The sequence below is a fragment of the Telopea speciosissima genome, chromosome 1 (genome assembly GCF_018873765.1).
Source record: "Telopea speciosissima isolate NSW1024214 ecotype Mountain lineage chromosome 1, Tspe_v1, whole genome shotgun sequence".
Taxonomy (NCBI): Eukaryota; Viridiplantae; Streptophyta; class Magnoliopsida; order Proteales; family Proteaceae; genus Telopea; species Telopea speciosissima.
In genome coordinates, this window is record NC_057916.1 from 31163533 (window position 1) to 31307711 (window position 144179).

At 38.2% G+C, this 144179-nt stretch overlaps 7 protein-coding genes across 10 annotated transcripts; 1 reads left to right on the forward strand and 6 right to left on the reverse strand.

Annotated features, from left to right (window-relative positions):
• Window positions 1-5164: 5164 nt before the first annotated feature.
• LOC122669076 (myosin-11-like) lies at window positions 5165-41405 on the reverse strand. Of its 2 annotated transcripts, none has more exons than XM_043865735.1 (38): window positions 41346-41405; window positions 39942-40070; window positions 39439-39582; window positions 39174-39319; window positions 38938-39094; window positions 38777-38835; window positions 37870-38029; window positions 37599-37748; window positions 37357-37493; window positions 37123-37269; window positions 36906-37007; window positions 36739-36796; window positions 36553-36654; window positions 30747-30784; window positions 30427-30553; window positions 30169-30339; window positions 29870-30001; window positions 29626-29735; window positions 29403-29463; window positions 28945-29122; window positions 28507-28712; window positions 28299-28418; window positions 27000-27098; window positions 26538-26759; window positions 25699-25838; window positions 19193-19307; window positions 19050-19100; window positions 18698-18949; window positions 18447-18602; window positions 18144-18350; window positions 17856-17999; window positions 17510-17580; window positions 17198-17297; window positions 17062-17118; window positions 6138-6194; window positions 5963-6043; window positions 5736-5818; window positions 5165-5620 (listed from the first exon to the last, which is right to left on the reverse strand). In XM_043865735.1, the coding sequence occupies exons 1-38, from the start codon at window positions 41346-41348 to the stop codon at window positions 5497-5499; spliced, it is 4596 nt and encodes a 1531-aa protein (XP_043721670.1). In that variant the 5' UTR covers window positions 41349-41405; the 3' UTR covers window positions 5165-5496. The 2 variants fall into 2 exon arrangements, with proteins under 2 accessions (XP_043721670.1, XP_043721661.1); XM_043865726.1 differs by having other exon boundaries at window positions 19044-19100.
• A 13343-nt stretch (window positions 41406-54748) lies between these two features.
• LOC122648977 (GRF1-interacting factor 1) lies at window positions 54749-67970 on the reverse strand. The gene is made up of 4 exons (XM_043842309.1): window positions 67661-67970; window positions 56441-56517; window positions 55531-55615; window positions 54749-55416 (listed from the first exon to the last, which is right to left on the reverse strand). Exons 1-4 carry the CDS (start codon window positions 67739-67741, stop codon window positions 54979-54981), a joined length of 681 nt encoding a protein of 226 aa, XP_043698244.1. The 5' UTR covers window positions 67742-67970; the 3' UTR covers window positions 54749-54978.
• A 27060-nt stretch (window positions 67971-95030) lies between these two features.
• On the forward strand, window positions 95031-100864 carry LOC122648979 (trafficking protein particle complex subunit 2-like protein). Its single transcript, XM_043842310.1, has 5 exons — window positions 95031-95131; window positions 95242-95338; window positions 96741-96819; window positions 96972-97053; window positions 100462-100864. The coding sequence occupies exons 1-5, from the start codon at window positions 95099-95101 to the stop codon at window positions 100600-100602; spliced, it is 432 nt and encodes a 143-aa protein (XP_043698245.1). The 5' UTR covers window positions 95031-95098; the 3' UTR covers window positions 100603-100864.
• Window positions 100865-104671: 3807 nt separating this feature from the next.
• On the reverse strand, window positions 104672-105771 carry LOC122648976 (expansin-A11-like). Its single transcript, XM_043842308.1, has 4 exons — window positions 105630-105771; window positions 105230-105551; window positions 104837-105150; window positions 104672-104711 (listed from the first exon to the last, which is right to left on the reverse strand). The coding sequence occupies exons 1-3, from the start codon at window positions 105769-105771 to the stop codon at window positions 104844-104846; spliced, it is 771 nt and encodes a 256-aa protein (XP_043698243.1). The 3' UTR covers window positions 104672-104711; window positions 104837-104843.
• Window positions 105772-110204: 4433 nt separating this feature from the next.
• On the reverse strand, window positions 110205-112894 carry LOC122645430 (inhibitor of trypsin and hageman factor-like). Its single transcript, XM_043838764.1, has 3 exons — window positions 112876-112894; window positions 112602-112744; window positions 110205-110285 (listed from the first exon to the last, which is right to left on the reverse strand). Exons 1-3 carry the CDS (start codon window positions 112892-112894, stop codon window positions 110205-110207), a joined length of 243 nt encoding a protein of 80 aa, XP_043694699.1.
• Window positions 112895-119004: 6110 nt separating this feature from the next.
• Window positions 119005-125253, reverse strand: LOC122648980 (ubiquitin-like protein 5). 3 transcript variants are annotated; one of them, XM_043842312.1, is made up of 2 exons: window positions 124981-125253; window positions 119005-119047 (listed from the first exon to the last, which is right to left on the reverse strand). In XM_043842312.1, the coding sequence occupies exon 1, from the start codon at window positions 125204-125206 to the stop codon at window positions 124985-124987; it is 222 nt and encodes a 73-aa protein (XP_043698247.1). In that variant the 5' UTR covers window positions 125207-125253; the 3' UTR covers window positions 119005-119047; window positions 124981-124984. The 3 variants fall into 3 exon arrangements, with proteins under 3 accessions (XP_043698247.1, XP_043698246.1, XP_043698248.1); XM_043842311.1 differs by having other exon boundaries at window positions 124966-125253; XM_043842313.1 differs by lacking the exon at window positions 119005-119047 and adding an exon at window positions 119280-119301.
• Window positions 125254-139389: 14136 nt separating this feature from the next.
• Window positions 139390-140938, reverse strand: LOC122651464 (cytochrome P450 94A2-like). Its single transcript, XM_043844861.1, has one exon. It carries the CDS (start codon window positions 140925-140927, stop codon window positions 139401-139403), a length of 1527 nt encoding a protein of 508 aa, XP_043700796.1. The 5' UTR covers window positions 140928-140938; the 3' UTR covers window positions 139390-139400.
• Window positions 140939-144179: the final 3241 nt, after the last annotated feature.

Genomic DNA, 144179 nt, shown 5'->3' on the forward strand with positions numbered 1-144179 from the left:
AGACCTTATCTCCAATGATTTGGAGGTCCTCCTCCTCTATGAACGAAGCAAGAGAATCTAAAGAAAACTCCACTGCAACCAACAAAGAAAAAATGTCAAACACCAAAAAATTATAACACAACCAGAAACACCCAGGAAAGGGGAAAGGGAAGAATTCTCGAGATGCTCACCCTGCTCTAGCTCGCCCATATCCTGAACATCGATAACCTCTGCCTTGATGCGGCTCTTATTGGCTATCATCTTCTCCAAAGTCGTCTGATCCTCGGAGTCTAAGAGAGGGATTTTGTTCCTAGCTGTGGTATCAGGGTAACCCCACACAGTGGGGCATCTAAGCTTCTCACAGGTTGCCCAGAAAAACCTCTGTTTCCAACAATGATTGGATGATGGTAGGGAATCCACTATAGAGACCCCACGTTGGCAAAAATAATACCATCCGGGGTGACCACTATTCTGGTTTAAGGTAAAACACCTGATGAACAGAGCAGGAGAAGGGTGTCTCCCCAACCGAAAACACTTGATTAAAAAGGCTCCTACACACCTCCAGCCATTGGGAACCAGTTGACTTGGGCCAATCTTATAATGCCTGAGGAGGCGCTCCACAAAAGGAGAAAAGGGGTATTGAAGGCCACCCTCCAAGGCATCAAGGATAAGACCCACCTCCTGAGGTCATGGCTGATTCAATCTCTCTTTGGGAGAGGGAACTCTAAGAACAGTCCCCTTTGGAATCGCATAAACATTTTGGATTTCCAAAAGGTTATACTCAGTTAGAATCGAAGAAATCTCGTCAACCCCTTTTCCAATGGTGGGATCCTATTGCGGTTATCAGACTCGATAACCCTTCCTCCCCAGCCGTTTCATGGAATCAAGGTTGGAGGTGCTAGCAAATACACCAGAGAAGCTCCGAAGAACAAATGCTAAAATCCTAGAACTTGTGCCTCCAACTAGGGGCGATTGAGGGGAAGTTCCCTGGTTTCCCTCTTGGGTGACCCCATGGAATAATAATCTCTCACCTTCGTCAAACATGGATTCTATTTCTGAGTTCTCTCTGGAAGAAAGGTTTCTCTTGGATTTCTCCATTTCCTCGAAACGGATACAAAAAGGAAAAGAAAGGAAACGTAGATAAAAAGAAAGAGGGAAAAGCACTTACTTGGGACGAAGAAGATTACGACTGAAGAAGATAGAAAGGCACAGAACGATGCTAGAGCAACACTCGAAAAAATATCTTTAACACCAGAGCTTGAAGATGATGAAATGAAAAAACTAAGAAGGGCTGAAACATTTTATACCCTTGGGACACCATCGCAACTCCCGTCAGATCCAAATGCACAATTTCTTCAATGAACCAGATGATAGGGAGAAGAAGAGGCCTGGACCTCGAAGAGAGGGCATCATCATCAAAGAACATCGGGAAGACAAAGAAGTTCAAAAATTAAACTTTATGACGTCCCATCAATCTCCCCTCCAAAAAGCGCGAAAAGCAACAGATATTTCACTCCCACGCGCTAACAGCGGCTAGTGGCGGCACATGAATATATGACCCATGAAGGGTAAAGATGTCCAACAGAGAAAGATTCATCTCCAACTAGACCTGGCCCCGTGTTAGCTAGACCCAGACCAGCCATCCGAGCTCCTAACAGTTTGTCAAGGCCCACCGACGATACATATCAAGTTACTCCCTACACCTCAACCGAGGTAGAGGGAGTAGGGGGCAAATGATACACCATAATTTATACTTCAAATCTTGACTGTACACGTGGACTCCCCACAATTCACAAAGGAAGGCAAGTTACAAGCGTGCTTGAAGATTCCCACACGCCTGGCAGTTATGAAGTTAGGCCCCACTACGGCAGTTACGTAACCACTAAGAGAAGGTCCCACTTGCGACATGAATTGGGATGATCCTGAGATTCGCGGAGGAATCCCAACCGGAGTGGGAGTTTCCTAAAAACCGTACACCTAGTAAAGGCAACTATTGAAATAGTAAGGATCGCCCGAGATCTCCTCCATCACTATAAATTAAGGGCTAGACCCTCATGTAAAAGGGGAATTCAATGGGCAATATTCAGTGTTCAATAAAGAGAGTAATTTCGCAGTCTCGTCTCGGTTATTCCCAATTCCATTGAGTTATTAGTATATCATTTGTGCCGATCAGTAGATTCCTCTCCGACAGAAATCTTTGCACAACAGGCTGAAACTTTACTAGTGAGATGTGTTGATGATTCTCTAGAACATGGACCCAAATAATTTTCATTATTTCTTGCCACATGGCAATTAGTGAATTTACTAAGTTCACCAATGGTTCGTGAATATTAATAGTTTAATAAATTATCTCATTTGTTTTAAATCCAAAAATAGTTAATTAATGAAAAATGATTTATCCTTTTTGTAAATTGGGAAAAAACAATTTTTTTCATGGGTTATGTCATGCTTGAGCATTGTATATTTATACTGCCCTCCTATTTAATATGAGAACATTGCATACAAAAGTTAGTGCATATTTTACTACAAATTTATTATATGTACTAGAAATTTACTACAAATGATTGGAGGCTGGGACACATAGGTAAATTTACTTGTAGTTTTCTCTCAATTTTTGGCTTTCTTTGTCAATTCATCATAATCTATTATGGACAAAAGTTTGCTGGTCAATCGACAAAAGGAGTTCGTGATCTATATTATGTAAATGGAATAAGGGCAAGAGAACGCTAATCAGTCATGTGGCCCCTGCACTAGTGCAGTAGTCAATGAAAGTGCACATAGAGGCATTGGTTTGGATGAGATTTTCGGTTTTATTGGGGGGTTGAACAATCTTTTCGCACACAAAAAGCATTGGTTTGTGTCTAGGCGCAAAAACCACGCTTACCACATGACTGGTTAGAGTTCTTTTTCCCATGGAATACTTACTCCTCCCTTGTATATGAAGTGTTTGACAAGTCTTCAGACTCATGATCGTGTCTCATCCAACTCGCCAAGTTGTTCTGCCAAACAACGATCTTTCGTTAATTTATTTTTTAGGGTGCATCTTATTATTATCAAAGTGGAGAATTGAGAAGTTGTAAGCATCTTTTGATTGCCCCTTGTCTGATTCTCAAAAGTTTCTCTAAGTCATGGGTAAAACCAAAATAATTTGATAGTGAATTACCATTATATCATTTTAACTGGTGTCATTGTTGTGCTTTTTGTTTATTTCCTAGTACACATGAAATAATATAATTTTGACTTTGTTGAGAGAAAATAGTGTGTTATACTAAAAAGGTTAAATGTAGATCGGGACTACGATGCTTTGGTTATAATAAGATTTTTTCTTATTTTTATATTGAATGTGATTAGGCAACGAGAAAGTACTTTTGAATGGCAAATATTGTGATTTTTTTAATGTTTTCCTCAGTTGAAGGGATATCTCTACCTTGGACACATTTTACATCACCCCATATATTTGAAGGGTTCTTTTTTATTATATTTATTTTTCTTATACATCCATGCTCATATATGTTTTATAATTATAATTGACCATACTTTTTGGGAGAGGGTTGTTGCCTGGCCACGTGGTTCCTGCTTCAGCACACACACGAGCATCGACCACGGGGGCGGGGTGGTATTTTGCCACCCGCTGTGTCTGGGTGTAGACTGTAGGGGCACATGACCGGGCAGCACCCTTTTCTCCTTATTCTAAACTGTATATGATTTTTAATAACTTTAGACCAATTAATAGGGTGGATTGATTGGGAGACTGGTCGATTCCAATTCGATTCGAATTGGAATCAACTGCAGCCAAATCCAAATGGACCAGATTCTTGGTTAACATTTTGCAATTCGAAGGTTACTAGAACCCATCGGTCAAACACAAATCAGTCACCAAACAAGGCTTATCCGGCTGCCTTGTTTTCTTTGGGTACACTAAACAGTTGCATATTTCTGTTCAACCTCAAGCCAGGTTATCTTTTTTCGGCCTATGAATATAGTGGAATACAAAAATGGCATCAGGGTTCATGTAGCAACCCCTCGTGGGGATAAAGCTTGTGAAATTCTCACACAATTAATCCAAGGCAAACATTTCTAAACGGAAAAAAACAATACATGCGACGCAGCATAAATTATGATTATTAGATGACCCTGAAACTATTAATAAGCCAACAATAGAAAATAGTAGCCAAATTAAGGGAAAATTTTATTGGCTCCATCATTGTTGTTGTTTAGGTTGGCACCATAACACAGTTTCTCACTAAGCGGCATACATGAGTGGATTCATATGATAAAGGACCTCATAACCATCTCCTTGGTCAAAATCCAGCTCAAAATAGTAAAAAAGAGTGATTGAAAAGCCAATGTAAAGTTTTATAAAATTCAACCATAAGAATGCTATTTCATGTTGTGGCATGTTTGTGATTCAATTTTAAACTCATTCTAAGGCACATCTTTGCTTGTTTAGTGCTGAAATTTGAGGAGTGAGATGATATAGTGTGCTGTACTATATCACGTGGACCACCTATGTTTTCCATTTGACAATTTGGTGCCAATCCAAACGACACCATCCATGGTGTCATCAAGACAAGCCTAGCTATAAATGGTAAAAGGGTAAATTATAGGTCACCCCCTGGTTTTCAAACGAAACTCAGATCATTCCCTGGTTTTTGAAAAAACTCAAATTACCCCCTCTACAATAACGGTGTTAGTCTACTGTTAGTTATTGGTGTGAAAGGATTATTCTACCCTTGTACTAAAGCATTAGAATTAAATTTATAATACTACCCTTCCTTCATCTTCAACATTGGTCAAGGATAGTTTAAGGATTTAAATTTATTTAACTGGCTGACATCACCACTTAACAACATAAAACTAATGATAAGGACTAATTTGTCATATTGGGGTCTAAACTAGGGGGTGATTTGAGTTTTTAAAAAAACCAGGGGGTGACTGAATTTTGTTTGAAAACCAAGGGGTGACGTGTAATTTACCCAAGATAATAACATTATTGCAATAACTATGCAGCGGTTTATCAGAACTAGTTACATAATTCAAGTTCAAGTGAAATGGAAGCAACTGAAATTACACATCTTATAAACCTGGCTAAACTTGGCGCTTTAAGGAATGGAATCAATGAATAACAGATTGAACTTAAATATTACATCAAGAAGACAAATATGGAACTTGGGGGAAGAAAGCATTCACATAAAAAATGTTCAAATATAATTGACTCACCAAAGATATGGCAAATTTACAAAAGATGGGGGAGGTAGCCACTATCTCATTGAGTAGAGACAGCAGAGTGTTCCCCGTTATAAGCATTGAATTATACATGGTTAGGGGAAATCAATGAAACCACCTTAATCCAACGAAGAAGCAACATCAAACCACCCAATGGGAGTCATCCAACAAACTGAAGGGGCTCTGACGTGAATATACAAAATCTGAAGTAACTACAATGAGTGAGGTGATGTTGAAAGGAGATAGACAGGAAGAGAAACCATCCAGATGAGTGCTACATTGATAAAGAGATTACTCAGAACGTGGCAAGAGAAATACGAAGCCTGAATTCTCACGAATGAGAGGTGGTGGTTCAACGTCAGAGATGTCAATCTGTTCCATGGACTTAGATATGTCATCGACTGAAAATGGTATGCTGCACCATAAATGAGAGTGTTAGTTACCACAGACCACCACTGCACCAACATCCAGGAAACAAACAAAGGGAAGAGATACAGTTGGATGATTGATCATTTGATCACATTTCTAACCTTGAATCATCATCCAGCAGGAATGAATTGCTGACGGCATTGTTTGAATCTTCAGTCATCAGCACCCTCATGTTGGATATAACCTAGTCGGAGGCATCAAATAAGACAACTAAAGGTAGTAGGGCATTATACTAAATCTTGTTACCGACTCGAAAGATTATCATATCTATTATGATGAAGACGATGATCCAAACCTAGTTTAAGTAATTGTATCCATAATAACTTACATCTGAAGACACACTGTGTGTCCCATATTTGTCATCCCAGTACATTGTACTAATCCGATAAAGCTGCTGTATGCTGAGCACCTGTGAATGGGACACAATAACTGGTTGAGATCCAAGGAAGATGTGCAGATAGGGACAGAATGCTCTCTTAAAGTTTTTAAGAAAATTAACTCACTGGGCAAAGGTCATGGCTTATTTCATCGAGCGTCTTCTTTGGCTTCTGATGTATGACCTGAGAAAGCAAAGGCATATTTAGGACATCATCTGTGTTGAAATTATGAGGATGTTTAGTGGTTGTGGTGATATTTAAGTACTCATGGTGATGTTTATAATTTGTGGTAGAGTATAAAATATATATTTACAAGTCAAGGTGTTGTTAAGTATACATGGCGTTGTGTTTAAGTTGTTTGAGTAGTGTTGTTACCGTACAGGTCTTTAGAGTCCATAATTGTAATTGCGTTGTGTTTAAGCTGTTTAAGTAGTGTTGTTACTGTACAGATCTTTAGAGTCCATAATTGTGATTTTTTCTTATTGGTTAACTATATATACATGACTAGCCCAGCCAAACCGTAATCCTCTTCTTCTAATCTATCCTGATTATTCAAGGTTGATTTTGTCGCATGGTATCAGACTATGGAGAAGAAGAAGAAGAAGAGAATATACATTACATTATATATATATATATATATATAATGGGTGAGTCTTGGCGCAATGGTTAAGTTGAGATATTGCAACCATCAGGTTGCGGGTTCGAAACATGGAAACAGCCTCTCTGCGAAGCAGAGGTAAGGCTGCGTACATTTACCCCTCCCAGACCCTGCAGTAGCGGGAACCTAGTGCACTGGGTAAGCAAGGCATAAGGCCTAGATGAGATCCTAATATAAGTGTGGAAGAGCTTAGGAATCTATGATTTATCTTGGCTAACCAAGCTGTTTAATAAGATTATGAGCACAAGGAAAATGTCAGATGAATGGAGGAGATGCATCGTTGTTCCAATTTACAAAAATAAAGGTGATATTCAGAGCTGTAATAACTATAGAGGCATAAAACTAATGAGTCATACTATGAGATTATGGGAGAGGGTTATCGAAACCCACTTGAGACAAGAAACCACTATTATGGAGAACCCATTTAGTTTTATGCCAGGAAGATCCACGAAGGAAGCAATTTACCTAATTAGGAGACTTATAGAAAGATTTAGAGATTGGAAGAAGAATCACCATATGATCTTTATTGACCTAGAAAAAGCTTATGACAGAGTCCCTAGAGAGTTACTCTGGTAAGTACTAGAGAAGAGAAGCATTTCTAGTAAATATGTGGACATAATTAAAGATATGTATGATGGTGTGGTGAAAAGTGTATGAACTGTGGGGGCCAAGGTAGTGAATCTCAATTACAATTGGGTTACATCAAGGATCAGCTTTAAGCCCTTATTTGTTTGCTCTTATTATGGATGATTTAATTAGAGACATTCAACATGAGGTTCCTTGGTGTATGTTTTTTGCTGATGATATTATTTTGGTGGATGAGACAAAAGTAGAGATTAACACCAAGTTAGAGTTATGGAGATCAACCTTGGAATTAAAAGGTTTTAAGATAAGTGGAACGAAGACGGAGTATATGGCGTGTAACTTTGGTTACATTAGGGCGGATACTGAGGTGGTGAAAATTGATGAGAGGGAGATTTTGAAAATGATTATTTTAGGTATCTTGGCTCAATCATAAATAAGGAAGGTGATATAGAGGATGATGTTTCACAGAGAATTAAGTAGGATGGATGAAATGGAGAGGTGCATCTGGAGTGTTGTGTGACCAACGTAATCCTCTAAAATTTAAAGGAAAATTTTATAGGGTAGTCATACAAATGTTAGGCAGTTGAGAAGCATCATATAGATAAAATTAGTGTAGCGGAGATGAGGATGTTGAGATGGATAAGTGACAAATTAGGAAGGATAAAGTAAGGAATGATCGTATTAGATCTGGTATGGGAGTAGCTCTGATATATGATAAGCTACAAGAAAGTCGTTTGAGGTGGCATGGCCATGTTCAATGGAGGCCTTTGGATGCTCCAGTACGAAGGAGTGATTTAATTCAGATTGAAGGAACTAAAAGAGCCAGGGGCAGATCTAAAATGACCTTAGGAGAAGTGGCGAAGAAAGACACGCATAGCTTAGGCCTTGTATCAAGTATGACCTTGAACAGACCTAATCGGAGAGAAAGGATCTATGTAGCCGACCCCATTTAGTTGTTGGGATAAGGCTGACTTCTTGTTGCATATATATATGAAACCCTAGTTTATAGAACACGAAGAACTAGGATTTCTTATCATTTATTGCTGGTGTGAAATTCAGTTGAATACAATACTCAGTTTCTACTATACAATTATGCTTTGCTCTCTGCTGGTGCTGCCCTACATAATGATGCTTTGCTCTTTCTTGCTGCCGATTCTATCTGATTGTGTGCTGCTGTTGCTGCTATGAAGAGCTTACCCCTGCAGCTACTGATTATTGATGTTCTGCTGTTGCTGCTATGGTTATACTCCCTGCTGGTACTATCTGATTTTGTTCTGCTGTTGCTGCTATAAAGATTTTCCCTGTGGCAACTAGTTATTGATGATCTGCTGTTGCTGCTATGGTTATATCACACTGTGGCTGCTGTTTCTTGATGTTCTGCTGTGATTAATGTGTGCTGCACTGTGAAATCTGATCTGCTGATTGGTTGCTTCTTCCATCATCTATAAGAGTTACTGTGATCTTATCGAGTGGTTTGATTTTCCTTTCTTCATCAAACCTGTTTTTCAGTTGTTCTTGAAGAGTCCTTAACAAAGAAGGACCCCCTCCCCCAAGAAACCAACTCCCACTCGTCATATCATTGTGAAAATATACAGTGATATAATATACTTAAGTTGTTGGCTATCACTTGAGCATGGAGTTGTGATCTGTTTTTCAACCTGTGAGTATGTTACTACTATTCTCCGTGCTCTACAAATTAGGGAATCATGTATATCTCTAAATTCAAGATCTTTTGATGTATTTTATACACATCAGATATAGCATTTGACTAGAATTTGATCTGGTTCTGCTCTGTGGATTTTGAGTTCTTGAAGTTCCTAGTTTGTAGGACCTCAAGTTTCTATTTTTGATATATTTACTGCTGTGTACTATCCAGCCGTCGGATTTACTTCATATTTTGGACATCTATTCTATTCATTGGAAAGTATATTCGACCAAAGTTTGATTTCCATCTAAGGTGTTGACTTTGAATTTCTGGTTGGCTTTTATTCTTCCATCTCTTTATGTCCTGCAGCTGGAGTTATTAGTTGCTCTTGATTTTGTGCTCTTGGCTGTTGCTGTTTTCTGATCAGGTTCTCATTGTTATACTCCCCTGGGTTCTTTGTCCATGTATACTGTTACACATGAAGGGGAAATTGGAGATATTGAAGATTATTCTTCAGCAGATAGAATAGATCTTCCATATTACATTCAAGAAGAGCTTCAATTAGATGCTTCTAATAGGCTTAGATTTTGTTTTATCTAGGTAGTGGGTTTTGGGTTTCCCTGCTGATGGCATTGCCGAAGCTGGGGTCCCTTTTCCTGCTATTTGTTTTTTGTATCCGTCTGGGTGGTATGCCTAGACGTTAATCCTGTAATTTTCTTACTCACATTAATTTATTCATGGATCTTTAGCCAAAAAATAAAAAAGAAGCTCATTTGTCGAGTCTCCTTATTTGAAGCTCATTTGTTAAGTCTCCTTATTTGAAGATTATCTGCCAAGACTCCTTATTTGAAGATTACCTACTTGTGAATCTGCCTGTCTTCTTATTTGAAGATTTTCCCACCTCTTTATTGGATATTATTGTGTCTCCTTCGTGGAGATTATTACCTGTAGAGATTATTGTGTCTTCCTTGACAAGATTATTTGTTTGCCTTCTTTGTGAAGGTTATTGCCAGTGTCTCCTTGTTGGAGATTATTTGCCTCGTCTTCTTATTGAAGATTTTTAGCCCGCAACGATGATTTATTCATCTTCTCCTGCTGCTATCTTGTGGGCTTTTGTTACTGTTGTTGCTATTGCTATTGAAGTGTTTTAGCCCACAACGATGATTAATTCATTTTCTCTTGTTGCTATTTTCTGGGCTTGTACTGTTGCTGTTGCCATTGCCTGGCCTGCGAATGGTGTTTCCTGCCGCTCATATTGATATCTGGATTTCTTCTTCACAAAGTATTTCCTCTATTTCTGTGATGGTGGATGCTATGTTTTGTTGATGTTGCGACTGGAAGGAAGTTCTTTTTGTGGCTACTGGATTCTACAACTATTATATATGTTTGTCTACATCTGTTGGTTTGTGTCTGTTCTTGTTGTTCCAAGCTGGAGCCTAATATATATATATATACATATATATATAATCACAATGCGTTGGATCAATTTCTCTCTAGCCGATCATTGTTGCTGGAGATCCATTTGCTTTTGTTTAATAGCTGGCTGCTGCATAGGGACGTTGAGGAGCTTCTTGCCCTAAATTTCTCCCGTTCCCGCTCTAGGCACTTTGTGTGTTGGTGCTGCTTCCTCCCCCGTGAAACATCAATTGGATTGCTTGATCTGGAACCGGAGAATCTGAAATGGGCTCTCGACCCAGCCCAGAACTACTTTTGTTTGCTTTGTTTACCTGTCGTGCCCAATTATATCTTCTACATTGTCCACACTAACAACCCATCCTTCTTCCCCAAAGGGAGATTTTAGTAAATAACCAAATATAACACTGGGGCTAAAGGTCAAATTGGTAATTTTTCTTACATCTCCCCCTCCCCTCCCCCCCAGAGCACAAGTATCATATAAGGCCGTTGATCGATGAATTGAGAAAGATAGGACCCGGGATTCCATTTCTGATGCAGATTCATCACCAAATAGGGCTTGTTTCATTAGATATAAGTCTAGGGTTGGGTTACATACATGTTGGGCCTTTGATCCCATGGGTTTCTAATGTAATAGGCCACTTTTCTGGGCCTAAAATAGGGGTACATAAGTTGCATACGGGATTAGCCCAATACTTAGTTTTTATTGCGTGTTTTTAATTGAACCGGTTTAAATTGGTTGCATCCAATTGGTTCAATTGGTCTAATTTAAGTGAAGTGATCCTATTGGCTAAGAGGTTCTTATATCCTATTGGCAACTAGGGAATCTTCTTTATTTTAAGTAGTTTAAGTTGTTTTTAACTCATTAGGACTCTATTTTGAGCCTATTTCAGTTTCCTAGTCAGTTTAAGTTAGCTAATAGGTTAAGGATTAGGTTAGGCCATTCCTTTTTAGTGTCTAAGTCTAATTTTGAGTCTTTTATATAAGGTTCTAAGGGGGCCATATATTGAATACGAATTTGATTAATAAAAATTAACTTTATGCTTGCTGCCATTGCTGCTGCTCTTTGTGAGTGTATATCCTTGTGGATCTCAAGGTGGATAGGGTGGGTGGACTCCTGTGATTCCTTGCATTGTGAAGATCGGGAGGTTCTCTCAAGTCATCAAGCTGCTGCCATTGTTCCGGCAATATAGTGAGTTTGAATCTGTTTTTATTTTAAACCTTCTTCTACTTAGACCTAATCTACAATCCCCTCCATCCATCAAACCTTAATCTCCATTAAACCTGCAACTCCTACTTCAACTAGGACTCCCTTATAACTACAGATCTGACCATCAATTTCGAACCCTACTTCCAGCCTATATCCCCCACACCTCTCCCTACACTCGACCTTAACCCTAGCCCTTAGTCTCCACTTTATCCCCTCCATTCCTTCACTCCATTAAAACCCAAAAACTGCAACACAATTCTGTCCAGAACTGCAGAATTTTAAAACCTTCCCAAATCCTATTATTTTTATACCATATTGACCCCCTAGACCTGCCCATTAATACCCTATAAACCCCTTTCCCAATATCCAACCCTAACCCTAGGAATTGACCTAAATCCTAGTGCTATCCATTCGAACAAGCAACCCCTTTTGTTATTTGATCCTGTTGTTTGGCTCCTAGTAGGCCTCCTACCTATCTAGGACTACATTAAGTGGTATCAAAGCCATGGATGAGCATGGTCAGCCCATTACATCTGTCTCCATCGACTCTTTGAACAAAATTCTGGAGAAGCTTCAGCAGTTTCATGCTGGTCAAAGGGCTATAAGTGAAACATTGCAGCGAATTGAGCAACACCAAACTACTCCAGTAAGGAGCAACAACATTTCCCTAGAAAAGGACAAATATCAAGTCAATTCGGTAGCACAAAGAGCCCCAAGGACAGATCAATACAGAGAAGACAGAGATTACAGGGATCGACGTAGGCATGACAGAGATCATAGTGAAGATAGGAACAGAGGATACAGAGATTACAGGAGACGCCATAGACTCCGAGGCGTATGAGTTGAGAGACTATGATGGCGAGACCAGATCCACAGGTATTTTGTGACTGGTTAGCTGCTTTAGATGATTATTTTAATTAGTATGATTTGCTTGAGCATTGGAAAATGAGACTAGCACATACCAAGCTAGTGGGACCAGCACATAATTGGTGGAGAACCCAGATGGATTATCCTGACTACCGTGGTAGAGAACCTGTTACATGGGCAGAGATGAAAGAAGATCCGAGTAAGAAATATTTCCCACGGACGTTCAGAGCTCTACAACAAGGTAACTTAAATTCCCATCGACAACATCACCACCAAAAAGCCTTCAAATCTGAAGACAACTTGAAGCCTCCCCTCCATCAATGAGATTCCGTTTGCAAGTTGAAGAGTGTTGGAAATCTGACATCACCAGTGTTAAATCAACGACTGAATACAAATGTACATTGCCAACGGAAATTGAGAGAGCACAAGTTGAAGACAAAGCTGAAGTGATCACGTGAATTGTGATGAAAAGAAAGAGACAATGCCTGGAGCTTCAAAGATGGAAAGTCAACATGCGGAAGATTCTACTGAAGAGGTCTACCTTGAAGAAGTCAAAGTAGACAAAGCTGAAACAGCAGAAGATGAAGAGGTGGTTGAGAATATTCCACAGGAGATCAATGATATTCAAGATGTTGTTCTTGAAGAGGTGGAGCTTGTATCTCAAGTATTAGATGAGAAGGTTGCTAACACTAAAGACTCTATGGATAGGGCATTCACAGTTGGTGCTGATTCAGAGGTAGAGCACATAGAGTTTGTTATGCCACCATGGTTCTTCGAAGAGAAAGCTCCACGCCTTGAAAACTATATTCCTAATGTTTTTGCTTCACCGGAATTCTGTTTGGGGATGGTCAAAGCTGCTGATCACATGTTGATTCCCTCTCATCACTACAAAATTCAAGGACGAATTTTTTCAAGTTGGGGAGAGTTGATGCAGATTCATCACCAAATAGGGCTTGTTTCATTAGAAATAAATCTAAGGTTGGGTTACATACATGTTGGGCCTTTGATCCCATGAGTTTCTAATGTAATAGGCCACTTTTCTGGGCTTAAAATAGGGGTACATAGGTTGCATACGGGATTAGCCCAATACTTAGTTTTTATTGTGTGTTTTTAATTGAACCGGTTTAAATTGGTTGCATCCAATTGGTTCAATTGGTCTAATTTAAGTGAAGTGATCCTATTGGCTAAGAGGTTCTTATATCCTACTGGCTATTAGGGAATCTTCTTTATTTTAAGTTGTTTTTAAGTCATTAGGACTCTATTTTGAGTCTATTTCAGTTTCCTAGTCAGTTTAAGTTAGCTAATAGGTTAAGGATTGGGTTAGGCCATTCCTTTTTAGTGTCTAAGTCTAATTTTGAGTTTTTTATATAAGGTTCTAAGGGGGCCATATACTGAATACGAATTTGATTAATAAAAATTAGCTTTATGCTTGCTGCCATTGCTGCTGCTCTTTGTGAGTGTATATCCTTGTGGATCTCAAGGTGGATAGGGTGGGTGGACTCCTGCGACTCCTTGCATTGTGAAGATCGGGAGGTTCTCTCAAGTCATCAAGCTGCTGCCATTGTTCCGACAATACAATGAGTTTGAATCTGTTTTTATTTTAAACCTTCTTCTACTTAGACCTAATCTACAATCCCCTCCATCCATCAAACCTTAATCTCCATTAAACCTGCAACTCCTACTTCAACTAGGACTCCCTTATAACAACAGATCTGGCCATCAATTTCGAACCCTACTTCCAGCCTATATCCCCCACACCTTTCCCTACACTCGACCTTAACCCTAGCCCTTAGTCTCCACTTTATCCCCTCCATTCCTTCACTCCATTAAAACCCAAAACCTGCAACACAATTCTGTTCAGAACTGCAGAATTTTAAAACCTTCCCAAATCCTATTATTTTTATACCATATTAACCCCCTAGACCTGCCCATTAATACCCTATAAACCCCTTTCCCAATATCCAACCCTAACCCTAGGAATTGACCTAAATCCTAGTGTTGTCCATTCGAACCAGCAACCCCTTTTGTTATTTGATCCTGTTGTTTGGCTCCTAGTAGGCCTCCTACCTATCTAGGACTACATTAATTTCATTTTTTGGTGACGAAGGGAACTAGTGCCTCTAAAACGGGACAACACAACAGAGTAAGAAAACCAAAAGGAGCATAATATATATATATATATATGTATATACAGAGCGAGAAAACCAAAAGGAGCAGATATATATATATATATATATATATATTAAGGGATTCCATTTCCTTTTTTTGATCATGTGAGGTGTATCAAGGGCGATGATGGAAGAGTATTGGTAAGAGATGAGGACATTGTAAAGAGATGGGATGAATATATTTGTGACCTATTACATGGAGATAGGTCGAGGAGAAATGATCCGGACGAATACATTATTCAACAAGTCACCACACATCATAGATATGTGCAAAGGTTAGTGTGGCGGAAGTTAAAGAAGCCCTAAGAAAGATGAAAGCAGGCAAGACACTAGGCCTGGATGAGATTCCAATATAAGTGTGGAAAACCATAAGAGGTTGGGTAAATTGGTTAACTAAACTGTTTAACAGAATTATGAACACAAGAAAGATGCCTGATGGGTGGAGGAGAAGCATCGTAGTCCCGATCTATAAAAATAAAGGTGATATCCAAAGCTGCAATAACTATAGAAGCATAAAGCTAATGAGTCACACTATGAAACTTTGGGAGAAGGTTATTGAAGCCCGTTTGAGAACAGAAACTAATATCTCGGTGAACCAATTTGGTTTCATGCCAGGTAGGTCCACGATTGAAGCTATCTACTTATTGAGGAGGCTCATGGAAAGATATAGAGATAACAAGAAGGACCTACATATGGTCTTTTATTGACCTGGAAAAAGCCTATGATCGAGTTCCGAGAGACTTAATCTGGCATGTTCCAGCGAAGAGAGGAGTGTCAAGTAAATACGTGTATGTAATTAAAGATATGTATGAGGGCGTGGTGACTAGTGTGAGATCTGTAGGAGGTCAGGACAAAGAATTCCCAATTACGATTGGGTTACATCAAAGATCAGCCTTAAGCCCTTATCTTTTTGCGCTTATCATGGACTATCTAACCAAGAGCATTCAAGATGAGGTCCCATGGTGTATGCTCTTCGCCGATGATATCATTTTGGTGGATGAGACAAAAACATGGATTAACGCTAAGTTAGAGCTATGGAGATCAACCTTGGAAACAAGAGGCTTGAAGATTAGTAGAATGAAGCCAGAGTATTTGATGTGTGACTTTAGTCATACTATGATGGATTCCAACAGGGTGTGAATTGAGGAAAGACAGAGACCACAAAGTGATTATTTTAGATATTTGGGGTCAATCATAAATAAAGAAGGTGGCATAGAGGATGATGTGTCATAGAGAATTAAAGTGAGATGGATAAAATGGAGAGGAGAGTCTGGAGTACTGTGTGGCCGACGAATTCCTTCAAAGCTTAAAGGAAAGTTCTATAGGACTGTTATACGACCGGCCATAGTAATCAAGGCGTGCGCCTTGGACGTCTAGTTGGTTTCGTCTTGATTTTGGACCCTCTCCAATGCCTTGGCTCGCCTAGACGCCGTGACAACCATACGACCAGCTATGATGTATGGGGCAGAATGTTGGGCAGCTAAGAAGTATCATATTGAGAAGCTTTGTGTAGCAGAGATGAGGATGTTAAGATGGATGTGCGGAAAAACTGGAAGGATAAAATAAGGAATGGACGTATTAGAGCTGACTTGGGAGTTGCCCCGATCAATGACAAGCTTCGAGAGGGTTGTTTAAGGTGGTATGGTCATGTTCAACGGAGGCCTAAGGATGCCCCAGTAAGGAGGAGTGATATGATCCCGATTGAAGGAACCAAAAGAGCTAGGGGCAAGCCTAAAATGACCATAGGAGAAGTTGTGAGGAGGGACATGCATAGTCTAAGTCTTATATCAAGTATGACCTCGGATAGAGCGTATTGGAGGGTAAGGATCCATGTACCAGAGCCCATTTAGCTGAGATTCTCCTGACTTGCCGGGCTGTGCCTCTTTCCTTGTACTTTCATCTTTCATTTTCCTTTTATTTTCCAACTTTCATATGTCATTTTCCATTCCATTTCTCTTTCCATCTCTTCATTCCCCTTTTTTTTGTTTAGACCTCAGTTTTTCCTACCTTGTTTTGTTTGGATCCATGTAGCCGACCCCATTAAGTTGGGATAAGGCTGAGTTTGTTGTTGTTGTTGTATATATATATATATATATATATATATGTTCTTGCTTGAGAGGGAGTGTTGAAATTATGGTGATGTTTAGTGGTTGTGGTGACGTTTATAATTTGTGGTAGAGTTTGGTTATGTGTTCGCAAGTCATAGAGCTGTTTAGTATGTATGGTGTTGTTTAAGCTGTTAAGTAGTGTTACTACCGTAGGGGTCTTTAGAGTCCTTACTTGTAATGTTATCTTATTGGTTTATTATATATACATGACTAGCCCACGGTTGGGACATCCAGCCAAACCGTGAACCTTCTCTTCAAGGTTGATTTTGTCACAATCTTCACCAATGGTAGCATTTTATGTTTTGAAATCTTCCCACAATAATGAGATGTATCTTTCTATGTTGGTAGTAAACTGAGTACCAGCTACAAAGTATTACAAGAAGGAAAAAGAAATACCAGGAACCCAATAGCCTGTCTGATATGCTTGAGCTCATCCCAAGCTGAACCTGCATACTGCAAATTCTTCTTTTTAAATACAGGAAAACAGAAAAAATAATGGCAGGTAAGTCAGAGAACATCAAAATAAATGTACCTCATCTGTTGCTTTATAGCACCAATGTTCCAATTCAGCCAAACCAGCCTTGACATATTCACCATTACTAAACGAGCAGCACTCTCGCCTCAACAGGAGACTGCAACCAAAAGAGGGCATGATGGTAAGCTCTTTCTTGCATTCATTTATTTCTTTTGGGGGGTGGGGTAATACTGTAGAATGGTAAAAGAGGATTCTTCTAGACGACCCATTTACTTGGGATAAGGCTTAACTGAGTTGAGTTTTTTGGGGTGTACAATAAGAAAGTTCTCCAGACCATCCACACAGGAGCAGACGACTGTAGTCACATACCTGTTGAAGAGTTGCACGTTGATGAAGGAAAATATTTGTGTGAACACCTTACGCACTAAAAATGGGGGCACCTAAAAGGAAGTGATGAAAAATATAAATGAGCAAATTAAATTTAAAAAAAATAAGATAAAATGATAACAATCCTCCAATTAGCATTCAATTGATCAAGGGTTCAAGGCACAATAATTTTCTGACTCAGAAAGCAGACTCTGCTCGATCCATTCGAGAGACTCATAGACCATGGCACAAGTAAACAAGGCTATCGTTCAAGTCCATGCTATGGCTTCCAAGAAAAGGAAAAGATGAAATTAAAGAGAACAAGAAGGAACCGACAAAGCCCACTAACATGATTGGTTTTCAATGTGCTCAAGAAATTTCCAAGGCTTTTCACAATCCCCTGCCAGTGAGCAATCAAAGCCTGCTGGGCTGCAGAATTTGCGAGTGAACGGGATGATCCCTTGACTAAGCTTGCTCTGGATGTTCTTGGTGCCTAACCATCCAATTCATACGTACAAAACTACATCAGAAATGGTATAAAAATGGGAAGAAATAAATTTTCAACAACTAAGATAGCACAAAACCATTAATTGGCAATGAAATATCACTCAAGCATGAAAGTCAACAGAAGGAAAACCTGGATGCATAACCCAAGCAATGGAGAGATCTCTTTCTTTAAATTATCTCGGATCATCCCATATATCTTTTCTACATATGCTGTAAGTTGCTGTTTGAAAAGTAAAGCAGGGTATTTTGCTTCGACCTGGCGCAATGTATCTACTCCACCAACCGTCCCGCCATTGGCAAAAGATAGATTAACACCTTGTGGCGCTCCCCGGAAACTCTGAGGACAGAATTGCAGAACAAAATTAAATCCAACAAGTGAGAGGTTTACTCATAGCGATAAAAATTATAGATACATAATGCAACCGTTTCATACCTGAGTCATCCTCCCAAAGAGGGTAGCTGATGATGATCTACGGCGTTGTGGAGCCATGCCAGCTGCACCACTTGCTTTTAATGTACGCTGGAGTAGCAACAACAATGTCGATGCATTGGACAGCCAATAAGCTAATATATCATTGTTCTCCTGAGTCTTTAATCCACAGATAGTTTAGGGTTAAAACAGACCTTTGTTAGAAACAGAAACTGGGAAAATCATGGCCAGTTAAAATCACAGACAGTTCAAACCTCAATAGCCTGTCCAATTGTCTGGATAATGCGGTCAAAGACACTGGTCCGCTCAACTTCAAATGATCTCCAGTGAAGAAGACATTTGTATATGATACAGGCAGCAATTGGTCTGCTCCCAGAGAAGCCCAGGTGTTGTGCGATACACCTAATGAGCAAGTCCTGATTCTCCTGCTGTTTCTCATTTAAAGATTTCTGTGGTTTCTCTTCTACTTCAGAAAGTTCCCTTGGGGTTGAAGCACTCTGCATATCCTACCATATTTTCATGAAGATCACCATAAGGCAAAGTTAAAATCACAATTTGGTAAAACAAAAAAGAACATTCTACAGTCAAAAGAGAGTTTCCACGTACAACAGTTGTCTTGGTATCAGTGTTAATAGAACGACCACTCTCGGAATGCCTCTGACAGTTTTCAAGCAACAGGAATGTCAGCTAAACATCTGTGAACTGATAGATTTTAATTCATAATAACAGAAAAAGACTTGCATGAGTACCAGACTAATTGATTTAGAGCGTCCTGAGAGGAACTTGTTATTGGATGCCATGGTCAATGCTTGCTGACGAAGAACTTGATTCTCTGACTCTAGATTGGTAAGCTTCTCTTCAAGCCTAATTGCAAAATCACAAGTCCAACATTAAAAGCACAAGGTAAACGTGAAGAGTTATACTGGCTGTTCCAAATAAGACAAAATGATGGCCAGACACAGATGCCCCTTTTGATGGTGTTTATTTAAGGAATACATATATAGGTAACCCTAAAGTGAACCATCAAACATCATGTGTGGAAAAAGTCAGAAAAGGGAAGACATTGGGAAATTAAATAGATGCACTTCAATGTGCTGTGGCATTATAAAATCATCTATTATATGTAACAACGTAACAATACTTATATGTGTATAGACAGCTTATCCAGAATCTGAATACATTACTAGACACAATAAAGATACAAAAAATGGTACCAAGAAGGGAAAGAGGGTAAATCTTAGTTCTGTTCACTCATCAAGGGAAAACGAAAACAGGTTAGGTGCAAAATCTTCTCTTTTTGAGTGTCTCTCTTCCTTTATCTTAAGATGTCAGAAACAATTTTTTGGTTGTTCTAGTAGTAGCAGTTACAAATAATAAGTTAATCATTCTCTTGCGTCTTTGTCTCTCTATCATACATACAACTTTGTGGATGAATCCATTTAGTTTCAATTCTCTTAGTGGCACAGGAGATCTCATGAAAGTTGTTGCTAAATTTGGCAAGATGCAATTATTAACGGAGTCCTTTAAAACGCAGTAGGAGAATTTCGAGAAAGATGTAATCATGTAAACCACATGATATGTCGTTGTATTAAATGAATTTTCTGCAAAGATGTTTGCTCCAAGATGTGAACAGAAGTCAACCTTAATAGATGTTTTCTTTCCTCTTTTTTTTTTGTGGGGGGGGGGGGGGGAGGGGAAGGGAATGTAAACCACTTCGAACTAAGGATATAAAGATCAGCATTGAAATGAGAATCATTCCTGCCAGGCACCAATCCAGATGTACAATTGGCCAAAACATGGAGAAAAAATCCCAACACTGACAGATATGGAACCAGATCAGCTGATCCACAATACATGATAGATTGGCTGAGTTCCATCTGCTATGTCTATGGGTAGGATGACCCAGTGAATTCATTACAATCATCAAAACCATGATTCAAACAGAGGTGCAAAGAAGCTCCATACCACCCAAACTGAAGCTACTACTTAATGTCATGAATACTCTCTACCTATATCTTGAACATATTTCTTCTAAATTAAATTTATGTTGCCATATGAATCTTGCTCCATACTACAGCTGAACAGGTTGTGGTCACTTGGGACCTAAACCCAAGCTAACTCATGCATCGACCTCGCAATGGCTACTCAAAATTCTTTTCAACCAATGAGGTTTTCTATTTCCTCAATGAAAATAAATGTTCTGATTAGATCTGGATGGATTTTATTAAAGTCATAAATAGCATTTTTTTATTTAAAAACTGTGTCTAAATCTTTCTATGGTTTCTCTTATATTAGATTTCAAGACTTGATTCCTCTCTTTGTTTAGGGGGGGGGGGAGAATTGGATGAAAACTACGCAAGTAAGTTGAAAATATTTAAAATTATTCTTTGAGAGAGAGAGAGTTGTCTGTTTTCTGAACACTGTTAGCTTGTTTAGATGAGGAAGACAGCTGAGAATGGAATGAGTAGAGAGGAAGATACTAATCAGTCTCGTTTAGGTTCTGGTAAGGTATGCTGAACTAGGAAATGATTCTTATTTAAGACAATCATAAGGATATGTTATATTATATACGTATAAAATATGGGATAAGTTTTCAATGTTCAGATGCAGTGGAGGCAAATTCTGCAAGACCTACTGGTTCTGGGCACCTGGGAACCTAACACAATTCCGGGTCACTACCCAACAAAGATCTAGAAATGTGTTCCTTCCTATAAAGGATTCAAGGTAATAACTGCTTATTTATTTCCCAATCTCTCAATTCTCCCCAACCATCACCTTAATACGTCATTGAGAACATGGGAAAATCATCCTAAGTTTTCGCTTCTAACTTTTTTTCAGTTTCTGGATTAGAAGACAAAATCCCCTCTTAACCTCCTCTTTCGCTCACTCTATATAAAAAAAATTGGATAAATGACATTTGGAGTTAATATTCTCACTCTCCATAAAAAAGAATTAATAACTCCCAGAACCAAGAGCTTGTTTGATACTTTGCAGATCTTCCACTATTTTGACTGACACCATCCTCACCCATTCCCTATAAGTAACAGTTAATCTACACACAAATATCGAATAATTAGATCTTCAAACAGTCATGGAAGAAAAAGGAGTTTTCGGATGAACTTTATGATCAAATTAATGATAGGTTGCCTGCAAAGGACGCTTCTGCCAAAGATTCCAGATTGGGATCTTTAGTGAAATAACTAGGAGAAGATTCCTTAAATTATCTCCAGAAAACCACAATGCATGCGAGGATTTTTGAACATCTCTCCGATTATATCACATAGCCTGTAAAGCAATGGAATTGTATATGGTAGTAAATTCTCATCATTGTCAATTCCCTGACATTTAGTTGAGTTGAGTGGAGTCAATTCTACAGCATTTTTGTCCCTAGGACATTAGGCCCATAGTTATTGACCTTGCTCAATAATTGCCTGAAAATAGTCATTCCATGATACCTTATATCTGTAGACCTCTATTGCTGGCACATAGTTATTGGACCAGAGAGCAACAAAAGACGGGGATAAACTGGATTAATCTTGTGAGATCAATAGGATAAATCACCCTCTCCTCCACTCCCCTGAGCCCTCAAGGTAAAATGAAAGAAACTCACAAAAGTATTTCCCTAACTGTGCAACTCTCTTTGATGGTGATTCCAGCATCTCTTTCCATCTCCATCGCATCTGGGTTAATCCACTCAGAAAAGTATGTTGGACCTGGATGACCTAACGACGATGAATATATGTGGTATATCATCCTTCCCCTTCCTCCCTTCCTCCCAATGGAAAAAAAGGACTGTATTTCTCTTTAATGCAGGTCCTTTCTATATCTCTCTCCCCTATCCATTCTCTATAGTGGAGAACACAATGGCAAATGTAGATTGAGACTTTTTCCCTGCATATTTGTCTTACACCAAATCCTCCCTCTCACCCCTCTTCTTTTTCTGCCCCTTGTCTGTGTCCTGTGCATAAATCCACCACAACTGTCACCTTTTCTCTTTCTATTTTGTTTCTGCACATGAGTAGAAGATCCAGAAAATTCTGCTGGGTCAATCAAATGAACATGTAAACTAAATTTCAGGTCGATAAGTGAACAGAACTACTTTAGGAGTGGTTCCTGATTTTGTCGTTTCGACCTATTGGTTCAGACAAGTATAACAACTGAGGCATGACCTCAAACTGAATAAAAACATCTGATTAGAGTTTTACTTCTTCTGATTACAACTAGTTTGATTCCTATGATGTTTGAGAACAAGTTCGCAGTTATGTTTTCTTTCGAACACAACCTTCCAGCATGGCTTCCTACAGATTCACCTGCTTGACAGAATGTGTAAATGATGAAGGAATAGACAATAGAATCTAAAGGAGAGAACAAGAGTGAGTATTAGCAATGAGATTAAATCAGACAGGTAGGTGATTAATGCAAAAGGACTTACCAAAGGCAGAATGGAGGTGGAAAGGATACAAATCCGATGAAGGGGGAATCAAATGGCGCTGCTTTATGCGGACCTTCCACTGGTACTTGTGTAGGAGGGGGGGAGAGCATCTTTTCTGCAGTGAAGACTTGTAAAGGCTGCATAGTATTACATGGAGAATTCCAGAACACAGGAAGAATATAATAGCTAGAACACATGAAACGATTGACCTATTAAAGATCTATCTATTAGTTCTCTAGAAAAATAAAAGGTCTAGGAACTCTCTAACATGCTAAAAGAAGGATCAAAGAATCGAAAACCTTCCTCTGCCACCCCATGTCCTAGAAAAACAGAGGTAGTAGACTGCAAAATACTATGTTTTGATTGTCGATAGTGAATACAGAAAACACGGGAAAACGGACAAAAAAATTTTAAACTATTACGAATATGTGAAGGAATTTGAGTAAGTAGTAAAATTTCCCAAAAGAGAGCTATGTCAGGTTCAACTAGAAATTTTAATAATTGCGACATATGGTGATATTTCCTCTTGGTCCTCTGCATTTTGGGATTTATAGGAAATTGATATTGAGGAAGAATTCCTTTGTCAAAAAAAAAAGAATTGTTTGATCTTATGGGATTAGAATGGAGCGTTGCCAAATTCAGGTCTAGAAATATTTTGGACAACTTGAGATTTTGATTTCACACAATACAACCTACCAATTAAAAAAGGGGAAAGTTTTCCTTCACTCACGAAACTAAGGTCATCATTATTCTCCCCCTTCCCAATGTTAGAGGTCCAAAATACCCTTCACTATTCCCAGGTACCCATCCAAGTGCAATGATGGCCATCAGTGGAGGATTTCCTTCACCGTGGCTTAAGGAAAACTCGGTCCTAAAAACATAAAATAGATAAATCTTCTTTGAAATCAATGGAGCATGATGATGACCCCAGCTTCTCTTAATCAAGTCAAAAGGTAGTACTAGTTTTAGATGAACTCAAAAGGATATGGCAAATGAGAACTCTCACAAAACAAGAAGGTTCTACACAAAACGCAATGAATAATTTTACTATTATCAAATTTGTCAACAATAATCAGAAAAGGAGGCATAGAAAATATTCTACATGAATGCGGGTAGCATAACCTACACTGTCAAAGATCTCATATTTTATTAGGCTAATATCTAGGCTAGAAGGAAAAAACAAAACAAGTACTACAACAAATTGGAGGAGCAAAATCCATCAGAAAAAGTCGTCGAACGCCCCCTCCCGATCACTTTCCCAGTTATCAGGTCCTGCACAATGCAACCATCACGAGAAAAGAGTATAATATAGTTACTGTCAACTAGTTGTCTTACAGAAATAAGACTGAGACAACTTAGGATCATATATAAGATCACCTATTGTAGTGGAATGACGTGGACAAGTTAGAAATTGAACTAAGAACTGAACAAAGAAGTTCTCACCACTTTTGGCAAGAATCTTCCTAAGACCTAGACAATCCCAGTTGAGTTAAGACTCTGATGCTAATTGGACATAGAATAGATGCACCAGAATCCAAGTATCGAGTAAGAGTGACACCATGGAACTAGACTAACCTGAAGTCTCGGCGGCCGAGATATCCTGAACTATCTGGTGGAGAGCATCAGAAGTGAAGGAAGAGGTGGTTGCAGGAGTTGGAGCCAAAGCTGGAGGAATAAAATCAAAGACAGTGGAAGTAGCATCAACTCGATCTTCTCTACCAATGGATCCTGAAGTTGAACTGGAATTTGATGAGGAACACAAGATCATTTTCAGCTCTGAAACTTGGTCTGAGAAGCACTGAATCATCCTGATATACACTAGATCATAGCTCTTATTAGTTGCAAGACATGTAGTTTTGTTCTTGTAACTAAAATTTATTCAGCCAATGGTAGTTACTTGCAAAAATTTAATATATAAAAGGAGAGAGGTTTATTAATGAGGTGCAGTTAGTTCCTTTTGTTAGTTTCTTCCTATCTTCCTCTTTTGTGTTTTTTATTTTCACTAGCCCCTTTTAGGTTGCTATTAAAGCAGGTGTTGGAGATCCTAATTTGAATTCCTTATTCTGTTTAAGATTACTATTTATTTATTTATCAATACTGCTAAAATTTATCACAATTGAATGAGAATACATAACACCATCATCTCCACAGTACTATGCAAAACAGCCTTATAACGCCTTCAATGCTCATAGATGATCCTGCCATGAATGATTCACGTAGTTATTTACTAAAAAATCATTTGGTATTTTTAATTGTCTAAACATATATACACGCATGCATGCGTGCGTGCGAACGCGTCGTCACACAAACACACATATGTAATATTAGCTTTCTGTACACATAATCACAAGATGCTAAGTAGTCTGCCCTACATTCCAATAAAAATAAGTGTCTTTACTCGAGAGAAAAATGTAGACTGCCTTGCATTTCAAGGACTCTACGCTCCTATTTAGAAACATAAGACTAAACTCAGTCATAGGGCTTCTCCTACAGCACATGGTGTTTTGTTTGATGGTTAGCTAGCCAACTCTTTTGTTCAAATTATATGATAGAAAAGTACATATTTTACTAATAAGGATAGGTCATGGATGTCAAAATCATGCACCAACTTGCCTGCCATTTTGGGAACAGGTGTATAATATGTTGGTAAAAGCCTGTGGATACTACACATTTAATTCCAAGCCTAGCATTTAAAAATAAACTATATTAGCTGAAAATCAATAATAGGAGATTATATCATTCTGTAAGGCTTATTCTACATATGCCAAATGCGGAAAAAAGGTTTTAGATGATTATGATGATGACCCAAAAAGGTAATACTACCTGCTCAATGATTCCTGAAGTTGAACAACCTTTTTTTCTGTTTCTTCTAACTTCTTACGTCTTTCTTCACTTGATTCTTGGATTTCAGCATATTTCCTTTCGTAATCATCAGATTTTTGTTTTTCTGACTCCAACAATGTCTGCATGGCATAAACCAGGATCAGTTTCAACCAAAATAACATGACAGGAATTAAATGTTGACAAGACAAATCTTTGGCAAAGATAATGAAATCATATAATCCCCCCTCCCCAAAAGAAAAAGAAAAAGAAATTGAATAAAATTCAGTCATTCTGCAAGGTAGCACAAGGAATATGAAACTGATTTATGCCACTCCCACTTTGCCTAAAGCCTACAAACCAATACACAAAAAACATGAGTGGCAATTAACGGACAACACACTTCAAAAATAGTATATCGGGATATTGGGTGGAGAGGGATACTCTGTGCATTGTATCATCTATAAAAAATTGAGTAGATGCAAGAATGCAACTGAGATTTGGATAATGGTGAAGTCTTTTTAATGAGATGAAAGTGTGAAAGGGTATAAGGAAAAGCAAAATTCTAAAACCAAGAGAACACTGGATAGACAAACCAGTTGACCCAGGACTACCTCTCTAAAGGGTGGTTTGGAGACTAACTCTTTATAGAACCACTTGACCATCTTTATCATCAGTCTGCTAGTTAGACAAATTATCAATAATGGTTATTGCTCTTGATCTTTAAAATGAAATATGTTAAGGAGATATTGGACATAAGAATCATTGTCTGTAATAACTAACAAAATGCTTGTCTTGATGATGAAAGAGAAGGTATCTTTACTATGACTAAATGGAACTACCTTCAAGTTCTCCACTGCTGCTGTTAAAGTATCAATTTTTTCAGTATCTTGGACAATAACCGGAGTCTCTTTGATAACAGGGGGTGCTTCTTCAACTGCCTTTCGTGCATTCTCTCGTTCCTCTACAAGCAAAGCATTTGTTTCATCAACTTTGATCTGCATATCTTGCAATGAATTTTGCAATTTGGCTATCTCCTGTGTTTTTGCTTCCTCCAAGTCAGTCTGCATACATTATATAAGCTCTTGGTAAAAGGTAATATATATCAAGTATCATATAATTTGAATTTAAGTTTTCCAAACTCTACGAGGATAAAACAGAACAGTCGATGGATGCAAGAATCCGAATGCTACAAATCATAATTTGTGAAATATTGGGGCTGAAGTATACACAAAAGGCACATTACATTGTGGCAATCTCTTATGCATAAAATACAAAGCCTGTATGCACAAAATTAATATTACCCTTAGGCGTTTCTCCAACTGCAAACGCCATGTGAGTTCCTCCACTCGTTTTTCTAGCTTATCCTTCGCTTCTTTAAGTGCGCCTGTTTCTCTTGCAGCCTTCACAAAAATTGTAAATGCAAATCAGTAATTGAAATTGGCTACTGGAGGTGAGGATATGAAATGAGTTCCAAAGATTCAATTCAAATATGTCATATCCATGAAGCAAGTTTTGCACTGAATATTTCATGAATTATGTGTGTATGTTGAAAAATGTGAAATTCAATGCAGTTCCTGTTTTTTAAATCTCCATATGTTTAAGTTATTTATTGAAACTTAGGACTTAGGAGAAGCTTTTGGTTTCACATTGTTTAATGAAAAACAAAGACATCTTCTCTGTTAGATAAAAATGAATGGAAGCAGATATGATATCACCACATCTTTCATCTTGTCACAAAGCATATATCATACCACCATTTTTTTTTTTACCTTGAGCAAGAGGGAAGTTGATCATAACGTAGATCTTCATGTTGGGAATGCCCATAGAGTGCAAGTGATTAACATATGACATTCATAGGACATGCAAAAATTTTACATGCGTATTAATGCACCCAGAAGCTCAATATACTTTTCTTTATTTTTTGGAAGTTAAAAATTCTAAGCGTAAAAAGTGAATTATTTTATATTCTGTTTGCTATGTGTAGTGTGGAAAATATACAGGTTTTCGTATACATGCTCTAAAGAAATTATTCACACAAGTTTGAGCACGTAGATGTGTTGCACAGCAATTACAAAGTCAGAAGCTCATAACTCACGAAGGAAAATTATTGTATTTACATTGGAATTTTAATGTATTACGACTGCATGGCTTAAGATGTTTCTATATTTTCTCAGTTCCAATATGGTTTTATCAATTAATAAACAAACATCTTCACAAAGCAATTTCTCAGAGTATATGCTTGACATTTTTTCTTTGCCTTATTCAACATGCTTAATGAAAGAGGTAGCAAGAAAAAAATAAAAATATTTACATCTTAGACCAGACACGTCAACAAGCTTAGTTCATAAATAAATGAGTGTTCATCACTTTCAGTCAAATTAATAGCCATAAATGAATCAGTCAAATGTGTCATATATGCATCACAGGATATGCCCTCAACTAGAGCCAGCATCTGATCCCTAACTGTTCACCAATCTCATCTGTCCAGTTTTATGTATTTATTTGAACCAAACAATAAATATGTTGAAATTTTCCAGCACAGAATATTCAAAAAACAAAATAAGTATTACAACTTTGCCTCGAGAATCACCCGTACTAACCATTTTGAGCTTCCTCAGCTCTCTCCTGCCAATTCTTCCCCTCCATCTGCATTGAGTCACAATTGCTGCCCTCTTAAGCTTCTTATGGTAGGACGATGCTCTATGACAACGCCACCGGGTCTGCACATTTTTTTATTAGTTTTCCTGAGAGAGAGCAGTGCAAACAACAAAATGGGTCTTCCAAGTTCTATAGTGTTAAGTAAATAACCTGAATGACAATTGCTGCTTTAGTTTGTTTCCTAAATCTAAATTTATCACGAGCAGACATTGCCCTTAAACCTGTCTGCAATACAAGCACTGATAACCAGAGACGACTGTAAACCTTTCTGGCCTGATATTTGCGAATGTTTTTCTGAATTTTCAAAGCACCTGCCTCCTTTCTCATGAGCTCATACATTTTGCAAGCCATTCTTCCTACAAGTCATATTGCAAGCATGTAACTTTTCCCCTTTCCTTTTCAAGGTAAAAAAGAAAAAATAATGTACATTTTCATGCTACAAATTAGCATGACTTGACTAAGCTGCTAAAACCATAACCATATGCTTCTGATTACCTTATCAAGCAACAAAACCAATGAAAATGAGTGGCAGTGAATCTCTCTATGAACCTAATTTCATGTTTTGTAAACATTTTCAGATGGACCCACCTCTACACCAAGACTGAATACAAATAGAAGCCTTCCGCAATGCAACAAACTGTTTCTGAGCAATATGAGTACGTATTTTCCGCTGAATAGTTTTGGCTGCACCACTAAGTACCTCAGCTCTCCTTGCATCTAACTCGGCCATCTGACCAGCTCTTAGAAAAACCTTACTTTTCCCTATCTGCAACATATGGTAGTTTCTTAAATAAGCAAACCCACTAACAAGCACAAACTATCATTGAATTGGAAAGTAAGAAGAGAAAAGGAACAGAATGGTCTGAGTTTGTACTGATTGCATGGACAAGAAGTAGGTCCTTGGTAATCCTATAGAGCTGAATGCCACATGAACGAGTGCTACTTTGCTAGAATATCTAGTTCAAGTGTACTAAGCAGACATGGAAGGGAATTCAACTTCTAGAGAAATTGCCTTCATATACCAAGTGTAAAGACAGTCACAGTACCTGAAAACCAACAAGGCCCTTCTTTTCCAAAATCTTCTTACATGCAACCTTTTCATCGTAGCTGTACAAGAACAAAAGATACTCAGACAAGAGAAATCCTCCATGACCAAGAAAAATCAGCAGATTTGACCAGGAACTTCAAGGTGACCAACTACGAACATCCCACAAAGTATGAGAAACCTCTTACATAGTTAACAATTGAAACTATATAGAAGGTACTTACTTCCCTTCCAAGACCTCCGGTGCTAGAATACCAAACCGGACGAGAAACTCAAAATATGTACGGCGAGTAGGGTATCCTGCACAACTAATTCTGATAGCTTCTAAAACACCCTACACAACAATGAAATAAGTATTGAAGGGGCAGAAACTAATGAAAATGTTCTTAAAGGGACAGAAACTAACGAAAAAAGGATAGTTGCTTGTATAAAGCAGCTAAAGAACGCTTGATTTCATATTATACTCACACCACATCGCAGTTGCTGCATGATGTTGGCATTCTCAAATATAGCAGGTTTGAGAAGATTATTTGGCTTCACGCATCTAATGTAGTGAGGTTCTGTTGAATTTAGTGTCTCCATCAATTGCTGTAGTTGCAGCTGCATCATTCAGATTCTATCATGATCAGATTAACTTGTCTCGCAGTAAAAAAGGGAGTTAAGAGTATTGCTGGGACCTGATGTGAAAGATGAGTGCTTTGATACCTTTTACGAGACATAAATAGGTAAAATCTATCTTGTCAACAAGATCAAAGAAGAAGAAATACCTTAAAGCGTGAACCAATGGAAGAGAACTTAGAAGATTTGGTCGTCTCCTCTGGGATTGAAGGGAATAAACCTGCTACAAAAGGACATTTGGAAGCACTCAACAAGTCCTGATGTTCTGGGACAACATAGTCTTTATTTTTGTCTAGAAATTGATCAGACTGATATAACACCTGAAAAGAAATATGCAGCATGAAGATATTTAAATGCAACAGAAACTGATCTTACAAAGAATTTAATGTTGCATCACTCAAACTCACCTCTCCTGCATAGTGAGCAATGGAAAAATCGGTACGGGAAAGTTTTGGCTTGATGAAGCGTTTGTGTTTGTTGAAAGTCTGATATAGCTTCTGAGAAAATGTTTCATGTGTAGACTTGGGAAACATACTGGAAATAGAACAAGTGAAACAAATAAAAGTAAAAGCCAGTTAGGTTATTGCTTTGAAATAGAAGCTTAAATAAATCTATTCCTTGAACAGATTTTTAAGACCTAATCTTTCTATGATAACATAGATGATGAATAAGGCCCAATTCCCTCAAGAATTCTTGAGAAAGAAAATCAGAAGAAACATTGACATACCAAGCCTCATCCAGGAGAGCAATAATTCCTCCAGGTTTCTGCAAAGAAATGACACGGTAAAGATCCATACAGGCTACAGTATGCAAATGAATGAAATCAATGTGAATAAGTTCATCCAGAGTTATTCACCCAAAAAAAAAAAAGTTCATCCAGAGTTCATATCTGAATTGAAAGCACTGCAGATGAATTAAAAATGAGGAAATCAGCATGAGTTAAAATAGAACCAGAACTAAAGGTTATAATGTGCCTCCTAAAGGTGGTATCTAGCTAGAACCAACCATATTTAGGACCATGGGTCGAAACTGAGCTAAATCAGAACTCCACTTTTCCCCCTTTTTTTCCGGGTTTATTTTTTGTTGGCAACAGCTAGAAAGGTCTCATTAGGAACAAAAGATACATAGAAAGTTGTTGTTCCTTCAGAACATAAGAAAGTGTAAAAGGCAATTAATCTAGAACTTCCAAAATAAGTAATCAAAATTCTTTTTTCAGTCAAAGCCCCCATGAATGAAGAAGGGAAACTCAACAAATTTGGAAACATTCGTTGCTCTGTCTTCAAACAATCTTCTACTTCTTTCCTTCCATAATGCCAAAGTAATTGAAAAAGGAAAATTTTCTCCCTAACAAAGAACTTACTGTGATGATGCTCAACTAGTAAAAATCATCTTCATCTCCGATGTTTTCATTCATATTCCACCAAATGTAACTCCACTATGCTACATAGAAACAGAAAATCACATGATGCAAGAAGATGCATATCAGTCTCCCCTCCTATAAGCAATGAATGCACCTACTAGCTAGCTTGAAGCCTTTTCTCTTGAATGGATCACTGGTGAGTAATCTGTCAAGAGACACTATCCAACCGAAAACCTCTACTTTAATAGCTACCGATCCCCAGAGCTTAACTAACTCCATAGCGTTAAGCCAAATATATAAAAGAACATAACAATATTTGACAGAAAATTCCACTCTGATCCGTCTCTCAACCTCCTACCTGGTGATAAAGATCAAACCTGTGTTGATATAACAATCTCAACAATTCAGCAGAATCTTCAAACTCCCTATTGAACTCTGTTCTAAAAATCAGAAACCAAATAACTGAATCATTAGTGATATCAAATTACATATCAACTATGATTTCCTTTTTTACAGCCAACCTGAACAGCCTAGGATCCTCTCAGCCAATTTCACTCCCTAGTCCAAACCAAAAATCTTCCCAAAATCTGATTCACGGCCCACATCTAATACCCGACTCATTAAGTCATCAAAACCTTCTTAAATGTTCTTCCAAACATCCACCCCCTGAACCTCAAGTCCTAAACCCTATTTGGAAATAAGGCTTTACCTTCTTCAATGGGGCTGATTGCTCAACTGCATAGGGCAGGTGTTGGGGGCTGGGATTCTAGAGAAGTGCATAGGTTTCAAGGCACACAGACTTTGTACCATTTTTTACATTAAATTTATGCTCACAGCTTAACTCATGAGTTTTTGTTTTCATGGAGAAGAAACATTAGTCGTTTCCTTCTGCCAGATTGTTGGGATAAGCCTTTCAAGATAATGATGATACACAAAAGCAGTTAGGATAAACATCACAAGGTATTAAAGTAAATTGTACTTTTGAGATAAGAATTAAAAAATAAGCATACAAATATATGCACATACTGATGCAGATCGAACCAGCCCAAGTATTGAGCCAGTTTTAGACCAGGAAACACTGTTCACGTGAACAGTGTCACAGCCCTTAGAGGAGCCAGCTGGCCTTTGACCAGTCAAGCTGCCTTTTATATTTTAGAAACTTAGTTGTTTTAGTTAGTTTCTATTTTCAGTCTTTTATATTTTAGAAACTTAGTTGCTTTAGTTAGTTTCTATTTTCAGTTTAGTTTCTATTTTCATAATTAGAAGTTAGTACTTTCTATTTTGTAATTGGTAGTTAGTTTCTATTTTTGAAATTAGAAAGTCTTCACATCAACCTAGTTGTTGATAGTCCTCCGTAACCTCATTCAAAGATTATAAATCAAAGCCAAGGGGGGCCTAAGAGCTACACAGTTTGATTTTGAAAAAAATATTTGTTTGGCTGCTGCTTCTGAGCTCTACATGAGTTTGCCTTGTGAGTAACATCAAGGTTGCCTTGTGAGTAACATCAAGGTGCAGGGCTGGTGGATCTCCAGTGACTCCTTGCATTTGTTAAGATCGGGAGGTTCTTCTTCTTCACTCCTTGCATCTGTTCAGATCGGGAGATACATTCTTCAATCAATCTTCAAGTTGCTACTGTTTTGAAGATCAGTTTTTTTTCAAGTAAGTAATTTACAGATTTCCGTAATTACGTTATTCTTCTCATCCTTCAACCAAGCTCCATTGCTGCTGCCCAGACCTTCATTCCCAGGTTACCTTCTATCTTTAACTAACCTTCTAATTCCATTCCCTCTCTTTCCTGCCCTATCCAGCCATTACTTTTCTTCAAGCTTTTCAGCAAACCCTCCCCCCTCTAAGACCTCCACTCAATCCCCTTGGTAGCCCCATCTGACCTGCAGATCACCTTCCACAAGAAACCTCCCTAAACCCATCAAACCCCACTTTCCCAGCCTGTAGACCAAATCAGCAGAGACAAGTGCCCTGCTACAGATCTGTTTGCCTAATCTCTTGACATCCCTATCATTCCAGACCTATTCCCTCACCGTACCTTTACCTTAAGCCTATCCATTAATCCACTAGTCCAACCCAACCTTAACCCTATCGAACTGAGCCTTTTTTCCTGATTTCAAATCCTGTTTTGGGACTGGTTGAACCTTCATTCCTGTCCTACATTAAGTGGTATCAGAGCCATGGATCACCATGGCAATCCAGTGCTGAATCCAGATCTGCCACCCCAACCTGATCCCCTTGCTGCCATCATGGAAATGCTCCAGAAGCTTTCGGCAGATCAGAAATCTATCAATGATAGATTACAAGTTACGGAACAAAGGCAGACTACACCTCTTAGGGACAGCAACATTCCCCTAGAAGAGGACAGATTCCAAGTCAATTCTGAAATACATGGAACACTGGGAAGGACTAGAAATCACAGGAATAGATCCAGGGATTACAAAGATCACTCCAGGAATCACAGAGAATATAGAGATCATAGAGATAGGCGCAGACATGACAGAGATGGATATAGAGAAGACAAGGACAGAATTAGAGAAGACCCTCAAAGGCCTAATTTTGAGGAGTACTTGAGATCCTACTTCACTACAGATGAAGCTACCAACCGAAGATATGACACCCAGAAGGTAAAACTTGAGCTGAAGGAGTTCGATGGAAACCATGATCCTCAGGTATTCTATGACTAGCTTGCTGCCCTTAATGATTATTTTGATTGGTATGACTTGCCTGAAGACAGGAAGATGAGATTGGCACGTACCAAGCTGGTTGGCCCTGCCCGAGAATGGTGGAGAAATGCAGAGAGAGACATGGAACTTGATGGCCATGCACCTACTACATGGGAAGATATGAGATACGATTTGAAGGAGAAATATCTGCCCAGACACTACAGAGCTCAATTGCAGGATCAATTCAACTCCCTGCACTAAGGGACTATGGTTGTATCTGAGTACATGCAGAAGTTTGATGGTCTTTCTTCTCGTACTGGCACTAGAGAGAGTCCACTCAGATACTATCTCGGTTTCGACTGGGATTGAGGGTTGATATTACCAGGGCCATTGGAGTAGTTGATGTTAGAGATGTCTGGGACTGTTTTGAGAAGGCATTGAAGGCTGAAGAATTATTGGCTGCCAATAGAAAGTTAGACTCCTCTACTGTCGACACCAATAAAGTTTTTCCAGCATCCAAGTCTACTTCTAATGGTTATACTCGAGTTGGACATTCTGCTGCTAGTTCTACTAGAATAGGCTATTTTGTCGGTAGTTTTTCCTGCCCTACAGCTCCTCCACGTGCTGATCATAAGGGTAAAGCCCCCATGGACAATAGTGATCCTCACAAGTGTTTCCACTGCAATGAGATTGGACACTATGCCAGGGAATGCCCACAAAAGCATAAGCCTGTTACTGTGACGGAAAAAGAAGAGAAAATCTTTGATGATGAACAGGGTTTGCATGTGTATCCCCCATCCGATGATGAAGTGGCTGGTTACTATGAATATTTGGGTGATTATATTCGAGGTGTTCATGTTCTTACTCAAGTATGGATGGCTGAAACAGTAGAAGATGAAAAGCTGATTGAGAGCATTACAAAGGAAAACAATGACCTTCAAGATGTTGTTCTTGAAAAGGTGGAACTTGTGTCTCAAGTGTTCGATGAGAAGGTTGCTAACACTGAAGACTCTATGGACAGGACATTCACAGTTGTGCTGATTGAGAAAATGAACACATAGAGTTTGTTATGCCACCATGGTTCTTCGAAGAGAAAGCTCCACGCCTTGAGGATTTTATCCCCAATGTTCCTGCCTCACCGGAATTCTGTTTGGGGATGGTCAAAGCTGCTGATCACATGTTGATTCTCCCTCATCACTGCAAAATTCGAGGATGAATTTTTTCAAGCTGGGGAGAGCTGATGCAGATTGAAACAGCCCAAGTATTGGGCCAGTTTTGGACCAGGAAACACTGTTCACGTGAACAGTGTCACAGCCCTTAGAGGAGCCAGCTGGCCTTTGACCAGTCAAGCTACCTTTTATATTTTAGAAACTTAGTTGCTTTAGTTAGTTTCTATTTTCATAATTAGAAGTTTTTTTTTTTTGGGTGAATACATAATTAGAAGTTAGTACTATCTATTTTGTAATTGGTTGTTAGTTTCTATTTTTGAAATTAGAAAGTCTTCACATCAACCTAGTTGGTGATAGTGCTATGTAACCTCATTCAAAGATTATAAATCAAAGCCAAGGGGGGGTCTAAGAGCTACATAGTTTAGTTTTGAAAAAAAATATTTGTTTTGCTGCTGCCATTGCTGCTGCTTCTGAGCTCTACATGAGTTTGCCTTGTGAGTAACATCAAGGTGCAGCGCTGGTGGATCTCCAGTGACTCCTTGCATCTGTTAAGATCGGGAGGTTCTTCTTCTTCACTCCTTGCATCTGTTCAGATCAAGGGATACATTCTTCAATCAATCTTCAAGCTGCTACTGTTTTGAAGATCAGTTTTTTTCCAAGTAAGTAATTTACAGATTTCCGTAATTACCTTCTTCTTTTCATCCTTCAACCAAGCTCCTTTGCTGCTGCCCAGACCTTCATTCCCAGGTTACCTTCTATTTTTGACTAACCTTCTAATTCCATTCCCTCTCTCTCCTGCCCTATCCAGCCATTAGTTTTCTTCAAGCTTTTCAGCAAACCTCCCCCCCCCCCTCTAAGACCTCCACTCAATCCCCTTGGTAGCGCCATTTGACCTGCAGATCACCTTCCACAAGAAATCTCCCTAAACCCAAAACCCCACTTTCCCAGCCTGCAGACCAAATCGGCAGAGACAGTGCCCTGCTGCAGATCTGTTTGCCTAATCCCTTGGCCTCCCTATCATTCCAGACCTATTTCCTCACCGTACCTTTACCTTAAGCCTATCCATTAATTCACCAGTCCAACCCAACCTTAACCCTATCGAACTGAGCCTTTTTTTCCCGATTTCAGATCCTGTTTCGGGACTGGTTGAATCTTCATTCCTGTCCTACATTACATACAGAGTACAGATATACATAGATATCAAGTATGAAGAATTCTCTCAACGTAGAATCGTTTTTTTTGACATGTAACCATATAACTAAGACTTAGGAGCAGACCTCCTAATGAGAGTAATAAAGGAACAAAAAGACAACAAGAGGGGATGGAGAAAACCTTTTCAATAAGGTCCAAGACATCTTGGTTATCAACAAATTCTATGTAGCTCCAATCAATTTCCTCTTTTGTGTACTCTTCCTGCTCCATCTTGAATACGTGCTGAAAGACACATCATGAACACTATTAGATTAGTGGAAATATTAAACCAAGGATGAATTTACATAATATGGTCCAATGATTAACCTGGTTAAAATGTTGTTGCAGTTTCTCATTTGTGAAATTAATACAAAACTGCTCAAAACTGCAAAATATGAGTATTGGAAGTCAAGCACAGAAGTTGTAAGAGCCAATAAAACAAAGAAACCTGCAATATCAATAACATTCTATACTTCCTTGATATCAGAAGTTACCTGTTAGTCTTGAAGCTTTCAAAACCATAGATGTCAAGTACACCAATGAGAGATTTTGAGTTAGGATCTTGTCCAATTGAGACATTAATTTTATCAACCAACCTGTATATAATTAGACAACCCTTAGCATCCTGTCTGCAGCTTTCTACTTTGAATTAACTCATGAGCTTTAGAGACCAGAGGAGTACAAATACAGGGATGTGCATCAGGGAGTTACCAATCAAACAAGCGAGAATATAATGTCTTTGCAAAACCATCCCTGCTAACTGTTGCAGCAAGAGGATCAAGACTTCTCTTAATGACTTCCTCTGGGGTGATCATAACACGTTTACAGAGTGCATCTTCAAGGGCCTCAGCATCACACCTGAAATAATGATAAAATGAAAAATCAGTAACCAGCAGATCTAAAGGTTCTAATAAAACAATGGAGGTTATAGAACACCAGCCATACATGAGAAGTTCAGCTGCCATGTTAAGATGGAATATGGCCTTTTCATCTTTCAAACCAGATGAATCAATCTCCTTGCCCTTTGCAAACTCAATATTACCCACATGAAGAATTGCCGCAACAACTTTGAAAATTGCATCCTGAGAGTAAGAACTAAAGTGAGGAAAAATTCTTTTACCAGTTTTAAGCTATAAAGCAATTGAAATATGCAGTCTTTACAAACTTTTCATAATAAAAGGCAATACCTGTTCTCTCTCACTTATTCCGACAACATCCATAGCTCTCCTAGTGGCAAGATAGTCGTGTGCATCACTTATACCAACAAGTTCATAGCAATTTGATTGATTGAGATAGTGAAATGATTTAGGGTTTCCCAATTTATATTTCTCAACGATCTGCAAATTAAAATTTTTTTATCATGCTCCACTGAAATTTGTATATTATAAAGTGACAGAGATGCACCAATGAAATAGAAAATCAAGCCAACAGCTACCACTCCAAGAGGATGACCTTTACCTCAGATGGCGCTGCACAAAGAAGGTAGAAACAGTGGTAGTTGCGTTCAGGATCAGAAACTTGGCAAACACGAGATCTTTCAAGAAGGTAGGTTCTTATGGCTGCCCCTGATATCCTTCCATGCTTATCAAATTGGATCTCAACAAATTTACCAAACCGGCTGCACCATTTCATTTAAGGGAACATCAATAAGGATTAAGGGATATTGTAAACAAATTTTGAGCAATTGTACCAATCTAATGATTCTAAATGAACCATACGTAGTTTATGTTATTAAAACTATTTCCTTTTTACTAGTAAACCAGTGTATCAGTAGTTGAAAAGGTAAGAGGAGTTTGGGGAAGCGATTCCCAATCCAAAAGCTTCCCTCTTTGAAGAATTGGCAAGCACTTACCAACAGCAGAACTTACAACTTCAAGAAAAATACAAATCACAAGATACAGGAGCCAGTTCTTTAAAGTGTTAATAGACCCTTCAAACAAGTACAAAAGATGTAATGGAAGAATCCCTGATTATTGGCTGTGTTACATAGATACATATTACTGAATCACTATCTGATACAAGTTATTCTAACTTGATTCAGATCCCAATGATACAAGGTGTGTGAAAACAGAAACAAACATAACGCATTGGCAAGCACTTACCAACAGCAGAACTTTCAACTTCAAGAAAACTACAAATCACAAGACACAGGAGCCAGTTTCTTTAAAGTGTTACTAGACCCTCTGAACAAGTACAAAAAATGAAATGGAAAATCCCTGATTATGTGTTACATAGATACATATGATTGAATCACTATCTGATACATGTTAGTCTAACTTGATTCAGATCCCAAGGATACAAGGTGTGTGAAAACAGAAACAAACATAACACATTATCTCATAGCATGACTAAAATGGCATCCCACCTGGAATTGTTATTTCTGACAGTCTTTGCGTTGCCAAAAGCTTCAAGAACTGGATTTGACTGCAATTGTATCAGTTGGCACAAACATCTGAGCTTGATGTATGTATGTAACTTTATCAAATAAGGAACTGATCATTATATTGAGCTAATGAAACATCTTACTTCTAGAACTTGTTGTTCAACGGTCCTTCCTTCGGTGGCTACACGGCCACCCAAATATGCAAGATAACGCATGAGCATTTTTGTTGTCTCAGTCTTACCTGCTCCACTTTCACCGCTTACCAGAATGGAGTTGCTTTTCCCCTCATTAACCATAGCCCTGTTTGCAATTAATCCAGTTTAGAAATTGTGAGCATCATTTTCTAAGACAACTCTTTTAACCACAACTGTAAAATCACCTGTATGCAACGTCTGCAACCGCAAAAACATGAGGGCTTAGTTCTCCAAATGGTGCACCTTTGTATTGCTCCATCATGTGAGCATCATAGAGATGAGGCAATCGTTGGAAAGGATTAATTGCAATAAGAATGTTTCCAGTATAAGTCTGCCATGAAATCCAATATTAGGACATCTATGTTGGTGTACAACCAATTGTTGCAATATCTAAGAAGGCAACAATGAAGAACAAACAATAGCTAAAGATGAACATGGTAGAGAGTATACATAGATTTCATTAAGTTCATATCTAGTTGCCAGGTTCTGCAGTACTCCAGGCTCGTGCAAATAAGAGAGTTTTGTCATGTCGTCAACTCCACCAGCAGGAGCTTCCATATCTTTCGGATATAGTTTTGACAAGTTTGCAACAACCTGAATAATAATAAAGTGAAAATTTCATGATGCCAAGTGAAAATAACATGTATCACAAAAAACAACCATGATATTAATTTTAGGCTTGTAAATTTCAATAGAGAGAGAGAGAGAGAACAAATTAAGCAACTTAGAAACAAATCAATGGAGGTATTTAACATGGAAAATAGTCATTCGCTTGTTCATCGTAACTTAGCATGTAGAACCTATCAAGACAACCTTTGACTTTCACTGGGTGGTCCAACCAAATAGAAGCTAAGTGCATGCATAAATTTTCATTTGCACAACCATTGCAATCTTTATTTTTTAGCTTAAGCAATGTAGAATTAATAAGTTGAAAGCATAAGAATTCTACATACCGTCTTTCCATTACTGGTCTGGATCTCAGCATCCTGACCATTGATCTTTGATACTTGTCCATCAACCCAAGATAATGCTGGGTCTTCAACCCATACATGAGAACCTACAATAATGTTCACTGGAGTACTCTGCAGCAATTAAGATTTTATGCAGATAAGTACAGGGAACTATTAAATGGGCATCAATTTCAATAAGCTGACCAGATAGAAAAATTAATATGCATCTAAAACTACTTCTGTCACACATATTACATATACACCAACATAAAGGTATGTGGCTGCAATTGGACAATAAGTTCAGAGAATTCACAATTTCAGTCAAAGAATTAGTACAAGCCACCAAAGATATTCCAACTCATCAAACTCTAATTTTACCAGCACATGGCTTATGATCTTGTGTGAATATTTGATCCACATCCTCCAGTTTATTCATCCACCAATTCCCTAAGAATCTTCAGGCAGCTCACCAATTTAAGGTTATATTTTTATATCTAACGACCTAACAACTTTTTATTTTTGCAGTTCTGCTTTCTTCGATGACTTGCCGCTGTTTGAAGTTCTAGTTGAGGTCTTCTTGTGCTCCAGTCTAGGTCCTAGAGAATCTACTTGGTGTCCTCTAACCAGGTAAGGCATTCTCCTTACAAATGAAAATTTTGACAATCAGAAGAAAAGGAAAATAGAATAGTTTGTCATTCATTTTCATCTAAAAATTTTGTTTGAAGTGATGCAAGAAGAATTAGGTGGTATAATTTATTTGTCAGTAAGTGGGTGAGCCTTGGTGCAATGGTTAAGTTGCGCTATTGCAACCATCAGGTTTGCGGGTTCGAAACAGGGAAACAGCCTCTCCGCGAAGCGGGTGTAAAAGGCTGCGTACATTTGCCCCTCCCAGTCCCTGCAGTAGCGGGAGCCTCGTTCACTAATATTCATTCGTTAAAGTTGAAGGAGTCCTCAACCTTTGTACTAGTGACTAAACTTTGATCCATCATATGACTGTTTAAGTTCATGACATTTGCTCAAGCCCCAATATACCGTCCAAAATTGTGCACGGAATGTAACATTTTCATTCTTTTAAAATGTTTATAATCCCAAAACAAAGCACGCAAGACAAATCTGTCTGGATTATTTCATGTCAATGATTGCTAGGTAACCCTGTATCTTCAACTTTAGAAGACGATTATATTTTGTTTAAACGATTATAAAGCGATTGTATGGTACTTAAGGTGTGCTTTGTACAGCCAAAATGCATTTGAAACTGAACTACTGCAACCAACGAAGGAAGTAAGCGAGTGAAAATAACCAGAACAAGACTTTCTAGAAAAAAAATGAAAAAGCAGAAAAAGAAAATCTCGAAACAGTTACATTACATTGAGGAACATTTTGATCACAATTCAAAGATCAACATACCATTATGTACTTCAATAAAATGCAAAGCTACGTATAATTTCCCTGTTCCAGACCGATCGGGTGAAGCTAGATCTCGCACATTCAGCTCCTCGGAGCCATTTCTCCATCAGAAGGTAAAAACCTTCGTCCATAGATCGTCCCAGACTCTACTAGTCCACACCTGGTAAGAAGCCATTTCCGATCAACATCTACAAGCATTTCCATAAAAAGCAGCAGTAAACCAAGTCCATTTTGAATCAAATTCCGTCTGGTAAGACCATTTAGGTCTAGATTTCGAAAGCCTGAATAAGAAACGAAGCGAAACGAGTAGTATCGGACGGGAAAAAAGTCCGTCGAGGCACCAAAATTTTCTGTTCAATCGATTCAGGATCGTTTTTCTTCCATTGTCTCCCCTGTGTTCGTGTCGTTCGGTTTGTGGAGATGACATTCTTCAAAAGACCTTGAAATTCGGATCCTTCGATTTCGCTCTCTCAAGTGTTCCGTCTCTTCCAATACCCTCAGCCAATTTGTCGGAGATTCGTGGCTGCTAATTCAGCCTTCGACGTTCTACCTCTCCCTATCCAGTCTATCTGTCTATGCCACGTAACTCTCTGCTAACTTTGGCACAAGTTTTGGAGGGAAGAAATTTTCTGAACCGAAATCGAACGCATAAAAGCTTAAGTTATGGCTAAACTAATAACAAAGGCTTCTTCTTCTTATATCAGAACTCCATCCATCCATCGTAGGAGTACACACATATTGCGTATTGGCCGTTGGTGTGTTACGTCGGTGTTCGCCGTGTAAATAATTTAAAAAGATATATTTTACTGAATGATGTTTTCTGTCCACGAGCGTGCATGGTTTTAATGCACGGTATCAGATCGGGTATCGATCATCTTCAAAATCAATAAGATATTGATACAGTATTGGCATGGATCAGCCGTATCAGATAAGTTTACCCTTGAGTTTTCTTAAAAATGGATTTTCTTGATTATTTTATCCCTTATTTGTACCGGTTTCCCACCGATACGGTATCAGCCACCTTCAAAACTGTGCAATATCGGCCATATCAGGTAATCCGATAACCTCAAACCATGGGAGCATGGCCTATGTCAGTATCCTTAGGTCTTTCTCCTCTCCCAATAGGGGCAGAAATTTCATTTAATAGGAAAGAGAGAGTTAGACACTTGGGGGAATGGATTGAGGAATCGATATGGGATTGGTCAGATCGGTCGTTGACCGATATGATAATAATCCAGGTACTCATCAAGGGTAAAAATCACTCTATTCCTTGGCGCATTACTCATATCATTGATGATTGTCAATTTGTCACAGATTCGTTGCATCTCTTTAACATGTCTTGTTCTCCCACACATGCTGTTTTTTCTTCTGGTGGATTTTTTTTGGAACTGTCCTCCAGCCTTTTTGTTACGTTTTCTTTTTTTCTGATGTCTGTTGTTCTCTCCTCTCTAGAGATTTTATTCAATAAATTTGCTTTTAACCCAAAAACAAAAACAAAAAAAGAGAGAAAGAGAGAGAGAGAGAGAGAGAGAGAGAGAGAGCGAGAGATAGACACTTGGGATTGCTGGCATAAGCCATTTTCCCAGATAAAACATTTTTTTTTTAATTACAGTTATCTGGCCTTTGGCCGACTAATTCCCTCAAAGCTCGTGCATGACTCTGCAACACACAAGAATCGGAAGATACTGGGACCCTCATGTTCACCAGGGAGTTCTAGAGATTTTATTCAATAAATTTGCTTTTAACCCAAAAACAAAAACAAAAAAAGAGAGAAAGAGAGAGAGACAGAGCGAGAGATAGACACTTGGGGTTGCTGGAATAAGCCATTTTCCCAGATAAAACATTTTTTTTTTTAACTACAGTTATCTGGCCTTTGGCCGACTAATTCCCTCAAAGCTCGTGCATGACTCTGCAACACACACGAATCGGAAGATACTGGGACCCTCATGTTCACCAGGGAGTTGCCTCCCAAGCGAGTGGCCCCAAGGGAGGATAGACAAAACATTTTCCCTTATTTTATCTTCAAATCATATTTTGTTATGCTACCACCATGAGGCCATCCCTTGTGGATCACAAGGATTGGTCCATCAACGCATTCCCTGGAACTCATCAATGTACTCTCTAGTCTACAAGTTTTGCATATTTCTAAATCAAGTTGGATTGTTATACCCGCACCTCGGATCATAATTAATTATTATTTTTTTCCTGTGACGTGTAGTTATCACTGCCACGTATGCTGGTGAACTGTTCTCACTGGTGATCAAACCTAGTTACAAAATTATTGACCACAGTACGGATTTATCTGTGAGTAAACTATTCAAGGTCATGGGGGACAAACCATGACAAGGAAAAAATAAGTTCTAACCCTTAATTTTATTTATTTATCCTTTCCCTCGAAGTGCAAGTCAATGTTTCGACCGTCCGAGCTATTTTAATTGAGTTGGAAACATTTTATTTGTGGATCCCATTTACTTTGGGAAACGTGTGAGGGACTTGTGTTCCATTATTACGTGGACCCCACCTTTTAATAGACCCCCTTTGATAGACTTCTTTCCTATTTAGAACTAATGGGTTGACCCATTTAACTTAAGATACCCATTTAACTTGGGTGACCCATTTAACTTAGAGTACCCATTTAATTTGGGTGACCCATTTAACTTAAAGTACCCATTTGGCTTAATGACCCATTTAACTTGGATCGACCCATTTAACTCATGACCCATTTAACTTAAAGGACCCAAGGCCCATTTTCTATAAATAAGACTAAAGGGGGAGAAACATTCATTTCTCTTTACTTCTCCCATCTTACCTAAATCGTGGAAGAGAAAAAGGTGGAAGAAGAAAGAAGGAAAGAATAAAGAAGGAAGGAGAAAAGGAGGAAGAAGGTTGGAGAATCTTGGTTGGAGGCTTGAAGATCACTTCTTGGAGCCCTCAACGTGGAGCACCACTTCTTTGGGGTAGATAAGCCACTAAAACCCACCTCTCTTCTTCTATTTTGGGTTTTGGGGTTTGAAAAATGGAAAAGACTTGACCTAGGGTTCTCTTGGAACCCAAGAAATCGATGGAACCTCTAAGCCTTGGTTATTGTGGAGTTATTTTACTCCATGGCTTGCTCTAAAGCTCTCAATCTCATTTCAATTGAAAGACTTAGGGTTTCTACCCTATTATGCCCTAGATTAGGTTCTCTTTGCTTTCCCTCTTGAATCTTTGGGATACATGGACCTAATGAGGTCTTAGGACCCTACTGGACTTAGGAGGAAGCATTCTTGAAGCCTCCTTACCTTTAAACCCCTTGGAAAAGGAACCCCTTGTGAGAAATCTTTCAATTTTCGATTCTGCAAGTATGTAGTTTTACATGCGATTTTAAGACCTACGAGAAACCACCCTTGCAACCACCCCCTGAATAAGTCCCTGTTAAAGTTGGTTTTAGGTGCGATTTCATGTTCTGAGACAAACTACCCTTAAAACCACCCTTGGTAGAGACCTTCTTAAGCCCCTGGTTAGCTAGGATTTACATGTGGTTGCAGGAATTGGGCATGAGACCACCCATAAAACCACCCTGTCTCTGAAACCTTATACTTAAATGATTTATAGGATACCTTTTGGGAATCCTTCCCTTTACTTATTTAACCTTATTCTCACTCTTTCTTTAGGTTTAAATTTCCATCTTGTGACGTATTACTTAATCGCGGTGACAACTTGTAACATCGGGGCATAACATATACTGTGAGTGGGTTTGGTTGTTTGGGCTTGTTACTAATATTTGCATTATGTATCATGCTATTAATATAATTTATTAAGCATGTTTGTGTATTTGCATACTTTATTAAATGATTGATATGATGATGTTGTGGATGCTTTCCATTTTTTTTTCGAGTTACGGTGTCGGTGAACGCCGGTGCCGGAGCCCCGGATTATATATATAATATCTTTGATTAAATGTCATATTGAACTATATGCGCCGTGCCGTGCTGGTAACCGGGCACTAAACCAGATGAAAAGTTGATGCACCTGGATTACCTCTTGGGACGATAGGACTTGCATGTAGTATATCTGCGGCTAGGATTTTTGCACCCTTATGCTACGACCCTTACCAACAGGGGTTTAGGTGTTGGGTAATCAGTACACCGGATTCTATGGAGGGGAGAGAGGCTAGTCATGGTAGTATTGGTTATCGGGGTCTGTCCCTGGGTGGTTTTGGTGGCTTCGATCGGCGTAGGCCTCCTGGTGACAATTGAGGTTCATTGTGGCGATAAGTTAAGTGACCCACAGTGTTTCCTGAGTTGTCACAGTAGCATATACCTCTGACTTAGTTGTAATGTTAGGTGGAAAATTTATTTAACATATACAGGCATCATTGGACTATGTCAATTGTCTGTTTGTGCATCCCCATCCCCTCACTGGCTCAGTGGAGCTAACCCCCTCGTATACACACTTTTTATATTATGGTGCAGGTACGGAGGAGCCGGAAGCTGCGTTTGAGGAACATGGCGATGGGTGTCCTTGTGACGATTGCGCCTACGGTGTGAGGATACTTGGGACTTGTTCCCCTTTTGTTATTTTAGGGCTTAAAGCTCATGTATAAACATTTACTGTTATACCCTTGTTGATAGTTATTAGATGGTCTTGGGAAATGTATTAATTACAGTATTTATCATTTAGTCTTTGAACATCTTGTAACTATTTGATTTTATACGCTTCCGCAAAACTATTGATCTTTTGGAATGTAATATTCTCTTTCCGCACTCTGATATTATATGGCTTTAATATTGATTATGACTGTGCGTTGGGACACTGTGTCAGTGATCCTGGTAGCTTAATAGGATGACACGCGTCGTCCTAGTCACCCCTTATATTATATTATAGCCCTTGTCTGAAATGGGGGCGTGACATGGATAGTGTTTCATTCTTCACCACCAATGGTGAAGAAGGAATCCCCTCAAGCAACATGACCATTTGGTTTGTCGGATTGGCATGTGGAAAGTTAATTTTGACTTCGTCAATAGAAGTTGAAAGTCTAGTGATGGTTCAAGAATCCAATTACATGATCACATCACAATAGAGAAGGGGTGAAGGAAAATTTAATCCAAATTGAGTTTTAACAAAAGGGTGAAAGAAGGTTGCTACATCGGGTGGCCCCTGCATTGGTGCGGGGGCCAATGAGAACAGAGGTGGGCTCACGAAAGCTAGTGATCATATCATTTCACCCTTCCTGTGTTTAGGCGCAAGGGCCACGTGACTTGGGTTCAATCTCCCACCCTTAACAAAATCATGAATTCTCAAATGGTTAGTATAGATCGAAGAAAAGGTTTTGGGTTTGGATTTTCATCCATTTTTTTTTATGTTTCCAAATTTGCCTTTTAAATTATGGTATCTCCCTTATTTGCGGTGTTCCTATCAAATAGTTCATCTTCGCCTACATTGTAGACTAAAAGGAGTCTGGTGAATATTCACATAGAACAGTTCATTTACACATACATCTTAAGCCGACACGTGGATTCCATTTATTCTCTCTCCTATAACTTTAACTGTCTACCTCTTCCGCCCCTCTTTTCCCCCTTCTCTCTTTCGGTTTATCAATTACGTTTCTTTACAAAAAAATTATTTAATATTCATTTTTATTTTAATTTGAAAATAAGAAAATTAATTTTTAAATGAGTAATTGAATATTAAAAAAAATAGAAAGGGTACCAACATTTTGAAAGAAAAAAAAAGATGGAAAAAATATATAATAGAAAAGATAAAGTAAAAGAATGATAGAAAAGTAAAGTGAAAAAATAACCACGAAACATGAGTTCATACACTTATATAATAGTACGATATGATATGATATGATATATATATATATATACATTATTTTAAGGGGAATAATGAAATAAAAAGACTGAAAAAATCTACTTTTTTTTTTTTTAAGCCACCAGTAGTCTATACATTATTTTAAGGGGGAAAATGAAATAAAAAGACTGAAAAAATCTACTATTTTTTTTTTTAAACCACCAGTAGTCTAGTAGAAGAATTTGAAATCATGGATAAAATCTAGATAATTCTAAACTTAGGAGAAAGTTTTCCATGATGGTACAGTCAAGGAGATCTGTAGCCATCAATGGCCCTAAATATTTATCTTTATTTACAAATGGTCTAAAATGTCACAATTGGTGCGATACCTTATAGACACCATTTAAATTGTTCTTAAACATATATTCTTTTATTTGAGGTTTCTTTTAAGAGACTAGAAATTTTTGAGAAAACGTGCTAATGTGAAAGACTTGTTGCATACAAAAACTAATTGGAATCCATTTAAATTACATTTGGTTGTTATTCAACAATAGCACTACGATATGTCTTTATTAACAATTTAATACCATTATGGGGAAAGAATCTCCCACGCTACACCAATAGAATACTAAAAATGGTATTATCAATGAAGGACCACATAGTCTGGAAAGGAAAGAGAGAGAGAGAGTGTGTGTGTGTGTGTTAGACATGTGAAAGGGTGTGGGATGGATCCCCACATTGGCGGCGTGAGGATCTTTTTTCCATATACCCCAAAAGTAACTAGTATGAACTACGGATGGGCTGAAATGGCCAACTAACTGCTTGTTGGATCCGAACCTTAAATTAGTAGGGTCCAAATTGTAATATTAGTAGAAGACAACACGTGACTATAGACTACAATAGAATGAAACCCATAAAATGGAATATAAATCGCAAAAGAGGATTTCCCACACTGCCAATGTGGGAGAATCTCCCACGCCATATCAATAGGATGTGAGAAATGGTTTTCAAATAGAGAACCTATATAGACATGCTCAAGGAGGAGAGAGAATATAGAGATGTAAGAAGTTGTGAGATACCGGTCTATATTAATAGGGTTAGGAGGAGAGAGAATATAGAGATGTAAGAAGTTGTGAGATACCGGTCTATATTAATAGGGTTGGATCCTTCTACTGCTGAGCTGCCCGTACTATGGCTTATTCCCCAGACAGATGACGGTGGCAAAAAGACCGCTTTACCCTTACCCGAGCGGGGTAAGGCGGTCTTCTATGCCTTGCTGGGTGTGAGGCGCACCGAAGTAAGGGCAGCTTGGAAGTATTAGTATCGATATCAGTATTGATAAATCCCTGAGCTGATCTGTTTCAATTATTATATATTAGGCAGACAATCTTGAAAATTTCTCCCCACCGATTTCGTATGCCTTCTGCAACAATTTCTACACCTAATCTTCTCGTTTCACCATCTTCTTATTTGCTTCAGTTTCCTGGAACTTACCTCTTATCAAATCATATACCCTTTAAAATGACCCATTAATATCATCTGTACAGGAAGAGAAAAATAGGGAAATGAAGAACAGTCCGATCAAAGGTCATCCTCACCATGATCAACACCCTAAATATCAAACCACACGCCAAAGTTATGAAGAAACCCACCAAGATTGTTTATATTTCCAACCCAATGATGATTATAGCTCATAGTGCCACTGAGTTTAAAGTGATCGTTCAAGAATTAACAGGCCAAAATTCTGATCATGATAAGAGTACTGATACATCGGCGGCAATCACCGGAGTCATGAATGTATTCCCTGTTGTTCAATCTCCAAAGATGTCACCGACGACAACTATGATTGATGATGAGTATCTCCTAAGTGGAATTTTAGATAGCTTAGTTGAATATAATTCTCCTTCATGATCGATCTCATAGATTTTTCGTCAGCTAAATCATGTTTTTGGGCTTCCTTAATTCTTCTGCATGTTTTCTTTCCATGTCTCTTGTTATATTGAAAATTTTGACCTTTTATTTTATTGGATTAAGCTTTTCTTCACATGGTAATGTGACACTTTGGTGCCATCGTTAACAAAAGATCATGGTCCAATGATTCTCTCTACACCATGAGTGGAGAGGTGCAGAAAAATTGGGTCCTCTTTTTTGGTAAATGATTTTCATTGTTGAAAGTTTTCCTTCACCAGCTAGAAGAAGAATCCCCACATCACTTGTGATGGGACTTTTGTCTCATCAACAGACTCAAACCTATATGGTGAATTACAAAATACCCTCCTCCTTGATCATTTGATCACCCATGAATATGATGAAGTAAAACTCGATCCATTTTGCAAATTAGGGGAAAAGTATGCTGCAAAGCTGCGTAGCTTTTGCTAGTGCCTCCTTGTGAAATGATATATCTACTTCCTATTGTGGATGGAGAGATAGACACCGGAAGGCGTTAGTGTACGCTATGCAGCCTGATAAGAAACTCAATCTCTTATATTAATTTTGGATAAGATATCTCGTTGCCTGGTCATGTAGCCCCTAGCCCTCTATACCAATGAGGGGCCAATGAGAGTGTGCATAAAGGCATCAAAATAGATGAGATTTTTTATTTCACTGAGTGCGATGGTAATTTTGCGCACCCTGTGATCCACGTGACTAGACATCGTTCTTTTCCCATTAATTATGGTTAAGTTTTGGATGGTAGATGATACGAAAGGGAATATGTTCAAGCTACTCCTCCTCTTTGTGAGGTATGTGATTGTTTTGAGTTTGGATCCTCTGCACATACGTTCAGGTAGGAGTGCAAGTTTGGTCCTGACTGCCCGAGCCCGCCATGGCCCGCCCTGAGTCCGAACAGGGCTTGGGGTTGAGATGCCCTGAACCTGAGGGCGGGTCTGAGTTGAGAATTTCTGGCCCTGAGTCAAGGCCGGGCCGGATCGACCAGGGTTGAAGCCTTAGCCTGAGCCCGATCCGGCCCAGCCCGACCCTATCTTCTTCTTCCTGTTTTTTCTTCTTATTCTTATTCTTCTTTTTTTTTTTTCTTCTTCTTGCTCTACCTCTTCTTTCTTTCTTTCTTCTTCTTCTCCTTCCTCTAGAGCCACGCACCCCAATTCGGGATGTTAGAACACCAATCGGATTAGAATTTTCTTCTTCTTCTTCTTTCCAACCTAGCCTGCCCATGCATCTCCCTTCCCCTTATGTTCAAGATCCAATCAGGGTCAGCCCGGCCCGACCCTGACGACAGGTCAGGCAGGGCTGGACTTTGGCCCAGCTAAGGAAACTCAGGGTTGGGTTGGCGTTTTAAAAGGCCCGGCCCAACCCAACCCAATTGCAGCCCAATGTGCAGGTGCACACATACATGTGAGAGGCCACCACCTGTCCTGTTATTGCCATTTACAAGATGGGGAGAGAGGTATTTATGGAAACAAAAGGGACAGGTGGTTGCCTTTGACATGTATGTGCACCTGCGCACGTACTTGCAGATCATCCAATTGGCTTCCAATATATAGGTTACTAATTACCAATAATTTTAGAAAAGAAAAAAATTCCTTGTTCTATCGTTTGTCCAATTGTTATAATCCACACCACTACCCCACTTAATCCATGGATAAAATATAAAGGGTGGAAAAATTCAACGACGAAAGTGGGCTAAATGATTTGAGAATGAGCGAAGTAATTGACATATAAATAATCCAAGGTTTATTTCTATTCATCCTATCCAATGACAATGTTGCCCTCCGCATGACTGAAATAAACCAATCATGAAGTGACACCTCCCTAATAAAAAACAGTTTTCTGTCCAGGAGTGCGGCCTACGCCAGCACTCCCATTTGTCTATCTCTCTCCTCCTTAAAATAAAGGGACATAAATGTCTTTTCAAATGGGGAGGAGAGAGATAGACTCATGAGAGTGTTGGCATAGGCCACACTCCTGGACAGAAAACTTTCTCCCTAAAAAACCTCTAAGAATGTGATAAGTATAAGACACAAGCTATGATCAATTGGATCAGAGTGACCTGATTTCAATGATGACTCTCCTCTTAGAATTTTCGTAAAATAGCACGTGATAAAAAAAGGCAAGACAATAGGGAAAATTTCTCCTATGCTTTGAGTTGGCCTACTCGTAACCCATCCTCGGTAATCATGGTTTTAGTGCACGATATCAGAATGGGTTGGTCAACCCGGAAACAGATACAGTATCGGATTGGGATCGACTATATTGAATAAATTTGTCTCTAGTTTTCCTTTTAAAATGGGTTTTTTGGCCATTTTATTTCTTGTTCGTATCGTGTCACCGATACGATATCCACATTGTATCAGGATGGATCACTTGCAAAACCAATACGTATCACCCGATACATGCAATACAAAATGATACCTCAAACCATGTCGATAATGCATTTGCGTGACAAATGCACCTCTTACATAGATCCTAGGAGCCACCATCTCCTTGTGGAACTTTGTTGTTCCAAAATTTAGGCTATGTTTGGTTGACAAGAAATGGATAGAAAAGAAAAAAAATATTCAATTTTTTTTTTTTTTGAATTTGAGGAGAGAGATAGACACATAAATTGAATATTTTCTTTTCATTTTTATCCATTTCTTGTCAACCAAACATAGTCTAAAACCCCCCTTGTTTTTGCTGGGCTGGATCCTCTAGCTCCCGCCATGGCTGGAGGAGAGCCAGGTCCTATGAATCGTACATCCCCTTTTCAAATAATGGTTCAGTGTTGTTTTAGTCAAATGATCACTCTAGGCCCTTTAACTTGAAGTGTTATAGGTAATAATTGAAATTTTACAATGGATCCCTTAATTGTCATCTATTAAACGTGACATTTGACATGGTGGGATTAAACGATAGTGTACCGAGAACTAATTTTTATCCTCTCAAGTATGGTACATTGCCCAGTGCATCTGACGGTGGCCAAGAACATGTTCTTAGATTTATCCTCTCAAGTGCAGTGGTCACCATCTGATGCAAGTTAAATGTACACTAGGCAGTGTACCACACTTGAGAGGATGAAAATCCATTGAGAACAGCAGCAAAAATAGGCAAGGGAATTTCTGGGTAAGAGTGGCATAAGGCTCTGAAAATATTTTCTGGTTTTATTGTTGTGGACTATTTTTTTATAAGGAAAAGGTTGGGCACACTACGGGTGTACCATAAGCTAGCACCCATTGTGTCTTATGTCTCTTTTACCCTTTTGAAATGATTTTCCTGCCCCTCTTGTATAATGCCCCGTCTCACGCTTTCATTGGTGCCGCCTGCTAGCTTACTGCACATGGGCATTGTGGCTATCCCTCTCCCTTTATTTTATTAAAAAAAAAATCTGGGTGTTTAATCCAGTCTGAAAGAATTTTTATAAAGGCCGGGATTTAGTACAAGTACTTGAAACAATGGGGCAGTGCTCGGAAGAAAAAGAGGAAAGAGAAACAAGGGAAATTGTAGGCCACGTGGAGACCCATTTAGGGCATGCCATATATCTATCTAAACCCTTCTCAATTAAATTTGGGAATTACTGCTTGTTAGACCAAGTAAATGAGGTGTTGTAGATTGTTGTGATTTTGATGCATCAGTGAATGGTAATATGGTTTATTTTGTCTTCCCAAAAAAAAATGTGGTTTATTTTGAAGCTACATCGGTATGGAAGAAGAGAAGGCGGCCTTTACACTTTTTTTGTTATGGGCAGATGTTTCCTAGGATGCCAGAGTGGGAAACCATTCCAAAGAGAGGACCGAAGACAAATTGTTTAGTAGGACCTATATTTTGTCCTAAGGATAGAAAGTGTCAGTGTGAGCCCGACTCATTATGTGTAGGTGTGATAAAGAATCCACACTCCCACTCTGGCATCCAGCATGGATTGAGCTCCTCTTCAGGGAGCCTAGCGCCTAGGGAGTGCCTAGGGGGCCATCCAGCCATTGGGTTGTGTCGCACACATCTTAACGGCTGACTGGACGTGTACTCCGTTGGATCACCCCCTAGGCACTCCTTGGGTGCTGGGCTCCTTGGAGAGGAGCCGCATCCTCTTTTTTTTGGTGAAAAGATAATTTATTGATGAAAGGAACATGAGCCACCTGGCGCTTCTCCTTCACATAGGAGAAGGAGCCAGGGAGTGGAGATAGGCCAAACAATCAGACATGCATGCAACTGACAGAGCCTTCCTGGCCAACGTATCAGCCATGGAGTTGATATGCCTTGATATACATAAAAAAGAGCATTCATCAAAAAAGAGGCATAGAGTCTTAATAACTTCAATGATTGGCATCGCAAGCAAAGGAGGCAAACGAAGGTAGTTTCCTGTAGGCACTTGATTAACTCTGCACAATCCAATTTGACCAGAATCCTTCTGTAGCCCGCAAAAAGTGCATGAGTTAACCCTGTACGGATGCCGATAACTTCTCCATAAAAAAGAGATCCAAAGGAAACACTATTGGACGCAGCCAACAATAGAATACCACGCTCATCTCTTGGTAAAAAACCAATCCCACCCCTCATCGCGTCTTTCAGAAGAGAGGCATCCTCCTTTTATACACGAATTCAACAATTCTCCTCTGCTTAAAATCCTGAGAAAATGTAACAACTTGGTCCTGCATCTCACCTTCAGTCGGCCGCTGGCAGTCCACCAAGGTTAAATTCAAGTCGAATAGGTCAACACCATCGATGTCAATCCACGTTTTAAAACCATACCCCTTTACACCCCAGGATTTAAAACCGTTTATACAGCTGAGGTTTCTGTTTTCCCTGCCCTTTTTATCTTCTTCCTTTTAGTTCATCCCAAGGGTGAATTCTGATATACATGGTGGTCTGTCAGAAATTTCTTTCAAGTACCAAAACCACATCTCCTAAGTGCATACCAAAATGGCCACCCAGAGTCCCATATATCTTTCTGCAAGACTAGAATTTAGATCCACTAGCTATTCCATGAAAAGAAAGATTTATGCTTTATTGGATGAGTGGCTTTCTAGGATAGTAGCCTAAACATGGAATCCTTGGAGGGGCATCTACTTGATGGGCCTGAAAACCTATACCAAGGTTACCTGATACACATATTAAGTTTCAACCTAATCAGAGATAAACAAAGCAAACAGAGCATAGAAAACTCAAAGAATAACCAAGAAGGTGCATGATGTATCAAAAGTGCTGGACATAAATGGAGGGTATACTTCTGTATGGAAGGGCATAATACCACTCCTTAGATATCCAATAATTGAAAAAGTCATATCACTCTTCCATGTGGCAGAACAAGGTACACCCATCCAAAGGTTCCACATTTAGATTGGCCTCCACAAAAGCCTGATCTTACTGGATAAAACCCAGAATGAGTTCAAGTTTTTCACAGCTTTGGAATAATTGCTGGTCTAGTCGTTTGTAAAATGAAGGTCAAATAACAAAGCCTACCATAGACATAAATGATATTCACAAAATTTTGAGCAACAACTAAGCCTAGCTAAGAAGTAGGCCATGTAGGTAACAGTTGCCCCTGCTAACAGTGCCCTTGTAACCACAAGAACCAAGTACACAGCAAATTTTGGTTTCTACACCACGGCTACTTAAGGTGTAGCATAATTAGTCTATTTTGAGGGGTCATTAACTGACATCAGGGATCACACACAGACACACCAGTAGCAGTAAATTAATTGAGCATAATCAAAAGGAAATGGCAATACCTTCCACAACCTACAAATTTACAGGAAATGTCAATGCATGATGCATGTTTCACACTTAAAAACAGAGTAATAAAAACCATATTAACTATCATCTTTGTTGTTGTCATCATTATCAAATCAGAAGTCCAATAGCCAATTTGTTTTTTCTCCAGCTTTAATCTCCTATTTAGAAGTAAACCATAAGGCACCATACCGACCTCTCAGTTCCCCTCTTCTTCAGCACCTTTCATATACAGAGACTCACCTCCATCCCCACCTTGGCTTCCTGAGTTGCCACCTCGACCATCAGCAGAACCACCACTTCCTACGTCTGGTTTGCTTGCAATTGTCACTCCCCTGCTTGCAGCCTGCAAGCCCTCCCCAGAAGCACCACGACTAAAATCAGGAAATCCTCCATGCCCAAGTGCTCCATTGCCTCCCACACTGGCATCACCATGCAGCATGTGAAGTCCAGTATTCCCACTTGAGCTCATGCCCAGCTGGCTATGCATTGCTTGCTGTTGCTGCAATGCTGAGAGAGGCTGCTGAGCATACAACATGGAGGATCGAGCAGCCATGAGTGACTGTGGTGTCATCTGCTGGGCTTGTTGGTGTTGTATGTAGTGGGCACCAGGCTGCATGACCGCATTGGGAGGAAACTGCAGAACAAATATTGATCCAAAGTGAAATAGCCCCCAAGAGGAAAATTACCAATACTACAATTACAAAGAGGAGAAAAAGATGGAGGGGGCTGTGTTGGGGGAATGGACTACCTGAGCATGCATGGTAGGTGGTTGTGGTTGGGAATCAGCAATGGCAGCCAGATACATAAGGTTTCTTTGAAGTCTTGCTTGATTCCTGCAGTATTGGAAAAAGTGTAACGACCTTCTCAGCATTCTCAATTATAACAACTCTCATCAGTTACAGGTAAAAAGAAATATTTGATGCCATTTCTTAGAAGGATGTCTCTGTATTCTATAAAAGAATTTTGTTTTTATTCCCTTGTCATTATCCCTCTTATTCCTTCCTTTCCGACAAAAATTAACCCCTCAAGACAATCAATGGTTCACAAAGAGACGTGCACCATAAAATATGATCATTAAAGGATTTGGACTGGAAAATGCAGCACCAAGCACATTGAAAAATCTCTACTACAACATGCTAGCATGGTCAGAAAAGCATGGTAATACACATCACATAGTTATTGGATATAACTAATGAGATCACCGATGTCTTGGTGCCTTATCAGCAAGTGATTGCTATTCTGAGTACGGTGAGCTTGAACATATGCAAAACACATTCACCCAGGGATTGCTGGTACTATGATCATAACAACACACTAAGGCCCACTAAACATGGTAGTGTTCACTGCTCCCTGGTACCAAATGGCTTACGTTTACATAGAGCTAGCATCTTAACTTCCACTTTTTAAGTGGAAGTGGCTGTCAACAAATATGTACGACATTTAAGCAATTCTACATTTTTTATGGATAATTTTACAAGTATTATTTATGAACAACTAAATCAAATTTCCTTAGATAAACCATAAGACTCATTTACGCAAGTTATCAAGGAACAACTATGATCTCATAAAATGAAACCATAATACTTGACGGGAAATTGATTCTGCTGAACCCAATATCAGGAATGTCAGTCTGATCTAATAATGGAAGGTGAGCTTACTCTGCACATTCGCTGAGTTTTCCTGAGTTTTGGTTCTCAAGAATCTTCAAAATCAATGATTTATTCTCATCCAGATACTGCACATGTAAATCCCAACATTGGGGGGGGGGGGGGGGGGGGGGGGGGGGAAGAAGCTAGTTAATTCATATAGGAAGGAAGGTACGATTCAGAAAGAAAACGCAAAGCAGAAAATCTTGCATAGACACAACAAGAATGAAGCAATTTAACTGTTTATTGAAATAGTCTGCATTCTGTCATGACAGCATAGCTTTGAAAGATGTATAGAAGAAAATCCCCCCACACTCACCCACGCGAGGAGGGGTGTGGATTCCAGTCACATGTAAATCCAACAATTTTGTAAAAGAACAAAAAATGGAGCTAGTGACATGAAAAGTGTAGGTAAGATTCAGAGTGAAAACACTAAGCAGATCCATCTCCTTTGGCCATAACAAGAAAGAAGCAATAATTAATTATTGAAATAATCTGGCATTCAATCTTGACATTAGCTTTGAAAGAGGTGTAGAAAGTGAAGCCCCACCCTCACATGAAAAGAGGAAGAAAAAAAATATATTAAGCAACTAAAACAGGTTGCAGCTGAAAAAAAAATCTCAAGCTAGGTTTTCAAATGGATAAAACCAATTGCAGACACCCCATTTTGTCACCTTGGGGGATGCACGGAACGATGATGATATTTTGTCTTGGAATGGTGTGTGGGGTTTAATTTTAAGTGCAAACACACCTGATCTTAAGCCTAACAAATGGTACCCCTCCCTCAAAGAGATTCGGACAATTACCCTGGAAGAGTTTGACCATCTAAACTACCTTGAAATTAGCCTAGACTCGACAATTCTGTGTTTTTTAACCATTAGAAACACAGTATTAAAAGACGGGGCAAGAACAACGCATTTTCCTCATTATTTTATGCAAATTACTTTCAGGTGGGCCCAACACCTGAAGGCGTGTTTTGAAACTATCTTTAGGCAAGGCGCCTGATTGTTGTTCCATCGGATAGTACTCGGAAATATCTTTCCAATGACACTGAATTCGTAAAATTTCGACCTCTGGATCAAAAAGTGTGACATTTTGAAGTTTCTAGGTTTTTTTTAACAAATTTGACAAACCGGTCAAACCCCGGCCCAGCACCTAGGACATCCTTGGGAAGCCTAGGGAGGCTTGGGGAGCTGCCTAGGTGGCTCCAGCAGGAGCCGCCTAGGGCAGCCTCCTTGTGTGTACGTGATCCTGTTAGATCATGTGAATCTCCTGGCTTCCTAAAGTATTTTTTCCTAGAACAAAATGGCCATTTTGTACCCTTAGATCCCCGCCTAACTCATCTTAGGGTTAAGGTTGTTCACTACCAAACTCTTCACCTTCCTTGGGGGGGGGGGGGTGGTTGCCATCCTTGGTTGCTTATATCACAACTGTTTAAGAGTAACACCCTAAATCTAAGGGCTAGGAGTGGTTACTACCATTAACCTACTTCCCCCTTTGTGGCCACCAAATATTGCCTTCTCCCCTTGATTTGGTGTATATTCACCTTCCAAAGGGGAAATTGCCATCCTTAGGTGGGTAGATTTAAGCCATTGAATCTAAAACTAAGAACCCTAAATCCAATGGTTGAGGACTTGAGGTGGGTTAGTACCAACCTTCCCCCACTGTTGCTTATGAATCTTACCTTTCGTCCCCTTGATTTGGTGTTTATTCACCTTCCCAAAGGGGGAGTTGGTTTAGTCCTGGCCCTCCAAACCAAAAAAAGCATAATTCCAGTGGTGGTAATGGGTTACTACCATTTTTCACTTTTATTTTGTGGCAAACAAATCTTACCTCTTTGGTGTACCCGCCCCTTCCAAAGGAGTTGCCTTCCTTGGGTAGGCTAATTTTAACCCTTGGATATAAGTTTGGTGCAATCCGGATCAGAATAACCATTATTGGATTGCTTGTGGGCCCACCCAAATGAGGAACACTCAAGTCCAAAGTTATGTGCAAAACAGTAAATAAATCAATGTTTACAAAGAGGGTGGCAATTCTGTAAATAGGTTGAAGTTCATAAGAGAGTGGCAGTTGTAATTTATTAGAACTTCAAAACACAAGCAAGGGATTATAACATGCTAGTAGAAGGGGTAAACTAAGAACTAAAAGCAAAGTAAGGATATATGAGGTTTGTTAAGGAATTACTCATGGTTTTGGTGTAGTGTTGGTGTGGTATTGGGTTACATGTGTTGAGAGTTAGCATTACTTTATATGTCAAGTGTTTTAGGTGTTAGAGGAGTTGTTATCTTAAGTCAGTGGACTAAGTTGTATTATGTTGGACATAAATATAATCCTCTCCCCACGGTTTGAGTAAGCTGTTCACAATTCAAACCATGGGCAGTATTCTTGCCTTCTCTCCTCTTTGATCTCTCATCATTCTCTCTCTCTCTCTCCTTCTCTTCCTCTTCTACTGCTGCTGGTTATTAATGCCTTGATATTGTCATAAGGTTAAAGAGTAAAGCTGAGGGCAAAACAGGGACTGCATTAAAAAAGCTAATGTCCAAAAAAGGAGAAGGGAAGAAGACGAGGTTGTCTTCAACCTCTGGGTAGCAAACAGTAGCTGGGATCACGATACCTACAAAGAGACCTCCAGCACATGTGATTCAGCAGCAGACAATGGAGAACTTTGATTCCGCAACTATAGAGCCTAAACTCAGGTAATAGTAAGCCCTCCCGCAATCCTGCTTCTGTGTCAACTCTGAAACTTCTGCAGGCGAGATAACTGAAAAGATGGTTGCAGGATTTGACCTCACAGGTTTTTGAGTCTCGGTTTTGAATCGCAACTGAAATCTTTGAATCTCAGGCAATAACCAACTTGTTCTCATTTTTAATCAATAAAATCAAGGTCAGGAAAATGGTAGCTGGCAGTAGAACAAAGGTGAGTGTGATGGCAGCAGTTGACTCGCTACAGGGAAGTTCTTACGGTTTGGAAACCCAACCGACTTAATCAAGTTCAAATTTCCGACAATGCAAGGGTCGACAGTAGGTACTGGTGCTTAATAGATGAGGTAAAGAAGAGGGTTAAGGAAAAGGAACCAGGTAAGAAAGAAAGATATAGAGTGAGAATGGATGTTGTACCTTAGAGAGAGAGAGAGAGAGAGAGCATACAGCCAGCCAACATGCCACACAACATTCCACTGCAAACTCAATATTTCAATTCATTTTAATCTGATTCTTCCATCGTTTTACATGCCAATATAAAGAAAAACTCTCTAACATGGTAATAGAAACCCAAACTAAATAATTCCTACTTGATTTACGTATCCATATCAAATTAAAATAAACTAAAGATTGCATCCTATGTAGTCTACCAGCCCTTGCCAGACCAAAAAAACTGGTTTAGGACCGATTCTTGGTTTAGGCCTCCAAAGTGGGTCATGTCTGTCCAGCCAGACTAGAGCAACTGCATCCAAGACCCTACATCTAAAGGGGTAGTTGATTACTAGCAATAAGTTACCATACATAGAGAAAGAAGGCCTCAACACTATAAGTAGAGGCCCTAACCCACCCTTCCTCCCCCCCTCCCCCCCCCCCCCCAACACACACAATTCTAAAGACAAAAGACTCCAGAAGACACCAATTGGTCTCCAAGAGAAGCTAAGAAGAGTTGCACAACATTTGAAGAGAAAATCAAGCAGGAAGATGGGTGAAGACCCTATACACTTGACTACTTACATTATCCTGGTTTTAGTTTGAGTGCATGCCGTCTGAGTTCCGGGCATTCCCCAAACCCCTGGAAGTTTGCCATATCAAAGATATCGACCTCCTACTCATGACTCATCCCCTTATACTTCAGTAACTTTACATGTCTTTAGTTAGCCGTGACAATATGATCATGCAAGGGTGAGGCTGCTGTCCATAGTGGGACTGCAGAATCAACCGTATCTTACTTTTAATTCATGCACATATGTAGTTTAGGTCTATTTTTGGAGGGTTACTCTTACATTAATTTAGAAATTTTATGTACTTTTTCGTAATTTTAGCCACTGTTCGCTTAGGTCTCCGTGCACCTCACGTTAGTAGTTTTATGCACTCCAGACTTAGGGATTTATGTTTTCATGCATCCACCTACGTGGATTTTGTGGTTTCTGTTTTCCAATGGTTTTTCTAGGGTTTGTCGCATCTTTCAAGCAATTTTGGTATTTTTTATTACTATTATCTATTTTTCTTCGTATTTTTATGTTCACTAACTGTTTTTATGCATATAGGAGTATTCTGGTCATTTGACCATTCTACCACTAATTTTGTTTTCTAAAAATTCCAAGAACTTGTTTTTATGCATGTAGGGGTATTCTGGTCATTTGTTCCTTCTACCTCTAATTTTGTTTTCTACAATTTCAAAAACTTGTTTTATGGTATCTTCTGATAGAATAGTATTTTATATAATTTCCCTTTTTCTGCATCCATACCATATTATTCATTGCATTTTGCATCTCGTAACATAAAAAAAAAGTATTTTGGTCGTTTGACCATTTTACCCCGATTTTGAGATTTATAAAATCCCCAAAAATACCCTTCTGTCATTCTGACAATAAAACAAATTTAGACTTAATTTCCTACCATTTTAGTATTTTTCCTTAACCACATCCATATATTTTTTGCATTGCATGTAAGAGCTTTTCTTGGTCATTTGACAATCTTTGCTCTAATTTAATTTCACTAAGTTTCCAAAAATTACTATTCTGTTATGATACAATTGGCGCAAATAAAATAGTTATTTTCATGCATTACCATAATTGTTCCTTGCATTTTAGGTCTTATTTCCATATTAGGTTTGATTGCATTTCATAAATAACCTAATTATGGTTTCTTGCTTTAATTAACTTTCTTGTATTCTTGGTATATATATTGCTGTCCACAAACTTTCCATATGTAGCACAGCTTGATTAGGGTAAGTTTCTGAACTTCCCTTATATATTGTTAGATTTTCTTTCCTAATTTAAATTAGATTCACTTTCCTTATTTGGATTTTATTTTCCTTCCTTACGTACACTAGATTTTATTTCCAAATTTGTATACTAACCTTGTGTAGCATGGTGGAGATATGTGAGTGTCTCTAACTTTCCTTTTTGGCAGTTAGATTTACTTTCCTATTGATGTCTTACCATCCAAATGTCTAGGCTTAGAAAATTTTAATTCCTAATTAGAATGCTAAGTATGGAAGACCATTTTTAAACTGGACGGACCGGGTGCCTAACACCTTCCCCAAACCGTAACCTGACCCCTACCCGATCTCACAGTTGGTCCCGGTGCCAACTGGAGTCAACTAGAAACAAAGACCATTAAGTTAAATTAATGAACATATCATGTGGAGCCCTACATCGCCTACATCTAGGTGGTGCCTCCTTCCTTGCACACAAGTAGTGGGACCCGTCCCTCCCTGGACGTGTCGTGTATCCACACCAACAAATTGGCTAGGAGACGTACCTATTCAACTTGCATAATAATTTGTAAGTCTACTAATAAGTTGACTTCATATATGTTATAAAGTCCAGACTGACATAAGAATAGCACCCCAACCCCGCCAAAAAAGAAAAAATAACACTTTGGAAAAGTGATATTTAAGAAAATGCCAAAAATTTGAAGCTGCCAAACAAGTTTATATATGGGAAAATGTTTCCCGCCCCCCCCCCCCCCCATTTTAAAACGGTTCCTGTTGAGTTCATGTTTTCACTATCTCGACTTTTCAAACTAGTTTTCAACCTCTGGAAAAGTCCAAAGGGTTTGGAGAAACTTAAATTTTGAAATAAAAATGTTAATCCAGATAACACTCAGCTGTAGCACAAAACTGCTTACAGATTAAAGATTGTTTCTATTGTGCAAGTAAGATGAATACATCCAACCAATTCTAGTTTCCATGACAACGAAAACAGGTGTCAAATCAGGGAAAATATTTAGACAAGCTCATAGCCCTCAGTTACCCGATCAAGATTCTAATCAAGTATGTAATAACTACCATCTTTAGCCAGAAAGATCATCACAACAACAACACTCATTTATTGGGGCAATAATTTTTAGAACAATAAATCTCCAGTCTTCGAATTAATACCTGAAAGATCTTTATTTTTTTATTTGGGGGGGGAAGGTAAAGTATTATGTAGGAGTTGTGAGCCTGTTTTCTAGATTTCAGTACTCCAAGATTTGTAGTTAAAACCAACCTGATACTGGATTAGATCAGTCCACCTCATTGAAACGATAATGAGAAAGAATTGAAAAGAATGGAATCAGTCTCTGAATTGTAACCAATAATGATGAAAACAAGATGACTTTGGTTATCTTCAATTCATAGGGGAAGTTAGTGTCAACTAGGGCTGGTGCAATCTGGCACTAACTTAAAATTGTTTCTTTTAATATATATTTTTATTTAAAACTCCAAGAAGCCCTAAGCTCATCCCACAAGTAAGATGGATCATCAAACGAAATCCGACAAGTGTCAAACGAGATAACCATGGATCAGTAGATCTTCATTTACATTGATAATCCAGACCTTCATTTACATTGATAATCCAGACCTCAAATTGTCATTCCCGAAAATGTCATTGGAATCTCAACCGACTTCACCACCGAATTACTGAGATCGGTGATGTGCTTCTTAATCTACTACTTTCCCTCATACTTGTGGAATTGCTTTCTAAAATGCATGATGCTACACCAATTATAAACTTAGGCAATCTCCTCTGATACCCTCCTAAAAGGCTTATTGCTAGAAGGATTGAAATTGATACAGTACACCATCATCTTCACTTCTTCTAAGACTATTAGGCCCTATCTTCATTAACCAGCTCACATTAGGAACCATTACATTCTCCTCTTCCCCAAACTTAAAAAATTGCCCACTCAACACTCAGTCCCTTGTTTCAATCAGTAGCTGTTCACCACTTTTTGGCCATCAAGGTTAAGCAAAGAGCAGATAGTGTTCTGAACCTGAATGCCGAAAGTCTTGCTCTACAGGGCAAACATGCTGGGAAGATACTCTCCTTTCATTGTGGGCATTTATTCAGGATTGAGAGGTGATGCTCAGTGAGAAGATATCTAGGATTTAAAAAGGATATCAGAGACCAGATATGTGGCGACTGATCCTGATATAAATTGGCTGATCTGGCCTCATATTAACCGATGTTTGGGGAAGATCAGTGGTAATCAGCTGGAATTGGCTGGATTGGTGACCATTGATCCCAACAAAAAGTGGGCGAACCGGACGATCTGATTACGATTTTTGAAACCTCAACAACCCCCCCCCCCAAAAAAAAAAAAAAACCATTACATTTTTAAGATCTAATGACCCAATTAACATTTTTCTGTTTTCTCTGTTAATGCATCTAACTGTTGGATCCTTGTAACAGCTACATAGAAGACGCAAGAAATGAAACTATGGAGTACAGAGGAATGGAGTCTGACATTGGGATTATTTACATTGCATTGTTTTGGGCATTTTTATGGGGAATGAGTCCTAAAATGCTGCTTCTAATATCTCACTTCTGAAAACAACAGAATCAAAAAAAGAATCAAGTGAAACATCATGGAGTAATTAACCCTCGTATTGTAATTCTAGCAAGATTTCACATGAGATAATGTCATAAAGTAGCTTGTGCACAAAAAAGGCATGAAACTCCTGAAGCATACAAGCACCATCAAGAACTTGAGGTGATCAAATGAATCCAGCAAAAATGAATTGAAATTTCTGAACTTAGGGGATATTTTTCACCAGAATTAGGGCAAACCATTTATTAAATGTGAATTAAAGAACTTAATGCATATTGAAAGTGCAGGATATGGAGAGATTTTGAAAATTATTCCACGAGTACAACACATAATAGCTAAGACATCAAAGAAAATTTGAGAATGTCATCATTATAGAAAGAAAACTGAAGATTATTAACATAAATCATCACATATCACAAGACTTGTGATAAGAGAGAAACCCTGGCACGCTTGTCAGTAATAGCTCTAGCATCTACGAGGGAGCGCTTGAAGGAGTACAGCCTGGTGACCCTCACAAAGGATTAGTGTCATAGAAGTATCAAACCCTGACCATAGATACCCATAATAGCATCTACTTGGGTGTGCAAAAGGTAACTAAAATCTGAAGTAGTGCATGATTAATACTATTGGCTATAAGAGCACTAGAACTTTGTGTCCACCTGTGATACTCTCTCTCGCTTGCACACTTTATGTCGCTAACCTGTGATGGACAGATTATCACAAAGAATACAGATTTGAAGATTCCTTACCCCCCCGTACAAAGCACATAACACGTGCTCTTCAACCAATTAAACAATCAATTGTTATATATTGACTTTGATACTTACCCATGCCTTATCCATGCAATATGTCCTCTAACAGCAGAATTCACAAAAGGGAAATTCTGTTGCTTTCCAATTTCACAGGCCGAGAAAGAGAAAGCACATAACACGTGCTCTCCAACTAATTAATATATTGACTTTGATACTTACCCATGCCTTATCCATGCAATATGTCCTCTAACAGCAGAATTCGCAAAAGGGAACTTTCTGTTGCTTTCCAATTTCACTGGCCGAGAAAGAGAAATAGAAGAGAAGAAAACGAAGAATACGAGGATAGCCGAAAGACCCAACAAGAGCAAACTCCACCCCATAATGCTACTTCATACAATAGGATAAACCCCAATGAGTAGGGCCTTGATACTTTCCCATACTGTGTCCAAACTTTAAACCCATTCAATATTTTTGGCATTATATTTAATAAAAAAAAATAGAATGTGACACTTCTGACTAGGAAATAAACTAAAAGTTACAGTTTGAAAGAATCTACTGAAATGCCTATAAGGAAAGGCAACGAAAACCAACATCCAAGCAGTGTCAAGATTATTCATATCAAACGAGTGCTTTTTTTTGGGGAGGGGGTAAAATATCAAAAAAGAGTTACATAGTAAGAAAAGATAGAATCCGATAACGAAGGAGCCTCCTTTTCTTTGTTTATTTGACTTCCCAAGTTGCTGATTTGTTTTCTTTTTATTTCTTCTCTCTTTTGTATTTTGGACAGGGGAAGGGAAGCTACAATATGTGCAGAATTTGTTGAAACAGGTAAATTTAATCAATACAGAGCAACCCCACCCTGGGAGAGGTGTTCAGTAAAAGCCCATATAAGGCTCATCTAAAAGGGTGGAAGGACTACTCATAGAGAGAAATTCAGAAGAAATAATTTCAGAACGTCGAAAGAAGGAAGAATTCGTAGAGAGTCGGTGCTTGAACTTCTGAAAAGTAGGTGATGTTTTCTCTTTTTTCCTTTTTCAAGCATTCTTCTTTCTGTTTTTAAAGGGGCTTATGCACAACCTTTAAGAATCTAGAGGGAGGCATGACAGTTCCTGGAATATGAAATAAGTAACAGCTGGGTTAAATATAGAGAGGTCTAGTTATTAGTAACAGATAATGTTCAAGGATGAATTAGTCACTTGACTCTATTCATATGAACATTTGAAATCACAGAAAAAAAAAAGGCAGCAGTTGAGAGAATTAATAGTAGCTGGAAGTCTCGTTTACGATCTGCACTTCACAATCTGTCTTGCCAACCAGAAATTTTAGGACAGAATATTGGCAATTCAGAAAATCCGGTTCTCCTACTTCAGAAGTCAATTTCCTTTAATATTAGGATAAAAGGGGAATTACATCAAGCAATGATAGAAAAAGTTTCGCATCTGCGACCTGACTGCAGGTATTTCTTGGAGCAACTAGAGTGAGTTCATTTATCAACCCCCCCTCCCCCAATAGAAAAAGAAAAAGTTCGATTGTATCTGCATGTCTCCCATACTTAATGAGATTTAAATGAACATCAAGTTGAACTACTGTGGGCAGAGGGGGTGGCTATTGATTAAAACATGAAGTGTAGCCAATAAATCATGAAAATGAACTACATATGTGGTTGTTCCTGAAGATGAAATTTTGCAGCAGCGAAATGAGTTTTCTGTTATACTAAAAGTCAACCTTTAACTTTCTTCAGGCAAGTAAGCAGAAAACAAGGATAGCCAGATCACTTCTAGCACAAATAAAATCACGCCAGGTTGAACCCTCAAGCAATAAGAGCTATCATTCTGTCATCAAGATTAAAACCTCAGAGACAGCAAGGTAGAGTGGCAGACCTGAACTGAGGGAACTGGTTTCCCAAAAATAATTAGAATATGTCAAATGTCCTTGGAGGAGAGGAAACGGCTTTCTTTGTGGAACACACTTTTCCACATCATTTTGTCCCTTGGTCACCTTACAAGGCGAGCAGTTGGAATAACAGTAATCCTGGACCATGGGTCCATAGCCGATTAACACAACAGCTGAAATGACCTCAACTTACAGTAACCAGGTGGGGAGACTGCTCTTCCCGGTAGGGTCTTTTAGCTCCAAATGGAAAATAAACCACTGTGCAAAAGCTGACAAGCAACCTCAATTCTTCTATGTAGAAGAAGAAGAAGAATGGAAGCTCATCAAATCCTAGTTGAATTTAACCCTCCCCCCCCCCCCTCCCACATCAACAGCACTGATGTGGAATTGCACAAGAATCAAAATTATCGGGTAGAGGAGGCATTAAAGGCACAGCTCCTACAGGATCCATAAAGATCCAATCTGCATTTGATATCTATAATTAAACATAAAATAAAATAAAAAAGGAGAAAAGATAACCTACAACGCCAATTTTCACCTGTCCTCCATTATTCTATTAAGTATTCTGTAAACATAAAAAAGCAGAATACCGTCTCTGTAAAGAGGTGAGCAAGAAAAATAAAAACAAATAAAGAAAGAAAGATCAAAAAGAGAAAGAACTACAAGAGACAAAGCAATAGAGAGAAGAGTTTCAACATCCATCAATATCATATCCGAAGCCCTAAATAATAAAAATAAACAAGTAACTAATCACATATAAGAACCAATGGAAAGAGCTCCAGAACCTCAAAACACATCAATATTTCTATATACGAAAACAGAAGCTCCAACCCAGTTCAGAAAAAGGAAAAACGGAAGCATGGGACAACCAAAAACGCAAACGAAGAATAACCCATTTGAGTACAAGCTAAGTACATCAGATACCTAAGAAACAAAGCTTATGAACACATGTTAAGAGGTAACCGGGGGGTTTGAGAGAAAAACAAAATACAAACTTCGACGAACAAGCTACAGCAATATGGGAGAAAAAAAAAAGAAAAAGCAGAGACAGGAAGAGTTGAGAGACCTGTTGAATGTGATCAGTGGTGACGTTGTTGGGGTTATAGGCTGCCATCATGGGTTGCATCTGCATGAGGTGCTGCTGCATTCTTTATGTATCTGTCTGAGCTAACCTAAAGCACTGCACCGCTAGAGATGATGTGCTACTCTCCTTTTCTCACTCTGTTTCCTTTTTCTTCTTTCTGGCTTCCAGACAATATAGACCAGAGAGGGAGCAGAGAGAGAGAGAGAGAGAGAGAGTATATGAGAAAATCACTATTCACTAACAATAGTAAAAGGGGGAGGGTTTTGCCATTTGGGTTTTGGATTTTGGATTTTGGACTTTGGGTTTTCCGGAGGGTTTTTCTCAGTTTCAAGCTTTTTCACGTTAATAACAGGGTTGCATCAGCTATCACATGTTTAATGAAGTGATGAAACCGAACATTATTATGAGTTTCTAACCAAAAAAAAACTGAAACATTATGAGTTGGAATCTTCCTACGAGGCAAGCAACAGCAAGCCCGACCAAAGTCCTAATGACATTAGTAGTCTCTTTCGGACCTGTTGGGACCAAGGTTTTCAAAATGGAATCTGGAATTGAATTGCTATGGATTTTGATCGGACGGTCAGCATCAAAACGCTGTGGATTTCGATCTAACGGTTGGAATTGATTAGAAATGAAAGTTTTCGAATTACTGGGAATCATTGGCTGGAACGGTCACGGTCAAGGCTGAATCAATTCATCGATCCAGTTCCCAATTTTTAAAATCTTGATTGTACAGAATCAATCTTCGTCAACTTGTTTTGGGTGATTTGGAATTGGTAACAATGGACGGATTAGGATTTAGGAATCAATCGAATTGGGTAAACTTTAGCCAAACTTGGTTATACTTGATCAGACTCAATACGTGTAGAATCCATTTCTATCGGAATCATGCTTTCAAATTGGTCGATTTCCTGATCTGAGTTCTAAAATTGTATGTTACTAGAATTTTTCATATTTAATTTAGGATAAGAAAGAAAAATATGAAATATGAGAAGATATAAATGTGGGAACAATTTATTGTCACCAAAGTGATGAACTAAGAAATTGTAAGGTTCTTTTTAATTTTCCGTTGTCTTATTCTCAATAGTTAGTTAATGTGAAGTAAAATAAAAATAAAAATAAAAAAGATTTTCAAAAAATATTGAATATTTTATATATTATTTAATTCATTTTTTATGTGAAATGATATGATTATGCTAGTTGAAAATAATTATTATGCTGGAAGGGTAAAAAGGTAAAATTATGATATTGTTTGTAATCACGTTGGTTATAACAAGATTTTCTATATAAATAATAAGGCTACAGGTTTGTGCCTAGACACAAGAAAGGTGAGATGACGACCACGTTTCATGAAATAAAAAAATCTTACCGTTGTTGAATACCGCCTTGTGTATCTTCATTGGCCTGTACTAGGCCTCCAAACTAGTGCAGGGCCACACAATCTGACAGTGATTCTTTTTCCAAACAAAAGGGGAAAAAGATTCCCCTTCAATAATATGGAGATGCTTTCCCACACCCTTTCATATGTTTATATATGCCCCACATTCTCTGTCTCACTCTTTTTCTCTTGTCTTCCTTGACCATGTGGACCCTCTGTTTGACAACATCATTTTCCATGCCCACTAGGAAATCCTCTTCATAAGAAATTAAAAAAAAAAAAAAATTATCGTAGTGGTAGATTGACTTAGATTTTCTAACTATTGAACTATTATTAACTCTTCCACCAAAAAAAATATATATCTATCAACTCTCAGCCTGGATAACAAAATTAACAGAAAATCCGGACAACAAAAAGAGAAGATGGAGGTGTTAGAATGTTAGATCTTGACTTAGAGGGTGTCTGACCTTTAGGGTTTTTGCCTTTTTCCTTTTTATTTTTATGTTTTTGTTTTTGTTTTTGTTGAGTTTCCTCACTTTATCTAGCATGATTGGTTGTTGGGGAGCCTGTTGTTGTTGTTGATTGCAATGTACCATGCTCTGTTCTGTGGTCCATTCTCCCTCTGTCTCCCTCTCCCACACCACCACCACCCACCCACCCTTTTTCCAACCTCTCTCTTTCTCCGGTGGACAAAGATTTAAGAGCAGTCATGCACCACCAGAGAGGCAGGCAGAGACCCTGGTACGGAGAAGTATGTGTAGCATCTCTTTCATTGTTTTAGACCTCTGTTAGGTTTACTCTCTTTTAATAATCTGATAGACTCTTTCAGAGTTCGGTATACGTTATGAATTATGAGCTCTTAGATAGGGCACCAAGGCTCATATGGACCCACATTACACTCTTTTCATCATATATACTGTTTTACGTCCCTCCTCTAGCGGGCAGCATGGAAGGGGAATATGAAATGTTAGAGTAAGAAGGGCCACTTTTTTTTTTTTTTTTTTTTTTGGGGGGGGTGGGGTGGGTGTTGTTCTCTGCTGGTCTGCGTGGAAATGCACGTGGTCGCAGGCTGCGTGTAGACACATTGGTGAGACGGAACAGCTATTTCGGTCATTCAAGGGATGGGCCGGTCATTTTTCCCACCCATGTGTCCGGACACATCCTGTGTCTCCAGTGCAAAGAACAGTCTCCTTTTGTTTTTTTATATTATTGGAGTCTCGTAAAATTTTACTTGATATAGTCGTTAGGAAGAGGGTTCTCTTGGCAAGCTGTATAGAAGAGTGCACAAATGAGAGGCAACAAAGTGATTTCGTACATAGAAAAGGAGCGAGGTCATTTCATGTAAAGAGGAGAGAGAGAGAGAGAGTTAGCTACCATTGCCTCCACTGACGGCCAGTATGTCTTTCCTAATCATTATAAATATTTTAGACTAGTCACGTGTCAAATTTAGTGATTTTCATCTTATTCATATGATTCATGTTAGATGGGAGCTCTTCTCTTCTTTTTCTATTTTTTTTTTCCCCCAACAATCTTAATCTTAATATTTAAAAGAGTTGATTTCTTCAAATAATTCTAAAAACATTTTTTTTTCTAAATATGCCGATGTGGATTAAAAATCAACACATAACTAAACAATGATGTGAACCTTCTTTTAGTAATTTAGACTTTCATAGTCCTTCAAGTAATTTGGATTTTTTGCTTAAAAAAATTATCAATAACTCTCATGATTAAAATAGCAAGCGATATTGGGTAATACCGTAATAGGCCTTTTAACGCAGTTGATGTAGTGAGTTCTTAAAAGCTCCCTCCAACAAAAGAAATAAGGTTCGATCATCTCTTTGCCACCATTGACATTTTATTTTCATACCATGTATCATTTTTATCACATGACAATTCAAATGGAACTGAAATTTTGTGGACATGAAGATCGTATAGTCCCTTCTTCACAAATCTCAACCTAATTAGAGTTAGTAACACGACAAAACAAATCGTTAAAAATTTCAAGACTACAAAGAGTATGCAAAAATGCACGTATTGGCATATTGGATTTTACCCAATTCTCCATATTGTGTAATTGTATTTTGTTGATGATAAAACATGAACATCTAGGTGGCAATCTGACAACTGGACACTTTAGTGATAACCTTATGATCATGATGATTTTGAGAATACCAATATATTTATTGAATGCGAAAGACAAATATAATCCCACAAGGTATAGAAGAATAATAATTGAAGTATCAAACATTTAAGTTGGGAGTTGAATTAGAAGTACCAAGCAAGTATCATACAAATAGAAATTTTGAAATTGAGATCACATCATATAAGCTTATCAAACAAAAATTATTCAAGAATTGACAGATGCCAATGACTTGAAAGGAAGCATGTGCATCAAAGGAGTGGAATGATCAAGATCAACCTTCAAGAGTTCATATGATTAGGACTTTTAAATTTGTATGTAATCCTATGTAAATCGTCCAGTAGACTGGAAGCCCTCAGAATTGCAAAATAAATCATCTAACATGATAAGATAGTCAACAAATCTCTTTGAGATAAGTGTTTTTTTGTTATTTTTTATGAAAGTGTAATCACACAAACCACACACCAATCCCAAAAGATTAACTAACTTTTCGGGCCGTTGATAGACAACTAACGATTTTTTAGGGAGGGTGGTCGATAAGCAATGCATGGCCATAGCCTAAACAGTTAATTCAGAAGGACGAATAGGTGGATGTCCTATGGACTAGAATCCAATCGAGTTAAGATGAGTCTGGCTGATTTCGACTCGATTTTCATGAAATTTTAGGACGTTTCGAATAAACAATGATGAATATTATTATTTGTGATGACAACTTTGATCCTTTGACTGGTGAGGAAAATTCAGGGTTTGCAAGGAGAGGAGGAGCAGGGATGGGCATGCCTAGAAATTTAGAGTTTGGAAAGATTACCAAGACATGATGATATGGCAAACTCAAGAATCTTGTGCAGACGGCCTTGGGAGCTATTTTATTTACTCCATGATGATTTTGTTTCAATAAAAGAAGTTGATAATAAGGGGACAAGACTCGTACATGGTAGATTCCTCCCATCAAGCATTCGAGCCTATCCCATAGGAGGCTGGGGTGTTTTTGGTTATTTCAAATAGATATTTATGCCCATTCAGTTGGCCTCCATGCAGGCTATGCACATGCATGGCCGTGCATGAAAACTTCTGCCATATTTGTATTTTGAAAAAGGACAGGGGAACTATTTGTGTTTAATTAATATATTTCTTTTGCTTTGCCATAAAAAAAAAAAGGATGAATATCCACACGAGACTATTTGAGTTTTAAAACCTTGACACATGGGTCGCCAACTATAAATGGGACAATGAAGTCAACATTTTTAAATTGAAACCACCTCACAATCAAATTATGGGGTCGGTTTAACTCACTTCATTTGGTTTCATGGGCTCTTAATAGTTGAGAAAAGTCCTATTTGTGGTCCCCAATCAAGACAAATTATTCTGGTGTGGTGGCCCATCTATTTATAGTTTATACCACTTTTCCTATGATAAAAGGAAAAATAAAATTAAAGAAAGAGATTTTTTTTTGGTAAAAAGGAATTTTATTGCAAAGAGGGGGAAGAGGAGCACAAGGCATCCTGATTACACAGATCAAGAAACTAAGGAGTGGAAATAGGCCAAACTATCGGACTTGTCTCCGATAGCGCCCTCCAGGCTAGAGAGTTAGCAACAATATGTCAGTTTACAGAATCGGAAGTAGAAATCCCACCCTGCAGATTACTTGCTTTAATAGTTAACCTATCAAAAAAAGATGTTCTCCCAATATCTTCAATATTACAAAACATAATTGTTTTAGAGAAGAATTGTAATTGTTCCAAAATATGAGAAGTGTTCCAGAAATTGTGAGAAGGAAAAGATTCTTTGAGCAAATATTACAGCTCCTAAGATGCGCTACACATCTGTATGTTGGTCCATCCCTGGGAGAACATAAATGTTAATCCTTCAAAGAGTCCTCTCTCTCTCTCTCTCTCTCTCTCTCTCTCTCTCTGTGAGTTATGTTTTTCACTAGTTGCCCAAAAAAAAGCTGGAGGGGATTGCTTTAGCGGTAGACCATCTTATTGACTGTATCAACGACCCTTTCCTTTCCCCCCACTGGATGTACACCCTCTTATCATGGATATCAGGCATCTGGCCTCTTATCCTATCTCCTGTAAGTTTGAGTTTATACCTAAAGAGTCTAATGTTGCTGTAGACTCTTTAGCAAGGAGGGCCCTATCTATGCACTGTTCAACAGAATGGCCGCTTTCCACTCCATGGCTGAAGGACTCATGTAATTCCACAGCTCCACGCCCCCCCAATTGCGAATAAATAATCTCATTTTCTACCAAACAAAAAAAGAAGGAATTTTTGTTCATATATTATGAACCATCAAACTAATCTATCCCTATACTGTGTTGGCACAAACGATAAGGCCGGAAGGAATTGGGAGGAGGAGAGAAAATATCTGGAGGTGAAATCAATATATGCAATGTACCCTAAAATGCAATGTGGCAATTATAGGACCACTAATATTTGGCTGTCTAACCCTTTAAGAGGTTGCAGTCTATAAAAGATGGGGTAAAGATTGCCAAGATGTTAATATGCAGATTCTTTTTCATATGAATTTTTTATTATTATTTTTTTTACTAAAAATGTGAGTCTCATATGGATGATACCCTATGCAGAACACACCACCCATTGATGTGGTGTTCAGATTCCTTCTACATTGGCAGCGTGAGGAACCACCTCATCAAATATTTACCCTTGTCATTGTCTTGAGCTTGTGGCAGTCAAAACCTGACTTTGAATCCTGGCTTTGTTTATAAAAAAAATAAAAATCTTGGCTTCGCCTTTATGTTTTTTTAGATAGGTATTTATATTATCAATTTATCATAGGTTAATTTTCAAAACAATATTAACATTTTCATATATCAATATTACACATAAAAAATTATTCAAAAGATCTTTAAACAAAAATTTATGAGGAAGAATTATTTAAAAGATCTTTAACCAAAATTTACGAGGAAGAATTCTTGGCTTTGCCTTTATGTTTTTTTAGATAGGTACTTATATTATCAATTTATCATGAGTTAATTTTCAAAACAATCTTAACATTTTTATATATCAATATTACACATAATAAATTATTCAAAAGATCTTTAAACAAAAAAATATTAAAGCATATGAGGAAGAATTATTTTTGTGGGTAATAGGTTAAAATTGAGCGATTAAAATTGGCATATAGGAATGCAACTAATTTAAAGAATTTTTAAGAATGTTTTAATCCCTAATTGAGTTAATCGAGTTAGGTTGAGTCTAGCCAATAAATCTGATTCCAACCGAGTCCAATCTATTAAGAATTATTCAAATCAAAATCAACTAGAATTTTTTGTCTCTTTTTTATTATTAGGATTTTCTTTCCCGTCACTACAACAACAACAAACTCAGCCTTATCCCAACTTAATGGGGTCAGCTACATGGATCCAAACAAAACACGGCAACGAATATTGAGTTCTAACCCAAAAACAGGGAAAGAAAATATTTGAAAAGAGGGATGGGAAAAGAGAGAAGAAATGAAAAATAAAAATGACTAGTGAAATATAACACTTCACTATTTACCACATAGAAGTACATGGGTTAGTCCATGTGATAGAGGACGAGGCAAGCATCTGAATGGTACAATTTCAACTTAAAAATGATTAGCGAAAATAACTAAAATTCTACAGATGTCAATTTGTAGTTTATATTCTCCTGCATTTCATGGCATTTTGATAATCTTACTAAAACTTTGAATCAGAGCTTGAACAACTTTGTTTGCTCACTTTGGATTAAAATTTGGCCCTTGAGATGTACGTGAGATCCTTTATTACATGGACTAACCCATGTATTGCCAAATAGTAAATAATGAGATGTTTTACTTCATTAGGCATGGTCACTACCCTATTATTAATATTTAAGAAAAAGGAAAATAATAGCAGTGCCAAGGTACTTGGTCATAGAAAGAAAAAGAAAGAAAAGGTTGAGTAACAATGAATTTTTTCTTGGCTTCTCATAGTCTCATGTGTACTCAAATGCAGCTGTTGTGACTTTGATTTGATAACTTGGGAATAGCCACAAGTGTGTTTTTATTATGGCAGGTCTTTTATGGAATGATAACCAAGAATAGGCCCATCAGCCCATGTGATGCTAATTGCCAAACATAGCTAAGCTTCTTACTATCAATGAACCTCCCACCTCTCCACCTGTACAAACAATATTATTTGTCGCTGGTCCAATCTCCATCTAAACCACACCCCAAGGCCCAACTCTATTATTGCTTTTGCTTTACTTCTTCTTTGATCTCTACCCTTCTTTTTATTTCTTTTCTTTTCAACGGTGGATCTGCTGTAGCTTTGAATTAATTATGGGCTTACGTCGTTACATGGAAAAAGCCCCTCTGACAGCAATCACGGGTGGTTCCTCTGCAAGTTTTGTTTTGTTTGAAGACTTATTTGGAGGTAAGAATCCTTCATGGGCCCATCTCAGTCGGCAACCGTACGTTTGACCAACCAAAGTGTACACTAATAGGGCCCAATCAATAATCCCACACATGGGACAAGTGTGGGGGACACTGGGTCTATTTGGTGGGTCCCAACCAAACCCTGCGTACGATTGTGGGGTGTGTGCGTGAGAGACAGAAACATAAGGCCATAAGGGTGGGTGGGGGTTCAATATCGTACGAACCAGACTATCCCAAGTGAAAAATGTGGGACACAATGAATAAAGGAAAGGTCTGATTTTACGTCATTGTATCGTGTGCATGTACGTTTGTATGGTGTACATCCATGGTTCATCTTGTATAGATCAGAGCAGACAAATAATGATAGTTTGGTCCTTTCCATTCATTTCTCTTACTTTTGACTGGTTTGTTGACCGATCAAATGAAGTGCTCGTGAATGGACCCCACGCATAGTTGTTGATAATTCCTCCGGGCTTTGATTGTTTATGTGAGAGTATAGAGTATGTATTGGATCAGCATCGTCTCCAGGGAGCCCAGCCCCCAAGGTGTTCCCAGGGGACGTCCAGCGGCTGAGTTGTGCTGCACATATTTTAACGTATGTCAAGGGATGTATATGACATAGTCCAATAGTTGGCAGCAACCTCCGATGTACTGGGCTGCTTGGAGTCGAGTTAAATTTGAATTATGGGATAGAACTGTTGGAGGAATAGATCTCACAAACGTACTTGGGTTGGAATTTGAAACAAGAATAAAAAATGAAAGAAAAATAGCTGTCATTTAGATTTCATTTGATTGGACAAAAATGTTGAGAGAGAGAGAGAGAGAGAGAAACCAAATGGACATAATCCATTCTCTTGAGCTTCTACCAAAAAAAATAAAAAATTCTCTTGAACTTGGATTAACCTAATTCTTTTTTCATCTAGACTCAGAGATATACAACCTCCATTTTATTTTAGACAAGTCCAATTACAACTTTAAATTCATATAATTTTTTCTTGAAGTTACAGAATTTGCAGAATCAGGGTACAAGACAACACTATCTTGGGGAAGCATTGACAGGTTGAGAAACGGTAGACCGACTGTACCTCAAGTGATTGGACTTTTTAGGTTACTAATATCCAGATTCTTTGAGATATGATCTCTCGAAGGTGTTCGATCAATATATCTAGTCAATTATACCAATACAAGTCCAAAATGTTCCCCTATAGGCTAAGTCATCTAAAAAGGTTAAACCATTAAGTCATGTCCGGGCACTTATGAGGTTGTCCTATGGGTTTAGGAGCTATGAGAGTCAAATAAAACTTAGGATCATAAAAACATTTCAAGATTAAATTATATCCTAAGTCTTCAACGGAGATGATGAACAATTGTAGATGTTCTAACCACGTAAGTTTTGAGGTGCTTTCCACTTGGTCTTATTGAACTGAAGCTTGATTTCAAGTAAGTTTCTCTACTTTATGCCACCAATTTTGTCCAAGCTTTAATATTATTTTTCAATATGTGAAGCTTGCTTGCAGATAACATCCACTTGCTTGGGCTTGTCTTCCATGCAAATTCTTGATTCTTGAAAGGATACAAATTGACCTTTCATACTCAGGCATTTCATCAACAAGCACAAGTTAATAATCACCAAAAACAGTCATAATACAATAAATATCCAACAAATGCATTACTGCTAAGAGAGAAAGAGACAATGGAAGGTGTTGTCGACTACAAAGGCCGTCCAGTGAGCAAATCCAAGGCCTACAGATGAGATCTGCTGCCTTTGTTATCAATGACTTTTAATTTCAAATTTTAAGGTTTCAAGTTCAATTGAAGATAAAAGTTGAGATTTTTTTTTCTTCAACTTCTCTAACTATAATGTTTGTGAAATTGGAAAAACGTAACTTGGATGAGTGATGATTGATGACTACAAGAGTGGAGATCATGGAGATGTTCGCTTATTTTGGGATAAGTTCACAGTTTATAACTTGATGAGTTGATGGGCCATTACAACAATCGATGATGACTGCGGTGGAGAACATAACTGCTTGGTTGGGGGCTGCATCGATGCTACCTTGCTTTGGAGTTGTGTTGGGGGTATACTATCTTGTATTCTATCACTTGGTTTGTGGATTGATTCTAAAGGGCCGTTAAGAAGTCAAAGGGTTTGAGGTTATATGGATATTTTAGTAAAATTCTTATATAGGATTTATAAATATGTAGCAAGGGTTCTTTCTTTATAATCCAATCTGAGAGAGGTGTGACGATGAACGACTGTTACCCTATTCTCTATTGATATTAAAACAGATCTTATCTCACCGTAGATGTAGGCAATTTTACCGAATCACGTAAATCCTTGTGTTATTAAAGCAATTGGGTCAATATGAGACTTAGCCTAGTCCCTAGAAGTATCCAGTAGACCTTCAACCGAGTGATTAAAGCCCTATATCATATTCAAGAGAGAGAAAGCGATATTAGAAGATTAAAATCATAACCATTTCTAACTTTCCAGATATGCCAGATTAAGGTCACCCATCGTTGGGATCTGAGAAGTAAGCAGAGATCTAGAAAGATAACCAACATAAGGATGCAAAATTACAATAAATTAAAAGGGGCATGAGTGACAAATTCCTCAGCCTTGAGACAAAGGGGACAAATTGGACTTGGAGAGATATCAGATATGTCTAAAATAAAGAATTAAGTTGTTTCAAAGCGCGCAATAACATTCGAACGACATTTCCATAAAAAATATAAGCAGTTTAGGTAAAGCTTCAGATTTCGAAGAGATTTCCAGATTGGGTTATCTGCTGAACCAGAGCCGGAAACATTATGAAGTTACTAATTATGAAAAGCAAGTCCACAACCAAGAATCAGGCTTTGATAATATGCTCAATTGCTCACCACATTAGCTCAAAATAATTATTTCCCTTAGATATAGGGATATCGTGGTCTAGAGCAATATATCATGAAAATGGAATGAACTCTCTCCTTATACAACAAAATGTCTGAAATAACCTCAGAATGATCATTTCTATCCCTTCCCGTGTTCTTAGACTATCTTGGTCTGTCAGACCAGCTAAGAATCCATCCCCCGAAGTCCCGAACATACAAGAAAAGGTTAGGTATGCTAGCGGCATACTCAAAGCTAGCACCCTATGTTTCTATCTCTCTTCCTCCCTTTGAGGGGTAAGGGAGTAATTTCAAAAAGGGAAAGAGAGAAATAGACACATAGGGTGCTACCCATCCCTATAATATATATGGGAAAAATAACTCTGTCCAAGAAGTGCGCACTGTGCCCAGACACATGGGGTGCAAAATGATTGTGCCATCCCCTTGAAATGCGTAAATAACGCCATGGTTGATGCCCTCGCATGTTCTCACATTGGCTCCTAGTGCACGCATAGGAGCCACGCTTCCCCACAAAAACCATTTCCCCATGTTATATATGTATCTCACTATATTTACATGTAGAACCACCTAGCTAGTCGAGCTTCTCTGGGTGGTGGGTCAGTAAGTTTTGGCCAAATCAGCCTCCAAATTGCTCAAATCGAAGTGCTACCCACAAAGCTTGGCTAGGCCCTGGGTGGGTGGGTCTCCCACAATAGCTAGGTGGTTAGGCTGGGCTGGTAATTAATTAGGCTGGACTGACATGAAAAGTTTAGGTCAATTGGGCCAGGCTATTTGGTCAGCTCAGCCCAACCCATAATATTGATTCTTGAGGGATGACCCTTTACCTGACTTCTATCTCCTCAGTTGTCAATTACGTCGCAGACACGTTGATCAAAATCAAACTTGAAGAATGTAAAACTTCAAGTTCAAACCCATGAAATTTCCTTATTAACACCTGATATTGCCCATAGATGACTCCAAAACCTTGATAATTTATTAGGAAAACCATGGTCGTTATTAACTACGGGTCTACGTACATATGTTCTAAAGCCAGATTTAGTATGATTTCTATTTCAATTTTGGATTGATTTCATGAAAGCAAATAAATAGATTTTTTGTCAAGAAATTGAAATTGTTTTGGTTGCATCAATTTTGAAATATTTCAAGAAAAAAAAATTCATTTGGTAATTCAATTTCTGAGAATAAATTCTCTATATTTCTTTGGGAGAGGGTGATGGTGATAGTGCGCAGGCAAATGGGTGGTGGTAGTGGCGGTGGTGATGGTGGTGGTGGTGGGGACATGATGGTGTGGTGAGATCATAAGGTGAAAAAGAAGAATGGTATTTTATTTTTAATATGAAATTATTACTTTGCCCATCAAATTAACCATGTACTCATTAAAGAGCAAGAGTAAAATTAATTTGAATTTCAAAATTGAAATATGAATTTCTATTTCATTAGAATAAAAATCAAACCAAACAATTTCTGAAATAGAAATCATACCAAATCAGGCCCAAGTACTAACATTATCATTTTAATTCTTTAAGACCCATTCAATCCTACCCTTGCAGACAACCTGGCCTATTGGTCAACAGTCAACAAAACTGAATCATGACATGTAAAAATGATGAAATAAGAACTAATTAATTTCAACGAGGTGGCCAGTTCATATATATATAAGCACTCGTTGTAAAATGATGAAGCAATAAAAAAAGTGTCAATTTCTAATTACATCTGTAGAAGTGTCATTTAGAGAATTTTTTTTTTTTTTTCATTTAATGAAACATTAGTTTTCAATCAATTTTTAACATTTGTGGAATAGTTTCTTAGTGTGTCTTGAATGTTATTTGGGAGAAGGATAGGCACATTGCCCATGTGCGATAAACTAGCAGGTAACATCAATGGGGGTGCGGGATGGGATATCATACATGAGGGGCAAGAGGGTTATTTCAAAGGGGGAGGGGAAGAGAGAGATAGACACAATGAACACTAGCTTATGTTACACTGACAGTGTGCCAGGCTTTTTTCATATATTTTTTTTATTCTTAAATTTTTTGGGGGTGAAGTTTTTATGCTTAATTTTATTACTTGAAAAACTCCATTTCAGCTTAAGCTTGACATGTCAAAAAGGGCCATGGAGTATATATATTCACAAAATTGAGATCCTATCTAAGCTGCCATGTTTTATAGAGTACCGTTTATTTTGATTTGTGAGAGAATCATAATATGATTCTATCATAATTTGGCTCAATTTAACGCAGTACCCTTGGAACCGGTTAAGGATAAAACTTGATTAATCATATCCAAAACATATATAATCTTCATATAGACATTTATTCTGTGGTTCTTAGCATAGTTGGAAAATTAGGTTTTTTGATTCGACGTGTCTTTCAAAAAAACTTAGTGACTTGGTTTTCTCAAACCTGATCAAAGTGAGTCACGTTTTTTAATTTTTTAATATAATAAATATGTACAAATTAGTAAAAAATCAGAAAAATACAGAATAATTATGAAAAAATCAGAAAAAAAAAATAAATCAAGAATCACATATCAATGCATTCTATGTTTTTACCATTGAATAAGAGAAGGGAGTCGAGGAATTGAGAGCTTCTTATTGTTTTAGAATACAAATTTACTATTTTACTTAATTGGTTTCTAAGTGAACCAACTTCATGGTTTTCTTAAAAACAACTGAACTCGCCAAGTTTGTCATGATTCAGGTAAAATACTGAGTCTTATTTGACCTCAACGATTTATGACCCAATCTTAGTCTACTCAACTTTTGATCAGATTTTCTAAAGTTTTGACTCGACTTGAGCAACACCCCAGTCAACACCTAGTTTTCCAATTATGGTTCTTAGTTTTAAATAAGAAATGGTCATTCCTCAAACATCCCATGGGATCAAGAAGGGACCTTTGTTTTTGAGTCTTTTTATTGAGCTTTGTTTCTTGTTCAACTTATATATATGACTCGGCCAATCGTGATGGTTTTGTGTTGACACAGCTAGCCGTGCTTTGAAGTTTGGAAAAAATTCCGGTCTAAATCAAATATTAGTCGCAACTTTGAAGGCTTGAATGGGACTCAAATGGTCAACTAACGTTCTCCATCCATATCTACTGTCTGATTGGAATCTATCATCAATGATACCCATCTTGATATTGGTAAAAAATCTCGTCTAAGGTGCACCATAATGTAACAAATTTTTTTTTTTTTTTTAAAACAAAAAGTGGTTTTTGAATAGAATTAAAATATAACAGCTCAAGGTAGTAGAAAAGAAGTAATTTTTCTTGGCAAATGAACAAGTGCATGAGTAAATGAGTAATACATTATAATGTTGAAGGGAAAAAATATGTTCTTTAATTTGCTATATTAAGAAACCAGGCTGGTATGATACTGGGTCCTAACTTTTCGTGCAGCAAGACACCATTATTCGATCCAAACTTGGGTTTTAGTGGAATATAGGCCCTGTTTGATATTCTCATTTTGCTGAATCCAGGTGGAATTGATTTTTCTTGATTTTCATGTTTTTTGGGAGTAGGATTGATGTTTGGTAACAATGTTCCAATATCGATATTGGAAAAGTAAAATATCAGAATCAGCATTTGGTATGTATAGAGGGCGGCAGGCCTTGGTGCAACGGTACGTATGAAGGTTTGAGTATGGAAACAGCTTCTTTGCAGAAAGTAAGGGTAAGACTGGATATATTATGACCCTTCCCAGATCTTGCAGTGCCGACAACCTTGTGTACTGGGTATGTCTTTTTTTTTTGATTTTTTAAAGGTTTGACATGCACCTGAGATAGAAAAATAGTGTAAATTGTAGAAAATATCTTCCAAATCAGTATTTTATTTATTCGATCCTAGAAGGTTTGGCTACTGTCCATATGATATACTGACTATAACCTGATGTACCAACCCTCCTTTATGTTATTGATGAATCTCAGTCTAGAAAGTGCAACTCTCGGTGGGTCGTTTCGCCTTCGAAATGTTTTAGAATGGGTGATTCTATGCTGTAGAGCTCATTGAGATCTTCGATTTGATATGTATTTTGACATATATTTGATTCAAGTCCGAACCAAATCGGGTGGTCTCTAGGGGCAGTTTTGTAGTTTATGGGTTAGGATTTTCTTATAAAGTGTTATTATCTCTTTGAGAAGTGGAGGTGATTGATGGTTTGTATTTTTTGCTTCAGAAAAGTAGTGCAATCGTTCTATCACTCGGCCGTGGATGTAGCCTTCCATCTTAGGGGTGGACCATGCACATAAAATCTTGTCTTGTGTGATTATCTTTTCTTTCTCTTTGTTTTTTTTCGACAAAATCTCCAACACAAAAGAAACTGGCAGATTACATAAATAATTAATGAACTTTAATAAATTGTAGTTTATGGATAAGCTTGGGGAATGGGGAGAGGATGATGGTTGATGTTTGTCAATTCAGAGATAGTTGATTGTATTCGGTTCTATCTACAATTGTAGAGGGCAATGTGTTTATATACTAAGGGTTAACCCTAATCGACTATTACATTGCCATTAACGTATACGAGGGAAGTAGTAGAAGATATGATCCAATCTAGTGAAATATGGTAACTGAATATTGAGTTCCTATGTAAATATGGTAACTGATTAATATTGCTCCGTGTGTTTCGGTGTAAAATTTATTTCAAAATTATGTAAAATATTTCCAAGTAAGTTTTACGCAGCAATAAACAGAGTCATAGTAAAAATTAAAGGAGAAAGTTTTTCTTCACTCGCCGACTCATCCTAGGGTTCACGAACCCTATAGGTTTTTTTTTTTGGTTATGTAAATCAAAATTAATAATTGTACAAAAATTTTGAGAAAATAGCCCTGCGGTCTCATTGTTTGCATTAAGAGGCGAAGAACTGGAGAAGAAGAACATTCAAAAAGATGAGAAGGTGAAGTGTTGAATCCACTAATCACTAGGGTTGATGTTAAAGTGTCATAGATGTCTTCACGAATCTTTTTTTTCTATTAATTTCTTATTTAATTACTTGTAATCTACCGTGAATTTGATAAATGTATTATAGTATTATAAAATATTATTTTAATCATACCTAAACAGAGTAAATAATATCATATTTCAAATTGAAATATCTATATCTGAATTCCTAGTAGTTTTCACTTTTCAAAAGTATTTGAGTATTTGAATAGTATCTCGAAACCCTTAGTCTTAACCTAAATCCAAGCCCAGCTCGGCCCGACCCTAATTGCCCCTGAATATCTTGGCCGATTGAGTTGTGGAATTATTTCTATCAAAGTTCAAGTTGTGGAACAGCCCACTTCTCAAAGCCAAGCTATTTCAAAAAAAATGGCATTTTTTGCAAAGAAGTTGTTTATAGACTCAAACCCATGACCACTTCAACACAATGGAGCAACTTTGACTGTTGCACCAAGGCCAGCTCTCTATATATTGGATAATTAGATATTATATATTATAGGGTTGGATTGGTCCTGCAAAGGTTGAGGCCTTAATCTAGGCCAGCCTGACCCAGCTAGGTCCAGGAAAACAATAAACCCAGCCTGGCCCGGTCCTATCCAGGCTCAGGGCAGGTTTAGGTTGACCTAGTTTTCTTGATCGCGCTAAATGAAATATAGATTTTCAAGTATCCATTTACATATAAAATAATGATTTACGATTTTTGAATTACAAGGAGAAATAGAGAGTTGAAATTACTTTTCTAAAAAATAGAAAAAGAAGAGTAAACAAATATAGGTCAAATATAAGGGAGTAATATTAATTTTCCCTTAAATAAATGAGTCTAATGTGAAACTGTCATATGGTGACAAATTTCCTCTAGTGCTTAATCTGTCGCCCACATAAGCTGAACCCAGAAGCTTAGACAGGCCAAAGTCAGATGAGGATGCCAGGAACCGACCACTTGGTTAACCTCAAGAGTTGACCAAAGTCCTATTTGAAAAAATAAAAAATTAAATAAAAGAAAAATTTACATATACTACCCTGAGGTTTGATGAAAGGATATTTTTACCTTAGGTTTGAAAAATTCTACGTATCCCTACGATTTGTAAATGATAATAAATAAGTCTATTTCATCAGTTCATGATTAACACTGTTAAAAATTACATTTAAACAGATGGAATTACCCTTCTAAAAAATTCTAAAAAAAAAAAAAAAACCTACAATCCATCTTCCCCAAAATCGATTAGAACGGTTTCGGCAACCAATATTTGAAGAAATTGAGAGCCTAAAGGCCTGCAACTGCAAGAAAAGTTCCCTAATTCCTTTCATTTCTGTTCACTCTTTTCCTTCTTTTTGTCTTCGTTTGCAGTTTCAACTTTCGAGTTTCGAATCCTAAATTCAATATTTTCAAATAGAAATTGAGGTTTCAAATTCGAGAACCAGATCCAGTGGACCAGTCTTGTCGTACGGATTTCAGAAAACGATCTCTCCACCTGAAAGGTTTCGCTCTTCATCGTCGTCGTCGACGGATTTCGCATCTGCAAGTTCGAGTTTCTCTCCTCGATATACTGGTTTCTTCAATAGATCAACTTCTCCTACTCGCACCAATCTCTGTGGTCCCGTTCCGTCTTCGCCGTCTGTTCGCCGGGTTTGTTTGGCAGAGAAATCAGATATGAACAGGGGAAGACAGGGGAGGAAATCTGAAACCATATCTCTTCACCCAAGAGTAGATGCAACTGTATGAGCCCAACTTTTGAGATGATCTTTTATGTCGATTTCGTTACCGGAAGCAGGGAATCTCCAATTCATTAATGGGTTCTCTTCAGTTCTTTGATTCTGAAAGATCCCAAGCTTAAGAAAGATAAGGTCTTGGAATGGTAGATTCGTCAATAGTTGTTTCTTTTTCATCCGGTTTTTTCCCCAACCTCTGCAAACCGATAGAAACCAAACTAGAATCTTTATCTTCTTTAGAGAAAACAAAACTCAGATCCATGAATCCTTTTAGCTCTTCAAACTCAAGGGCTAACAAGCTTTTGCTGCTACCCCTCCTTCTCAAGTCCCTCTTTTTTCTTAACAGGTCTCTTCGATCTTTTCTGTTCATATCTGATGTATTTTTTTTAATCAAGTTAACAGTTTATAAGAAAACTTAAAAGGAAATGGGAGTGGAGATGGAGATTGTATAGAGAAGATGAAGAATTTATAGAAACTCAGAGAGATATAATAATCCCTTTAAATAGTCCGGAAAATCTTTTAAAGTAAACTGTAAATCCGGTACGTTCAGAAAGAGAATTACACAGATCGGGATGAAGAAGAAGAAAAAGAAAAGAGAAGTTAAAAAATGTTGTAAAGAACGAAGTGGTATTCTCTATAGACTGTACCTCAAGGACAATTGGTCTTCCTTAAAGAAAAAAAAAATTCCAGATCTTTTAGTTCCAAAAAGCCACGAAAGCATGAGTCGATGAAGGAAGACAACAAAGATATGAGTTCAAAGATCAGGTTGAGAAAAGAGTGACAGAAATTCTGCGTTGAGGAGCGGAACATCCTCGAGGCCCCTGCACCTGAACCTCCACCAATATTGGTTGCCGCAGCCGCTCTATTTATAGGATTTCAGAGAAGAAATCAAAGTTTAGGATTAGGGTTTGAGGGTGGAGCAGAGAGTGATGGTGAACATGATGATGATTCGGTTCATGCAAAGAAGTTGAAGAGGAGTTGCGGGAATGGTTGCAACTCATCTTTCCCAATGGATTCTGGAGAAGATGAGTTGCAGGTTTTGTTTTGTTTTTGTTTTTTTGGGGTTCTTCTTAGAAGGGCAATTTTGTCAATTCAAGTATAATTTTTAACAGTGTTAGTCATGAACCGATGAAATGGGCTTATTTGGTACCGTTTGCAAACCTCAGAGGGTACTTAGAATTTTCCAAACCTGGCGGGTGAAAATATTCTTTCATCAAACCTCAGGGATAGTATGTGTAAATTTCCCTTAAATAAAGTCACCATTTTACATATACGGTTGTTTGTGCGTGTGTCTGTGAAATATGGCCCATTTCAGCGGTTGCCTTGAATAAATGCACGGGAAATACCTGTCTAATGGTTAAAATATTGACTTGTGTTTTCATATTTCACTTTAAATAGACAAATAGAAAAAAAATTTCATACACGGCAGTCTAAGCGTGTATGTGAGAAGGCGGAAGTTTCAAGGCATTAATTAATAGGTGGGGATTTTCCAAATAAATAAATATCTACATGTATTTCCTTTAATCACCATTTATAACTTGAAAATCATACATTTCTTGCAAACCAAACGGCGTGTCATATCTTTAATCTTATTCATTCATCAGTTACAAGACTTTGATTTCTTCCACTGAAGTGTTGTTCTTCAGAGAAATTAGAGATTCATTCAAAACAAGGAATAGAGATGAGATCAAACAAGTTGTGGTTATTAATGGGTCAGCTGGGTCTTGTGCCCGCGTTTATGTGTGGGAGTCAAAAACTCTGAACTCGACCAAGTAAAGCCCACAATCTCTCTCTTTCTATATATAACCCTCCTTCTTCATGCAAGTGTTTCTCATCTCCAAGTCATAGTGTCTCCACTGAAGCAAGCAGAAACACACAGAGAATTGCATTCAAGAATTGATATCAAACCACAACAAAATAAGGCAAGTCCTTTAAATTTACTACTACTACCTAGAAGAGAGAATGGTGGTCGTCACCTCTCCTCCAGTACTGAATCTCTTCAGAGTCTTGTTCTTCTTTGTCATCTTGGTTTCAGCTTATCGGCCTTTCGCGGCGGCGGCAACAACAAGAACTCTCGTACTTCAATCCCTCCCAAAAGGGAAGCGTACACCTTCTGGTCCTTCATCGTGCACAAATATACCAAATCATGGGAAGGGTGGTCGTTGCCCGCCTATTAATTCCAGGAATTTTGCTGGCCATGCCCGAGATCGAAGACAAAGTAGAAGTTACTGAAACACTACACTACTGTTGAGGAGTAGTTTTCTTATTCTTTTTCTTGCTTGGGAACGTACAGCTCAATGGCCTCAAGAATTAGGCCATGGTTGTTAAGACCAATATAGATCCACTATTGCCGAGGTGCCCGGCAGGATCGTGCTGCGCAGACACAGCAAGGTAGGAAATGATCGCCTTACCCTCACTTGGGCAAGGCGCTCGGGCAGCGGTAAAACGATCATTTCTTGCCTTGCTAGCTGTGTCTGCCCAGCACGGTCCTGCTGGACAGCTCGGCAGTAGAGGATCAGGGTTTTGTTTTATTTTTTTTCTATGTAAGAAGTCCAGTATTAATCCTTTTCACTAATACTAATAAAGAATTCTCACCGTTGATCAACTGTTCTAAAGAATATTAGTGATTTGAGAATCTTTCCAGTTTTTCAATATTTCTGATTTTTGGATTGGATATATAGGTTTGATGATCATATCAAAACTGTTATAATGGCTTGTTTATACTTTTTTATATATATATTTGAAGTTCTCCCATTATATCCATGCTCTCATCAGTCTCCAAAGCTGTACCAAAAAACGAAAAAAAGTCTCCAAAGTTTAAGCTCAACCAATAAAAGTATGGCTGGTCTTGGAGGTTAATTGGCACTTTCCCCTTAGGAGAGTAGGGACTTGGTCAGCAGATCAATTCCCCTTAATGACCTCTAAGTCACAAAATTATTAGTATCTTTCTTGTTTTCCAGTAAGGTTGTAGCCTTTTTGGCGGATCAGATCCTCTACCTCCGCCATGCTCTTACTGCCGTGCGCCTTACACATAGCAAGACGGTAAAGACCGCCTTACCCCTGTTCGGGCAAGGTGCTCGGGCAGGGGTAAAGCAGTCTTTTTGCACCTTAATGTGTATGGGGTGCACACGACAGTACGGGCATGACGGAAGTAGAGGATCCCGATTGCTCTTGACTCCTTTGTGGGTTTCTTGTATGACTCGTGGTGGACCCCCTAGCACCAAAAAAAAAATAAAAAAATTCAATTAATAAAAAATGGAAAAGCATCGATACCTCAAAAAAAAAAAAAAAACCAGAATGACCAATCAATCAACCCTTAAAAAAAGAGTAGTACTTATTTGGTTTTTCAAGTCTCCCATATTGTGGATTGTATTATCCACCTTTAGAAGTAAAACCTATAGTGGATGACATACTCCATTTGTCGTGCTATTTTACTTATTGTTCGTTTTTCATATGTTCCAAGGAAGGTCAATAGTATAATTAACTCCCTGGCAAAGATGACGTTGTTGGTAACATGCACAACAGTTTGGCCTAATTCAGATCCATGGGTCTAGGAGTTATGTTCAACCCCATCCATGTGTAATTCACGTTGATCTTAATAAAGTTTCTCATGTTACTATTCAAAAAAATAAATGTGGGCCATAATTAATTAGATGATTCGTAAATAGTTCACACTCAATTCCTATAGGTTTGAAGAAAAAATAATAAATTTTTTTTGGTGCAAACTATAAACATCCCCAACCCCCCTCAGTGAGGGGAAGGGGAAAAGAAAAAAATTAATAACTAAAGTCGTATTTTCTTGCACACACAAAAAAAAACTTGTGTTCCAACATAAGCCCAAAAGTTGAAAATTTTGGATGGTGAACTAAATGATTTGTAAAATGGATATTTTTAGGAGAAAAATACCACTTCTTTTTTTTTAAAGAAATTTTTTATTGAAGATTAAAAAGGAGGCTAACAAGCCTAAAGAAAGACTAAAGGCAAAGAAAGCTAAAGTATAAAAGGGGGCTTTGCCCTGAAACATAATGGCGGGCAACAAGCCACTCGCTCACCCAAGAGAAAAACTAAGAGCCCGCTTGATAACCTTACGAGAAGCAGTCTCTGAACAGAAAAACACCTAAAAATCGCTTGATAACGAAGTGTTTTTTGTGACTGTTTTTGAAAACATAAATCAAAATTTATGCTCTCTGGAAGACTTTTGACAGAACATGTTGGACATGTTCTGTCGTTTCTTGGTTGAAAATTGGAAAAGTGTGCCCGATAAAAACTCCTATATTCGTTCACTATGCTCTTTTGTAAAATTGAAAAAGTATGCCAAACACATCCTTTTGTTAAATTTTCAAGGGGTTTTACTTGTTTCCAAGAACAGGTTTACTAAGTGGGTCAAAAACGGTTTCTCAGCACAGAAAATGAAGAAACTGTTATACTGTTTTTTAGCACATAACCAGAACAGAAACACCCGTAAGGTTATCAAGCGGGCACTAAGACTACGGGAGATCTGTGAGGAGCATTGAGGGGATCCTTATTCTATCCGATCATCGTGGGATCCTAGCATAGACATCAGGCCGATCAAAAGCCACACGAGCCAAAAGGGAGATAGAATATTTTTGCAACCCCGGCCACCTCCAACTCTTTATCTACTGGCGCATTGCCGCCTTGCCACCAAGTTGGAGAAAAATAACACTTCGTGGTAGAATAATGTGGTAATTTCAACTTAATTTATTAGACAGGTAGTCCTAAGATACCCTGCTTATAAGTTAGATTTCAGCTTTATTCAAGTTGTCCAAATGGAAAAACAAAGCATGGAAAAGTCTAGACTACCAAGAGGATGCAAAGGCATATGAAGAGGTGCATGGTCATACATGAGCTAAGCGTAGATGTGAGGATAAATAATTGAATTGGAGGCTAGAATTCGACACATGATCTATATAAACCATTTCTCAAATATCCAACATTTAGAATTATCGTAACACTATTTCATATAGAAACATAGTTGTAACGACCCACCAATTTTGTTCATGGATTGGTAATCATAAAACTTTCACCTAGTTGAATTGCATCAGATTTGCATTTAAGTGGAAAAAACATTTTGGGATATGCTTCTATATGCCACTTTAAATATTACCATGTGGATTAACGATACATCTATTCTGATTGTTGGGTAGAGAGGTCATGGTTTGTATTAGCATGTGTCGAATTTCAGAGCTTAGTTTAATAAAATATATCCCCTACGTATTTGCATGCATCCCGTATATATTCATGCATACTTACGATATCAAACTACTATTGTGCATTCTCTTGCAACTAACTTGAATTTACTCTATTTTCCATGTGGCAAACTCTTATAGAGATGAAACTTAGCATTTGAACACAAAAGCTAGGGTTCTACCTATCTGCAAAATTAGAGTTCATTTTGATATGCTACGTGTCATTTTTTATTATTTAAAGTGGGAGTGTAGGAAAGTGTCTTACCACAGAATTTAGGAACTGGGCACCACCCATTCCTCCTTTTTTTTTCTTCTTGGTTACAAATAAATTCATTGAGTTTCATCAGATACACAATAGTACAGTATTCCATCCAAACATACATATTTCTATTTTCCTAGTAGACCATTTGATTTCTCACTCCTCATTGATCGAAAATTGCACTTTGACATCGTAACGATCCCTCTTTCATATAATTTTTTATTGAAGACAACATGCTGCTCCTATCTCTATTTGGGGACTTGGACACTTGGAATAATGAATGAATGGCATCATTTCATTGCAATATTGAAAAAGTGAAGAGAGAGAGTGAGAGACTAAATCCGGATGAAAATTGGCACTAAATTAAAAGACAAAATACCTTTTGTTTTTGGGTACTATGAAGTAGTATCCTTTATTTAATTACTTTAATACCATTTTCCATACATACATGAACATTTAGCTAGTATCCATCTATCCAGCTCGTGGGACTAAATTGACAATGCCGGATTCCGTAACATCAAGTATAACCCGATCGCAACGAAAATCGTCAATATGCTTCTGGCGGGGATAAAGGATATCAACCTTTTTTATCAAAAAGTTTTCCTTCAAGATAATCTCTTTAGCAACTTCGGCCTTCTCTCCCACCAGCTCCGGCCATGTTTCCTTCCCTGCATAACTCCACCATGACAACACATGTTAATTTGCTCTCATACAAATATGTGTGTGTGTGAGTGTGTGTGTGTGGGTGGGTGGGTGTTTTGTAGAGAGGATATATAGAAGAGTTCTAACCAAGGCAGAGATGGATGTTGCTCATATCTTCTCTCAATTTTGAGTTCGGAGTACTTTGATGAACACCTTATGGATCAGTTTGGAGAATGGAGAGCCAAGATTATTCTCTACTTATAGATGCTACTTTAGCTTGGTTGATGTTGATAGTCTCAAACTTTTTTGAAGGTTTTTAGTTTTACTTAATAAAAGAAAAAGAATCGGACAAGACTATAGTATTATTATAGGAGGTGGTAGTGGAGGAATTCCCTCAACTATGGGATTAATGGTGATGAGATGGGTGTATTTAGTAGGAGTGAGACATTTTGGACTACCAATTAGTTTGAAGAGTAATAAGAACGGTCAGATTATGAGTGTAAGAATGTTAATTAATTTCCTTCTCAATAGGAGGAAATGTACACCACAAAATGACTTGTAACTTACAAAAGGTAGGAAGTGTTGGAGAATCCTTTCCTTTATGTGCACTAGTCTAGTCCCATGTAAAAAGAGTACGTGGGTGGGTCTCTTTTCCTTATGTGTTATCCTCCTTTCCTTTTACTAGCACGATCAACACATGTAATAGGATGGTGGATCTACTTGCCTCCCCTTTACTAATTTCAATTTCTAGTGTACTTAATTGGTTGTCTTTTTTTTTGGATAAGTAGAATATATTAAGGATAACGTGAGAGCTCATGGCTCAAGATTACAAAGATCATAGGGCCATGGATCGGAAATATGTTAAACCATCGTATATGTCATCGATAGAGCCCTCCTTGCTAGGGAGTCAGCAACGCTATTAATCTCCCTTGGTACATAATTAAAAAAGCAAAAAAAACAAAATAACTTGAGAGGTGTATAATGTCCTCTAAGACAACCTTCAAAACAAGGGGTGAAGAAGAAATCCCTTTCTCTAAAACAGGAGATGACTTCTCTATTGTCACAGTAGACAGTAACCAAACCATCATGTGATGTGTTTGGTAACAAACTCACCATGTGATGTGTTTGGTAACAAACTTGCATTGCAATTTATCTTAATCAGACACTGTAATGGAGCAGACCATCTTGCAACCTTGGAATTCTTCTGGTGTCCAATTGCGCCCTACCAAAAATCGCATTCCGGATCAGGTAGCCCTTTCTAGGCGGCTCCACCCTGCTCTAGGAGCCTTTCCTGGCGGCAGGTTACCCTTTTCTAGCGGCTCGCACTCTGACACCAGATCGTCCCTCCCAAGTAGCCAACTGCAAAGAACAGGTCAATGAAAGCACCAATTGATACGATTGAAAGAATTCAACCTCATAAACCGATCTACAAGGAGAGGGAACCCAATATTATATATGCCCACATCCAATCTGTCTGGGTATGCTTGGACATTAATTTCTTGTATTCTTTTTTTATTTATTTATATACTTGCTGATCCTTAGCCATATATATATATATATATGCCCACATCCAATCCCTTATGGGACCAATGTGAGACTATTGTACATAACATTCGTTTCGTGCTTTCCATAGTAGAATTGATTGTCTTTCATTCGTTTAGTTTTAGTAGTGTTGAACGATCGAGTAGGACCTTTGACTATCCAACTCTCCCAGTCGACTCGCTCACCATCTCAATTCAGTGCTGCTATGGAAATCCAATGGTGTTACAACTCATGGATGTATAGGAAAATGTTTCCGCTACATATTCACTTGGATCTGTTTCTCATATTATTGAATTTACTTTTCCAAATTTTCAATGACATGGCAGTTGTAAATTGGTATGCAACTTAGATAACATTACAGACAAAGGGCCTTCATGATAACAATTTTTTTTTTGGGCCATGTGTCTATTCCAGAAATGACTTTTTATTATGGGTGAAACAGGCAACCCTGAGTTCTCTTAGCTCAACTCAAGCCCAACCTAGCCTTAGGTCAGGCTGAGATATCTCAGCCCAAGCCCAACCCTATCGGGCTCAGCCCAGTCCAGTCCGACCCTGATTGACCCTAATCGATCCGGGTTGGTCCTAATTGACGCTGATTTTTGCTAGGGCCTAGTTGGCCCTGATTGACCAATCTCATGTGATTGGGTATTGGTTTGTTTCATACTCAATTGACTAATAGACTTTTCTTTGGGTTAAAAAACTTAGTCCAATCTTAAAATTTTAGATACTGTTATACAATTGATAATTTTTTTTTTTTTTGATAAACCAATAGATAATTTGATACTAAACAAAAATTGTAAAATGTAATCAATAAATTATAAAACATAACCTAACACAGGGCCAGGCCAGGCTGGGCTTAGCCTGAGGCCTCAACTTTGGCCCAACCCAACCTTAACCTTGGGCCTGAAAATTTCAACCCTAACCCGCCCTCAAGGTTGAAAAATCCAGCCCAGACCTTGTTCTGGCTCAGGGCGGGCTTGGGTCGGCAGGGCCAAACTCACACTCCTACTTTTTTTATTTATGTTACTGGGTCAAATATTTGGACAAAAAAAGCATGTTTGGTAATGAATAATAATTTCTATTTCTGGGTCAGAAAAGAAATAGAAACACATTTGTTATGCACAATTATTTCTATTTCGGAAACTTCTGTACATTTTCAAAACTACCATTGAATACTCAAAAAATTGGTGGAGGTGGTGGAACAAGTTGCATTGAAATTGATGTTTAATTTTGAACATAAAATTACTGCTTTGCCTATCAAAATAACCATGTGCAACTCCCCCTCCCCTTATTTCTTTTTTTTTCACTTTTAGCACAGAGAAGCTTCAAATTGACTCTTTTTTTTTGTTGGTTCTTAGTAAATACTTTGTTCGAGCTCATCTCCAGAACACAAAAACAGAGATATAGAGAAATAGGAGTGTCTTCAATGCTGCAAGCAGAATTCCATGACCGGGGGGAGGGGGAGGCATTTAGTCCAACCTGCAACTCACCAACCAATGGGCCAAGAGGTTATTTGGGAGGGTCCATATGATGGAAAAAATTTGGCTGCAACCCATGTTCCTGCTGCCCCCAATTGTAGGCACAAACTTGAAATAATTTATTTCTACTTTGGGTTCACAAATACCCTATTAGATTTTAGTTTTTTCAAAATACCCTTATGGATTCTAAATTTGCGCCTGCAATTGGGGCAACAAGAACATAGCTGCAACCGGGCAGCAGCCAATTTTTGTCCTCATATGATCAAGAAGAAGAAAATATGTAAGAGAACGTGTAAAGGATCCAGATCTTCTATTGCTGAGCTACCCATATACGGTATTGCACGCAATGACCATCTTACCTCTACTTGGATAAGGCGCGTGGGTAAGGCGGACATTACGTGCAACACCGTGTATGGGCAGCACGGTCCTGCTGGGCACGGCAGTAGAAAATCCAAATTGACGTGTAATACCCATGGTGTGTCTATCATTTCTTCTGAAATATACCTAAAAAAAAGAGGAAAAAAGGTTAGAAGATTATTGTATGCCTCATGGAGAGTTGATTTTAGCAAGTCAAACCTGTGTCTCGGATCACTTGATCAAGCATTCGTTGAAACTTGTCAAATAATTCATCAACATCATGTCTGCAGGTCCACGTCCACTATCTTAACGTTATCATAAAGCTAGTTAAAGGGCAGATATGGCCTGCCGCTCTTACAAACTTTTAGGAATTGGAGAGGAAGCCTAGAGAACGGTGTTGCAGTTTGTGTGCTGAGCCGTAGCATTGAGCAGATCTCAAATGCCAACGGGAGTCGTCTTTACGTAACGCCGGAGAAGATGATTGTTTGCATCGCCGTTGTCGGTCACCAGGTGCGCATCTCTAACCCACCCTTTCTTTGTCTTATTCCTTACTCTCATTTCCTAACGTCGTAGTGTCGAACCTCAAATTTTGACGTCTCCGCTCATAATCCGACGAGCAGAACAACCCATTGTATCTGCAGAGCTTCACGGAGGCAGATGACGCTCTCAAGCTTCTTCACATCGTGCACTGCTCCTTAGACGTCATCGATGAAAGAGGTATCACATTTGCTATCGTTTTGTATAAATTTCGATTTCCAGTTGGTATTTTTCTTCTTTCGCCATCCTTTCTTTTGTGTAGTAACCTTCATGTCTGAGTTGCGGTCTAAATGGTTGAATGTTTAATCGAGTTAGGAGATCATGGATTTAAATTTTAATCTTCCATTGTTGTGTTATGCCTAGGTTTTCCGTTTCATTTATATTCAATTCCGTCTTCGGTTCTTAGGGTTAGAATTTGGGGTTCTATAGGCCAGAATATGGAAATGGAATTTTGTGCTATGTTCTCAGAAACCAAGGCCTCTTATTTTCTGTGAGGATCCCTAATTTTTATTGTTTATTCAGAGTTCTTAGTATAGCTGAGAAATTAGTACAGACTCGGTCACTATCTACCTTATAAAGGAGTACACTTACCAGTAAAAATTACGGCCAGTATCATCTTCAAGGAGGTAGATACTCACTACTCGTTCACATATAATTGCCTCATTACTTTGAAATTCTTTTCGTTAAAGAAAATGGAGAGAGAATGGTTACCTTAGGAAAATTCAAATTGTTCACCATTGTTATATAGAACTGAAATCCAGCTGGCGAAGGAAGAAGCACAATAATTTGATCATAAGAACAATCGAGTCGCTTTTTTCAAGTTGTTTGGCTGCTGTAATGTTCTAGAGTCTTCCAAATTTCTGGGAGTTCTGATTTTTCTAAATGTAGATGTGAAGCCTGACTGACACCGAGCATGAAGATGTCTTTGAGTACAAACCTTAATCTACCTTAAGGTTGCATACATACATTCAAAATAATTCCCAAGCCAAGATCCTCTGAAAATATACATCTCCAACCCTACTAAATAAGTAGTGCACCTTAACATCTTTCCACTGACTTTCAGTTTAAGACTTCAATCTCTCTATAAAATCTTCCTAAACTTCAATATCTAACTTCCACAAATTTATTTTTGAACCCTGGTTTTCTACTGCATTATTTGGTCCAGCATCTTAGTTTCCAGTCCGTCCAACTGACCAGGAAAAAAAATCACCAAATTTTACCTCACTTGCAAACCGTGATATGAACCTTTATTGTCTTACATACCATTTTCTCTATACCTTGTCTTCCCCTTCTTTTTTTCTTTCCTTTTTTTATTTTGATGAAGATAGAAAGAGCAAATGAGACTTGTTAGACTTGTTATGCTGTAACCCGAATGATTTTTTAGCAGAGGCTATTGAGATGCATATATATTCTCTGTTTAGGCTCTAACATATACTCTTTTTTTTGGGATGAAGCAAAGAGAAAGTCTGACCCTGTTACACTTTTGATTTGATACTTTTGTGATTGTATGTATCCAACCTAAATGATTTATGAGCCTAGGTTATTTTCACTGATAATATTTATTATTTGTTCTATGTTTCAGTGAATAATCCCAAAAAAACTGGGACTACATTGAATGAGACATTTCTTGGCCTTCTTTATCCAACTGAGAATTATAAAGTGTAAGTTCATCAGTTGGGTTTTCTTTTGACTGTTTCAGTGTGGCCAGTTTAGATATGGATGCCTACTATTTCTGTTGCAAGAATTTATGTCTCTCAGGCTTGGCATGGACTTTTTTAGATGCTCTCATCTTATAGCAGCATATGTTGTGCAGATATGGATATTTGACTAACACAAAGGTGAAATTTATTTTGGTCACAAGTGATCTAGATGTCAGAGATGCAGATATTAGAAATGTAAGTGGGCTAATTGATGCTTCAATTTTATTAAAGTGGAGAATTACACCTTTACAGTATGTTATGGTGCTTTGATATTTTGTAGCTCCTGTGCGATTTGAATTGGAAATAGCTACATGCTAGAGCTTTCTTTTCATAGATTGCACCCTGCACTACTTGGAGGTGCTTCCAGTAAAGTATTATCTATTTGTTCTCTGAAAGGAGGAAACAAAGAAACCTAAGAAAGAAAAAAATTTAACTGCTTGGAAGCTTAATACAATTTTTTCTTCCGCCAGGGGTGGGGGGTGATAAGGACATCACTGTAGGATTTAGGACTTATCAGAGTAGACACAGACACATGTAGCCACATGTCACTTCATTATGGTTACATGATCTGTATTATGTGTAGTTCTTTTTATTATCTTGTTGTACTTTATTTGTGGCCAGACTATCTTATTTTGTTGTTGTGTTATTATTATGTTGCAGTTATATGGGTAGCTATTTTTGGAAATAACTATTTAGTGGTTTAATATATAGTTATATGGACAGTTATTTTAGGATTTTTTTTTTTGGGTGCAGTGTTATGATGCCCTTTGTACTCATCATGGGAGACAATGAATAAATGAATGAAATCTTTTCGGAACTTGTGAGATTAGTCTCTTTTCTGCAGCATGAGTTACTATGCATTTCTTGGAGTGAATCCAAGATGGTGTGAAGCCAAGATGAACTTCATCTTTCTTGTCTATCTTTTTCTTCTTCTATCCACTTTCCTCTCTTTCAAAGTCTACATCTATAGCAAACAATCCCTATTTGATCTCCCAAATCCATTGTTGTTTGTACCATCATATTTATCCCAACCTCCATTTTCATTTCTCAGGAGCCTTCGATTTGTTATTTCACTTACAGAAGCTCATAAACCCCATTAAATCATACCAAGTTTCCGTTGACCCTCCTAAGCCAAATCTCCAAGAAATGCAACTTTCCCTCCTTGCCTAGACTTGATTATTGCTAAATTTCTTGCCAGTTCTTGTATTAGTCCCAAATTTTCCAATTTTTTATCTCAACTTCAGCCCCCAAATACCTTAGATATTCTTCTACCAACAGCAATGAGGCCTTGAGGACACAATCTTTGGAGTTAGGTAGTGATTCAGCACTTATTCACCGCCTTCTAATCCGTGGGACAGCAAAGGAAGGTACTGATCTATCATGTTTCTCTTTTAAAAATTTTCCTTTGCATACTTAGCATGAAATCCTGTACATATGATTTGTTTATTTCTTTTTTTATGGCTCTACTCGTTAAGAATTTCTACATGTATGCTGTGATATATTAGTTGGATACCTTTCCCAGCCTTCTACCTTTCAGTTAGGATTATTTTCTAGTTTTCCCAAACCTGTCCTATACCAGTGGGTTGTTAATTGGGTGTTATTTCCTGATAAAATAAAAAGGAAATTTTTGTTACTTCACGGCCTTACAGATTAGCATATCTGGTTGGCCCATGTGATTCTGCCACATGGCAGATGATATGGCATTTTTCACTGTTGGATAGAAAGGTAACATTTGGATTGGGCATAAGTCAATTTCCAGACTCAAACCCACTTAATTACTCTCCAGTGTATGTCCATTTATCATGTATGGCATGCTCGCTCTTGTAGTCCTAACATATACCTGGGTTGCCAAAGCTTTGTTTTGCCACTTGGTCAAGCCCAATTTGGTTGAACTTGATATGTGGGCAGGAGACCTTGCGTTCTATCTGTCTACAAAATTTGGGTCCCATTTGACATGCCATGTGGCATATTTATGTGTTGACCAAATAAGCTTCCGAGCTGATATCCTTCATTTGAGAAGAGATGATCTTTTTTATGGCAGTTCTTCCTTCTAATGACCGGCATATCTACTATTCTTTTCTCCCAAATGAAGCAGCAGGCATAAGTCCGTAGAACCTATAAAAAAGAGATGGTTGTAGTGCGAAGTGCCATAATGTTATATGTTGGATTATCTTTTGTTTTGTATGAGCTGGTCGCAATTTTACTTTTCAAACGTAATTATTTGCTTGTCTTCGTGCTTTTGGTGGTGAAAGTTCTAGAGAGATCTTCTCAGGGAAATGGTTCTTAGTAGGTCTATCGAATACCTTGTGTATTAGAATCGCACTGGGAGCTTTTTTCTTTGCATATGCATTCAGTGGATGACACATGCCCGAAGTAGGCAAAAGAAATTCCAATAGTAGGCGACTAGGGTTAGCTTTGAGTTGCTGTAAGATCAGATTTCTGCCCCTCCTTTCCCTCTTTTTCATTCAAACAATCTCCAGGGCTTTTAAATATGATCCAGTGCTGAAGTTAATACATTTCTTTTTCTGGTCAAAACATCAGTTATTTGGTAATTTATTTTCTTTTTCTGGTCCATACATTAGTAACATGGTAATTTGTCAATATAAAACTCAGTGTTCAGTTGCCTTGATATGCTTGATACATCATGTTGAGTATTGGTGGGTGGTGCTTAGAGTGATGATAAAGAATGGAGTGTTGATAACTTTATGTTCGTGTGAATTAGCCATGACTCTGGTTACTCTGGATCTCTTTCCTGTTTAGAGGGTTCCAGCTTATTGAATAGTCATGCTCTTCCCACTCTTCTGATAGAAGGTGGTGATTCCTGGGATGCCTTTTTTCATTTTGGGTCTTCCCTAAGAGGCTATTTGATGTATATAACTAAATGAGTTTGTGTCCCTTGGAAAAGCTAGTCTGCTATACTGGTGAAATCTTGTTTATGGCCTCCTAATTTTGCATCTTGTTCTCATGTATCCAATCACTTTTCAATGGAGAGATTTTAAAAGCCAGTTTGTACAGCCTCTCCTAGGTCATTATAGTTAGACATTCAGCCCTAAGCTAGGCATTCCATTTCTGAAACATCTAGTTGGTGGATCCAAGTGTACGGTGAACCGCATACAGCTTAGATTTTCATGGCTGTTAGATAGCAAGTGATAGAAGTGAATCTGTTAGTTAACTGTCGGTTCTCTTGATGTTTATTTGCTAGTTTAATTGGTTATTTATTACATGGTGTTCAGCATATTATTTACTAGATAGAAGAGTGGTGCCTCAGAATCTTCCACCTTTGCCAAAGTGGTTTTACTCTTGTTGAACGCCATAAAAGACACACCAATACACATGTAATTTGTTCACTAGGATGGTTATCAGCGAAGAGTGTGTGAGCAATTAAGCATTTGCAAGGCAATGCACCCATACAACATGGTATTGATAGGAACTATGCTGCGCATGAGTTCTTTCTCACAAAAGTGTTGCTTTTAGTGTCTGCTGCTCATAATGAAGATTAGATAATAAATGAGTATCAATTGCTTGTTCACTGTATCTTACTGATTCTGCTTCATGACCTCTTAACTTCACTTTTGTCTCTTCTCTGGTGAAAACTACTTGTAGTTTTTTAGGAGGTTCCACTCGGCATATGTGGATGCAGTCTCAAATCCATTTCATGTTCCAGGGAAGAAAATAACCTCTAGAACATTTGCTGAGAGAGTCAGTAACATTGTCAAGACTTTTGGGTTGAGTTCGGCTGCTTAAGGAGTTCTTCCGGTGTGCAAGGTTAGTCCTTATTGGTTCTATTTTGTGGGGGCAGTCGAGATCAAACAATATCAAAAACTAGTGATTCATCTTTTTTCCGTTTGTTATTTTTCTGTCTCTTTACCATCATTAGAAAGTCAAGGTAAAGTGAGGTGTAATTAATTTTTTACATTTTAGCAGATTGTACTACCACTCTTTTTTCATTTGCTGTATGGATTCAATAGTTCTTGCTGAATTGTGTTGGATCGTCTTGCCATGTTCACTGTATGGTTGTTTCAATGTTATTTATAATTTCAAATTTCAAATTTCAAAGTCTTGAAATTGCAGTGTTTTTCAATTTCACAATATACAGAGATATAAGCAGAGGCGGAAAGGCCTGTGATCAAGTTGGCAAGGGACCATAGCTCCGGAAGCGGTGGTCTTCAGTTTGACTCTTTTCCACCCCTTGGGCCATCTGCACGAGGTTCCATGGTTCTCATGGGCTTTTGGACTTTCCTGGTCTATACGGGTTGTTGGGTCTTATATAGGTTCGTGGTTTACCCAGTATACTTGGGACTGTCAACGGATATTCGAAAATTCGTATTTGATCTGCGTTCGTATCCATTTAGGAGAATCCAAATTCGTCCAAAATTAATTGGATACAAATATGATAATCCCCCTATCCGATCGATTATTATCCAATTCGTTTAGCAATCCGATGGTAATAAAATATATGAAATATATCTCTGTGTCTGTCTATCCTTTAAAGTTAATTTACTGAATTTTGTTATCTTATTTTTATAATTTTATAAGTTAACATAATATGATTCTTTTTCTAGATTTTCTATTGGTTTATATATATTGTTTTATGCAATGTGTTACACAGAATCACATATCTATGTGAGAAAATCAAAGACTAAGAAGAGTAGAAGAAAGGGTAGTTGTTGAATTCTCAAGTCTCAACCCTAACCTTCATCATAAAAACGGTAAAGATGTCAATAAATAGTCAAAAATTCATATTCGATTTGCGTTCATAACCATTTAGGAGAATTTGTATTAAAAAAATCATTATCTGGAAACTATCTGAATCCGTCCAAAAACTGATAAGATATTATCAGAATCCATTTGATTAGAATTGGATACGAATATGATAATGCTACTATCCGACCGAATTCTATCTATTTACATCCTTAAGTATACTAGGGTGGCCATGGGGGTTCATTGTTATCAAAAAAAAAAAAAAAAAATCTTTATTTGTAGAAAAATACTCGGATTTCTGTGAAAAAGTTCTTTTATACTTGTGGGTGTAATGAGCATCTCTACAGCAGCATCAAAATTTTGCCACTTGGAAGATGTAGAGATGTCCTTAAACTCGGAGGTGTTGAGAATCCAGCCCCAACTTCTATCATTGAATTTCAAAGATTATAACTTAGCTGGGTAGACTACCCAGACTCCGAATCTTTCAAGGATTCTCAACCCATTGAAATGTATGTAAAGCACCAAAATTTACAGCCTTTGAACTTCATAATTTAGTACCAGAGGAACTCTATTCACTTATTTAAGCAAAGCCCGTGTCAAGTGCAGCTAGCTAATCAGGGTGTTTTCCTACATTTCCGTAAGTTTTCCATCGACCATGTACTCCCATTCACAAAAGCTGCTAAATCCAGTGATGCTACTGCCTTCTGCAGGGAAGGTAAACTAAATAATCTTATAACTTATCAGGTTTGAACTGATGAAGGGGGTGGAGAATTGAGTTTTGAATCCGTGCTACCTCTCTGGCCTCTGCTATCTAATATTTGAATTGATGGTTATCATTTCTCTTATGTTGGCTATGGTCAGAACTCAGAAGCATCCATCTGGTAAGGAATGGAGTTAGGTTCCCGTCGGGCTTTATTCAGGTCAACTTGAACAGAAAAAGAGTTGTATATCAAGCATGGCCTGCCTTTAGTAGAAACTTATATGCCCATTTCCTTGATACAGCAAAAGGGTATCTGGCTGAGAATCCTTGAGACGGACATCTATATGCTTCCTTTCTGCCATGTGAACAGTTGATGTAGCCAATTCTACCACTGAACTGAGCACACTTTGGATTCCCCTTGTGGTCAATCTCAATTATATTGTCCACCCAACCCATAGAGAGTTGTCAGATTTAGCTTCACAATAGGTCGCTAAGGGAAGTCATCCATATGAATCCTAGGGAACAATTACATGGGTGTGTATACTGTATCGACCAAGGAACTAGAGGTCCTGAGTTCAACTCTTTCTCGCGGACCACCGCATAAAGGTTTCATGGATCTCAGTCTTTCTTGGTTCAATACACGGACATGGGGTTTGCCCATTACAATTAGGCGGTTCGTGGGTTTCTTGTGAGATGCTTCTCTTTAGTTAGTTTGTGTGCAGCTTCATTTCCAGATTAGGACTATAGGAGAAGATTACATACTCATAAAAGGATTACAGGACCCTGGCTTTCATGGTTCTTGTTGGAAACAACTACCAGAACCCTGGCTTCAGATTCAAAAGATGAGTTTCTTAAACTTAAGGCTACAACAGTGTTTTAGTAATCTGGAATTGGATCAGGATCAGTCTCGGTCAATACCGATCTGGATCGCCCTGATTTGAGCTGGATTAGATTGGTCAAGAATAAGGAACGGCCTGGGGCAAATCTGCTCATCCAAGACCGATACTACGAAGCATGGGGTATAAGAGAATAAGCACCCATCTACTTAGTTTACTGATTTGAATCAACAAGCTTTAAACCTTCCTCCATTCAAACTGGAAACTCTTTGACCAAGATTAAGAATATGTTTGCATACATAAAAAGGACTACCATCCATGGAAGCCAAGCATGATTCCAATAGAATCAAGCATGAACTAGAGTTTCTTTTACTTCTACTTAATTTGGTATACTGACTCTGTTTTTTTCGATGTTAAATGGGTGGATGGCCGCCGGGGGGGGGGGGGGGATCATATTTGTCTAATCTGAAGTAAGTGCAAGGAAATACAGTTCTACAGTAGACCCATTATTTTATGCCCAGAAATTGTAAAATAAGTAACTAATGATAAGTAAAATCTTCCCCTTACTTTAGTTACTTTTGCGCATTTTATAGTATCTAATTATCAACTAAGGCTAGAACATGAGTAGCACACTTTGATAAAAGTTCCTCAACTTAGGAGCAGTGTTTAAAGTCCAGATATTGGATGATACGTACAGTTGAAGATGAACCCTCATCTAAGAATGGTTTTATCATCTTAGAATGCGAAATTGACCTAAAATGCATATCAAATGCAGCCTTAATGTGCTCTTATAAAAATGTGTTGATCATAAGGATCAAGAACAACCCTATTGAGGTGGAAACATCTCCAGCATTCTTAAAGGTTAGCTGATGAAAAGCATATTTATCCAATCATTCTCTGTGTCTGCTTTCTAATTTGTCTTCCTAATTGCTATTGTTTTTGGGCTGTCAGTGCTGGTTCAATTAAATTATGATTTCACCTGTGACCAAATAACTTAAAACTCTTTTCCTAAGTTTGAAATTTGACATTTTGAGCTACAGACTTCTGAAGTTTTAGATATTTGCTTCTTAGAGTTGCAAATTTGTGTTTCACCATATCAAGTAGAATACTAAAGGTCTTCAATAGAAAAATAAAAGTAAAATAGAAAAACTAATTAAAGACATGCCTGCATTTGTTTTACTCAAATGCAAATACAAAAAGTTGAAAAAATAACATTCATTTCAAAATTTAGGGGTATCTTGGTCATTGGTACTTCAGGTATGGAGGTCTCCACCATCATTACATGGACTCTTTCCTAAACTCAATCATAGCAATTACATTGAGATATTAAAAGGTGAAATGGGGTCTATTAGGAACCTTATAACCATATGACTCCAATTGTGGGGATTCAACTTAAGAACCCACCCCCTAAAAATAAAAAAAAAATAAAAAATAAAAACCTAGGAAACATAAGGGTTTCATTGTTGGGTTGTTTCAACCCTAGACTAAGAAGCAACTACACCAAATCTAAGAGCAAATTGCTTTCTTTCACACCTCCATTCCATAGCATGTATGGGTAGCAGGCTACTTCACTAAAATAACGAACAAGCCTCTGCAAAATTGCACCCGAGGCTGTATTTGATATGTATTCTTAGAATTCATTCTAGGTTGATTTCGAGCAATAAAACAACTATTTTTATCATTTGAGAATACGAAATCGACTTAGAATACATTCCAAGAATGCATACCAAATGCCGCCTAAGTTGAACTTAGAATTGTACTGTGCTAGAGAAGGTCTGACCAAAATTCCAATTTGATGGGACTATGTTTGGGAAGAGACGGGTCTCTCCATCATCAGAAGTGACCTTAAAAGAGAGAGACTGGCCATTGAGATAGGCATTGGATTGCCAATTAGCTCCCCAGTTCCTCGACATCGCCATCCAATCGGTTTTCGAACCTTTAATCCATGCAACCTTGATTGCTCCACTCCCTCCCACATTGTGTATTAAGACCAGTTCAAAGTAGTTATTCCCACCAATGGTGAACCTTACTCCACCATGTTTCTTGCATGGAACCCTACACCAATGCCTAATGTAAGTATATATGAAATTGTAAAACCTAAAAATAGAGACATAGAGAAAACCCAATCACAAACCTTTGGTAGATAACAGGTACAATCCCTCCTTTATAGATACCAATCTTCTCCCACGCAGGTTGAGACATATCAAAATGCTCCAATGGAGGATTGCACCAGCCGCCATTGTCGTTTGGAAGATCATTATTTGGTGGACAGAAATTGGTAGCAGTAACAGTTACGGATTGCCCCTTTATGCACCATTGAGGGTCTGATTTGTAGTCACATATGATCCTGTAGCATTGCCCACAAGAGGCACCATTGTTGAACAAGGCAGTACTTAAAGCTGTAGTTGCTGTCCCATAACCATTTGAGTACAAGTTACCGTAACCACAGGCACCACCTGTTACCAATCAATAATCCAATGAAATTCAGTTCTGGTAGCAGAGAGAGAAACATTAAAGACGAACCGGTTACATACCCATTGTTCCGGAAGCGTCGCTACCGCCGTAGAAAGTGGCTTTGGCATTGGTCCATCCAGAAGGATTAAAGGCCTTGACATGATTGTATTGATGAAAGAATACCAACACGATGAATAATGCAAAAATGATGGTCTTCGCCATGAAATGAGAGGAAGAATGAAAAAGATAGTGAGAAATAATGAAAAAGCAAATAATGAAGAGGGTAGGTTTGAGACTATATTTCTTATATAGTTAAGAGATTATCTGAATGAGTCAACTACTTGGAGTAGTTCACTATAAACAGGGAACTCACGGTGCTCTTCTAGTAAAACTCTAGTCTTCCAGTGATCCACATATTTAGGGTTAGTTTAAACCAACGATTTAGAATGTTTGGATCAATCTACCGATTTGGATTTGTGAAACCATGAATAGATTTGGCGAAAGGATCGACAAAATAGCGTTTTACATTAGGAGTTGGATTGCTGACTTCAAATATCGGATCGGTATCATATTTTTCTTAGTCTTTCACGCCTTGATTTAGTGGGTGAGGCCTTTTTTTTTCTTTTGGAAAATTTCTTAGATCCACTTGATAAGAACGAAATTTACAAAATATGTAGGCTTCAACTTAGTTTTACATCCACTACTTACCATTTCAAAAAGATTTACTTAATCCACAAAGTTGGTTAGTACAAGGAAAAAATAAAAACAAACTTCCAAAATTGCCCCAATTGCATTTATCGAAAATAAAAAACTGTTTTAAGAAGTTTGCAAAGTGTCTCTTTCACGTTTCACCCAATAATATTTGTAAAGATATTCTAAAAAATAATAATATCATAATTGAAATTAAGCTTTTTTTTTTTTTTTTTTTTGGGTAAAAATTAAGCTTTTCTTTTAGGACTAAGTCTCCATCTACCCATAGAGGTAAGAGGACGGTTCACCTACCATCGTAGGGTTCACAAACCCCTCCCAGGGTTTTAATATGTTCCAAAATATCCTTCCGATACCCTTTCCCGCTTTGCAGTGAATTGGGATCACATTCACCGTCGTATGGAGACATTGATCACCACACGCCCTTTTTGTACTTGAGGTTAGATTTTTTTTTTGAATTTTTATGATCTCGAATTTTGGTATTCAATTTTCTTTGTTTTTTACTTCCATTACCTTTGGACTATGACGCTATAAAATATGTTTTCATCTTTTATTATGGTATTACCACTTTAAATTTTAAAATCCTCCATGACCATAATACCGTAATAGGTATTACCACTTCCCGTAATCTTTTCATCCTACTTTATTACAATCTTTCTCTTTTTTTGTGGACTTCACGGTTGTTTTCTTTAATGTGGTTTAACTAGTTTTTTACTTTTCAATAAATGAGGTTAGGGCAATTTTGAAAGTTTGCTTTTATTTTGGATGAGTACAAACTAACTTTAGGGATTAAGTAAATCTTTTCAAGTAGTGGATGTAAAATAAATTTAAAACCTACTTATCCTGTGATTTCCGTTTTTATCTAGTGGATCTAAGACATTATCCCTTTTTTTATTAAAAGGAGTGGGTGAGGTTGAAGAGGTGGAAAAGGTAAGCACAAAAAAAAAAACAGGGATTAGATAAGCTCAACAGAAAATTAGGGATTAGGGAAACTGTAAAAAGTGTGATTACTGAATTTTTAGAATTGTTTTTTGATTTTTTAAAAACTTTTTTTGACCGATACAATAACCGATCCCATAAAATCTGGATTTTGATCATATTGACCGATCTAGTAGATTTTGATCGATCCAGATCGATTTAATTTCAACTGACTCCAAATTTGATTTATTTTTTTGTATTAGAAATTTGACTCTTTCAGCCAAAAACTTCTGAAGTTTTGTTTCTTTTTATATATTCTCATAAACTAAATTATTAAAAATAAGTTTAGGTATTAACAAAAGTGTCATGCCTTACCCCTTACGAATTGGACAATTTAATTTGCCCCTTTATGACCTGTGCAGCTCCCCTTCGTTGTACTCCCTCGACCCTCACCTTGTCGTCCAGTACCGCCATCAACAACATTGCCTCTCTTGTCTCCGCCAACAGCGTCTCCCACACCATCACTAGTGGGCCCATAGTTAACAAATTCAGATTCAGGAATTATTGGAATAAAGAATTATTCGGAACAATTGATTTTGTTAAATTTAAGAATTCTTTCAAAGAAACGGACAAAATAAAATTCAGATTCAAGAATTATTCGTTGTAAAAAAAATAATTTATACGTTATTTTTAATATTTGTAGTACATGTTAAACATTATCAACTAATTGTCATATGTGCATAATTGGGATACCGTTTGTTTCATCAATAAAAAAACATAACAAAAATTAAAAATCATAACAGGATCTTCATGTAAGGATCTCAAGTTAAACTTTAGGATCACATGTAGTTCTTGACTATATAAATTATTATTTTTTTGATAAACTTTGACTATATGATTGTGATGAGAACATTTTTTACCTAAAAATCAAATTGAGACCTTTTGAATTGATCATGGATATTTTATTGAGTCACGTGTGCCAAAATATTTGTTCTTAACAATGGTTTTAAACCATCAACCACAAAAAAAAAATAAAAAATTTACAATTACTCGACCATTTTTTTTTTGTTATCGACTTCTAAGTTCTAACCAAGAATTTCTACAAAAAAAAATCTAACCAAGAATTTACATAGTGAATAATTAATTTTTATCTTTGTTAGGCAGTCATAAGCTTAGTTGTTTAATTCATTGAATAATTTCAGAATCCGCATTTTTTTTAAGGGGGGGGGGGGTTACCAAAAAAAATAGGGTTTTGAGGAGTTTTTTTTTTATAATGGCAAGTAATTCGGATTCGTCGAATTATTCCCAAATAATTCGATAAATCTCTATATAGCACGACTTTTTCCTATTCTTTGAGCCCAATTCGGATTCAGACGAATAATTCATAAAATTCGGATTTGCCGAATAATTCAGAGAATTAAACAACTAGGCGTGGGACACCATCGTCTTCCTACACTTCTCCTTCTTCACCACCCTTGCCATCACTTCCTCGGATTAAATTTTCCACCACCAAAGTGGTCCATTGAGAACTTCCCAAGGTCCTAAAACTCTTTGTTATTCTTGACATCCCTAACCTCCCCCCTTCCTCCCATGATTATATCCCATCAATCACCCTCAACCTCCCTCCTTCCTCACACGATTCCATATCCATCAACCACTGACGATCAGCAACAGATAAAGAAAAATATCGATAGCAGGTTTGGTAACTCTATTTGGACACAACAACTGATTCAAATTATTTCTTGGGTGTGGAGGAAAGTCATTAAGTACCGGGATCAAATTGGATCGCTTGTTCAACACAAATTAGGTAATTTAGCTTCTACTTTGCATTGGCTTGACCTTTGGCACCCAGAAGGGGTTCTACTTATCTAGTATGATGCAGGATCTAATACACTAGCCTCTGTGCAATCCATTTTGATTGATGGAAGATGGAGTCATGAACCAGTCATCTCTTCAAATTTTGACCAAGTCTGGGACCAGTTAGACAGCATTCTCGGTGGAACGGGTCAAGGGAAGATTCAATCATATGGAAGGGATCCCCCTCTACTGGTACCTTCTCTACTAGATCAGCCTGTAGCATAATGTGGATCCATTCTCCTAAGATGGTTTGAGCTGACCATGTTTGGTCTAAGAATTGTATTTCTAGGCACTCGACAACCACTTGAAGATGTTTGGTAAACAGCCTGCCTACCAACGACCAGCTTCGTGAGAAAAATGTGTTGGTGTCCCCCTTTTGTTACTTTTCTTGGGCAAGGTTGGAGACCAAAGTTCATATATTTTTTAACTACTTTTAATAGACAGGTTTGGGGAGTTATCTTGAAGCTTTATTCTCCTTAGGGTGGGGAGTAATGTTATCTCTTGGAAGCTAGATGGATTGCTAATTCTTTTAAAGGAGATTCGATTGGTGGTATTGTGTCTGTGCTACTATTGGTTATGTATGAAAGGAGAGAAACTTCCATATTTTCAGTAACAAGATCAAGACTAGCCCTTCTATTTTTGGTGATATCCAAGATGTTGAAGATCGATGTGGGGCAGTTATCCCTAAGGGTAGAGAACTCCTAAGAACTTGCTTCTAGCTGAAAGATGGACGGTCCATCCAATTTGGGAGAATAGGTGAGTTGGTTAGGTCTTATAATATGTAATTGGTGATCTGGTTTTGTGCTGTGTTGTTTTTGTTTCTCTAAGCCTCTTGAGATTTATCCTTGAGGCCTTGTTCGGTTGGCTTTTAGCCTTTGCTTTTAAGTGTTTTTGTTCAACCTTTCAATAAATTGATACTACTTACCAATAAATTTAAAAATAAAAAGGCCAACTATAGAAATCAGAGACAAATCAACAAAAATTCTTATTTTGTTCAATTGTACGTTTTTAAAGTATTTGTCCTTATAGAATAAATGTCGTGGCCTCGTGGGAGAATTCCATACAATCATTTTCAAGCCATGACTCGAGTGAATTCTCCCTTGTCTGCATAGAATTGGACAATTTTCCCCATGGTTTTATCCTCTCAAGTGCGGTGCAATGCCCAATCCACCTTAAAGTGCATCAGACGGTGGGCAATGCACCTTTTCACCTTTAAAACCCATCAATTCACCTTTGGCCACCGTCGGATGGACCTGCCCAGTGCACTACACTTGAGAGGATAAAAATTTGGAGCTTTGTTGCTTTCTCCATATGACTTTAACCATCCACCCAATTAGTTTGATTACGTTCCCCGCCATTGGTGGCAATAGATGGTAACTAGGCATTCTCCTAGAAAATAAGGCAACTCTCTCTCTCTCTCTCTCTCTCTCTCTCTCTCTCTCTCTCTCTCTCTCTCTCTCTCTCTCTCTCTCTCTCTCTCAGACGATCTTCTGAAGCTGCTCTAGGCCCTTCAAACAAGGCATATGCTCCACCAACAATGGTGGTTACTCGATATCGATCTACACAGAATTGATGTGGATGAGTGGTGCTTCATGGCTAGAGTTGATCAACAAGTTAACTTCTATAATTCTCCTATTGGGAAAATTTGATAACCCTTTTCCCACATTTGTTAAAAAAATGGAGAAATGTGACAATACGTGAATAATAATTATGAATAGTGTCACTTGAATAGTGACTAATGAATAGTTTCATGTGATTAGTAACTGTGGGAGGCCCATGTGTGCATAAAGTGATAATACATAGAAATTTCTACCAAAAAAAAAAAAGATAATACATAGAAATGGTAATAACAAATTCACATACACAAGTATTTACGTGGTTCAGCTATATCTACATCCACAGGCGTAATTGAGAGTTCTTCATTATAAAAGAATTGAGAGAATAACAATACAAATAATAACGCTTTTGATTTATACCAACCACCCTATATCCAAAACTGGATACCCCTCTTATACACTATCTCTCAACTCACATTCTCAAACCTTTCAAGAGAATACTCAAAAAAGAACCCAATACTCCACAAAACCCTCACCCATGCACAGCTCACTTGTTCATTTCTTAAACTTGTGTTGTTCAATATGTAGGGTTCTTTCCCTCCCCCTATTTATAGATGTTCAGACGAGAGTAAATTCTAAATGCACTATGTGATAAGTGTTAGCGAATGGACGGGTAGGTGGAACCCCATCCCTGTTTTTCTTCTACCTCTTTAATGACTGAATTCTCCATTGGCCCTTTACATCACTTACCTCTTCTTTTCATTTATTTTGTTTTGGCTCTTTCTTTCCCCATCTTCTGTTGGTGGAGACACGCCATGTGAGGAGGACCCCAATATCTCCCCTCTTATGATATTTGGGGGTTTTCCTATTGAATCTGTTGCTCAATTAATGTTAGATTTGAAGAGATGGACACCTCCGATGCTTACTGTTGAATTTATAATGATGGTCGATGTTGGTTTGTCATTTACGTAAAATAACACTATAATAAAATGTATTATATCACTTATTAGCTTCATATATAATATATTATATAATAAAATGTGTGTGATATTTAAAGTTTAATATATATATTAGTATAACTTAAAAATAGGGTCGGATACTTAAAAAACAGGGTCGAATAGGATTAGGGTAGGTCGGGCCAGGCTCAGCCCAAGGCCTCAACCTTGGCCCGACATGATCCTGACTCAGAGCTACAAATTTCCAGCCCTTGAACTGCCCTCAAGGCCAAGATATCTTAACCCAGGCCATGTTCGGGCTGACAAGACCAAACTTGCACCCCTTGTGCAACATGGGTTCGTCACACTCTCTCTCTAGGATTGGGCTCCTCTGCAGCACTGGCTCCCTCCAACGAGCATCCAATGACTGTGTTGGTTGGATGTGCGCTAGGATGTGTGACTGCACGCTCTCGACGTACATTCAGCTAGCCCAACCATTGGATGCTCACTGGGCATTCCCTAGGCACTAGGTAGTAGGCACTGGGCTCGCTAGAGAGGAACCGGAACCCTCTATCTATTGGGGAATTTTTTGGATAATGTCATATTGAATCCGATGCTCATTGCTTAGATTTGTGGAAATAGTTGGGCCAGTGCCGATTCATCACTCACTGTCTCTCTCTCTCTCTCCCTCTCAACCAATCCAAATGACAAAAAAAAATGAAAGGTAAAAAAATATATATTAATTAAAAACGTAAATATGTGAGGGAAGTCATTGTTTTAGATAATTTTATAATATTTAAACTTATTTTAACTAATTTAATTAAAAGAAAGATTGAATGAATAATTTGATAAATTGAAATCCAAAATTCAAATTTGAAGAATCTTGTAATATTCCTAGATTTAAAATCATGGCACTATCCGACGAATTTTTATCCTTTCCGTGTCGTGTTCAGTACAGTTGTCTGGTGCCTCTAATAAGAGGGGGTGGACCCCACCTGAACAGTGTGTTCAGACAGGGGATTATGTTGTCATTTCTGAACTCTATAAGAAGAACCGGACAACTGTACCAGACACAGACCCAAACCCTGTTGCACCGGAAACCCTTAGTAACTGGAGTTCCATCGAGCAAAATAATCGCATCAACGTTAGGATTCTGTGTCTCGATTTTTGCCGCTGCCGCATCGCCATGGGCGCCTTCAAGTTCTGGCCATGAGTTCTTACCTGAAATTAAGAAATCTTGGAAATTATGAAGGATATATCATAGTGGACAAACTAACGAAGATGAATACGAATAAATTGGAAGTTTTCTTGAGAATTTAGAAGAAGAATGGATAGAAGTAGGGACTACTTACCAGGACATTCTGAAGCCATAATCTTTCTTTGTTGTTAGCAACTGTCTGTGTTGCGCCTGCGCCTGCGCCTTCTAGTTGTAGGGGATAGTGACTGGTGTTCGGTTTCTTATTGTAGCGTGTATGTGTGTGTGTACGACACGGGTTTAAATAGTTTCTGAGATTAGACTTTGGAGGTCTCTCGAAGTCCCAAGGTGTTGAATTTTGACTGCTGAATGCTCATGGTCACATAAGTGGTACCCCACCCCTTCCCCTTCCCCTTCCCCTTCCCCTTGCCCTTTTTTTGGCCTTTTTCTTTGAACGTTTTCAGTTTTCATTATTATTTAATCAAAGGTGCGGATTTTACGTCATTGATCTCTTTGATTTACATATGTTGGAGCTATATGAAAAAAAGCTGAAAGAGATTAAACTTAAACAAATTTGATTATTAACAATTCTAATTCATGAATTACTAATGAATCATCAGACTGTAGAATTTCCATTTTCTAATCAAAGAAATGTAGTTCTTTAAACTCCGACGTCCTAAGTTCGAATCCCACTGCCCTTATCTTGAGTCAGCCATTATTCGGTCTCAAGTAGGTCATTGTGACGGGGTTTAGTGCGATAATAGGTGCGGTGGCCATCCTATTGCCGGGGGGGATTAGTCTGGCCAATATATGCGGATACCCCTCGTAATCCCAAAAAAAAAAAAAAAAACGAAAGAAATGTAGTAAAAAATGAATCATCAATTAAGAGAAAACTTTTATGATTGTAAAATAATCCATGTATAAAAAGTGTGTACCAACTTCCTGTTTTGAACATAGCAACAGAAGATGTGGGTTGAATCGTGTCAAATCGGCTCTCTCTTTAAGGTTGTAGACGTCCCTATTGATGAAATTTAAGTTCTTTGCAAATCAACCTCCAAATTAAAACAACCCCTACTTGAGGCTAAACTAGTGGTGTTGTATTCATTGACCGGTTCACTTAGGGACACCAAGAGTTGTACTCAATTGGACATGAAAAAATCAATGCCTAGAAAAAACCAAGAGAAATCAAAGTTTGGATTCATTGTCTCCGAAATTGTGATGGGCTTAATCCCCTCTCTATATATATAAAAGAGAAAAAGAGATACCACCAAGGGTTGTCTTTGAAAAACATGTCGAATACCATTCCACAAGATATGTTTGTTAACCACTCATACTTCCCATAGTCATACCAATTGATTACTTAAGTGTTTATTAGGAAAAGACACATCCCTCTAATAAATCTATTAGGACACGTTGTTGCAGATGTCTTCTGAACTTGAATCTACATTAAGTCTAATAAACCATGTTATAGAGTACAGGTGAAGTCAGAATTCTTGAACCTTTCTTCATTGGGAAACACACTCTTTAGCCATTATAAATAGAGTAACAATAATTCACCCAAAAAAATAAAATAGAGTAACAATAAATTTTCAAATGGACAATGGAATTCTTAGACCATTTACCAATAAATTTATTCCTATGGATACATTTGTTTCAGGAAACAGTGTAACACCCTTTAGGTCGGTCTTGTTCTCCAGATTTTTTATTTTTTATTTTTATTTTAGTAAGCAAAGTATACCCTTTGGTTGATTGAGGAGAAATCCAACTGGTTGTAGATTACATTTCCTTTATCCAGTTTGTCATTGGAAATATTGTTTTATTTTTCTCTTCCACACAAGGCTGGAGAAATGCAAAAGAAGCTTTGATGAATGCTTGCATTTTGAATCATAAGTGATAAACCCAAAATTATACAAGTCAATCGTGAGCCACCACGTGTCCTAGCACAAGAGGGAAGACCACCCAAGCTCGGCCACTTCAAGACTCACTCGTTAGCCCAGAAGGAGAAGGACCAACAAGGTCACTCAAGGTTCAAGACCAAATACTACACGCAAGCCACTAGCATCATCGCCGAGATATACTTCACCTCACCACTTGGTGAGTACCATCTACAAGAGGTATAATCTCAGATGGACTCATGCACCAAGGATTTTATCCAACATACAAGGGAGCATGCATGTCTATCTACTGAGAACATCTTCCCTACTGCGACTCTACCTCCCATGGGGGAGCAACCGACTAAGTGATAAATCCTACTAACGAGAAACACCTATCTACTACGAGGACTACTCGTTACCAACTGGGATTTTCCACACCGCCATACTTCACTATAAATTCCTAGGTACTCTACCCCATGAAGGCATCTTAAATTCTAACTATTCATCTGTTGCTTAGAGAAATCTAACTTAGGCATCGGAGAGTCCTAGGCCAGAACCACACCGGTTCTCCCTTGTCACTAAGGTCCTTTTGCAGGTTACGGTACCCAAAGGACCCACTGGCAATTTCTTGACGCAACAATAAGACTCATAATTTACAGCTTGGTTTTGCCACAATGGTCATTATTGACCATAAATGTCTGCCCAGAATTTATGAATGTCTGATAATATTCCCCACTGATGCACAATACCCTCTCTCGACCATCAAAATGACCCCGTGCCGAAGGAAAACATCCAATTCTTTTTTTTTTTTTTTTGCTAAAAGGATTCATTGATTTAAATAAAAAAGAGAAAGAGAAATACATAACAAGAGAACCTGAACATTCCCAGGCAAGAAGCTAGAAGAAGAACAGGCCCACCTACGACGAAGCTCTAAGCAACAACTGCTCCCCCCCCCCCCCCCTAATAAATCAAATTTGAATTTAGCTTGGACATAGCATCAATTCCAAGCTCCTCAGCAATGTGATTTGGGAATTGAACCAAATACCCGAAGCCCCTGATTTTGCAACATTTTTCGCCAAGAAGTCTACAATGTGATTTGCCTCTCTATAGCAGTATGTGAGAATCAAGCACAAGAACGGTTGAAGATATGTCTAGTCTCGAAGTGTGAACCAAAGGATTAATCTAGATTGAATTGAAAGAACAACAAACTTAAAGTCCGATTCAATCCACAAGGCAAACACGTTCAACTCCTTCGCTTTGAGAAATCCATCCTAAGAGGCCAGCAAAGTGGGCATATCTAAGTTCTACAACTTTGTTTTAAAAAAGAGATTTATTTATTTATTTATTAAAATTCAGATGCACTCTAATTGCCTATGCACATCTGTGTGTAGTTGTGTGTGGATCTCAACGGGGTGGCCATGATTTGTTTTCAAACATTATTTCAAATTCATCAAAATTCGATATTTTATATAACAAAAGTTTGATCTCAGGATAATTCACTAAAATTGAAATTTTATGCATTAGACTAAGCTTTGTCTTTTGAACTTTAAAATTTTAGGTTATGTATAAATTATTAAGAAAGCCTTAATAAGTGCAAGTTAATAAAGTGGGTTCGATTACAAATTTGAAAAAAATTTACATTGATTTTACATCAATTCACTAGTTAAATTAATTTCATTTCACTTCCATTGCAACCAAATGACATAAAAGGGCAAAAAAAAAAAAGGGTTTTTTACAATTACCATCCCAAAATTTTACTATCTACTATTACCCCCCCCCCCCAAAAAAAAACTTTCAAACAACTGTTACCCCCCCCCCCCCCATTGATGCATACTAACCACTAACTGACTCCCACCGTTACATTTCAGTAACAGTGGGGGTTAGTTGTGACAGTGTGCCCTTGTCACAGATTTTTTAGGACCAAAATGCCTTTTTCGGTTGGTAATTGTAAAAAAACCCCACCCCATCAATTCACCAAAAAAAAAATAAAAATGGACCACCAACCCCACCACCACCACCTCCTCCTCTTTCTTCTTTGTCAGAACACCATTGCCACAACCCCATCCTCTGTTTTTTCTCACCAACCCCCTTTGCTTTTTTATTTTGCCATTCATTTCTTGATCCTTCAAGAAGCCCAGAAATGCAAGAAAGCCAAAATGAAAAATCTTCCTTTCCACCCGCCTCCACCGCCACCTCCACCTCCACCTCCACCTCCACCACCACCACCATCGTCATCCCGAGGTGGAAAGAAACTCAAAAATCCCTTGCTTTGTTTCTAAAACTTATTTCTCTTCAGTTTTTCACTCGGAAAGAAACACAAAAATCCCTTTCCCCATTTGCCCTCAATCTCTGATGGAAGCTTTCTTGTTTGTTTTCACCTTCTATTTGCAGCTCGTTGCACTTCTTAATCTTATTGGGGTTTTTGCTTTTCTGTCGTCATCTATTTTGAATGGTTTTGTGTCCTACACCTTTAAATCGTCATCAAGCTCTGGCGATTTTTCCTTGCCCTGAATGGAAGCATTGGTGATTTTTCCTTGCCTTGAAAAGCTAGGGCACAAGAGAAAGCTTTCAGATGAAGCCGGGAATTAAAAAATAGGGAGCAAGGCTGAACTGGTTGAAGAAAGATGAGCGCCGGTTAATCTCTCCTTTAATAATTTTTTGTTCTATTCATCTTAATTGCTCTTCATTTTTCTATTTTCCTGGTTTGTTACTGCCGACATTCTGTTTTGGGTGGTACCTGCAACTAACTAGATCTAAACCAAACTCTAACAGTCCTTTTCTGTTCTTCCTGAAATTTGGATCGAAGATTGTACACTTTTGGGTGATTCATGCCCTGGTATTTTTATTCTCAAATTTCTCCTCTACGGAGTTACTGACCTTCAATTGAAGCCTTACCTGTAACTTCCACCAGGTTCAGTTATAAAATTTTTCTTTTTCTATTTTTCTGATCTGTTGGCCTGTTGTTGATTGTTACTAAAAGATTTTTTAGTGCATAATCTTCCCCTACAATTTTGGGTGGTCATTGCGCCACCCCTCCTCCTCCTCCTTCTTCTTCTTCTTCCTCTGCAACCCCAAACCTTACTTGAGCTGAACCTTTTTTCGTATAGAGAGCGGGGGATTGCCATTGGAGTCAAGAACACGATGGCCACGAAAACTCAAGTGCTTAACCTTGACTTCGAAGAGAATATTGCCGTTAACCTCGTCAATGACAAAAAAATTGTCTTTCCCAGGGGATAAAACTTTCCTCAAAAGGTTTGGGATTGCAACGGAGGAAGAAGAAGGAGGAGGGATGGTGATGGGGTGATTTTTTTTTTTTTACAATTACCACCCCAAAAGGGCATTTTGGTCCTAAAAAATCCAGGACAAGGGCACACTGTCACGACTAACCCCCACCGTTACGGAAATGTAACGATGGGGGTCAATTAGTAGTTATTATGCATCAGTGGGGGGTAACAGTTGTTTGAAAGTTTTTTTTTGGGGGGGGGGGGGGGGGAGGAATAATAGTAGATAGTAAAGACTTTGGGGTGGTAATTGTAAAAGACCCAAAAAAAATTTACGTATACTTCCCTTCATTTCCCTTCCCTTTCAACCAAACAGAGCCTACGCAATCAACTTCATGTTGGCATGAATCTCCTCTTTAACAGAGGTTTTAGCTCGACTGATCATAGAAAAGGGGTTGCGTGCTTCTATGTGCATGTGAGGAAGGGAGAGAGACGTTAAAAATTATTCCGAAACCTTCGAGTCTGAGAGTCCTTGGCTTCCAGATTAAGAAGCCTACTCAACTCTTGAAAGTCCTGAGTTTAAGTAAAAAATCCAAGTGGACAAGCTATTTTTACTATTAACCTCGCATGAGTTCAATTCTGGATCACAGAGGCTTTACGTCAAATAAATTTTTGGGTGGGGGTAGGGGGGGAAGAATGATTTTATCAATATAAAGACCTCCACAAGCATTGTTCCATAATCCGTCACAGGATGCCATCAAGATCTGGACCGTCCCTGACAATCCCAATCCAATACCTACTACAGTGGTCGACAGAAACCCCTGCGTTCCTAGAATAAACACATCCTTCTTTGGAAAATGAATTTTGAGACATCAAACTTTTTAACAGTGTGTTCTTAGGAATAAAAACTTAAAATGATGATCCATGTATATATGGCAATTTTAAACCATCCGAATTTAGATGGTGAAGGTGAAGGTGAAGGACCCACCAAAAACCAACGTAGGTAAGGAGAACCCCAGGTTGAGGCAGAAGCAATTCAAAATTACAATACCAAGTCTTACTAATCTAGTCAAGTACCTGAGAAGTCAGAAGACTTACAACTGTAACAATGTCTGTACTACATTATCATATCATAGATTCATAGTTTCAGAAGTAGAGAACACTGATTTTTGAGTTTTGACTATCTACTTCCTGTTCTGTGAACCATCAGACAAAAGCACCTTCAACAGCGAACCTGTAATTCAATAAAAAATAAGTCAAGAAAAATGAAATCATGAAGTTAAATTTTCTTTTTTTGGATTAAATATAAAGCTCCAATATCAATATACAGGTTTCAAAAATTGGTTACAAAGAACAAAACAAAGAATGTGACCAAGTAATTAAGAACTACCAGAGATACGCAAGAGCCATAAATACAAATAAACTTCAAAACACAAAAAGGCAGCGAACATAATTCACCAGCATATACCTAAAAGCAATCATCCAACTCTGGTTACATATCCGATCTCACATGCTAAAGACAATATCTTAATATGGTGGACTGAGCAACAACAACATTGTAAAAGTTGGTTGCATACTTGAATCAGCATTTTTCAACTTTTTACAACCTCAGATGAAAGTTTAGTAGGTGGGACTGAACCTTAGTCAGGATATAGCTTTTCAATAAAGGTAACTTGGGAATAATTACAATATCCTATTTATCCAAATGCATTTTATCAAACGTAATATTTGCCCAAAAATAAGTGGAACGCATGTAGCAATCAATTCATCATCCACATGTATCTGTTTAGAATTCTCTTCAACATGTTCTACATAAAAAATGTATGCCAAATACTTTTTCACAGATTCAAGTCAAACCACAAACAATTCACAACACTAGCTTTGGCATGTTCTGCATACAATGTCTTGCTGAATATTTTTCAGCAGAGTTAAGTCAAACCACAACCAATTCACAACCTTCATTCTCAAGAACTAAAATCTCACTCTTAATGCTGTACATTGATAGCAATTGACTCATTTATCTACATGCATCTATTCAGAACTGGCAACAGTATATTTTACCGCTGTTGCGCTACATACTTTCAAAGCTAGTCATTCAGCCAAACAGTGACAATTTCAAAATCTATTTTCTTTTAGCTAAATATCTCTCATAATATTGCCCTGTTAACCTAAAGAATAATGAAATAGAAGATAACAATAAGAAACAATTGGGGCAAAAATAAGCACACAAATAGGTATTTACTTTCTAGCCATAGTGCCACTCACCAAAAAATGGCAGAGTTAATATATGCTGACAGGACAGTGAAAGGAGAAACCAAAAATGCCAGTTAACTATGACAACTATCACTGCTTTATATCCTCAGAAATGAATACTAGCTCTCCAGCCCCAACCCCACCCCCCTCCCCACCCCCCCAAAAAAAAAGTTAAAGAAATGTATCCCATATCGAAGCTGTATGATATCTGGGCTCTATCATAAATAAAGAAGGCGATAGAGTATGATGTTTCCCTGAGAATTAAAATAGGATGGTTGAAGTGGAGAGGTGCAAGCGGCATTCTGTGCAATTGGCGTATTCCTTTAAAGCTCAAAGGAAAATTTTATAGGACTGCCATTCGACCGGCCATGATGTATGGTGTGGAATGTTGGACAGTGAAGAAGCGACATGTAGATAAACTAAGTGTGGCGGAGATGAGGATGTTGAGATGGATGTGTGGCAATACTAGGAAGGAAAAAGTAAGAAATGGCCATATTAGAGCTGAGTTGGGAGTAGCTCCTATACATGAAAAGCTACGAGAGAGTCGTTTGAGGTGGCATGGTCATGTTCAACAAAAGCCTCGGGATGCACCAGTTCGGAGGAATGACTTAATTCAGATTGAAGGATCTAAAAGAGCTAGGGTAGGCCTAAAATGACCCTAGGAGAAGTATTGAGGAAAGACTTTTTTGTTTGGGCCTTCTCTCAAGCATGGCCTTGAATAGAGATGTTTGGAGGACAACGATCCATGTAGCCGACACCATTTAGGTGAGGTTTTTCCTGAGTTTCTGCCGATGTTGTTGGACTTTAGTTTCAATCTTTGTTGTTGTTGTTGTTCTTGTAGCCATACAGCTAACCATGTGCAAAAATATGATTACAGAGTATATAGGTTTTGATTAAACCAACCTCCAAACTAATCACTTGGAATAAATAAAGAGGATGGTCAATGGACAACTAACAACCACCTCCAAACAGGAAAAACTTATCCACCAACCAGTACAAAATAAAATGCCCAATTTGCAAGGAACGATTGTTGTCGGGCAGAAAGTCAAATATGCACTCCTGCATTCATAAGGCCTATAGTTATGTGAATAGAAGTGACTTACAATGGGCAGCTGAATAAAAGGTGGTCCTCCAAGTTCCTGAATTTTATTATATAATTTTCTCTCATCTTTAGACTCAAGGGCATTGTTGTGTAATTGCACTACAAGTATTCATATAGTCCAGTCATGCAATTGGCAATTTTTTATTTTATTAGTATCACTAAGTTCATTCAAGTACAATGTTTAGCTAGTAGCTGGTCCAGCAACCAAAGTCCCACATTTGATACTTCAAAGATAGAATAACTTCTCTTTTAACCAAAGAAGAGAGGTAGGTAGTAAGAAAGAGAAAGCAATTTCTAGTTTTTATCTCACTCAAGTACAATGTTTAGCTAGTAGTTGGTCCAACAACCAAAGTCCCACATTTGATACTTTAAAAGATAGAGAATAATTTCCAATTTAACCAAAGAAGAGGGGTGGGGAGTAAGAAAGCAAAAGCAATTTCTAGTTTTTATCTTATTTCTGTCAATTTTCTCAGAGATCTAAACTTGCTTGTCTTCCATGGATTTGTTATCGTTTGAAGATTACTCAGTTTCCTACCCATTGATATCAATATCTTGCATATCTTAATTGAATTGCAAAAGTTTTGTTGGGGGAGGAGGGGAAAGCAGGGAGTAACACTATGACAGAATCTCTACTTTTTATAGTCTAATTAAGGGTCTAAGAGTGTACATACTGTTTGCTTATTTTACATGGATTGGTTATCATTTGAAGGATTACAATGCAGTCAAGACTGCCCGATTAGGACTCAATTTAAGAGGTTTGGGTTTGGTTTTGGTTAAAATACAGTCCATCAATCGTTGTATGGGCCCTAAGGGGTTTCTCCTCGCGTTTTTAATTTGTAATAGCCAGTCTATAAGCCCACTATGATGATCAAGTGACAAGTATAGGATTAGGATAATAAGTCTGAGACTTCAGAGTCTGATGTAGATCAAAACATGAAGAAGAAAAGACCAAAACACTGTCACGTGAACAGTGTCACAGCCCCATATTTGCCTTGGTGGGAATATTGCTAGGAGATTGCATGCAGGCTTTATTAGAAGAGTCAATTTTGTCTATGCATGGGGGATTTGGGAGTTCAGTTTTGTTTCCATTTTAGAACTATTTTCTTAGATATTTTGTGGTTGTCAATTAAGCAACCTTAGCTCATTTTAGTTTCTAATTCTCTTACTTGTAAGGCAAGCAATAGCTGCCTATAAATATCTATGAACTCTTAGGATCCCCTAACAATTTTATGATGATGAATGGAATATTGCTTTATGCAACTTGTGTCCTGGTGAGAGGATGAAGGGCTGAGAGGTTCTTTCATTTTCCTTCTACTTCCAGTCGATCCCCTGCTGCTGCTGTTGCTGTAAGAGAGCAAACCACTGCTGCTGCTACATCTGTGAAGGCCTGATTGCAACCTTGATCAACAATCAACACTGCTGCTCTCAATTACACCATCAACTGAGGGCCTACAGCTCCTGTGGCTCAGTTTCCTCCATCAAAACCTGCTGCACTTCTAGACTCCAGAACCCAGCAACTTGTGACCCTTTTGTGATCATATTCAGGGCATCTCGACGGCACATCCTACTCTTCATTCGACCGTGCTTGGTTTTCCCAACCGGTGGCCAGATTGATATCTCCAATAACCTTCTATTTTGAAGGCTGGTTTCTAATTTCAAGCCCTCTTCACATCTCAACATTCGGCCATCAGAATTGGCTGAGATTTGGAGCATAGAACCTGTTCAACATCACCACCACACGATCTAAATTTGGTGACATTCTGCCGGCTGGTGTGGTTCTTATTTTCTAAGTTACTAATTCTGATTTTGTTGCTATTTTGATGTTTTGCTGCAACCTATCATCGATCCTACTGTAGAGTGGTTCTTACTTGAACCCCATCTATTAGTCTTGGTTTGAGCATTTTGGATTTCAGTTCATGCCATGAAAAGGATTTAGAGGTTAGTCTAATCTATAAATAAAGGGTCAGACCTCTATTGTAACACATATTGTTGATTGAGATTAATGATATTTGGTTATGTTTGCTGGTGGAGGCAATTTAATGGTGCCTATAGTAATGATTTTGTACCCACAGACACGGCCTGGTGATTCCAGCCCTGATATCCTAGTTCTTTGCTTATTAATCTACTTCTAGATTCCTGAATTTCAAGTGAGTTTTTGAACTCAATTAAAAGGTGGGTGGTGCCCAGTTTTCTGTGTAAACTTTGGACTATCAAACTTTGTTACTACTGATAGTATACCTCTCAGATTGATCTAGCATTCGGTGCATCAGCTTCTGATCTTTTTTGCTACAGATCTTGAGTAGTAATCCCTATTTTATCAGGCTAAATAAGTAGAATCATACATTCTGCCCTGACTTCCTTGATAAATATATCAAGACCTATCATCCCCATCTATAAATTAGAATTCAGTGAATTTTGGCAGGTCAAAAGGTAGTACAAGGGGCACCGGACCCAACTTTCAGCCCTATCCGATCATTATTGTCTGAGATATAAATTTTCTCCATTTGATCTATAAGTAATTGTTCTAAGATTTTCATTTTCTATGCTTCTCAAATACTGATCTCCGGTTAGGAATACAATTTACTTCTGAAAGTACAATACTCCATAAAGGGTTAAGTTTAGTACGGCCATACATCAAGTGTAGCACTTATACTGTTCATTTGGCATGTGGCAATATAGGCCAAGTGGAATAATGTAAGTGATGTAGCCTAATTGTTACATCATCAAATAAGTTATTGTAACCGATTTAGTGGGGAGTTTGAGTCCTTACATGACTCTTTGATGGGGAAGTAATCTATGAGATAGTTGTTGCTTAAAAGAAAGGAAAACAGGTCCCTGGCTTTACACTGGTTGGCAAAAATTGGTGTTACCATTGAAACGTTGCTTGAGAACTTGTGGGCAAAAAGCCAGAAGAGCCTGTTGCAATAGTAGATAAGTGACCGCCGTGGTTTGATATCAATTGACAGAAAACATAGCCAATCCGTATGACAAAATGGCAGGGAGCTTGTATGGTCCAATGAAAGAGGTAGGGACTCCATCCCCTGTTCTCCATTAATCTTCCATATAAGTATTCTTAATGAAAATATATAGAAAGCTTTCATGCATGACTAAAGAGTATTTGCAAATTCAAAAACATAAGGACAACAGAAGGTCTGAACATGACTGGCTCAAAGTAATGAGAAAGGACATCGGTACTTAAAATCTCAAAGGTGCTATGGTTCAAACAGGGAGAATCGTGAAACAGGACCAGCCAACCTGAGGGAGTTGAATTGTTATACCGGAACTCAACCCCATAAACCGGCTTACAACGTGAGAGAACCCAAGACCATATCAACCCACAATATGAGATCATAACAAGTTGCGTTCTTAAGAATATATAATTTTTATTTCCAAGTCGTTAGATAGTTGAATGATTCGCTTGATTTCTCAATCGGGAGTATTCCAAAGAGCAACCCCATGTTATTATGACAGATGTAATGTTGATTTCAACCTTCTAAATTTGCGGGATTGACACAACCCAAAAACAGTACCTTTTTTAATCAACAACTGACACACAATCTCGAAGAGGGGAATTAGTAGAAAAACGAATATACCATAGACATCATGAACATAAACTTTTTCTCCCAGAGTCCAAATTATTCCGTTCTTCGGTGATAAAATCGAACTTAACAAAAACAGATTACAAGAAAATCCAAGTCTCAAAATCAATCCACAACAAAAATCAAATTACGAGGTGATAAACAAACAACATAATAGATATACTTGAAGTGATAAAGGAGAAAGAAAGTAAATTAAACCTTGAATAGACAAACAATTTTAGTTGTAGTAGAGTTCGAGGCCCATGCCATCGTGAATCTCGTAGTCTTTGAGGGTGATATGATCTTTGTAGATGTTGTACCACTTCTGAATCCTGATCTTATCGGCTCTCGTCCCCGTCTGAGCGGCGACGAGCTTCTTCAGGTCTCCGATGGTGTCGTCATCGTTGCATTTCACCCTAACCTTCTTTCCCAGCCGATCGTTTAGTACCACTTCGATCATCTTCTCTACTTTCGCTTCTCTCTCTCTATCCAATGTCGAAACGCAAGATTTCGTATATCAGGATCGAAGATCAGCCATCTTATACGGGTTGGTAAATCCCCAATCCCGCGTTTGAAAGACGGTAGACTCTAGATTATTCTAACCAGTAAAATAAGAAACGTGTCGTAATCGAACGATTTTGATTTTCCGAATAATCAAAGCACACTTGTGGTTAGGATTGTTTTTGTACGTTTAGACAGTTTTGCGGTCGTCCGATTTCCTTAGAATTCTTACGAAAGGCAAAGCTATATGCTTCTATGTTGTATAATTAATTGTAGGACCGAGTTTCCCTCTACTCAGCGAGGGGCGAGAATGCGTATGGAAAGGTGTTTTGGAACATAGCAATACAATTTGACGGGTTAGTCAACCCTTGGATTGTGGGTGAATCGTCCTTTATGGGTTTGGATAACTTATTCTTTAAATTGTACACAAGCGGACACCTAAGGTGCGGTGGGAGAATAGGGGTGGGATTTAAAATGCTGATGTAGCACTTTAAAATCCTATCTCAATCTTGTTTGTTTTGGGATGGTGAACTTATAAAAGCTCAGGGAATAATATTAAATATTTTATCTATTAACATGACACTTGAAAAATCTAGTACCCGTTTGATTATCTTACGAAAAACAGTTTTTGGTGTTTTCTCGTTTTTCAAAACGAGAAAACATCCTAAAAAGCGCTTGATAAATGGTGTTTCGTAAAACGTGTTCTTAGGAACATTAATCAAAATTTATGTGGCATAGAAGACTTTTGACAGAACATGTTAAATGGTGTTTCGTAGAACGTATTCTTAGGAGTATAAATCAAAATTTATATGGTTTGGAAGACTTTTGACAGAACATGTCCAACATGTTCTGTCGTTTCTAGGCATAAGTTGGACAAAACTGTGCCCGATATTCTCACATCATTTGCCTTCTCATTTGACCCAACCCATTGTCGTCCTCCTCACGAGCTCTGAAGAAAAACCAGCAAGGAGAACTCGTGATTCAACAAGCTCTGAGAAGCTCCATGGAAGCCATCTCCAAAGCCATATGAAAGCTCCATTCTCTTCGTCTCCAAGCAAGATCGAAAAACCCTAAATCCAAAGGTAAAACCCCATTAACCTCTCTTCTTCTTCTTCCTCTTCTTTTCCGTTTTTTTTTTCTTTGCGATTTATCTTCGATTTTTTACCTTCTTCTCTTATTCTACCTCTTCATCTTCTTCTTCTTGCGTTTTGTAGAAACCCTAAATCTAAAGGTGTAAGCAATAGGTTTATTTGTTTCTGTTTTATATGTTTTGATTCAAGGGTTTTACAACCTATGTGGAGCGGAGAATTGTTGAAGCTGTGCAAGGGAAGAGATATCTGCTCCAAAAACTAGCATTGGTTGGAGGGGTTTGAATGAAGAAATGGAGAGATTCAAGGACAACATGGAGTTCACCATTTGCTTGATAGCTGCAACTCCAGTGCCTTTGTTAAATTGGGTTTTCTCTGTGAGGATCAGATCTAGGGTTTTGCCAGGGTATTCACTCCCTGAATTTGAAATCTGATGAGTTGGCTTGTAACTGTATGATGAAAGAGATTTGTTTGGAGGGAAGAGCCTTGGATGGCTTTAGATGCCTATTGTTTGATCTCTGTGATTTTATTTTAACTCTGTGATCTTTATGTATGAATTTTCCACACACACTTTATCCTGCTCACCTGGAAACGTTTTCAGAACAAGTTTATCAAGCGGGTCAAAAGCGGTTTCTCAACACAGAAACGGAAAAAACTATTCTGTTGTTTCTCAATACAATTTTAGCATAGAAACAGTAGTAAGGTTATTAAGCGGACCCCTAACTTTTATGTTATCCAAAGTCCCACAAAAAAAAAAACAAAAAGCTTTGATTACTATTAATGGGAAAAGTTAATATTCTACCCCTATTCCACAACTCTCTCTACATTATGGGACCCAATCGCATAACATTCCCACCCCATCCTCCCCCATCAAACAAACGGGTCCCAAGGGAATGATGTGGTGGTGTCATCCATGGAAGAAGGAGAAGAAGGGAGTGAATATTTGACATTAATGGTTGCTAATAAATTAAAAGGAAATTTTATTCAATGGAGAGTGGGCTTCGATGGTCTTGATCTTCGGAGTACTGTAAGTAAGAACCTTCAGAGAAAAAAAAAAAAGGAAAGAAGAAAAATTATCAAGCATCTACGCACTTAGGAAGCCAAGAACAAACAAATCCCCTTCAATCCATGTATGTTTAAGTTGCTACACATTGATTCATGGAATTCCCAAGCGGAATTGAAGATGTTGAGGAGGCACAGAGTAATTTCACATCGTATCCATTGTTGGAAGTGCAGAATAGGGGGGCGGGGTTATATGATGGGGTCCTTGCAGAATCACATGGATGTGTAACATGGGCAGCTCGGGTGTGGTTTAGGGAGAGAGGGGGATTGTGGACAGCGGGGATGGTCGATTTAGGCGGTGCTTCCCATCGTACGTTGTTGGCTCTAGTAACTCTAGTTGAGTCACTTGAACTTTCTTTCCTTAGTATGGAACTGTGCATGGATGAGTCAAGCTTGGCGAGTAATCTACCAACATTGTTGCACGACTCTCAAGGTGTTTGTTCGACCAACAAGGTTGGGGGCAAGAGAGGGAGAAGGGGGATTTATAGAGAGTGAGCAACATTGAGGTGGGGAAGAGGGCAAGGCGGGGAAGGAGCATTAGTGGGGGCGGGGAAATGGGTTGTGCTGGCAACAGAGGTGGAGGTGGAGGTGGAATTGGAGAAAAGGGGGTGGGGTCGCAGAGAAGGGGTTGAGGAGAGACGGGTTGAGGAAGATGATGTGAGTCCCACATTATTCCCCTAAAAAAAGGCAAACCCTTGAGAAGCTGTTGCCTATTTTTTGTTTGGGGGAATTGCCTAGATCTACTAGATAGCAAAAAGATTTACAAAATTAGCAGGTAGAAATTATATTTTACAATCACAAGTAACAATGTTCAAAAGATTTACTAAATTACTGTATAAGTAAAAAAAAGTTAAAAGAATAACCTAAAAATATCCCAACATTATTTTATAATGCAAATTGAGCAAACTAGATAGATTTGCAGAGACACCAGATTTCACCGAGAAGGAGTTGACGATTGATAGAAATGATCTCTCTCTCTCTCCCCTGCAATGCATCGATTAAATCCCATGCAACAAAAATCCAATAAAATGATTTTGTGAAAAGCTCTAAGAGATGATTACTAGTTTCACTTTTTGTTTACATCATATTTCAGTCAATAGACTGAACCTATTTCACTCAAAACTGACTTGTCAGTCAGTGATGACGAACTGTCAGTGATCGATAAACAGTCAGTGACTGACAAATTGTAAATGACTGAAAAACGGTCAGTGATCGAATAACAATCATCAAGGGAGTTATAATAAACCTTTAAGGATGTGGGTAGTTATGGAACTATTTGGTAACGACTAGAAACAAACAGAACTACCAAAATAGCTTATAAAAGATAAATTCTACAACAAGGGAAGGGATCCTCAGATCAACACAACAAACAATTTATCTTTTATCTTTTTCTTTTTCTTTTTTCTTATTAGATGTAGTTTTTGTCACAAAGTGAGTTCCGGCCATATCTCTCTTTATTACTGTTCAATGTGTATATATATATATATATATATATATACAATAGGTCAGGTTCTAGAACCTTCACAATGTAAATACATAGGACTAGACACGTGGCTAGATGACTGGTGTAGATGTATCCTCATTAGCCCCCCTCAAGTGCATAGGCGGTGAACCGACAGTAAGCTTCCCTTTGAGCCAAGTAAAACGCTGACGGGAGAGACTTTTAGTAAGGACATCTGCAATTTGATCTACCGTAGAGAGATAGCGAATAGCTAGTTGGCGAGTCGTCACCATATCTCGTATGAAGTGAAAATCTATTTCAATGTGCTTCATGCGAGCATGAAAAACTGGGTTGGCAGAGAGATAGGTTGCTCCAACATTGTCACACCAGATGACGGGTTGAACTGATAGAAACACACCGAGTTCCTGTAGTAGAGAGCAGAGCCAAATCAATTCAGTAGCAGCGGAGGCAACAACACGATACTCAGCCTCAGTGGAGGAGCGAGAGACCGTCTTTTGTTTCTGGGAGCTCCAGGAAAATTAGATTCGTACCCAAAAAAATAACATATCCCAATGTAGACTTCCTATCACCCTGGCACCCTGCCCAATCAGCGTCAGCATAGGCATGAAGTGCCAAGAAAGAGCACGGCCGGAGGAGGATACCCTCCGTGGAGGAATACTTAAGGAAGCGTAAGACTCGTTTTGCGGCAGACCAATGCTAGTCTATGGGCCGATGCTGGTCCGACGTTAGCATTGCTCGTTTTGCGACAGACCAATGCTAGTCTCACTTTGATACCATGTCATAAAGTGAATTCCATATCTCTCTTTGTTACTGTTCAATGTATATATATATACAATAGATCAGGTTCTAGAACCTTCACAATGTAAATACATAGGACTAGACACGTGGCTAGATGACTGGTGTAGATGTATCCTCATCAGTTTTTAGTGGGGTTGATCTCGGCCACAATGTCTCAATAGCCTGTGTTTCAAGAGACATTCTGTAGGTCTTTAGATGTCTTTTTAAAAGATATCCATTTGCATAAAGTTGTAAGCTTCAACAGATACGTTCTCCAAATAAGCAATTTGATTTCAAAGTTCTTCTTGGCGTTGAAATTTTTATATTTAAAAAACTTTGAAGCGACCGAGGCATTGGAAAGATCCCACTCTTTATCGATTAGAAGTCAAATTCAATTTATTTTATCATCTCTCGAGTCCTTATGACTCTGGCATGCCTATGCATCTTCAATTCACATCGAATGCTAGAAATGTTGGTAACACTTTTTGGCATGCCAAGGAGGACACCAGAATTGAATAGTATCGATCACCAAGAAGAAGGAATGCTATCCAGTCTCAAATCAGGCAATGAAAAGGTGCTCAACCAGGGGCAAATCCCATTGTAAATGAGCATTGAGAAGTCGTAACCCCCTAGATATTGATCAATATATTGGCCAACAAACGGCGTGGTTTATGTAACAGCCTTGCTGCTGGCATTTTGGACAGCCGAGAATCTATTTTCAAGGCCAGTAACCAGACTTGGTCGCAACCAAGCAAAGAGCAAGTTCTGTTCTATGAACTTTCGATTTTAATTTTGCTTGAAGCCGCGACCGAACAAGAAAGTCCCAACCTCAGTGGTGTCTCTTGTGTTGATATTCTAATAGCAAATCTCTGAATGCACCACTTTGTATAGGATTGATGAAGCATCGACAACATGAACGATTGTTGTTTTTTACGAAGAGAAGGAAGATGAGGAACCATGGTTTCTCTGGTTGAGTGCGATTGAAGGACACAGATCTGATGCATAAATTGCTTCACTGAGATAAGCTTTTACCCATGGAATTATTGTTCATCCTAATGTAATTAAGTTCATAGGTGCTTCAATAGGCACATCAAATCTGAACATACATCAGAAAATGGTCTCAAGGGATGCCTTGTAGTGTTTGAATATCTACCAGCTGGAGTTGCATGGGATAATGCCAAGAAATATATACTTCAAGGTTGTTGCTTTAGAGCATGCAAGGGCACTTGGTCTCAAGGGATCACATGCACACAAGGCAACTATTAATGGTGACACCATTGCGAATTCACTAAAGGACACATTTGATTCATCACTTGACATCATCATTAAGCTCATGGCTGTGTAATCGGCTTGTGTTTGCTCCATTCTTCACCATTGCGTGATGACCTCATCTTCAAGTTCTTTTAAGGGATGACATGGGTAACATCTGAATGGGCAAGGACACTTGGCCTCAAGGGATCAGATGCACACAAGGCAGCTGTTAGCGGTGATACTATAGTGGATCCACTAAAGGACACATTTGAGCGATCACTTGATATCATCATTAACCTCGTGACTGTAATCGCTTGTGTTTGCTCCATTCTTTGCCATTGCGTGGTGGCCTCATCTTCAAGCTCTTTTAAGGGATGACATGGGTACCATCTGAATGGGTGGATCAAGATAATCACCTTTTTTTTTTCTCCTTATTTCCCTTGTCTTGCTCCTCTCAACCTATTATAAGAACTGGGTGTAAGCAAAACAAAATCCATGTAATTGTTCTTTAAAGCTCATCATAAACAATGAATCTTCTGTTTACAGGTGTAATGAGTTTCTGTTCCTTAGCACTCTCAATCAGAATGTCGCTTTTCTGGATGGTCATGTCCATAATGTATATCATGACTGTCAGACAGAACCGATTTGACTCCTCCCACATTTTATAAAGACCTTTATGGTCAATGAAACTATCAGCCAAAGGCTGGGGAGGTTTGTCAACTTTAAAATGGCAAAATCCATACTCACTGTAGCCATAGAAAAACATTAAAGAATCCGTTCCATTCCCTAAATTGGAACCATTCAAGATTGTGATAGAAGATAATTAGAAACTTAAAGCTGGTAAACATGATCACTTAAAATTTACCAAAACATACAATAAGCAATAACTAAAGGCATATCAATATCCCAATAATATAACAGAAAACTGATTAATTAGGGCTTATTAACCGGATTTATCCCAGTTTTATTTTCAGTAACTGTAGGAAAACATAAACTGGAGAAAGATCCGGTGTCGTCGGAGTCACACCTGTGGTGGCAAGATTGCCCAATACGCAATGGAATCTTTCACATGTAAGGCGAGACGCTTGCAACAACACCACTCTAAGGATTCCGTCACCTGTGGTGGCAAGACAAGAACCTCTAAAGCAGCGAAGTCCAAAACGTCACCCTCACACCATCAAGCGAAATCGACCAAACAATGACTCACCTGTGGTGGCAAGAGCACATCATTCGCCATATGGTTTTCTTGACTGCAATCCATCCGAATAGTCAATGATGATCTCACAATCCAAGTAACTAGCCCACTGAGTGAAAGCGTAATCATTTAAATCATGAATCCCATAGACTTGGATTGCTACTGAATGCCCATTTATTTCAATAATCTCCATCAATATTGTTTTTGTCATAAAACACACATAGCCAGTATATTTACAGTAATGTCACCTAAATTAACTTTTTTGTGACGTTCAGAATTATGACAGAATGTCAACATCATGAGTAGGTTACATGCAATCCCTCGTGACGAAATTGAATATCACCGACTGTATAACACCGATGAACAAGTCTAAATACATCAAATTGGCTAAAAATTCATGAAAAGCCAGTGTAATGCATCCATCACCCATAGTAGGACATAGCATGATTGAATTCTTTCTTCCCATTGGTGACACCCAAAGAAAGCTTCATATAAGATCTAAAACCTGTTCAGTTTTGAACTAAACAACCTTGTTAAAAAACTGTCATAAACTGAAAGACCAAAACCGGTGAAAATCAAAAGACCATACTGGCAACGGGTCTACTGGTCCCAAAAATAAGTAGACGAGCCGGATTATTGAGTCAACCCAACCTAATGGAATACAATGACGAAAAAACCCATGCACAATAGAAGGACTAACAAGTCAATAAATTCATAATTACGACATCGTAGAGATTCTAAAATAATGACTATAAGTACAGAAAGTAATCCACAAATTGTAAATGATTTTCAAGACTAGAAATGATATATAGAACCAATTAACAAAAACGATTTCTAGAAAGGAAGCCAAACACAATAATCATAAGGTCATATCTGAAATTTTGAAATTATTTCAATAGATCAAACTTAAACCGTATGATTTCTAATTTACTTCCATAACCAATTTATGGTCAATCCATTTATAAGACCCTTTTTCAAGTAGGTTTCATTAAAACTATGATGGAAGTATTTAATCCGCAACTTTATAAGCCCAAGCTTATTACTTAAATAATCTAAAAACATCAATTCTATTGGAACATCATCATGTTCATCTTGTACAGAAGTTACAAAAAAATAAAACTTTAATATCTTCACATATTTATAAAATAACTTTATGGGATATGAAACGATGGAACATGTGACAACAATATCCCCTCAGTAGTAAACTTGTAAATATCAGATATTAAAGATTGTGTTTTCCTAAATATCACAAATAACCAAAAGCGTACATCACTGATTATAATACCTCATGACAATACAAAATGTCATGAGTTCCTTATGTATTGTAATACACATGTGGTCTTACTTACTACCTTGTGACATACTTGGATGTCACAACCTTAATGGCATTGAATCTACACTTAGAATAGTCCAAAATGTGATGTTGTAAATCATATATATATGTGACATAGCATGAGGGAAAACAAAACATAGATGATTGATCAATTAAACAACCAATATGCACCAAAATTTACTTTATGTATCCAAACACCTTAAAAAGCCAAAGGGATACATACTGCAGCTAAACAAACCCTTATATGGGAGTTTAATTTAATGTCTCTCAAAATTGAGAGTATACTTTAATACGTTCCTGACACTATATGAAACATTAAATTACCCTTGACTTAAATTTTATACTCCCACCGATTCAAGGTGCTTCTTAAAATTCAGGATCAGAACGGTAAAAAAAATGGTTTAAAAATAGCCTTAAAATAATTTAGAAAATCACTTTTATTAAAACTGTTTCCAAAATGGAATTATTTCCCTGAAGTAGAAGTGCATAAATGGTATTCTGAAGCAAAAATATTTCTTTGCAACATTTTCAAAAAATTACTTCTGTAAATGAAATATACCAAATCATTTTCTACAAATAATCCATAATCTGAATTGTACCAAAACAGACAAACTTAACCAAAAACTGAACAAAGTTCATAATTACATTGTCCCACTGATCGAACCATATAATCGGCTTGGAGTACATAAATCCATCCTCCCACCGGTTCGGTCAGTCAATATGACAATGTGTTAAACATGACATGAAACGATGATAAGCCTTTAATAAAGAAAAATTAATACAGGCTTATATACTTATTACACATTTTCAAATTTATTGGACTTTATAATAATAAGTCACCAAAAACACCATATGAGCCAATTTTATTTTCATTCAAAAGTCCTCTTTAGGCATGTAACAAAAACAACTGAAATGAAACTAAGTGTTACCATGCACAGAACTTCCCTATCTTGCCAGATTGAAACATAACGAGGTACAAATCAAACACTAAACGTGTTCCTATTGGAACACCACAATGTATGAGCATTGCCTCATGATGGTAATAACAAACAATCATGAGATATACATCACATATGTCATATTGTTACAATGAATACCGTCAAAGATTTGTACCGTATTATCGAACACAAGAGTATGAAACAATTAATATCAATATAAGGTGTTCCATCATGCCATTACTAGATCCAACAAATAAATAATTTTCTATCATAATGCCAATCACAAAATCACATTATGTGAAAATTGAAAACACAGCAAAAAAATTTCTAAGTGTTAGAAATCATGTGTTCCCTATCTTGACAGATCATAATAGCACAAAATATAAATAAAAACAGAATTAAAACAGAAAAGTAATCAAAACTGTTTTTTTTTTGTTTTTTGTTTTTTTTTGTTTCTGTAACCTATTTTTCTGTTTCTGTTTCATCTGTTTTCCTGTTTCTGTTTCATTTGTTTTCTGTTTCACCTGTTTTTGTTTCTGTTTTTAAAACAAAAACAAAACCAAACTTATGTTTCTTCTTCTTTTTTTTTTTAAATTCTGTCTGGGTGAACCAAAATCGAACTGGTCAAACCATGGACCAGACCAAAAGATCAAAATGGTCTTGGTCAATGGTCAACGCCCACCCAGGTCGGGTCAACGAGTCAAAACTCGGGTCAGTGGGCCGGGTCACAGGGTCGACCCGACCCGGTGCACGTTCGCAGCCTTGATCCTTGCACGATAGCAAAACCCATTTTAACTTTTATTAAAATCTTTGTCTTTTTTACTTTTCCTTTTTAAATTTTTTAAAAAACAAAAAAAAAAAAAAAAAGTAAATGGGGGGGGGGGGGGAATCAGATAGGGAATATTCCCTATCTTCTTCCCCAAATCGCAAACTGAAAACGCAGGTGGGTTTTTGAAAAAAAAAAAACTTCCCATTGCCGCCGGCCACGATGGCCAAACCAGGGACCGACAGCAAGCATAAACGCCGGCGAATGACCACCGTCCATGGGCGACAAAAACCCCGGCCTCAGCTGACCGGAAAAGCCGACTACAGGAGAGATCGAAACGAAAAAACAGGGTTTTAATGAAAAAAATAAAAAAAAACTCTTTTTGCCTTTTGCGGTGGGCGAATCATGGGTCGACGGTCAGCAAACACGCCGGCGAATGTTCGTCAACCACCGGTGACCTAAACCCCGGCCTCAATGGCCGGTAAAACCCAACGGCCAAAAAACTTTCTGGTAAAAAACCAACGCCCAAAACCCTTTTAGGGTTTCATAACACCACCGCTTCAACCCTTCCTTTTTCTTCTTTTTTTTGATGTTTCTGGTTGCCAAAGGGAATAGCATTCGGCCAAACCTACGGCCAAAAAGGTTCTGCTCACTCGGCCATGGTTTCGGCCATGGCCAATGCAAATTTTTTTTTTTTTTGTAAAATCTATCAAATGCATTCATGCACAACCAAAATAAAAAAAATTGCAGCCTCATTGATCAACCATGATCGGCTCTGATACCATTGATAGAAAAACTCATGCGGAACATCCATGGAGATCAATGAGCATACAAAAACATAGATGTGTTCTTGGCGTACCTGGATCCATGTTTGTGGAAGCCGAACTCTTGACGATTCCTATCGCACACGGACTGTGTTGGTCTAGTCTGCGCTTTTCCACTCAACTTTAGGTTTCTCATTAGTGGTCACTTAATGGGCCAGTGACAACTATTTATAGTGGTGAGGGCAGGGACCAACCCTGCATAGAAACTAGGGTTTCCTTCCCATTAAGAAAATAATACTTTAGGTCCACACATAGTAACTGGACTCATATCATTAAGGCAGCTTCCATCAACACTGCTAAACCGATTTTGTTAAAATAAAGTGGGACTATGCTAGCCCACCTTTATGGAAATCTTATAAAGGACACTTGGCCTCAAGGGATCAGATGCACACAAGGCAGCTGTTAGCGGTGATACTATTGTGGATCCACTAAAGGACACATTTGAGCAATCACTTGATATCATCATTAAGCTCGTGACTGTAATTGCTTGTGTTTGCTCCATTCTTTGCCATTGCGTGGTGGCCTCATCTTCAAGCTCTTTTGAGGGATGACATGGGTACCATCCAAATGGGTGGATCAAGATCATCACCTTCCCCCCCCCCCCCTTATTTCCCTTGTCTTGCTCCTCTCAACCTTTCCCATATTTGTTTTTTTGAAGGAGTAACTTATATTTTGATTTCTCTAATTGGTAGTAGAGAGGTGCTATATGACCTATAATACCGATAAAAAACTTATCCACAATTCCATTTGAACTCGTGTGATCTCATTCAAATAAGATTGTGAGGGGCATTATTTACATCCTATTTCGGTTAATAGACTGAATCTATTTTAGTCAAGACTGACCTATCAGTTAGTGACCAGAAAATGATCAGTGATGAAAAATTATTAGTGATCGAAAAACGGTCAGCGATCGATGAAACGATCAGTGACTGATGAATTGTCAATGGTCGAAAAACAGCAAGTGATCGAATAACAATCAACAAGGGAGTTATAACCAACCTTTAAGGATGTGGGTAGTTTCGTAACTACTATAAACCACCAGAACTACCAAGATAGCTTATAAAAAAGAATTCAACAACAAAGGAAAGGATCCCCATATCAGCACTATCAACAATTTATCTTTTATCCTTTGTTTTTTTTTTTTCTTATTAGATGTAGTTTTTACTGGTGTTGGTCTTGGCCCCAATGTCTCAATGACCTGTGTTTCAAAAGACATTTAGTAGGTCTTGCTTGGAGAATACCTCCAGCAATATATCTTTTTAAAAGACATCTATTAGCATCAAGTTGTAAGTTTCAATAGATACGTTCTGCAAATAAGCAATTTGATTACAAAGTTCTTCTTTGCATTGCAATTTTTACATTTAAAAATATTTGAAGCCACCGAGGCTTTAGAAAAATCCCACTCATTCCTGATTAGAAGTCAGATTCAATTCATTATATCATCTCTTGAGTCCTTGCTACTCTGGTACTCCTACGCATCTTCAACTCACATTGAATGCCGAAAGTGTTGGTAACACTTTTTAAGGTACAATTAAAACCCTAAATTGAAGACAGATTTTCAAGTCTAATTGCTGACAATAATCATTCTAAGAACAAAAATGTGGATTGTTGGGTGTATCTATGGATTCTAGGAAGATAACCCAAGATACCCAGTGCTATTGGAAAGCCGGGTCCAAGCATCTCACTGCTGTCGCCGAGGAAGGCGAGTTCAAGCGACTCAACTGGAGGGGGTTTGCAGGGAGTGAGTCCATAGGGCTGAGGCGGGGGAGAGCTTAGGGTAGGGAAGGAGCATGAGTGGGGGCAGGGAAATGGGTTACACTGGTAGTAGGGGTGGGGTCTAAGGCTGTCAATTTAAGCCAGATATGGCATAATTTCTATTTCAATTTAGGATTGATTTCATGAAATAGTCAACAAATAGACGATGAAATTAAATGAACGGAAAATGTTTTCTACGTGGGACGTAGGGGCCACGCCCACGCACAATAGGAGTTGGAATGATCACCATGCCCCCATGTATGGCCAAAATTCCGTCCCCTTTTGTGTCACTGCATGTGCTCTCATTGGTTGGCACGCATGGCGTGGCCCCTGCGTCCCACCCAGAAAACAGTGCCTCTTAAATGAAATAGATATTATGAAACAGCTTCTCAGCAATTTCAGAATTTCTATTCCACTTGATTTCTATTTCACTGAAATAAGGTGCAAAAATCAAACCAAACAATTTCAGAAATAGAAATCACCACCTGAAATTGAAATAGAAATTATACCAAATCAGGACTTAGAACCGAAATTGAAATCGGCTGTTTAAAATGAATCAAACTGAATCGAATTAAATCAGTTCACTTTTGGTTTTAAAATCTGAAATGACTCTAACAAACAAGGGGTTCTTTTGTTGTAAATTTGTAAAAAGTTTGCCCAAACACCTAAAATAGGGCTCAATTGCTCAAACCCAATACAAACTGGGGTCAAAACCAAATATGAAACGAAAAAAACTGAAATGTGTTGGTGCGGTTCTATTTCATAAACACATGCTCTTATTCAATTTTGATTCGGTTTCAATTTCACATGTTATATATTAAACCGAACCAAAAAAACTAAAACCAAACTGATTGACACCCTTACTAGGATGGACTTGCAGGAAAGAAGCTGTGGAGGAGAGACGTGTTGAGGAAGATGATGTGGGTCCCATGTATTTTCCCCTAAATAAAGCAAGCCTTGAGAAGCGGTTGATTGTTTTTATTTTGACACATTTCATCTAACCAGCGTAAGTGAAGAATAGTTAATGTTTGCGTTTGCGGGGCTGATCCGAACTCTTCGTGAGTTCGTATGGTTGGTTTTGTTACAATGGAAGAAAGGATTTAAATCTTCTCCAATTCCCCAATAGTGTAGTGTGGTGCAGATCTGGGTGGAGAGGGCAATACCTGACAGGCGCGAAATCTATCGAGCCAAGGTCATTGACTCTTTTTTTTTCTCTCATGCTTGGCACTGTTGGATGTTGCGTCTACCAAGTATCGACATCTTCAACCCAAATTGCACTCGAGAAACAATTTGGATCCTCTACCGCCGAGTTGCCTAGCAGGACCGTGCTGCCCAGACACGGTGTTGGGTGCAATGTCCGCCTTACCCCTGCCCAAATGCCTTGCCCGAGTGGAGGTAAGGTGATCTTTGCACGCAGCACCGTGTCTGGGCAGCACGGTCCTACCGAGCAGCTCGGCAGTAGAAGATCTGGATCCCTCAAGAAATCGCCTTCCCTCCTCTCTCGTCTCCAGAAAACAAAAAAAATCTCCCCAAAAAAATAAAGTAAAAAAAGAGACAAAAGAAAATAGAATAAAATAAATGAGGATCCTGGCTGATTTTTTTTTTATAAAGAAAAACCTAGCTGCTCACATAAAGTGAGAAAATATTAAAAAGGGATCCCAATCAAGATGCAATAAGGCCCCCTCCGTGGGCCATCACCACCTTATCTCCTTTCCTCAATTTTCACTGGAAAACCTCCTTTCATTTTGGAAGTCAAGTAAGAAATAAATACCGGCTCAAACTCCTCCACCACCGGCACAACCCTGTACCGGCTCAATACACCGGCAACCACCTTCTTCATCTGCAAGAACGCCATATCCTTCCCTAAGCATATCCTCGGCCCTGCTTGAAACACTGGATAAGTATATGGATCCCTCCCCACAAAACTCCATTTTCCTTTACTCTCCTCTCTCTCCAACCACCTCTCCGGCTTAAATTCTGACGAATCTGATCCCCACAGCTCCTCCATCCTTCCCATGGCATAAGGATGATATGTCACTCTCATTCCTTTCTTCACAATGGTTCCATCTGGTAACACATCGTCTCCTCCAGCCTCCTTGGTATCGCTTGGTACTGGTGGGTATAAACGCATACTCTCGCTCAGCGACGCATGAGTGTACACCATGTCCTTCACTTCCTCATAATCAAGTGATTCTGGTTTCTCCCTAATCTCCTTTAGTATCTCCTCTTCTACATGAGAATTGCAAGAAATTAACCAAAAAAACCAAGTTAATGCTGCCGATGTAGTATCTCGACCGGCCAAAATAAAGCTAATTACCATGTCTGTCACAAAATATTCATCCAAATGCCCAGAACTCAAAAGTCTCGAGAGGAGATCTGATGTTTCTAACGATGAATTCTCCTTAAGCTCGCGTTTCTTTTCTTTTATGATGTGCCCTGCAAACCCACGAACTTGCGAGATTGCCGACCTCAACCGTCGCTCATGCCCAATATTGAGTGCGCGTTTCAGCTTCCACAGAGCCGGAATGGCGCAGTTCATCCGCATTCCACTTATCAGTACGGCCTCATCAAATGCGGCAGCAAATTCAGCTATTGGGAGTGAAGGTGATAAGTACTCTGGATCGAACCCAAAAGCAATTTTGCAGATGTTGTCGAATGCAAATCTTTGTAGAATGTCTTGCAGATCGAGTATGGATTTTTCAGCTGCGGCTTTTGTGAGGAGAGGAATAAGTCGGTCGGATAGCTCGGCCTCGACAACAGTTTCGACGAATTTGCGAAGAGATTTGGTATTGAATTCATGGCTAGAGATTTGTCTCTGAAATTTCCAGTTTTCACCGTCGGTATTGAAGATGCCGGAACCAAGGAAATCGGTGAGGCTACGGCGGACAAAACCACCCTTGGGGTAGAGGTAGAATTGGGTCTTGAGGATGTGTTGGACGTTGGATGGGTTAGCAGTAATGATCTGTGATTCACCAAAAGCACGACAAAGAACGAAGGTTCCAGTGGGGGATTGTTTGAGGATATCTGTGATCCATTGGTTCCGCCGCTTCTCGTTCACAAAGATTGCAATTGATGAGCCAATCAATGGGTAAGAACTGGGCAGTTTATTAGAAGAAGATGAAGAAGATTTTTTGCTACCCACAAAGCTAGTGCGAGTATTAATGAAGAAGAAAACCAAGAATGGGAGAAGGAACAGGAGAAATGAAACCAAAAACTCAAGCTGTAACATCTTTTATGATCTCCAAGACAGTTATGGCTTTCTTTCTTTGCGGTTGAAACTTGAAACGGAAGTCATCCGTATATAAAAGGCACAAGCAGGGATTAGCGACGCTGCCGATGCTGGTGTAGGATATAATCTGCCACACCACCAAGCCAACAAGAGCATGAAAGGGTACGGAGCTACAGAGGGTCCACGGGAAAGAAAGAGATTAGGAGAGAGCAAATTAAACAAATGATACCAAGGAGGGCATATATCGTTTTCCCAAGAAATAATAATAATTTGCATTTGAAACATGAAACATGAAACTTGAAAGAAAAAATAACACATGAGAGTGGGGATTACTACCAGATAGCTAGGTGGGCCCTCAGGTGATGGGGTGGGTCGTGGGTACGGGATCCGGACTCTGGCCAGACTCCGAGTGGGGAGGAAGGTTTTATTAATCGGTATTGATCTTTGCCGATATCTCGCGGATCAATCTGGAAGGATAATTTTCCGGGTGGAGCTGCCATAAGGCAGTGTGACCTGTGAACCAGAGAAGTACAAATATGTAGATATCCAGATGGTCTGACGATGGTCAGGTAACGCTCATGCTTTATGCCGTCTGTCACACTGTAAAGGTGCATCAACGTCGTCAGGTAACGCTTATGCGTTATGGCGTCATGCATCAACGAAACTTCTAGTCTTCTACCCTGAGAATCAAGGCTTTAGTATATCGTATCAGTCTGGCCGATATCACTGATCCGGATAGATATTGATTCGCCCGATAAATACCCATATCCATTTATCCATGTCGATAATAAACCATGATAAAATAACAAAAGAAATTAAGCAAAATAAGACTTCTAAAAGTCTGGTTGGTACAACAACGGTTTCCTCAGCCACTGACTGTGGATGTCGGCAAAAGTTTGGCCTGTGGCCATAGTTAAAACATATATGTTAAAATAATTGTGCTTAGGAGTTAGTACACTGTTTAAAATGGTTCAAAATTCGAAAGAGATGATAAAAATTTACAAAAATATTAATAGAGGAGAGATTTTATATACGATCGTCTAAGCATGTACGATCGTATCCCCTCTCACAAAAAGTTGGAGAGGTTATAAATCCACATCCATATTTAATGCCTTGAAATCTCCCACCCTCTCATATGCATGACTTAGATAGCCGGGTATGAAAACTGTCCCCATATTAATATTTGATGCGTTGGTTATTCAATGTTATAATATTATAGGTAAGAGATCACTCTAGTTGGAGTTTTGTGCTTTCAAAGCTTCAAACCATCTCTCTTTCTTTTGTCTTTAGAGTCTTGTAACTCTTTCGTAACTTAATGTTTTGAAGTTTGTTTTGATTTTTCAAAACGTCAAATCATATCTCTCTCTCGGTGTAGCAGGGGATTTTCTCGTCTCTTCTTCTTGGTTGTTTGTTTTTGAGTAAGAGTATAGCTATCGGACTTCCTGTGTAATCACAACTAGGAGTGCTACCTTTGTGATTAGGGGGTTGTTTATTGAAGGATTAAAAATGTAGGTCAATCTGGATTGCACTAATAGGGACGCTTTAATACCTTAAGGAACGTATCCAATACGACCCAACTCGATCTGTTTTGGTACATTTCGTGCTACTCAACATTCTACCCATGTCATTCGTTGTGTTTGTGATATCAACGATAAGAAGAACTTGTAGACGTCAACTTCTTAAGGTATTTTTAATTTATATTCTTTCCAGATCTATTTTACAAAGAGATAAATTTTGTTCTCTTTATTTAAGTCCATATAACAATTTGAAGTGCTTGTACCAGCATGAGGACCAATGACAGCACATGCAGGAGATCAACCTAGATGTCATTTTTTTATTTCATTGGAGTCAATGCAGTATTTTTGCATACTTGTGTGACTAAAAGTAGGAGCCATGTGATGAGATAACATTCTTTTTACCTAATATTTGAAAGAAAAGGACAATTTAAAAATATTTTAATTAATAATGCTTTTTGGTTTGGTTACCTATAGTGTTGCGTCAAGAACTGTGCCGGAATGAACTGTTCTTACAATACAGAATTAGCAAGAGAGGGCCGAGCTGTGCCGGTTGGACCACTCTGATGCCTAAGTCAGAACTCTTTGCAACAGATAGAATAATTGAATTCAGATTATCGTGGAAGGAATTTATCCAGTTATTTATAGACGAAGAATGAGGCATGGTGGGTAGAATCGTGTCCTCTTAGGAATGTAGAGTCCTGGGCATGGAGTGAGAGATTTAGGAGTAATTCTGGGGATAGTGTTGATCCCTTGATTCCCTTGCGCTTTATTAGGCGACGTACGGGCGATAATCTCGGACCATGAAGTTTCGTGGCGTGTTCTCTTTTAGTGGAGTGTGATGTTCGGGTCGTCCTGATAAGGTCGTTCCCCACCTTCCACAGGGTGGTCAGGGTTCTGATCGGGTAGTGCTCTAACGAAGGCTCGACTGAGGACCCTTCACTACTTTGACGATGCCTGACCTTACGCATATGTCCTTTGAGATCGGGTTCACGCTTGGGTTTCATTCTTTACAATAGGGACGGCTTCGCTCGTCCTTTACAACCTCGACTCGTCCCTGATATACGTGTCAGCTTTTTACTGCCTGACGTTTTGTGGCGTATCATATAGAAACCCACTTTTCATTATTATTATTTTTTTTTACAATTCAAATAACTGCCAAGCGTTTGGATGAGGATAAAAAATTTATGAGTAGGTAGGGTCCAAGCCGGTAAGGGTCTCAATCTAGTACCGAAACCATATACCACACCGTATTACCATACTATATCATACCAAATACAATTCAGTATGGTATTGGTATGGAAAAATGGAACTGTGTTTGGTACGGTACGATATCGGTATGAAGGTTAAAACCATCGATACATATCGATACCGTACCATTTTACCAAATACAGTACCCTACCAAATTAAACTATATATATATATATACAATTATATGTCTATATATATAAGTATATATGTATTTCATATGTATAATAATTTATAGGGAAAATTTACAAGACACCCCCTGTAAGTTAGTGAAATGACATAGACATATCAAACCTTGTTAAAATATCACAAACACTCCTTATTTTATGATTATATTTCAACATAGTCCACTCTGTTAGGTTTGTGCAATTAAGTCGTTATTAAATTTTTTTAAATGGTCAAATTACCCTTACCACAGGGTGAACTCCCCATAATACCCTTACATCTAAATGTAGGAATGAACCACATTTTGCCTTCCGCCGCCGCCATC

Bases quoted from the DNA above. Each gene is read 5' to 3' on its own strand.
- LOC122669076 (XM_043865726.1), bottom strand. The intron at 36,797-36,905 runs GTAACTTCTGAT...CATATTTTGCAG, and splicing joins GAAAGCTTCAAGACTAACAG to TTTTGAGCAGTTTTGTATTA. The intron at 17,119-17,197 runs GTACATTTATTT...AAGAATTTGCAG, and splicing joins GCTATAAAGCAACAGATGAG to TATGCAGGTTCAGCTTGGGA.
- LOC122648977 (XM_043842309.1), bottom strand. From the start codon at position 67,741: ATGCAGCAGCACCTCATGCAGATGCAACCCATGATGGCAGCCTATAAC. The intron at 56,518-67,660 runs GTCTCTCAACTC...TTACATGTGCAG, and splicing joins CCACTGATCACATTCAACAG to TATCTGGATGAGAATAAATC. The intron at 55,417-55,530 runs GTAGTCCATTCC...TTTGTTCTGCAG, and splicing joins CACCTACCATGCATGCTCAG to TTTCCTCCCAATGCGGTCAT.
- LOC122648979 (XM_043842310.1), top strand. From the start codon at position 95,099: ATGATTGTTTGCATCGCCGTTGTCGGTCACCAG. The intron at 95,132-95,241 runs GTGCGCATCTCT...TCCGACGAGCAG, and splicing joins TCGCCGTTGTCGGTCACCAG to AACAACCCATTGTATCTGCA. The intron at 95,339-96,740 runs GTATCACATTTG...TCTATGTTTCAG, and splicing joins AGACGTCATCGATGAAAGAG to TGAATAATCCCAAAAAAACT.
- LOC122648976 (XM_043842308.1), bottom strand. From the start codon at position 105,771: ATGGCGAAGACCATCATTTTTGCATTATTCATCGTGTTGGTATTCTTT. The intron at 105,552-105,629 runs GTATGTAACCGG...GATTGGTAACAG, and splicing joins CGACGCTTCCGGAACAATGG to GTGGTGCCTGTGGTTACGGT. The intron at 105,151-105,229 runs GTTTGTGATTGG...GCATTGGTGTAG, and splicing joins GTACCTGTTATCTACCAAAG to GGTTCCATGCAAGAAACATG.
- LOC122645430 (XM_043838764.1), bottom strand. The intron at 110,286-112,601 runs GTCTGTGTCTGG...TGCACTGGGCAG, and splicing joins TCCGGTGCAACAGGGTTTGG to GTCCATCCGACGGTGGCCAA.
- LOC122648980 (XM_043842312.1), bottom strand. From the start codon at position 125,206: ATGATCGAAGTGGTACTAAACGATCGGCTGGGAAAGAAGGTTAGGGTG.
- LOC122651464 (XM_043844861.1), bottom strand. From the start codon at position 140,927: ATGTTACAGCTTGAGTTTTTGGTTTCATTTCTCCTGTTCCTTCTCCCA.